This window comes from Oncorhynchus gorbuscha, linkage group LG14 (genome assembly GCF_021184085.1).
Source record: "Oncorhynchus gorbuscha isolate QuinsamMale2020 ecotype Even-year linkage group LG14, OgorEven_v1.0, whole genome shotgun sequence".
Taxonomy (NCBI): domain Eukaryota; kingdom Metazoa; phylum Chordata; class Actinopteri; order Salmoniformes; family Salmonidae; genus Oncorhynchus; species Oncorhynchus gorbuscha.
Genome location: NC_060186.1, coordinates 51,845,285 through 51,989,463, shown reverse-complemented (window position 1 = coordinate 51,989,463; position 144,179 = coordinate 51,845,285). Strand labels below are relative to the sequence as shown.

The 144,179-nt window shown below is 42.6% G+C and overlaps 3 protein-coding genes across 5 annotated transcripts; 2 read left to right on the top strand and 1 right to left on the bottom strand.

Annotated features, from left to right (window-relative positions):
• The first annotated feature begins 23,047 nt into the window (after positions 1-23,047).
• vgll2a (vestigial-like family member 2a) lies at positions 23,048-31,069 on the top strand. 2 transcript variants are annotated; one of them, XM_046299405.1, is made up of 4 exons: positions 23,048-23,372; positions 25,139-25,409; positions 26,145-26,615; positions 27,241-31,069. In XM_046299405.1, exons 1-4 carry the CDS (start codon positions 23,286-23,288, stop codon positions 27,279-27,281), a joined length of 870 nt encoding a protein of 289 aa, XP_046155361.1. In that variant the 5' UTR covers positions 23,048-23,285; the 3' UTR covers positions 27,282-31,069. The 2 variants fall into 2 exon arrangements, with proteins under 2 accessions (XP_046155361.1, XP_046155360.1); XM_046299404.1 differs by having other exon boundaries at positions 27,097-31,069.
• A 50,454-nt stretch (positions 31,070-81,523) lies between these two features.
• Positions 81,524-121,313, top strand: dcbld1 (discoidin, CUB and LCCL domain containing 1). The gene is given in 16 exon segments (XM_046298369.1): positions 81,524-81,863; positions 88,661-88,879; positions 92,710-92,853; positions 93,981-94,032; positions 94,333-94,405; positions 97,910-98,043; positions 99,861-99,901; positions 103,998-104,204; positions 107,491-107,612; positions 107,823-107,970; positions 109,439-109,543; positions 109,631-109,709; positions 114,175-114,224; positions 114,625-114,744; positions 119,445-119,876; positions 119,879-121,313. Coding segments are annotated over 16 exon segments (2,127 nt in total). The 5' UTR covers positions 81,524-81,790; the 3' UTR covers positions 120,007-121,313.
• Positions 121,314-122,184: 871 nt separating this feature from the next.
• gopc (golgi-associated PDZ and coiled-coil motif containing) lies at positions 122,185-132,147 on the bottom strand. 2 transcript variants are annotated; one of them, XM_046298367.1, is made up of 9 exons: positions 131,582-132,147; positions 128,368-128,532; positions 128,006-128,029; positions 127,009-127,184; positions 126,479-126,644; positions 126,277-126,372; positions 125,985-126,149; positions 125,287-125,461; positions 122,185-124,970 (listed from the first exon to the last, which is right to left on the bottom strand). In XM_046298367.1, the coding sequence occupies exons 1-9, from the start codon at positions 131,849-131,851 to the stop codon at positions 124,852-124,854; spliced, it is 1,356 nt and encodes a 451-aa protein (XP_046154323.1). In that variant the 5' UTR covers positions 131,852-132,147; the 3' UTR covers positions 122,185-124,851. The 2 variants fall into 2 exon arrangements, with proteins under 2 accessions (XP_046154323.1, XP_046154324.1); XM_046298368.1 differs by lacking the exon at positions 128,006-128,029 and having other exon boundaries at positions 131,582-132,143.
• Between the last annotated feature and the right edge of the window lie 12,032 nt (positions 132,148-144,179).

The following is a 144,179-nucleotide window of genomic DNA, read 5'->3' as shown; positions in this document are numbered from 1 at the left end:
TTGAGATGTCAGTGTTGGGAAGAACAGTGAGCGGACACCTTTAGCAACATTGTAATGTAGGAGGTTAGATTGGAAAGCGCTATGGGACTCTGACTGGCATCTTGTCTTTGTGTTGTGCCTTAATGAGTGTGTCTGTAGCGAGTGCAAAGCACACAACCGCCGGCTGGAGCCTCTGTTAGAACAATATTCAGAGGTGTCCTGTACTGCCAATGATTAAGCTTTTGTTGAATGGGATCATTCACCAATCTGCGTTTGCAGCTAAACACAAAACATTCATTTCTTACATTTTTACCTGCTACTCCTTTTTTTGCTATTAGTAAAAACAAAATAATCTTTCATTCAACAAGATCTCTGCCACTTTCTTATTCCCCTGTCTGTGAAAAGGATGATGTGGTGTTTGTCTTGAAGGATGAATCTCCTTGAGTAGTTATGTGTAGGTTCAGAAGTGTCCACATGATGGCAGTAAAGTGTCAAAAATAACCCTATCACATCCATTTCTGTTTTCATTGTCCCCACTAAATCTGTTATTACTAAACTGTGCTGTATCTGGATAAACAGAGGTTACATAGGCATGCCAACCAACAGCTTTGTTAACATGTTACTAAATAACGGGCGGGAAAATATCTGCTGTACTTTATGGATTCCATGTAAACAAACGAGTTAGCTGTTGAAAATGATCACATTTCAGATATTGATTTCCAAATATCTTAGCAATATTTTTACTATCACTATAACCAAATAAATCAAATAGATCACACTTACTATAAATCCAAAACAGTTATGTTGTTCTATCTTGATGTGATTGTTTGATTATACTCACCAGCTCTTTCCATGACAGACTGACCAGGTGAAAGCAGTGATCCCTTACTGATGTCACCAGTTAAATCCACTTCAATCAGTGTAGATGTGGAGACAGGTTAAAGCAAGATTTTAAAGCCTTGAGACAATTGAGACAGGGATTGTGGATGTGTGTCATTCAGAGGGTGAATGGGCGAGACAAAATAAGTGCCTTTGAACGGGGTAAGGTAGTAGATACCAGGCGCACCAATTTGAGGGTCTCAAGAACTGCAATGCTGCTGGGTTTTTCATGCTCAACAGTTTCCCACGTGTGTCAAGTATGGTCCTCCACCCAAAGGACATCCAGCCAACTTGACACGACTGTGGGAAGCATTGGAGTCAACATGGACCAGCATTCCCTTTGGTACGCTTTCGACACCTTGTAGAGTCCATGTCCCGATGAACTGAGGCTGTTCTGAAGGAAAAAGGAGTGCACCTCAAGGAAGGTGTTCCTAATGTTTGGTACACTCAGTGTGTCATTACACTGAATGATGAACAAAGACACCATCAGTGATGTTGATCCTCAGGGAGAGAAACTGAACTTCAAAGTCGTCAGTTGAAAACCTGACCGATGTAGAGATAATCCTGGGATTTGATGTCTAAACCTCCTGTCACACTCTTAGGGCCTTCCTCCCAAAGTCCCGGCCTGCTGTTAGTTTAAGTCATTATGGAGAACAACATGACACATTTTGCCATGTGGCATAGAGAAAATGTTGCCGTTTTGAAGCACGTTTTCTCCAGTATTACACATTTTGCCATGGGGTGGAGAGAAAATGTGGCAATTTTATGACAAATGTCATGCAGTTTTACTCATTTTGCCAGTTTTCAAGGGATTTTCCTGCATTCTATCAATTATGCCAAGGCTTATACCATGTTAATACTATCTGAGTGAGAGGGACTAACAAAATCAATGTGGGCCCCCTGGAGGTCAGCGCCCCTTAGGAAGTGCCCTGCGTGCCTGGTCGGTATTCCGCCATGATTACGGCAAGGTTAGATAACTGACTAGACGAACTTACCAATCTAAAAATTGTTAGCTGACATTGAGTGACTTTCAGTGACGGACAAAACAGAACAACTGATGATGCACAAAATAAATTTGAACTTGCACCTTGTGTATTCTACCATTCTAACTCTCAACAGTAAGTAGACTGAGTTCCTAAAAGTACAAATATATTTTTTGGGGGGTTGGAGCCCCCTACCGGCCCTATGCGACCACTTATGTCGCTTATGCCTGGAGCCGGTCCTGCTTACTCTATATATTAACCATACACTGGACTCCTAGGTCCCTGCTGGAATTTAACCTCTGGAAACGATGAGATTACAGAGCAATAACCCTAGAACCTTAGATTGGTAGTGACAGAAATGGGAGAAGCAATTGTTTGTTTGTTTCACCCCAACCCGTTGTGGCATTAGTACCTTTTCTGGAAACTTTGGTTGATGCATGGTTTTGTGCCATGTATTGTCACGAGTGAGCTCCTATTCTACCATGTGTGTATACTGTATTTACCTATTTATTTTCCTATCCAGCCATCAGTATTTTGTCATGTTTTTAAGGACCTAATGATTTGTACGAAAAGGAATCCCTTTGATTTGAAAGTGCATCATAGTGAATGTGAATGGATACCGGTGTCATTTTCTCTGTTCACTGTTGCCCACAGTCCTGTGAGATGTTGTCGATCAGTTTATGGGTTTTGACTAACGCGAGGTCCAAGAATTCCACAACTGTGTGCGTCTTAACCCTGAGCGAGCAGCAGGTCAGTGTGGCTGCATCTGGAGAGCAGCATCAGATATTGTAGGAATTTCTCTCATTGGTGGTAAATATCTGGGGGAATCTCGCTGCATATTCTGGCACATGAACTCTGAATCACTGCGGCTCATCTCCGAAGCAATAGTGAGAGTTTCCAACAACAAGAGGACAAACATTGAAGTCCTTTGAAAGCCGCGGCTGTTGACTCAGTGTGTGCCAATTTGGCTCAATAGTGACATGATTGCAAATTATGATCATTTTTTAATTAAATGGATGATGAAGTTTGGCAACCAAAAAACAGATATGGTTATGTATACAGTACAGTGTTTGAGTTTGGCAGCTATGTGACTGGCAAAATGCCACACCACAACAGTTTAATTGACTGTATATGAGCGAGATGGAGAGCTCCTTTCCTATAACTAACCCAGACGATCTTAAAGGAAGCACAATCCCTCTTTGTCACTGACAGACACACACACACACACACACACACACACACACACACACACACACACACACACACACACACACACACACACACACACACACACACACACACACACACACACACACACACACACACACACACACACACACACACACACACTGTCCGGCTGCCTATATTCAGTCAGTTACATGAAAGGAAAGACCATTAAATACACCAGACTCCTATCCCTCATAGAAAATCCAACATAAAAGACCCTGGAGTGACGTTGCTATTGTTAGCCTGTGACTATAATTTATGCTTTCCTTGCCAAGTGCAATATAATGAACTGAGCTTTAACAGTCCATTATGATTATATGAAATAGGGCCAGATTGTCGTTGTTATGTATGTGAGAATACAAAGCAGTGAAGAAGATAACAAGTGTATAATGACTGTGGGTTTCCATATGCCCCTTGGCATATTGTTATTGTCAGTCTTTTGTTGTCATGGATTCTAGTCTTTTCATGTATTTTTCTGTGCTCATCTGCCATTAACAGCTATCATTCTTCAAGCATGCCTTTACACCTCTCTGTCACCCAGACACAATTAAAATGTTAATCAACGTTGTATGAATTATTATGCTGTGAAATACTAAGAGTAAGCTGGTGTTCGGTTCTACCTCATTTCTATCAACATGTTAAATGTGCAACCAGAGGGAAAAGAAATCGAGATCACCTGTACTCCACACACAGAGACTCGTACAAAGCTCTCCCTCTCCCTCCATTTGGTAAATCCAACCACAACTCTATCCTCCTGATTCCTGCTTACAAGCAAAAATTAAAGCAGGAAGCACCAGTGACTCGGTCTATAAAAAGGTGGTCAGATGCTAAACTACAGGACTGTTTTGCTATCACAGACTGGAACATGTTCCGGGATTCTTCCGATGCCATTGAGGAGTACGCCACATCAGTCACTGGCTTTATCAATAAGTGCATCGAGGACGTCGTCCCCACAGTGACTGTACATACATACCCCAACCAGAAGCCATGGATTACAGGCAACATTCGCACTGAGCAACAGGGTAGAGTTGCCGTGTCATGTTTTGTCATATATTGTCATGTCTTGTCCCTGTGCTTCCTCTTCTATTCGTTTCCCCCTGCTGGTCTTATTAGGTTCTTTCCCTCTTTCTATCCCTCTCTCTCCCCCTCCCTCTCTCTCTCTCTCTCTCTCTCTATCGTTCCGTTCCTGCTCCCAGCTGTTCCTCATTCTCCTAACTACCTCATTTACTCTTTCACACCTGTCCCCTATTTTGCCCTCTGATTAGAGTCCCTATTTCTCCCCCTGTTTCTGCGTCTGTCCTTGTCGGATCCTTGTTTGATGTTTGCTGTGCTGTGTTCTTGTTCCGTCGTGTTTTTGCCTTCTTCAGATGCTGCGTGTGAGCAGGTGTCTATATCAGCTACGGCCTGCGCCTTCCCGAAGCGACCTGCAGTCTGTGGTCGCATCTCCTGTTGTTCCCCTCTACTGACTAGAGGGTTTCAGTTTTCCTGTTTGGACTTTACCTGTGATAGTATCCAGGATTATCGTTTTGTTAAAGACTGGAATAAACTCTGTTTCTGTTAAGTCGCTTTTGGGTCCTCATTCACCTGCATAACATGCCGCTTTCAAGGTGCGGGACTCTAACCCGGAAGTTTATAAGAAATCAGATCCACAGATAATGCCATCTCTATTGCACTCCACACTTCAATCTCTATTGCACTCTGTCCTTTCCCAAATGGACAAAAGGAACACCTATGTGAGAATGCTATTCATTGACTACAGCTCAGCGTTCAACACCATAGTGCCCTCAAACCTCATCACTAAGCTAAGGATCCTGGGACTAAACTTCTCCCTCTGCAACTGGATCCTGGACTTAATGACGGGCCACCCCCAGGTGATGAGGGTAGGTAAGCAACACGTCTGCCACGCTGATCCTCAACACTGGAGCCCACCAGGGGTGCGTGCTCAGTCCCCTCCCGTACTCCCTGTTCATCCACGACTGCATGGCCAGGTACGACTCCAACACCATCATTAATGACACAACAGCCTGATCACCGACAACGACGAGACAGCCTATAGGGAGGAGGTCAGAGACCTGGCTGGGTGGTGCCAGAATAATAACCTATCCCTCAACGTATCCAAGACTAAGGAGAAGATTGTGGACTACAGGAAAAGGATGACCGAGCACGTCCCCATTCTCATCAACGGGGCTGTAGTGGAGCAGGTTGAGAGCTTCAAGTTCCTTGGTGTCCACATCACCAACAAACTAGAATGGTCCAAACACACCAAGACAGTCTTGAAGAGGGCACGACAAAGCCTAATCCCCCTCAGGAAACGAAAATGTTTTGGCATGGTGTCCTCAGATCCTCAAAAGGTTCTACAGCTGCAACATCGAGAGCATCCTGACAGGTTGTATCACTGCCTGGTATGGCAACTGCTTGGCCTCCAACCGCAAGGCACTAAGGAGGGTAGTGCGAACAGCCCAGTACATCACTGGGGCTAAGCTGCCTGCCATCCAGGACCTCTACACTAGGCGGTGTCAGAGGAAGGCCCTAAATATTGTCAAAGACCCCAGCCACCCCAATCATAGACTGTTCTCTCTACTACCGCATGGCAAGCGGTACCAGAGTGCCAAGTCTAGGACCAAAAGGCTTCTCAACAGTATTTACCCCCAAGCCATAAGACTCCTGAACAGGTAATCAAATGGCTACCCGGACTATTTGCATTGTGTGCCCCCCCAACCCCTCTTGTAGCTGCTGCTACTCTCTGTTTATCATATATGCATAGTCACTTTAACCATATATACATGTACATACTACCTCAATCAGCCCGACTAACCGGTGCCTGTATGTAGCCTCGCTACTGTATAAAGCCTCACTACTGTATATAGCCTCGCTACTGTATATAGCCTCACGACTGTATATAGCCTCATTACTGTTATAGCCTCATTACTGTTATAGCCTCACTACTGTATATAGCCTCACTACTGTATATAGCCTCACTACTGTATATAGGCTCACAACTGTTATAGCCTCACTACTGTTATAGCCTCAGTAATGTATATAGCCTCACTACTGTATATAGCCTCACTATTATATATAGCCTCACTACTGTATATAGCCTCACTATTATATATAGTCTCACTACTGTTATAGCCTCACTAATGTATATAGCCTCACTACTGTTATAGCCTCACTAATGTATATAGCCTCACTACTGTATATAGCCTCACTACTGTTATAGCCGCACTACTGTATAAAGCCTCACTACTGTTATAGCCTCACTACTGTATATAGCCTCACTACTGTTATAGCCTCACTACTGTTATAGCCTCACTACTGTATATAACCTCACTACTGTTATAGCCTCACGACTGTATATAGCCTCACTACTGTTATAGCCTCACTACTGTATATAGCCTCACTACTGTTATAGCCTCACTACTGTATATAGTCTCACTACTGTATATAGCCTCACTACTGTTATAACCTCACTACTGTTATAGTATCACCACTGTATATAGCCTCACTACTGTTATAACCTCACTACTGTTATAACCTCACTACTGTTATAGCCTCACTACTGTTATAGCCTCACTACTGTATATAGTCTCACTACTGTATATAGCCTCACTACTGTTATAACCTCACTACTGTTATTTTTCACTTTCAATTTCTTTACTTATCTATGGTTCACTTCATACCTTTTTTTGCACTGTTGGTTAGAGCCTGTAAGTAAGCATTTCACTGTAAGGTCTACTACACCTGTTGTATTCGGCGCACATGACAAATAAACTTTGATTAGATTTGTTTTGATTTGCATCTGAATGTGATCTTGATGTTGTAATCGCAGGTTAAACAGCACAGGCACTAACTTAACATGGCTCATAGACTTACCAAAGTTAACGAATGTCTGCGGCAGTGGCAGCCGCTGGAGTTGTATAGCCTATGATACAAACATTTTATTGACACACTTTGTTCCCTCTTTTTGAATAGTGTCTTTATTCGGTCATGCTCTTGTATGTTTCAAGTAGAGGGTGCTGGAATACCATCAGGGGAAAATAAGTCACAGTCTGAACTGAATAGCGTAGGGCCTTGTCAGTCAGTCGCTCATTCTGTTCTGTTTCAAAGGCAGGGGCCAAAATGTACTGTAAACGTACACTTTAATTATAGCTTTTTGTATGGACGCTTTTGACATTGCATGCTTACATGTAGCAGAATTTCAAGGTAAATTGTCTATTAGAAACTCAAACACAGTTGTTGGTTCTTTAAAACCTTCCTCTTTACTTCTTTGCCTGACTGAGTCATATGCTCTGCTGCGCTATTGTATCGTACAACTGATCCAATTTATTATTTCTAAGTTATTTGTTATAACCAACATTAGTTACATTTTAGGATAGATAAACGTCTGGAGTCGTGCCATGTTATGTCTTGCGCTGGCTTGCAAACACCTGATTTGGCCGTTGCAAATGGTACTGGACCTGTGTGTGTGTGTGTGTGTGTGTGTGTGTGTGTGTGTGTGTGTGTGTGTGTGTGTGTGTGTGTGTGTGTGTGTGTGTGTGTGTGTGTGTGTGTGTGTGTGTGTGTGTGTGTGTGTGTGTGTGTGTGTGTGTGTGTGTGTGTGTGTGTGTGTGTGTGTGTGTGTGTGTGTGTGCGTGCGTGCATGTGTGCATGTGTGCGTGTGTGTGCGTGCGTGTGTGTGAGCTTTCCTGTCTGATCAGTAAATGATCACTAGCTTGTTGGGTATTAGGAAAGTATCAGGCTCTCACTGAAGGGACATGAACACTGCTCTCCTACTCTTCAGTTGCATGGTATACAAGCATACATCAATCTTTGATTTCTACCGGCTGAGCTTGTACCGTTCTGTAGATGTGCAGGGATTTCTGTTGTAACAGCTATTTCTGTTGTAACACAGTATTGCTAAATACCTTTTACCTCTTCAGTGTAAAATGTGTATTATTACTATGGTGGCAAGCGTTTTTAAGGTCTTTCTATTTTCTAAGTGTAGAATAACGTGAAACACACAGCTGACATGTGTGGGCCATGGGTTACAGGTTGGTGTCTACACATTGCATACTGTACATTACACATTCAGAACCATAGAAATAGAAAGAAATCATTATATTTCTACACTCAAAGCCCCATGGGTCAAGTGAAGGGTTTGTGAAGTACAGTGCAAAATATTCCGTCTCAGAGAGAGAGTGTTCTAAAGAAGTTGCTGGTCAAGTAGAAGTCAAAACAGGGTTGGGTGGATTACAATGGTTCTATTCCAGATGACAAAGGTGGCTTTAAAATCTTCCCACTGCGTTCTGTACTGTACATCACGGCCTTGATTATTCCCCAAAGTTATTATTCCCCATTCACGCTTCTCTTCCTCTTCACTTTAAACTTTAACAATAAGGATTATAGGGTGGAGTGAATTAAGACACCACTTTTCTCTTATTGTGAAAAGTTTGACCCATTTCAAACTTTTTATGACAGCGATTTAACAGAGGAGGCTTTCAATTATTGTGAGCTGCTATGCACTTTCTGTACGAAAGTGTTCTCCCGTTGTTGCCCTGAGTTTCCAGAGGACACCTACAAACATTTTCATTTCATTGCATTTCCTCCATTGTTGTTGTTGGAAGCCCACTGTTTGATGGTATTTACGTACATCTTACAGATTGTGGCTATTAAGGAATTACTGGGCCGATTTAAAACGGAAATATGAGTTCAATTGAGTGTATATAAACCCCTTTCTTATGTGCCTGCTTGTCATGGCATGTGTTCATTTCCCTCGTGATCCTGAAAAGCAGAGGCTTCATGTTCATGTTGTACATGAAGTCTATGTGTGTTTGTCTATTATCAGCGAGTTGTGAAAGAGACTTATTGAGACACTACATTTAATTAGACTGCAAGCTGACTTATTTATTAACGACCACTATATAAAAGCTATTTTGATCAGGGGTTTTTGACCGTTTTCTTTCCTGCTAAATTTCAACCATGAAAGACGTTTTAGGGACAAATTATAATTGTTAATATAGCACATTTATTGTAAGCTGTTTTCCTATAAATGTCCAACCGTTACTACACTGGAAATGATTACAAACCTTTTAATAGAGCTGCCTCCCTTTGATATTAGTAAATGATTATGATGTATCCCTTCCGACCTGTGTTTTATGGTCAGTGTCTGCCTGTATCCTATTCATCCGTGTCTGTCCGAGACGTCATTGAAGTCAAATTAATCATTTGCTTCCTTTATGCTCCTCTTCCCTCACACAGGCCTAAAGCATGACTGGTCCATTTCAATGTGATGCTTTTGTGAGGACACCCCCCAGTCTCTATGGCAGCCCAGATGAGGTTCAGTGGCTTTAGGACATGTGTGTCTGGAGAAATGGCCAGGTGTGGACTGGCTTTGTTGAGGGGATGAGGGAGGAGACCTGCTGTACTCACTGGGCTAATTTATTCATACTTGTATCTCCACCAGAGCAGACGCTCAATGTAACACTGACATCAAGGCTCATACGGAACTTAACGATGAAATTGGAGAATTCAATTTGTCATTTTATTATTTTTTTAAACAATTTGGGGGGGGGGTTGTCCTTGAGCAAACAACACACATTTCTATACAACATCCAAAAAGAAGAAGAACCCTGTGCTTCTCTTACAGAAACACAGCCTTGTTGTTCTACCAAGAACCTCCTTTAGGCAGCCCCCTTCAAATGGGTAAATAAGTTATATGCCACTCTCAGGGCCAGCCCGGAGGCTAGAGGTAAGGCATGCAGCACAATAACTATCTCTGCAGTCTTACCCTGAAGAATTATGGTTCTACTACTTCTGTGGGACAAAATAGTGTAAAATCGCATAGCATAATAATGCCATTGTACATTTCATTCCTTCTATGTTGAATGGGTTTGTAATATGCTGAATCTATTCTTTGTCGTTTGGTTTGTACATACACACATTCAACACGGCATGAATTGAATTCAATCTAAATTGAATTATGCTCAATGTTGATGAAATTGGGACTTCTATACCCTCGGCACACTGAGGGAATTATTCTTGTCCTCGCATCTACCTATTTCCTGTGTTTTGTGTTTGATTGTATTTAGAGATGTTACTTTATTGACTTCTCCCTCCACCTTTCTTGGTCTGACCTTCTATTATAAGTTGCTTAGAGACTGCCAGGAGAAAAGAAGGTGCTCCATCCAACCCTTTGTGTCCCCTTGTTGTATTTCTAAGGTCTCTCTTTTGTCCACCTCCCTTTACACATACATTGGGACCTAGTCAGTGTTTCCTTCCTGCATTATATTTAATAATCCCATACACTCTTGTCTGTCAGCGTTACCCTCCCCTGATTTTCTAAGGTTCACATTGTTTGGCACCTCACCTCTCCTCCCTCATTCCCAGAAAATGAGCCAATGGCCTTGGGGACTGAGGAGTACATCGTTTTCTCCATCCATGGCGAACATTCTCCTCCCAGCTACAGGGATTTTCTTTTCTCCACCAATTGACAATTGAACATGACAGAAGTCCATTGAGTGCCTAGTCTGTGTACAAACAGCCGGGGGATTTGATTGTTTTCTATTTGCACCTGTCTGTGTTTCTATGTGAATAAGAGGAATATGTAACATGCTGATCTTTCTCCTCTTTAACGAGCCAATTTATGAAATGTCTCCTAGGACCTGTGTGGATCTTTTCATCACTAAGCATGCCCTCCCTCCCCGGGTCCTTGTGTCACCTCAAGGCGCTAGCATTATATGAGCATTCAATTAAGTCTTTGGTGATGGTGGAAAAATGTAGCGCTGCAAAAGAAAATAGGAAAAGAGTCCCTTTCTTTCCACCTGGACACTGAAAGAGGCTGAATGATTCTTAATTAGCAGATATGAGAGTATGTTTAATTAAGGAGATGCTGGGGCAACGATACTGAGACGCTGGCTAATAGCAAAAAAACTCCAGTATTTAAAAAGGAGCAAAGCTAAAATGTGAAAAATGTGTTTCAATCGCTGTATTTTGGCCTGCATAATGACATGTTTTATAGCGCCAGGATGAATGACCTGTGTGACTTCTAATAGATGAATACTTCAGACTGCCCCCAGAGCAACTGTAATATATTCTTCAACAAGTCCTATCTGCCTTTCCCCAGGCAACTGGAAGGTGTTGGCCCATCTCTCTTTATCTTTTTATCTGAGGTAACCATCCTGCTAATCAAGGACAGTTTGGGCCACTGTAAATGGAATGTTGACGGTCCTTGATAATAAAAAAAAAAGCTGTATGTAATTATGAGTGTATTAAGGGTTGTTCTCATTATTTTATGTAAATATTTGCAATGATATTGCACCAGAATCCCAGTAACCTATATTCCGGGCCACAGCAAATTAACTTGGTATGTTTTAATAGGGTTCTATTGGGGGGAAATGAGTCTTTAATTTTCAATTACATGTCTGGAAAAGCACAATCCTGCAAGCACTACAGAATAAGCAGTCATCAAAAAGTAATTTTTCGCTCATGAGGACAGGCTACTCATTTGTTCCCAAAAGGTCAGCACATCCCTCGTTCTTATTTCACAATCTCCATGTGCCCCTTCAAGCCCTTTTCTGACCTCGACCTCCAAATAACCGTCCACCCACCAACACCCCCCTCCTCAAAACACATACACTGTGTCCCCCTTCAGCCTTCAGTCTGTTTCTTCATGCTCTTTGTCAGCTGTCCTAATAGGGTTACAGGGCTGTTTCTAACTTGGTAACTGTCCAGGACCGCTGAGAGGAGGCCACATGACCGTTGATTCATGGGGCTGCCCCATAGAGCTGTCACTTTTAAGGCAGGTGTCGAGAAATTGGCAGACCGCCTGCACAAAGAAAAAGACTGACCTCATCCTGAAATACTGCAAGATGATGGCCCTGCTGGTCACAGGACCCAAGGTAATGGCATAAAAGGGATTTTCTAAATATTGAAACGAAACCCGATCAAGTCCAAGGAGGAATCACATCAAGAGTTACGACATGTCATTGTGACATATAGGGGGGATAGTTTGTTGCCACATTTCTCTCTGTTTTCCAGTCGCTTTAGCACTTAAAGGTGATGGATGATAAGCCCTGGTGGTTTGGTGATTCCTTTTCCATAAGTATGGATGTGGCTTATTTATTTACTAAGTACTGTACGAAATGAAGTGGAAACATGATGATTCTCCAGTTGGATACATAAACTGACATGCCTGATAATTATAGAAGTAGCAGCATAGATCCAATCACTCTTTAAAGAACAAGGTTATCTAGATCCATTCCTTAACGCAACTGAAATACATCGTCAATTTTCCCTGTCGTCCCTGAATTAAAACACACTACTTAAATTCCTTGTTTACAAGCTGTGTCCACCACAGGAGTCAGGAATGTGTGTAATTTCAGAACATCATCCTGCAAATGCAGCACTGTTTAATACTCAAGGCATAACTACTGCTAACATTTCTTAGAGGGGAGCCATACCGGACCATTATTCTGCAGCATTTCCCACAGTAAAACACAGATTTGACAATCATTACCATTTTGCTAACCCATTCCTCCAACCCATCATTTAAGGGAATCTTAAGCCACCCGTCCACCCTTCAGGACCCATATGGGGAGTGTTAAGTGGAACAGGGAGATGGGGAGATTTGCCACTCTACAGGGGGAGAGAGACCACACACAAGCAGCTACTGTACTGATAGAGTAAAATTCTAATTGTGAGAGTGGACTGCTAGGCTGATCTGATCCCCGTAACCCCGTAGGTCCTGCTGAAGGCTGGGAGGCATGGTGGTTTAAGCTTAAGATTCTCAAAATTCCCCAGAACATAGCAGCGATGCTTTAGAGAGTTTCTGCAGCTTGTTATGAGAGATGCCTGGGATGCTTCCTGTAGTGTATATTTTCATTTCGTCTGAATGCCTGGCACACTCTCATCGTAAACAGAGACCTAGGTAGACATAGATGACATGCTTGGTTTGCACTTAATGTGATGAAAGAAACCATACATTAACATATCTAATTTACATAGCTGGGAGACGAGCTTATGAATGATGGATATTTCTCCTTAGTCTTAGAGTATAGCCTAATGCAAACAGAATGTCAGAATATTCTCAACATTAGGTCAGTGCAATATTTCTCTAACTGTTAGTATATTAAAATATGCATTTAATCTGAAATGTACATACAAAAGTATTATACATAGATCAAATTTTCCATAATATATGAGTTCATGGTGAAAGTGAAACCTTGATTATTTAAATCCTTGGACAGTGTCCTCACTATTCATATGCTATTCATAATTCAAGTAAAGAATTAATTATCAAATGAATTGAGCAAACATTTCAATGGACATGCAGGCCTACTAAAGGTAGGCAATAACATGTACAGTTTGATGAATGAGACCGTTACACTACATAATTACCCTTCACATTCAAATGTATAATAGTTTAATATTTGAACAAAGTTGACTTATTTTTGCTCCGTGTAGATTGTGGGCTTTAGAGGGTGCCATGCTGTACAAGGGGAGTAGCTGTTATGCACATGTTGTTGTGAACCCAAGTTGTGTATTCCATTCTCCCCATGTCTTTCTTGCACCTCGTTTCCAAGTATGGTCACTATGAGGGAGCTGTCACTGGGGGCCTTTGTGGGAAATGAATGACCGACAGAGAAGGGCAAGAAAGACGCGCCAGCTGCTTCTGTCACCACCCAGACCAGGGCGGCTGTGAAAAGGGCCCACTGTGCAACGCTCCGGTGCAACGCTCCGGTGCAACGTCCCGTACACTTGCTTTTTTGTTCATCTGATTTCGCTGTCAGCAGCTGTCTTTCATATTTTCCCCTTTTTTCCCCCTGGCTGTGTTCATTATCATCCCTGTCTGTCCCACGCAGGCCTGGGGTTTGATCTGAACCCAGTTCGGGTCAGGGCTGGAAAACAGAGTGTTATAATATAATACAGTATGTTCCATGTTTTACTTACTGTATATCCTTGTAACTTCACATAACAGTGAACAAATGTATATGGCTCTTCAGTCCTTCAGCTCTCTAGAGGGATCAGTCAGAAGTGGGCTTGCCTCATCAGTCCACCATGGCCCCTATAAATAAGTCACAAGTGTGACCGAACTGATGGAGCCCAGCCCACATTCCAGTACATGGATTACCAGTGGCCTTCTTCAATTCTATGGGCATGAAGACACCCATTTATAAATCTGTTGTCAGACCATACAGTCCCATATCATATGAACATCTACAGAATCATAACAAAGGTCAAACAACTACTCTAATTCTGAAAAATAATTTGGGGGATCAGTTGAATAACCTTTTATTTTTTACCATGCAAGTAAGCTCATACCAATTTGTTATTAAATTAACCACTTTTGTAGGATTTGCAGCATTATTTGAAAACCTGTCTATTTCCCAGACCCATCATCATAATAATATTGTGTCCGAGGACTTGTAAATTGGTAAATAATAGTTTTATAAATGGGTTTCAACTTAAGTTAGATTCCACTTAAAGACCCAGTACAGTCAAAAACATGATATCCTGTGTTTTATATATACATTCCACACTATGAGAGATTGGAATAATACCGTGAAATTGTGAAAAATATGATAATGCCCTTTTAACGTAAAAGCTGTCTGAAAAGACTGCCTGAAATTTGAGCCTGTTTTGGTGGGAGGGGTTTTGGCCTTCCATGTTGACATCACCATGCTATAAATTACTTAATATACCAACAGCAAAAACAGCTAATTTTCAGTTTTCCCCTCCCCACTAAAACCACTCCCAGACAGCACTAGCAAAATGTTTGCTTAAGAAATTTCTCTTTTTTTGTTTATTTTTGACCATTTTAATTCAAAACAATCACAGTAGGATATTTAATTGTTACCCAGAAATGATTTGATATTGAAATAAAAACAGCTGCATTGGACCTTTTAATAATAAGTGCTTTTTAAAAGTTATCCCTGAATGCTAACCTAGGGACACATTGAAGAGAGAGCGATTCTCTTCTCCTTCCATCTCGGTATGCTGTCTTCTGCTCCTAATGGCCCAGGATAAAAGAGGTGTTGAAATGAGGGCCACAATGGAGGGTTCAGAGTGCAAGGACAAGCCTGCCCATTTGGTACGCACAACCAATCAAATCAGTCCTGTTGTATTGTGTTTAATTGTTAGTATTTCCTCTCTGAAGCCACAGAGGAAAGATCTTTCCATCTATCCTTGTATCCATGCAGATATTTTCCTCACAAAAAGATGAACATTTGCTGGTACAGGTGTAGGATGCTAATTTGACCTATATTGTCACAGCAACAGGATTTGAACATTTAGTCCACAATGTTGCTTGATTGGTGGTTAGGCTATTAGCTGGCCGAAGGTACCCTGTAAAAAAAATAATGTTGTTTTTCCTATGGCAGCCAGAGACCCATGAAAAAAGGATCAATTCAAAATAAATGTACTGTTAAACCACACGTAACTGGCTACAGTGTAGGCTAAATTAAAAGTCCAATACTGTTAATATAACCATGTTTAGTGCAACAAAATAGTGATCGAATTAAGATCCTACAACTGTAGCTGTATTGTGCTTATGAAGGCATGAACGACATGAACGGCAGCCAAAATTCCTAATGATTTTGCAATGAAATCTGTCATAGGAAAGGCAAAGCATGTAACGATTGACACACAGATAACTGTATCCACTCTGAGACACTGACACTAGCAGTCATGATGTAATCAGTCAGTGATGTGGGGTCCACTGGTAGTCCAGAGAGGCCAGAGGGCCATAGCCAGACGCCTACAGAGTACCCAATGTTATCCAATTGACTCAGCAAACCACTACAAAGAGCTCCCCGACCACAAGTACTACACACAGAACACCCTGCTGCATCCTGCACGCACCCACATTCACTACACCGTGCTACCCCTCACACCCACACTAACTACACCCCGCTACTCCTCACACCCACACTCACTACACCCCGCTACTCTTCACATCCACACTCACTACACCCCGCTACTCCTCACACCCACACTCACTACACCCCGCTACTCTTCACACCCACACTCACTACACCCCGCTACCCCTCACACCCACACTAACTACACCCCGCTACTCCTCACACCCACACTCACTACACCCCGCTACTCTTCACACCCACACTCACTACACCCCGCTACCCCTCACACCCACACTCACTACACTCCGCTACCCTTCACACCCACACTCACTACACCCCGCTACCCCACACCCACACTCACTACACCCCGCTACCCCACACCCACACTCACTACACCCCGCTACCCCACACCCACACTCACTACACCCCGCTACCCCACACCCACACTCACTACACCCTGCTACCCCTCACCCACACTCACTACACCCCGCTATCCCACACCCACACTCACTACACCCCGCTACCCCACACCCACACTCACTACACCCCGCTACCCCACACCCACACTCACTACACCCCGCTACCCCACACCCACACTCACTACACCCCGCTACTCCTCACACCCACACTCACTACACCCCGCTACCCCTCACACCCACACTCACTACACCCTGCTACCCCTCTACCCCTCACATCCACACTCACTACTCCCCGATACCCCAAACTCAAACACTCACTACCCCCCCCTACCCCACACACCCATATACACACACGCACACCCTCTGCCCCTCACATCCCCAGCCCGGTGCCTCCAGCTGTCTCTTGAATCACAGGACTCAGTACTGATGGATGGCACATGACCATGACACTCGGCCCCAGCACTCCGCCATCCCAGCCACGTCTTTGTTAGAGGTGAGTGTGTGTTGTTACAACCAGGCCGTCCTAATTTTAACTGCTAATGGGCTCGCCCCTCTCTGTATCCAGGTCCCTGCCAGAAATAGGAGGTGCAGTGACTGCCAGGGTTATGACAAGGGGCAGGGCCCGGAGCCAAAACACATTTGAGGCGAGGGGAATTTCTTGCCCTTGTGAAAATGTGGCTCTAATATCTTTCTCCTCGATTTCTTCCAGACTACTCCCCAAATGCCCCCTGGTCACCCGCACACCACCTCTTTCAACCTCATCCTCACCCTGGGTTATAAATGTACCTCACCCATAAAACTGGCAGGAAAATATACAACTTCAACATGCAACAGGAGCCGGGTGATGTGATGTGATATGTGGTTGTTGTTAGGCGAGTTTCTGTGGAAGGGGCAATTTTACACATTTGCCACGCCCCTCCCCTCCCTTCCCCGCCACTAGGCTGAACCCTCGCCAACTTGGCATGGCACCACTTGGATGGCCAGGAAATATTTTTATCCTATTTACCTTTCGAGTGGCAAACAAGTTCAAGTGGCGAACTTGCAGAGGGGGCTTCCGTGAGCCATCAGACACACACACACACACACACTGTACAGAGGGTTAAAGGAATATTATATTTATATTTCACTCAAAATACAAAATTACATATTGGTTTCCTTACCCTGTTTTGTATCCCAGAGACATATATATATTTTTCAAATGCCTTAGCAATTGTGGCACAAATTCAATGCAAGTCATGGTACCTATATTAGCAATTTGGCATGCATCATGTCTTCCTAAATTATCTCAAATTGATTGTGTGGCTCAACAAAGTTGAATTCTTTTGGTTTGTAATTTGGGTGAACTATCCCTTTAATAGTAATACGCCCTTTAGCTTTACCTTATGAAACAGTTATGGAACAAACTGTATTCTCTAAAATTGAGAATCAGTCGTATCATATGAATCTCGGATCAAATTATTTCTCTTTTGCATTTTTCAATCAGTGTCTACGGTGGCGTATTGTCATCATGCCTCACATAAGAGACCCATTTTAACACTAAACCAGTAAGTAAATAGTCCCTGTATTGTCAAGGTTTTCTGCTAGACAGGCATGGACAGGGTCCTTTCAGAACCAAACATCACTGCCCAGAACAGTTATTCAAATATTAATTGAAATGGCTGGCCTTGCTTTCCCTGGTTTGATAATAATTTCTATTGAATTCTAAATGGAGTTTTTGGAAGTTTGAATAACACTGAAAGTACCTTTTGGCTTCAAGAAATGAAGTACAGGGGTTTTCTTGTTTGGACATTTTTACATAATGACCAATGTGAAATTATAGTTTCTCTATGATTAGTTGATTGTAAAAATGTAGTTGAAAATAATAATTAGCAATCTAGGGCTCGATTCAATCAGATAGAGCATTAAACCGTGTTGGCTGACATTCACATAGCAGATGTTTTGGCAGTGTTGGAGGTGTGACTGAGGTATGAGCTGACAAATCGGTGAGCGGCTCCTGTTGTGTGTCACAAACCACTCCCCTCCTCATTATCCCTACTGCATTCAAAATGGTGATAGAAAGTGTAGGTCCTGTCAATGATAGAAATAGACTGATGACTCTCAAATGTAAAACCATTAACCTAAACAAAATATAGACCATCATAGCCAGCTGGTCCTTATTTCTGCTGTCGAAAAGCATAAATGAGGAAACATTTTCAGAATTGCCTACTTCTAACGCGGTTACATGGGATTTGTAGGATTATTAAGGCAAGTGGTCCAATGGAATAAGGTCCGCGATAAGGTAATGCAAGGAGCCACTTGTGGATTTGACAGCTCAACCTCAGTTCCACCTCAGACACCACACCACCAAAACAAATGCAATGCTAAAGCAGATCTGATTTAATAGAGTCCCTGGTGAAAGTCTAATGAAAGGCTGATCATGAAATAACAATTATTATTTGATAAATATTGATTAATTTGGACTTTCTATTTACAGTTCTTTTAACAAAACATAGTTGTTGTTTTTTCCTTACATGCAACCCACTGGGCACACATTGGTTGAATCAACATTGTTTCCATACCATTTCCTCTCATAGCTTGCATTGGCTTGGCTCAGTCACCCCTGGTAGTTTTTCAATAAATTCTATTAGACTCATGTCAGGCGTGTCCAAAGGAATGAATGGGGTGGATGAATGGAGTCAGTGTGAATGTAAGCTCCACAGCTGATGCTCCCTGCTCCCGCCATTAAAGAGTGTTTGGATATCCACATTTCCTCCCAAGGCCGAACCACGACTTCATCGCAGTAATACTAGCAACAGGTGTCTCTGCCACGAGAAGGGGCTGCTGGGGCTCTACTGTGCGTATCACACTTATCTTATGCCATGTCGTGCTACATAGTCACAGCCCTGCCAAATCAATCAGACACACTGCAGGCCCACTGCTTCCTAATTGTCATAATATTGCCGGCCCTGATGTAGCAGGCCTCATGTTAAGAAGATGAAGTACTGTAATTAGAAACGGCAGTGGGGTTTCTTTTCTTCTTGATCACTACATTTTAAATGATCATTAGCTCAAGCAAAAGAGCCATGGTATACCACCTAGGATTTGACCTATGACCCCTGAACCTTGTGTAATTTTTGAAGCACCCCCATAATGAGCGCATGACCTATTTTCCTTCTGGTTTTAGTGACCTCCTGGAGGAATCTGTGCCTGTTCTATGCTCATGCATCGCTGGGCCTTGTGTGGCTGTGTGGCTGGGGACAGGTGTCACAATATCCCTCCTGAAACAGACACTCTCTTTCACATTTCACACTGGAACTCCCACCTCTAAAACAGTTGCTGTAGTCACATGGTGTGCAGCGGTTCACACCGAACAGAAGACCACAAACTCAATGATGATCAATGATTCCTCATAGACAACATGGAAGTCATGTCATGACAGCGGTTTGTTACCAATGACCTTCCTCTTCATTCGGTTTAAGGAGTCAGTTGTAAAATATGAAAACAGCTTTATTAGCAGTTGGAGGAGGCGTTAACATGTTTATTGATTTGTAAGTATGCAAATGTTTTTGTAGAGCTCCTGAAATAGCTAGGTAGTGACAATAATACTTTAAAAATGCATAATGAATGTTTAATTACTGGGACTAAAACATTGGACATACTGGACATTAGGTTAACACTGTAAACACCTGAAAAAGCCTATCCTACCACTATATTCAGTCATCATTTTGCAGAATGCCTCCTACCCCACCCTCATTCAGCCACTACATTAAGCATGTTTGCATTCCTCCATCACTTCAGGCTTGCTCTGGTAATGCCTTTGTGTGCCACCCCTTTCATCCCCTCACCCACACCCCTCCTGGCAGTAGCCTTGGCAGGACCCAGGCAGATTACCTATAGCCTAAATGAAAGGCCAGGGCCAAGGATCCCTCTCCATCAGGGGACCAAATAATGATTTTAGACTTGAGTCTTGGTCTAGGCAGTTCCCGTGTTGAACACAACAAGAAATAAAAGCAGTCTGTGAAGTGCACTCCACCTCCCCTCCTTTCCACCTCTTCTCTACCACCATTAGATGTGTTGAATGTGCTGTTGTCTTGGCGAGTTAGCTCCTATTAGCCTGGTGTTTACACTCACCTTCCGTTTCTTGTCTAAAAAAAAACAATTTGTGTTGAAATACAAACCATGTCGAGTTACACGAAATAAAACCACCTCATTGTTTCTGAGCTGTTACATCCGAAATGGAGAGTTATTGCAAATGGTAATGTTATCTGACTGACAGGTGTGGTTGCGCTGAGCTCTGAGTGAGTATAATGCGCAGGAAAGGAGATACATTTATCATGGTCGAAGACCTTTATGTTCCCCTTTCACCTAAATGTTCCCTTTGCAATATGCCTGTCTGTCTTTACTAACCATTTCACTACCTCCAGTGAATTCTCAAGTCAATTATTTAGCTCACTAAAAATCACATTATTAAGTGGGTGGTTCGAGCCCTGAATTCTGATTGGCTGACAGCCGTGGTATATCAGACCATATACCAAGGGTATGACAAAACATTTATTTTTACTGCTCTAATTACGTTGGTAAGTAGTTTATAATAGCAATAAGGCACCTCAGGGGTCTGTGGTCGGCCTTTGTCATTATACCATGGCTAAGGGATGTATCCAGGCACTCTGTGTTGCGTCGTGCATTATTGCTTAATTATAGGCCCTCTCACAAAATCCAGCGAGGACATTTGAATGTAATAAAATTGGTGAACTGTTAAAGATTTGAAATATTGATGAAGATGAAGATGATGACGACTATGATACGAACAAAGACGATGAGCGTATGAATAAGTTAAATAAGTGCTGGAATAAGCCCTTCTAAAAATGCAGAGTACTTTGTTTGTAGATCTGAGACAATGCTAACAATGTAATACATTCTGCAATCAAACTTGTTCCATGATGTAATCCCAAAAAATGTGTGGATATGTGCGCAACAAAAGTTCAACATTCACCTTTTGCTACTATTTCGGACAAGTCTATGCATAACATTTTATGCATTGGATAAATCGGAACTGATGCACCACACAGAACGCACTGCTGCAAGGCAAACACAGAATTCCATTGGAAATGAATGTATTTCTAGTTTACCAAAATGCAGTGACGCTGCGGGTCTGAACGAAGTGTAAAGTCAGCATGTGTTGCATGCATTCATTCCACTGCTGTGACCAGAGTGTTACTTCCAACCATGCAGTGATGCTGGGAGCCAGATTTCATCTGAAATCAGAGCTGAGCTGTTAATTGTGTGTTAAAGAGGGCTGATGTGTTAGGGGCCTGGTTCTCCCTGTCACAGCACTGGGCTGAGTTTCCCCCATGGTCATATTTCTGCCACAGTCAACAAGGATAATTGGGTGCAAAGACGCTCTCTTATCCAACTAGCCATCAAAGGGCTAGAATCATCTTTACCTTGTGTTTCCTTTATGGGATTTGTCCAACATCAGACAATTTTGTAGGAATTTTTCAATAGGTTTGTGTCCCTTCAATTGTTGAAAAGGTTAAATAAATAATTAGGGAGAGTATTTGCATATGAATTGTCATTACCTGTCTCACAATAGACTAGAGCAGCATTTCTATAATGTTAGCGGCTTCAATCCAGTGCCATTATTGTTTGTTGTGAAATGATCTAAATGTGTGACCTCCTCCATCTCTCTGGCCAGAGCTGGTTGAAGGAACCTGAATCCACCAAGCGTTTACAGAGGACAGGAATACCAAACATTCCAGACAGATTCCTAATAAAATCAAGGATGTGCCTGGCAATAACTGTCATTGGAAATGGATAGAGTTCATTTGTACTTTAAGATAGAAAAAAAATGTCTACCTCCCAATATTTGATGAGAAACAGGTGGTTGTTGATTCTTATCATTCAAACTATGTAATGCACTCTGACCCCGACACAAATTGTGACCAAACTGTTTGACCTCTGGCCTTGGAATCTGGCAGGCCACCTAGGGATTGTGGCACAGTGTGGGGTTGGAGTCCTGCATTCCTCTCCTTAATGTATTTAATCTGTTTACATAATTAATTAACACTACAAAACATCATTATGTTACATTCCTTATATTGACATTTCAGAGTCTTATTGTACTCGGGGGTGGAATTTGGGTGAATCAATTTACTGTCCCAATTGACTACAGTATACTGGTGTTGTATAGGATGCAGGTCCTGATATACACTGAGGGATTATCTTTAAAGTCTCCATTAGCAAAGGACATAAAATAGTGTTATTAATCGACCTATACGGCATACCACAGACCCATGAAGCTTGATGCTTCAAGGTTTCCTATCCAGGGCCCATCAAACTGTAAAAGTATTTGAAAATGTACTTTTTCTAAAGGTTTAGGTTTCGAAATGATTGACATCAAGTGCATGTTATTTACCAAACTTTGGACAATGTAACTTGGACTACAAATTAAACATAACATGTATGAAATGAACATATTGGTCTGTAATAAAGATTATATACAGGTAACATGCAGGTGCATATCAAAGGAATGAATTACAGGTAACAGTTGATATCAGGATGACTTTAGACTACAGTCAACATTTTGGGTGTACTAAGATCTCCAGTAAGTGACCTATCTGGCAGTGCTCCATTGTTCTTAATTTAGCATCACGCAGCTCATGGCGGTAATGAAATGTTTATTGCAGACTTTGGATAAAATACACCTGGTTGTGAAGTGCTTTTGTTCCCTCATTGGTCGGATGCAGGCTCGTCCAGAGACACGTCAAAACGGCTGGCTGTGTAATGACTTTACTTTTGCCGCCACGCGTTCCTGTCGCACTGACGGCGCGTAAAGACCGAAGGCAGGACGCGCAGCGCAATTGGGATAGAAACGCCGCTCTCCAACGTTCCAAGTTACTTTAACCTCTCCCCGTCTACAATCTCCAATGAAGATTTTGCTTATTCCGTCAAAATACTATCCGTGAGAATTCGCTTTTTTAGCCATGAGCTGCTTGGATGTTATGTATCAAGTGTATGGTCCACCACCTCAGCCTTATTTTGCCGCAGCGTATAGCCCATATCATCACCAGGTACGTTATTGATGTGTTGTTTAAACTACTGGCAGATTTGGTTCAGGGAAAGTTTTGTCAGACTTTGATGAAAAACTTGAATTGCGCATTATTATAAATCATTTGATTTATCCAGGCCTGCTGTATTTTGGCATTGTCCACTCTCAAAATGATTCTCCATGACAGCCTTCAGTCGATTGTGGAAACAATAGTCCTCCTTACCTACAGTTACACCTATTTAAGAGGAACTTATTAGCCTTACTTTTGATTGATGTTTCCTTAATGAATAATGATAGCCATTCCTCCTTGCATTGTTATTCAGAAGCGTACCTAATTTGCGTGATAATATTTTTAGTTGATAACATATATATTTTTGTTTTAGTTGCTTAGGCTATCGCTCTCCCTCGGTCTTGTCCTGCAAAATCGAATCACTCAGGCTATTGCATACTTTTCCGTTTAGGCTACTGAATTTGATTGCGTCTTCTATTGCCATTTCAATTAGGATATTTTGCAATCTGTAGGTTATGGGTTAGATAGGCTTATTCAAATATGTAGATTGAAAAGGCCAAGGCCTTTATTAACTTTATTAACCAATCAATACAAAATACTTATGGGTCATTAATAGAGTTTAGGCTTCGGCTATGTTCGCAACTTTTATTAATCGTTCGTCAAGTACAATTATTATTATTTTATTGTTTTAATCTGTAGGCTGTAATTTATTACTTTTTACATTCATAATAATTATTTTGTCTGGACGTGTCCACTTTTCTACATAAAATGTAATTAGTGCTCTGGTAACGATTTCGTTGGCGCACATCCTGCGATACATATCTGTAGATTAAATGAATGCTGCTTGTGCATGCACAAGAACCTGTAAGGCGTTTGGGATATTCGGTTTCCAGACGTGCATTGGTGCTAAGGCCCTCTTAAAGCTGTGCCACTTTCTTAAAACCTCTCACAGTCAATATACAAATTCAGATCTTTGTTTGCACAGAGAGCTGGTTTTCAGATGTCAAATAGTGCGAACGTCTTCTTTAAATGTAGTATGCAGAGAGAAAAGGGAATACTGGGATTCACTTCGACACGCTCCAAAGCTCACATATGGTGGTGCTACTCTGTTTATTATCTCTCCTGATTGCCTAAGTCACTTTTACCCCTACCTACATGTACATATTACCTCAATTACCTCATCTACCGGTGACATACTCATTGTATATAGTCCCGTTATTGTTGTTTTATTGTGTTACTATTTCTAACTGTTCTTACTTTTTAACTTTGCAATGTTGGGAAAGGGCTCGTAAGTAAGCATTTCGCTCTGAAGTCTAAACGTGTTGCATGTGACAAATACAATTTGATTTGATGGTTCATAATTAAGAAATTAACAAATATGCTCACGGGTTTAAATTGAATAGCTTTGAACTTGAATCCAACCACTGCCTCCTCTTTGAGTAGGCCTATGAATGAGGAGAGGATACTAAACTTATTAATAAGTACCTGCCATTTTGAATATAGCCTAAAAAGCGCACAGATGCCACAATATAACGCGATTGCACAACTGTTGGACAATCCCTGAGCCGACAAAATGAAAAATATGTTGATGTGCCCTTGAGCAGGGTACTTAACCCTAATTTCTCCAGGGTAGCCTTTAGTAATGCCTGGCCGTGACCCATCAAATGATCATGTGCAGGTGAAATTCAAATTGATAATTGGTAACTGCCTTGATAGGAATTCGTATCAAATGCGTGTCAAGGCTTTTCAATTCTGACGTTTTTTAACGGATGTTTCAGAAATTGGCATTTTATTCCAAAATGCAAGAAGCGCAAGAGAGCATCAGCGGGGGCAGCTCGTTCTCAAATCTCCCTGGGCCGACGATTAAGGAGGAAGACTGCGCGCGAGAGAAGGATCACCCTCCGGAGGCCGAGTACCTGAACTCGCGATGCGTGCTTTTCACCTACTTCCACGGGGACATCAGCTCGGTGGTGGACGAGCACTTCAGCCGGGCCCTCAGCCAGCCAACCAGCTACGTCCACGGGTCGGCGAGCAACAAGTCTGCACGAGGTAGGTCTACATCCACCTCATGGAGAGGATCACCGAACCACTCCAAACACCTGTCCACGCGGTTTCATTTGATCACAATGACTTGTATGTATGTCTTGCATGCAAGTGAGTTTTTGTGTGTGTGTGTGTTTTGTATATTATTGTGTTCACATCTTACTCAAATACACTTCATTTTAAACTGGATTTTTTTCGGAACAAATCAACGAATTCCTCTGTTTGCTCCCATAGTTTCAGTTTTAGTCTGCAGTCATTCACTCTCATTTGTGTTGGATCAAAATCGCAACGGAATCGCAAAGTAAAACAACATTGATGGAAAGGCAGTTGAAAATAATAACACGCTGTTCTGTGTAATGTAGGGCTCAGACTTACTCACTATATTGTAGGGGAATTTGTAGTGAGGGTTTGGTAAGCTATAATTTGTTCTGTTGCATTTTACTCCTTAATTAATTAATATAAAATGTAATTATATGACCAATATTATGTAGCCAATCATTTTCCAATTTTGATCAACCTTCAGGAATAACCGACAACAACAATATTTATCCATGCATCTTTTTCACAATGTTTTCCTTTATTTCATCCTTTCAAATGAATTGATAATTGAATGATCCTAGTCGCTTTTTTTGTTGCCATATTCTCAGAACTGGCTTATCGATCCTCACCCACAGATACATTCATTGTCTTTACCACTTAATTGATCTGTGATTGAGCATTTCAATGTGTCTGGATTCCCAGATGGATTATTCCCGATGAGCCAGAGGAGTTTCCCCCCATCCTTCTGGAACAGTGCGTACCAGCCCTCGTCCCTGAGCAGTGCCTTAGGATCCTCCTACTCAGACATACCCTTCCCTGGGGACCCCTACTCCTCTGCCTCTCTACACAGCCACCTCCACCAGGCCACCCCAGAGCCCTGGCACCACTCACACCACCACCACCATTCTTACTCACTCGGTGGGGCCATCGGCACCCAGGGCTCCCCCTACCCTCGACCCAGCATGCACGAAGTCTACGGCACGCACTTTGACCCCCGCTACAGTTCTCTGCTGGTGCCCTCTGTCCGGCCGCACCGACTCCCTCCATCCACTGTCCCCGGACCCAGTGCCTCACCGTGTGACATTGGGAAGAGCGAGTCAGTCAGCTCGGCCTGGACTGGGGCGTTCACAGGGGCAGACATCAGCCAGAGCATCGGCCTCAATGTGGATGCAGGTAACAACAACAGCGATAACAACAACCGCACACAACATGCAGTGTTAACTCTTCATAAAGGACTAGCTGTTCCAAGTGCACTTCAGAATAGCCTGCATCATTTCATTTTCCTCAAACATTCATGACTACTATTGAACGCTCTCCAATTAATTGAATGCACAAGTTCAGAAACTGTGTGACGCCTTTCACGACGGGGCTTATGCTTCCATTCATAACATTATGCAGGGTTTTGTTCTCCCCGGGGGGAAAAACAGTTGTCTTGTCAAGGCCACTCTCCAACACTAAGAAAGACCAATGTATTTATGGGTTTAACAGGTCGAGTTCTCTGTCTCTTCTTTCTCCTGGGAGGCAATATGCTTTTCCACTTTTCTGCTTTAAGGGCTTCCTGCTTCTACATATAAGCCATTTGGTCTCCCTCTTCCTAATCCTTCTCTTGCCCTCCCTTTTTCTTTTCTCTCTTTTTTTCTCTCTTTCCTCTCAGGTCTGCAGGTCCAGGATAAGAGCAAGGACTTGTACTGGTTTTAAAGCTCTGCTGCCCTCCCAGGCCCGAGCTGGCCTCTGTGTTTCTCTGCACTGTATGATATTGACAGACATTTTCTGTAACAGATTCTAATCTCACTTGCAGCTCGACGCTACACCTTCAGTGGCGGAAACATCCTCAGCTGAAATGACTCGGATACTCTCTGCTGGAAATGCAGTGGACAAGGGGGAGAATCTAAAACTCTCTCCTACTAAAGAGAAAGGAGGGGAGAAACCATGCAGGACTTGCTGGACAGCTTGCCAGAAATGCTCTGTGGTGTGACTGACAAAATGTTATCTGGCCAAGACTGAACACTTTCCTCCAAAGAGGACACTTGTTGAAAAAGAAAAAAAGAGTGAAACTGGAAAGTAAAAAATTTGATTTGACGAGAGCATACTCAGACTGGAAAACACTATTTGCTATTGTGTTTTTTTATATATATATATATATGAAAGGAGAGGAGCAAGAGAAAGGAGCATTCTCTAACATGACTGAAGTGAGCAGCGGCTATTTGAAGCCATTTGACTCTGTCTTGCTCCCCAGCAGCTGTCAACGACAACTGTTTCAGTACTCAACGGACACACACAATTGTAGTGTCACTGCACAGTTTTTGACCAGGGGCTCTGGTCTTCATAAATTGAGCATTTTGTCAAATCTGGACCTTGACCCACAGGGAACAACTGGTTTGACTGGTGATTTTTGAGGTGCGGGGTGGACAGGAGGTAGCAGAAGTGGATACGCACAACTGTGCTATGTATGTCTGTGTGCCATATCTGGGCAGTGCTACAGTATATGTGATCTTTATGTACTTATTCCCCATTGTTTTTCAGTCATCCCAGGTATAAGTCAACATCAGTCATTATCCATGGTATATTGTGAACATATTAATATATTGACCTTTTAAAGTATTTTTTCTTGATCCAGTTGTAATGTAATGTCAATGTGTTGTATGCCTCAGCCTGTAATTATAAAGCAATGGGACAATGTGATTAAAACTCAACTTTAGAGATAAAATGCGTAGTCTATAGAATACACAATTTCATAGACAGTTAATTTGAAAACTATCCTGTTTGATGATGTGAGTTCTGGTTAGTTTCGTCAATGATATAATGTGTACAAAATAGATATCGTTCAGCCATCTGCAAGCACAACTTAAAGGAAAATGCCACCCCCAAACTTTTGGTATTTGTTTCATTAGTCCATTGTTGACAAATGTTTTACTTGTCAGCAATCAAGTTCTCAAGATATTTAGCCTTCAAAATACAGAAATTATCCCCTATGATGTAACTTGCATCATGTGATGCTGTGTTTTGCATCATATGACAACAATGGACTAATGAAACAAATACCAAAAGATAGTTTTGGGGTGGACTTTTCCTTTAGGTGTTCAATTTTGACCTTCCACTACCTAATGCAATGTCAGTGTACTGGGGTTTGCATTAACCTGAAATCATTCTCTTGTAGATGCTGATGCTTCAACTTGTCAATGTAAAGACATATTTCTAAAGAGCATTCAATACCGAACACCAGCAGAAAGTCTTAAGAAGTATTTGTACAGAATAGTATTTGACCTTGTCTGGAAGAATACTATTCAAGAACATTCAACTAAGCTGTTCTTGAGAAGAGCTACTTTATTAAGGAAAAATGGACTGTGATTGTGATATGTGGTTGTCCCACCTAGCTATCTTAAGATGAATGCTCCAACTGTGCGTCACTAAATAAGAGTGTCCGCTAAATGACTCAAATGTTCAAATGTAAGAGGCCAGGGGATATTTCTTTCACTATATTCAATACCGTCTCTATTTTCTCCAAGGACATACTTTTCTCCTCGAAGACATTCAAAAGGCTACATACAAACAGGCCACAATTAACACAGAACTTAATGATCGGAGGGAGAAAAAGCAATGGAACGGTCATAAGAATCAGGGGGCTGAAAAGGACATCGGGGAAAGAAAAGACCATTTCAACAAATTCAAACAAAAATAATGTGAGGCTGCCGTCATGTGTTCCCTTTCTTGGTTGTGTTTCAGTTTAGCACAGGACAGCTGTAGATTAATATCAGCTTCTGGCAAAAGTGATGAATGACAAGAGAGAGGTGGAGGGTCTCTCACTCCCTGGAGAACCCCCAACAAAGGAATATTCTCAGAGACATTTTTGTTTTTAGCAGTTAATGGGGATGACGTGCAATTGGCAGGTAAAATAGGCTACATGGAGTGTTTGGGTGAATTAATTACTGCATCTAGGCTAAGTGGAAAATTATTCAGCGACATCGTGGGTAAAAACAATTGCTTGTTTAAATGGGATATATAGCCTATGAAAAAAAGGGCATAGCATAATAGATTGTTGTGTAGGCAATAACAGACCAATGTTTTGTTTGAGTGTGCCACCCAGAACTGTTCATATGGAAAACGTGAGTCTTGTTCCCATGCCGTCGGCACCACGTATCTGACTCGGACCTGTTGCAAAGCGTGTGAGCAGGCTGGTCCTCGGAACATGCGACGGGACACTCGATAGCCTTTCGTGTCCCTATTAGGTATATTTGTGAGGTTAACGCATAAACTGAAGGCAAGAACTCAGAAATTGTTGGTTGCTATAGAGATCGAGCGGAGCTGTCATTAACATTCTCCTAAAAACACCATTTATGGAGTGTGTAATCTGGCTCCAGTTGTCACTGTGCGTGACCTTCAGCCTCTGACGGACAATGAGCTACCACGGAGTTACCGCAAGTCAGCACAAAGACAACAGGAGCACTGCCTCCGCTATTCCAGCACCATCTCAACTCAAGCATTTAAACATCAAATCAGCAAAGCTGTATATGCTTAGTTTATTACACTGAAAACAAAGATACCAAAAACAATTTCATCCAATCAATTTTGCTAAATATGATGTCCATGGTACTTATTTCTGTCTGTGTATGTCTGTGTGCGTGCCCAAGTTTAAAAAAAGAAAAGTTGACTCATACTACTTGTAGACTGGTTGAATGCCAATCCCATCATCCTCTCTTTCAAGTGGGAAAAACGGTCTATGGCTCTGTCATACAGTATGCTTGTAGATTTCATAGGCTACCTAGCTAAAATGTTTGCTAGCCTAACTACCCTCGCATAGTCAAAAATGAACCAGCTAAGTTAGCTAGCTAGTTAATGTGAGCCTACTTGACTACATAATGAACTTCAATCGTCTCAGGCCAGTGACAAAATATATTAATTTATGGTTAGATCAGAATTGCCATCATAATCATTGGCCTGTACAGAGAATTTAGTCAAAACCACCAGTCCAAATCCCCATCTCCACCCATGGCTTAGGAAAAGCAACAATTTAGCAAGCTAGCTACTGCAGGACATCAACACAAGCAGACCAGAAACAGACACGTTTTTCTGACAATGAAGATGTTTAGCTTAGGATGTGATTTGATTGGTGTGAAGTCAAATCCGAACTGGCCTCCCTTGGGAGGCATTGGAGGTGCCGGTACTCAACTCCGGTGAGCTCCTGCCCAAGTCAAGCACTGTCTATCACAGAGCCTCAGCTTCACCATCACACGCACTGCCATGCTCGCATTGCCACAGTCAGTTCTCTCTTTGCAGCGCCAGCGTTCCAGATTAATGTTAATCAAGTCACGTTCAGCCTTGGGTAGAGTTTATGGCTCGGTCTCTCCCCAAACTCAAGACAGGATCACTTACATGTACCACCTGAGATACTGGTAATGTGCTACGTTATAGCATGTCATCTCTTCAGCCTCTGTTTCTTTCTTTGTCTTTCTTCATGGTTCAGGAATCCATCAAATAAAGGTGAAATAAATAAAAAATTGATGGACGAGCTGCTGTCAACGGTTCAAATGAATTCATGGAGGGTGTTTATGAAAGAAAGGAAAAATCAATCATGGACCTCTGTAAATGCACTGATGGTCAACCATATGAATTAGTGGGCCGTTGAAAAGGTCACAGGCCAAAAGACAACTATTGACAACATGAGAAACTCGCACAATATATCTCAATAATTAACAAGGTTAATGATTTCTACAGTATGTCTTCATCTGTGTCTGTGAGCTCACTTTTGTATTAAAAAACGTTGATGATACAAATCGCTAGGGAAGATTATTTGCTCATGAAATTAATGAATGTCAAGGGCCAGACAAAACCTCCTGGTGGGCCAGTTATTACCCTGGGGCTTCTGGCATAGCATCACTGTTGTAATGCCTGCTACTTGGCCCTCTCACCACCATTGAACAAAGGAGTCGGATGTTGGAGTTTGTATGATACCGCCTCTCCCTAGTTGTAGAGGAATGCCAACCACACGAATGCTGGAGCTGTAGAGCGGCTCTGTATGACATTCAGACCATCCACATGTGCCACATGGCGGGCGATTCTCACACCATGGCCATTGGCATTTTTCTCATTAGTCAACATAAGCGCTACAAATGCGAACTTGGAACCATGTCAACACAGGAGCATCATGCTGAAAAAGGACAAACTCCCTGATGGTGCTATGGAGCAAACTGTTTTTGAAACATGCTTTTAGGTGAATATTTAATTTAGGCTGCTATTGATTTTGAATGTATTTTAAAGCCAGAAATTCAGCATATCCATCTACGTACCACATAGCTAGAGTGGTTACCAAGACTCTGGATGATCTGTATTGTCTTAAGTTTGACCTCAAACTGACATTCCATGTCTCAGGGTGGCTAGAGGATGTTTCTGAAATAACAGTGGATAAAAGATCATCCAAACCATTTTAGTCAACTGGTCTGTGGGGGACTACTGGACACAATTCAATGGATATCAATGAACAAAGAGGTAAGAATATGCATACTATAAGATGTTGAAGGCTGGATGTATTGGGTGCAGATGACTGAACTGCTCACTTTATTTTGTTTGTGTCTGCAGGGAGAGAGACAAGGAGGTACATAAAGGTATTTCAATTAGTGTCGGTATGTTATGCAAATCACATGTACCATCCTCCTCCCTTACCTCTTCAATGAAAATCACTTGTACCATCCTCCTCCCTTACCTCTTCAATGCAAATCACATGTACCATCCTCCTCCCTTACCTCTTCAATGAAAATCACATGTACCATCCTCCTCCCTTACCTCTTCAATGAAAATCACATGTACCATCCTCCTCCCTTACCTCTTCAATGCAAATCACATGTACCATCCTCCTCCCTTACCTCTTCAATGAAAATCACATGTACCATCCTCCTCCCTTACCTCTTCAATGAAAATCACATAGGCCTCTACATTACGGACGAGGTAGGTGTATAGTTTTGAATATAAATCCGCAAACAGTTTTTTAAATTCACATTCACCACAAAAACAAAAGGTATGAATACTGTTGTGAGCATGTTAAACATCTGTATAATTTGTTAAACATCTGTATAAACATCTGTATAATTACTATTTTGGGGATTCACACACTTCCACCTCCTTACACCTCTGATGAAAATCATTCTGGCTATGGATACGGAGAACATCCGCACATTAACATCAACACGCCAGAGGATATACCCATTGGACTTGGGGCTGTGGATACGGAGAACATCAGCACATTAACATCAACACGCCAGAGGATATACCCATTGGACTTGGGGCTGTGGATACAGAGGACATCCACACATTAATATCAACACAACACGCCAGAGGATATACCCATTGGACTTGGGGCTGTGGATACGGAGAACATCAACACATTAACATCAACACGCCAGAGGATATACCCATTGGACTTGGGGCTGTGGATACGGAGAACATCAACACATTAACATCAACACGCCAGAGGATATACCCATTGGACTTGGGGCTGTGGATACGGAGAACATCAACACATTAACATCAACACGCCAGAGGATATACCCATTGGACTTGGGGCTGTGGATACGGAGAACATCAACACATTAACATCAACACGCCAGAGGATATACCCATTGGACTTGGGGCTGTGGATACGGAGAACATCAACACATTAACATCAACACGCACATTAACATCAGAGAGATATACCCATTGGACTTGGGGCTGTGGATACGGAGAACATCAACACATTAACATCAACACGCCAGAGGATATACCCATTGGACTTGGGGCTGTGGATACGGAGAACATCAACACATTAACATCAACACGCCAGAGGATATTAACATCAACACGCCAGACCTGTGGATACATTGGACTTGGGGCTGTGGATACGGAGAACATCAACACATTAACATCAACACGCCAGAGGATATACCCATTGGACTTGGGGCTGTGGATACGGAGAACATCAACACATTAACATCAACACGCCAGAGGATATACCCATTGGACTTGGGGCTGTGGATACGGAGAACATCAACACATTAACATCAACACGCCAGAGGATATACCCATTGGACTTGGGGCTGTGGATACGGAGAACATCAACACATTAACATCAACACGCCAGAGGATATACCCATTGGACTTGGGGCTGTGGATACGGAGAACATCAACACATTAACATCAACACGCCAGAGGATATACCCATTGGACTTGGGGCTGTGGATACGGAGAACATCAACACATTAACATCAACACGCCAGAGGATATACCCATTGGACTTGGGGCTGTGGACACGGAGAACATCAACACATTAACATCAACACGCCAGAGGATATACCCATTGGACTTGGTACTCAGCTGGGAGTTTACATCATATTTCAAAAAAATAAATGAATTCTGCTTTGCCACTAAAATCATTATAAACACTGACAACTAAAATATTGTGTTGTTGTTGTTATGCATATTATTAATAATAATAATAACGGGAAGGTAGGGGGGTCCTCTTCGAGGATCCATTATAGGGGAGTTACTCCACAGCTTCAATTTTAAGAACCCCTAAAGCAAACTCCAGGAAACATTTATTTTCAGAGTGTAGGAGCTGATGCCATTTTGAACTCACGTAGATCTGAAGGCATGTCGTTCATCATGTAAAACCTACTAACTCTAGAACGCCACAGTGGAATTACATTTCTAAACATTACACATGTTAGACTTTATTATCGAAGACCCAATAAAGATTTGTTTTCGAGTGCGTACAGAAGCTTTTGCCCACTCGTGCCTACACACAACGCATATATTTCATCAATATAGAAGTTACATTTCTAGATGGACTTGACAAAACAGACTGAAGAACTCAAAATCTGTGGGGGAGAAGTGTTTACTTTTACTTTTCAGCCAGTGAACTTCACTTCCGTCTCAGCACTGATTTATGAAGTTTGGAGTAAACCTGTGTTAAGTGAGAATATCCTATTTCACTGCAGCACTCACTGTTTGCATGTTAACTGGGCTGGAACACTCCTAACAATGGGTAGGAATCATCATGTCTTGTTCTGGGAATTCTTCACATATCTAATACGCTTGCTACAGTCCTCTGGGTGGGAGAAACAAAGTCTGTGGTTACAAACGACAAAAAAAATGTCACTGGAAGGTAAGAGAAGATCTTGTACCGTGAATGAGGCCTCAACGAGAAATTGTTGACATTGGAGAGAGTATTTGTTAACGCACGTTTGTGTAAGAGTTTTGATGGACACACAAGCCTAATACAATGGACGGGGGAACAGAGAAAACACACTTTCAAGTCCAACAGCCAATGGCAGAGTAAAAGCTTCAGAGCTGTGAACTTCAGCCACAAAGTTATCCATTTTCCACCTGCCGCCAGAGGAAGAAGTCACTGGTTTTGTTCCATAGCTTTTATTTTGCTTTTCCATCGTCGCCTCTCCATAAAACTGGAGCCCCTTGGTGAAATACATGCATCAACAAAGTCATTGACCGACCTACATGAACAAATCACAAAATGTATGGTCATGTTGTCACACAATATGTTGTGAAATTTGTTATGAATTTATTGTAATGTATTGTAATGTTTTTCAAATGTATAACTGCCTTCATTTTGCTGGACCTCAGGAAGAGCCAAGGCAGCAGCTACTGGGCATCCACAATAATTACAAATCTGCAATTACTGACCAGAAATGCAGGACATTAAAGGGGAGAAGAGAAAGGAGGGAAAGTTGAAAAATATCTGTGGTGATCGCTGGCCAATACTTTACAGCCGAAGCTGTCTGTTGCTGGATAAATCAAATGTTCTTGGAAAACATACAGTCAATTGGTGTTAAAGATGGAGACTCATGATCAACCAGAAAAAAACACAGATAATGCATTTTAGAAATGCAGGTACTAAGAGAAGTGTTTTTCAGTTGTGTTTTGGTGAAGACATTCTTGAATTTACAAGCAATTATAAGTATTTGGGTCTCTTTATTGATGAACATGTTACCTTTCTATACGAAACATCTGCCCTGGCCGAATCAGCAAGTAGAGCTCTTATGGAAAACAAAAACACTCAAGAGATATTGGTTATAAGAGTATTCCAAACCGTATCAGACGTGCGTGTGTCCTGTTCTGGACTATTCAGCAGGAATGTCTGAATTGTTCAACAGTCTGACAGTCAACATCTGTACGAAAACCAAATTAAGGGAGACATAAATATGATCATAAAACAACTGTGGATGCAATATGAAGAAAATGGGTGGAGGAGAGTATTCGTAAACCCAAATTGAGAACCTTTTGTTTGAATAAGGGTGAATTAGTGTGTGAGAGACATATTATGTATAACCTACCTAAAAGCAAGAGATCGCTGTGTGCGCAGGTGAGATGGCGCCGGAGAAGAAGGCAGACGTTTTACGTGTCTTCACCCGATTGTGTTTTTTGTTCGTTTATTCACGTTTTCTGTAACTTATTTTTTTACTTATTTTGTACATAAATGTTGCCGCTACTGTCTCTTATGACCGAAAAGAACTTCTGGACATCAGGACTGTGATCACTCACCACGGACTGGCAGAATACATTTTTTAGCCCGACTCGAACGATATACTGCTTTCTCAGGAACAGGCCACATCACCAACAAACTAACATGGTCCAAGCACACAAAGACAGTCGTGAAGAGGGCACGACAAAATCTATTCCCTCTCGGGAGACTGAAAGGACTTGGCATGGGTCCTCAGATCCTCAAAAGGTTCTACAGCTGCACCATCGAGAGTATCCAGACTGGTTGCATCACTGCCTGGTATAGCAACTGCTCGGCCGCTGACCGCAAGGCACTACAGAGGGTAGTGTGAATGGCCCAGTACATCACTGGAGCCAAGCTTCCTGTCATCCAGGACCTCTATACCAGGTGGTGTCAGAGGAAGGCCCTAAAAATCGTCAAAGACTCCAGCCACCCTAGTCATAGACTGTTCTCTCTGCTACCGCACGGCAAGCGGTACCGGAGCGCCAAGTCTAAGTCCAAGAGGCTTCTAAGCACATTGTGACTAATACATTTTGATTTGATTTGATTTGAGATCAAGGATATTGCCTCTGCATATTGAAACAAGTCGGTATTGTGGTGAAATGCAAGAGGAAAGCCTATGTAACTATTTTGACCTCTGACCTTTGAAATCGAGAATGAAACTCATTTTATCCTCTATTGCCCTTTCTACAATGACATACGCTTGCTCTTATTCCAGAAAGCACACCAGATATAACCTCCCATTACGTGGCTGAGCGATGAGGAGAAACTGATGTGTTTCCATTGTGTATTTCTGTTTGCAGAATATTTCGATAAAGCCTGGAATAAAAAACAAAGGGCTACCAAAAATAAAATTGCACAAATATTTAGCCTCTATGTGGTAAATGGTACATGTGTATATAGATTGTGAATAATCTTCTCTTTGTGCCAGACTTATTCAAATGCCTCCTATTTCTTTGTTTTTGTTCTCTTTTTTTCTATGTATTTATCTGTGTATGTTATGTTTGAATGTATGTACTGTATATATGTATTTATGTACAGTTGAAGTTTACATACACCTTAGCCAAATACATTTTTCACTATTCCTAGAGCTCAGATTGAATTCCCCTGCTTGGTGAGATTACTTCCCTTTTAAAATGTATGTATACAGAGGACAACTGCCCAGTGGGATAACATTTGAGGCAGCTTTCAAAGTGATGTGCCACTCATTGAGCCCCGGGATTAAAGGGCCACTTCATTCCTGCAAATGAAGATGGCAGGATTGAGATGGAAAACTCTGGTTTTCATAGAGAAGCAGCTGGTTACATAAATCATACTCATATGAGCGGAGTTGAGCTTATACTGTGCAGTGCTCCTATTTCATACACCCCCTCGGTGCATTCTGACCATCTCTACTTATACTCACCGCCTCCAAGGACAGAGAAGCACACACTACCATACTTAGCACATCAAGGGATGGAGCCCCGAAATAACACACTTGTACCTCGCTCTGTTAGTTCGGTGACATCAGGCACAAGCAGGGCAGCAGTTCAGATGGCGTGAGAGGGTCCAAGATGGCCGGCACCACAGTACCCTCTTGGTCGGCCTGATTTACGAGACTCTGTGGCTCCGTCCGTCCAGTGTGCCATGCTACAGGGGAACAGCCACCACGTCCTCCGGCCCAGCTGTTCCAGAAACTCTCAGGGGCAGTGAAAGCTTGGCCTCTGGAAGGGCTCCCTCCTCCAAAATGTCTGTGTCAAGTCATATCTGTAGGATAAATTGTTCCCATCAATTGCAATCACTTTATTTTGAAGATGATGGACCCTGCGTCTGCACAGGGCACCATATTCTTTGAACTGTGCGTCTTGAGAGTAGTGGTACATCTCCCTTCTAAAAGAGGTAGACCTTGTCAGACAGACATGGTTCCATTTAGTGATAAACTGAGTGTGCAACAATTGACTTTGAACTGAATACATGATGGGAATGGAAGTTTGCCATGCTACTGGAGCACTCCGACATAGATATGTGAGGAACAAGATGTTGATTTCCGTTTGTTGCGGTAATTAAGTCATGTTCAAGAAACAAACCATGTGTTTGTGTGCATGTGTGCGTGTGTGCATGCATGATGGTGTTGTTGTAGGTGTGAGGATCATAGCGGAACACAGACAGAAAAAAGGGCCTCTGCCACACCTTTAAACTGGCACTGTCTGTCCATGGAGGGTGAGGAATGTTGAGAGCCAGGGAGCTAGAGTGCTGGATCCCACACAATGCCAGGATTAGGTATCAGCTATTCCAAATGTCAACAATTCTTCACTCTCCAAAGTCACCGCACTTTTTCATGTCCCATGACCTCCGGACTTGCTGTGATAATGGTAAACAAACATGGTCTTACCTGGCCAGGTAACATGAAACCCCCCAACTTCCTGCTCTGGCACCCCTAAGAGCCTAGGTCCAAGCCCCACTACCATTAGTGTTGTGCCCCTGGGGTGGGGGGCTTTGGGAAGGGATGGGGGGTTGGGGCAGGGAGCTCAACAGTCCGAGCGAAAAAGAGGGAGGGGGAACAAAAGAGCAGAGACGAGGCAGAAAGAGTAGGGGATGAGTCGCTCTGGATAAGAGCGTCTGCTAAATGACTTAAATGTAAATGTAAATGGATGAGAAGAGATTGGTGAGGTGTGAAGCTGAGGTGTGAAGGTGAGGTGTGAAAGTGAGGTGTGAAGGTGAGGTGTGAAGGTGAGGTGTGAAGGTGAGGGGTGAAAGTGAGGTGTGAAAGTGAGGTGTGAAGGTGAGGTGTGAAGGTGAGGTGTGAAAGTGGGGTGTGAAGGTGAGGTGTGAAAGTGAGAGGTGCTGAGAGCAAGGATAGAGCCTGACAATGACTGATAGAAACAAGAATAGTGTAGTTTAAAGTGGATTTGTCTTTGTTTGTTAGGGTTTCTTTTGAGGAGAACATATCTGAATGCCAAAATTGCAGATGTAGATGATTGCCCTCAATATGAGAGCAGTAATAGTCAGAAGAGCAAATTATTGCATAGGTTAGATATGTAGAGTAAAGAGCATAAAAACAACTGACACGTTTGTTTAGTGCAAGAAAGATTTAAGAGCTTGGGACTATAAGGTTATATCTGCAAAAAGATGATTCTGAGATAAATGTCTTCAACGTTCAGAATCCTCATTGGTTTGAATGGTGTCAGCAATTTTTATATAGTATTTTTTAGAACTTAACAACATGAACTGGTGTATTTCGAGTACTGTGTAGGTAGAGAACATTGAACAGGTCAAGGCTTTGTCAATAACTGTCACGCCCTGACCATAGAGTGCCCTCTGGGTTCTCTATGGTGTAATAGGTCAGAGCGTGACTAGGTTTTATTTCTAGTTATTATAGTTCTATGTTGGTGTGTGAGTATGGTTCCCAATTGGAGGCAGCTGATTATCGTTGCCTCTAATTGGGGATCATACTTAGTGTGTTCCTTTTCCCACCTGCATTGTGGGATATTGTTTTGTTTAGTGCCTGTGTGCACTACGAATGGCACGTTCGTTAAAAATGCAGATAAAAAACCTTCTAGTCCCAAGCTCTTGAACACATGTATGGTACATGATGTAATCCTGCGGCAACATGAAATGTTAATTATTATGTGGATTACAATTAATGGACATTTTTGTAGGGGTTGACACATTTTTTCATTAGGGCAAATAAAGTATGACATTTCAATGTGGAAACTGCAAACTTTAGAAGCCTTTTTCAAACTCCAATACACTACAAGTTTGCATTTCCTGTTTTACAAGAAAATTCTCACCAACAAAAGAGTGATCAAATTAAGATCCTACACGTGTAACTCAATATCAGTGTTGCACACATACAGTACCTCCTGTGGTACATAGGAAACATATACGTGATGTTACGTCTTGTACACAGAGTTTATGGTTTATGGGCAGGGGGATCAGGGACGTTGATTCAATGTGATTTTTAATGTCAACCTAAACCATGCAGCACAGTCACACCCCACACTGTCAGCTGTTACTGGGCAGCTCCCTGGTATTGTATGCTACTGGATTTATAGTCTTCATTCATACTCCATAGGGATTTTAAGTCTTGCTGTTGGGCCCATTCAGGAAAACCATCTTACCATCTTAGCTACAAACATGGGACTCAATTAGCTGTGAATGTCTAGTTCAGGAACTATATCAACAGCCTGCTAAACTTTTCATTCCAAGTTAAGATTTATAAATGAACACATATAAGTGACACATAACATATCAAAAACATGATCTGGTGGGGTCATATCTCATGTAAGACAAAGGATATCCTGTGTGAGCTATGTTGGCTGTTATCTGCAACAACTTCTGCATTATAGCGACGGGGCAAACGTGGTGTTAAGTGAAGGGGGAAGACAACACAGGGAATAGGGTTGACGCTGACATGCTACTGGTTGTGACACACACAGGCTCGATGCTGGCCAGAACACTGCTGGACCGCGGTCAGCTCTGATGAACAGGTGGGCATAGCGCTTGTCAGCTTCCTGGAGATTGATGCTGTGGTTTAGTGTGGCCGGGTATTCTCTTACAGCTTGGACAGCTGTGCTGGGCTCTGCCACGATGTGTTGTCTTTTGCAACAATGGGACACTCTGGAATCTTGGGTAATGGGGCAGTTGAACTCTGAGGGCCTTCTGAGCCAGGGACAGATTGTTGTCCCCTCTCTCTCGTAGTTTATTTGATTGTCTGAAGGTTGATATACAGTGTGAAGGGGATAGTTGTCACTGTACTTACTACAACATTTATATATGGGGTACTGAGCAAGTTTGCTTTCAGTTGTTTGTATTTACTTATCAAATTAATTTATCAGAAGTAAGTACTATTTCACTGGGCACAAACTGGTTGAATCGATGTTGTTTCAACTTAATTTGTCAACGTATTGTGACTTGGAATTTACGAGGAAAATACATTGGCTTCAGAAAAAGTAAATCACTTTCAATCACAGGATTATGTCATAATAGTAACCACATTTCAACAGACAAACCTTGTATAAAACATGTTGAATTTGGAACTTTAAAACAACATCAGATTTTCAAAGTTATAGCCACTATCAGAAAAAAACAATAGTTTGGGCAGCACCTCCTACTGGAGAACTGATCTATCTACAGCTAGCCTTTGGTCTCCCGTCCAGGGTTTTAACCAATCCCAAATCTGCTGATATAGGATATTTGTCACTGACTTCGGCCAATGTGCTATAGTGAGAATGATTGTTGAGAGATCTCCACTTAAAAATGAAATAGATTCACTGTTGATATCAAAGTCATTCCAAAGGGAAGGTTTAACAGAGCAAATTAAATGACCATATTTATCACTCATATATCATCAATGATGCTATTAATGTCTATATATTATTAGTAGGACTAAATTAAGTCAAACTTTATTTAAAGTACATTTAAAGTTTTGACTTAGTCCTATTCTTTAACTTAGATGCGTGGTTGAGATGGAGACGTGAATTTAAAACCTCTTAAATGTAAAGTCCCCATATTTGGAGACCCAATTAGATTTTTATTCAATTCAGTCTGGTATGAGAACGGTAGCCCATATCTGCAAAAGCAGAGTGTCTGCGGAAAGCTGAGTATCTTGGCTATTGATCTGTGCCTTAAAATCTTTGGTGTGATTTACTACCATTTATGGGCATACGAATGTATAACAGCAGGCCGAGCCAATGACTTCATTTCAAGATGGCTTTTACCTCCATTTCTTTTAGCGTTGTGAAGCATAAATGAAATTTACACGGAATACGTTGATTTACACCGAAAGCCGGGACTCCACAGATCATGAGGGTGTCTACCCCATAACACCACCACAATGTTTGAGTGAGGATGATATGGTAGAAATTGTTTTTATACTGAAAAAATAGCATTTAGGGATTGCAAATATTTATTAGCACTAGAATTATCTAATTTATAGACATATGCCACTTTTGACAGGTTTCGGGACACTTGGAAACGTTGGGTGACCATACCTGACACCGCTTACTAAAACATCTGCCCATTTTCTAGTTGTTAGGTCCATCAATCCCATTTTCTTCTGATATTGTTCACATGTTATGGAAGCGATCTAATGTGTTTCCAGCTCTGGGCATCAATCATTCAGTAGGGGGGTACTGTCATGCTCTGGCCATAGAGAGGCTTTTATTCTCTATTTTGGTTAGGCCAGGGGTGTGACTAGGGTGGGCATTCTAGTTTCTTTATTTATACTTTTTGGCCGGGTTTGGTTCTCAATCAGGGACAGCTGTCTATCGTTGTCTCTGATTGGGAATCATACTTAGGCAGCCTTTTTCCCACCTGTGTTTTGTGGGTAGTTATTTTCTGTTTATCTGTTTTGTTGCCTGACAGAACTGTGCGCTTTCATTTTTTCTACTTTGTTATTTTGTTGCGGTGTTCAGTTTATTAAAAATCATGAACGCCTACAACGCTGCACCTTGGTCTCCTTCTTCAACCCACGAGAGTCATTACAAATCTGTTGTATAAATAAACAAAATATCTGACATTGTATGCCCATTTGAACTTTGCTGTACTTTTAAATGGTTGAAAGGGCAGTGATAAACATTTGGCTGACAACTAAACCAAAAACCAGACATTGTTTTTCCATTGAAATGTGGATGCGCTTTTAGATGGTTGAAAGCATAATGACAACACATTGGAAATTCAACTTTTGCCTGTCTTTCTGAGTGGGTGAATAAAGTTTCAATGTCTCATACAAATATTACTGAATTATCAGGGGGAATGTATGAAAACTTTCGGTAGTTCCAGAAGTACAGTGCCTTGCGAAAGTATTCGGCCCCCTTGAACTTTGCGACCTTTTGCCACATTTCAGGCTTCAAACATAAAGATATAAAACTGTATTTTTTTGTGAAGAATCAACAACAAGTGGGACACAATCATGAAGTGGAACGACATTTATTGGATATTTCAAACTTTTTTAACAAATCAAAAACTGAAAAATTGAGCGTGCAAAATTATTCAGCCCCTTTACTTTCAGTGCAGCAAACTCTCTCCAGAAGTTCAGTGAGGATCTCTGAATGATCCAATGTTGACCTAAATGACTAATGATGATAAATACAATCCACCTGTGTGTAATCAAGTCTCCGTATAAATACACCTGCACTGTGATAGTCTCAGAGGTCCGTTAAAAGCGCAGAGAGCATCATGAAGAACAAGGAACACACCAGGCAGGTCAGAGATACTGTTGTGAAGAAGTTTAAAGCCGGATTTGGATACAAAAAGATTTCCAAAGCTTTAAACATCCCAAGGAGCACTGTGCAAGTGATAATATTGAAATGGAAGGAGTATCAGACCACTGTAAATCTACCAAGACCTGGCCGTCCCTCTAAACTTTCAGCTCATACAAGGAGAAGACTGATCAGAGATGCAGCCAAGAGGCCCATGATCACTCTGGATGAACTGCAGAGATCTACAGCTGAGGTGGGAGACTCTGTCCCTAGGACAACAATCAGTCCTATATTGCACAAATCTGGCCTTTATGGAAGAGTGGCAAGAAAGCCATTTCTTAAAGATATCCATAAAAAGTGTTGTTTAAAGTTTGCCACAAGCCACCTGGGAGACACACCAAACATGTGGAAGAAGGTGCTCTGGTCAGATGAAACCAAAATTGAACTTTTTGACAACAATGCAAAACGTTATGTTTGGCGTAAAAGCAACACAGCTCATCACCCTGAACACACCATCCCCACTGTCAAACATGGTGGTGGCAGCATCATGGTTTGGGCCTGCTTTTCTTCAGCAGAGACATGGAAGATGGTTAAAATTGATGGGAAGATGGATGGAGCCAAATACAGGACCATTCTGGAAGAAAACCTGATGGAGTCTGCAAAAGACCTGAGACTGGGACGGAGATTTGTCTTCCAACAAGACAATGATCCAAAACATAAAGCAAAATCTACAATGGAATGGTTCAAAAATAAACATATCCAGGTGTTAGAATGGCCAAGTCAAAGTCCAGACCTGAATCCAATCGAGAATCTGTGGAAAGAACTGAAAACTGCTGTTCACAAATGCTCTCCATCCAACCTCACTGAGCTCGAGCTGTTTTGCAAGGAGGAATGGGAAAAAATTTCAGTCTCTCGATGTGCAAAACTGATAGAGCCATACCCCAAGCGACTTACAGCTGTAATCGCAGCAAAAGGTTTTTGCTACAAAGTATTAACTTAAGGGGGCTGAATAATTTTGCACGCCCAATTTTTCAGTTTTTGATTTGTTAAAAAAGTTTGAAATATCCAATAAATGTCGTTCCACTTCATGATTGTGTCCCACTTGTTGTTGATTCTTTACAAAAAATACAGTTTTATATATTTATGTTTGAAGCCTGAAATGTGGCAAAAGGTCGCAAAGTTCAAGGGGGCCGAATACTTTCGCAAGGCACTGTATATTTTGATTGTATGAAGTATCTTATCCCAAACAGATCCACAACATCAAACAACATGGGCTGTCTGATATGCCCTTCTACCTTTGTCTGCTATTCACATTTATGTTTTTGTCATTTAGCAGATGCTCTTATTTAGTTTAGTTTAGTTTAGTTTAGTTTAGTTTTACAGGGACAGTGCACATTAATCAACGTTTCAGTAAAAGTGCCGGTTTTAGCCAGCCGGCTAATTTTCAACCGCAGTCCCTGGGCAGGTTATTAAAAACAATTACAATATAGACAATAGCACCATAGAACAAGCAAGACATAGCAACATAGGACAAGCAAGACATAGCATACAGACAGAGCAACATAGAACAAAAAGCAGCAAAACAAAATTCATAAAAGCAACAAAGTGTTTCCACACCTCACAAGCTACAGACAACAGACAACATGGAAAGTGGCAACACACAGCTAGGGACCATGTTCACAAATCTGATTGACCTTTAGCCAGGTCTTCAAGCATTTTGTGAAAGTGTGATATGTGGTGCAGTTATGTGTGTCTGATGGCAGTGTATTCCAGACATGGGAAGCTCTCACAGAGAATGTAGATTTACTAAAGGTGCTTTTCCTTAGGGGAACTATACAGTCACCTCTCATGGCAGACCTTGTGGATCTGCTGCCATATGTCTGGGTTTTCTGTTTAACAAAAATATTGAGTGGAGGGGGAGCCAGGCCATTAAGGATCTTGAATACAAGACATGCGTCGGTGTATTGCACAAGATTTTCCCAACTCAAGAGCTCATGCTTTCTAAGGATGTGACAATGATGATGGCTATTGGGCTTCCTATCAAGCACGTTGAGAGCCTGTTTGTAGACAGACTGAATAGGTTTTAATGTTGTACAGCAAGCTTGGGCCCAACTAGTCAAGCAGTATGTTAAGTGGGGGAGTATCATAGAATTGAAGTACAGTTTTGCTACCTCTGTAGTCAAACAATTTCGTATAATTAGCTAGGTTGAATTTGGTTATTTGAATTACCTTTTTCACATGCTTTTTAAAAGAGAGGTTGGAATCAAGTATGATGCCAAGGTACTTAAAATCGGATACCACCTGGAGCTTCTCCCCTGACACATAGACATCTGGCTCAGTAGCATCTGTTGCCCTCTTTGTGAAGAACATGCAAACAGTTTTTTTCACATTGAGATGCAAACACGAGTCACTGAGCCACTTTGTAACCTGGACCATTACAGTAGTGAGTTCTTGTGCAGCTTGTTGTTTGCTCTTTGCATGCACATATAGCACTGTATCATCTGCATACATTTGAACTTCAGACCCAGTACAGACAGAAGGCAGATCATTAATGTACAGGCTGAACAGGAGGGGCCCCAGTATTGACCCTTGGGGCACGCCCACATCATAGCTATGAGTGGGCGACAGCTCATTGCTCACTCTGACACACTGAGTTCTGCCTTCAAGGTATGATTTCATCCATCTCAAGGCATCAGGGGAAAAGTTGAATTTGGACAATTTTGTGATGAGAATCTCATGGTTAACAGTATCAAAAGCCTTCCTTAGGTCCAGAAACACAGCCCCAACAGCACCCCCTTTGTCCATCTTGGACTTCACATTTTCCAGAAGAAAGCAGTTGGCCGTTTCTGTGGAGTGTTTCGCTCTGAAGCCAAACTGCATGGAGTGTAATGTGAAGGGGCTGTTGTTGAGGTGGGCAATCAGTTGTTCTGCTACAGACTTTTCAACAACCTTTGACACCACAGGTAGTATACTAATTATCCAGATGCATTCATCTTAAAGCTGCAATATGTGACTTTCTAGGCGCCCTGACCAAATTCGCATAGCAATGTCAGTTATAGATCTGTCATTCTCATCGAAAGCAAGTCTATGAAGTGGTAGATCTGTTCTATGTGTGCTATTTCTATGCTTCCCGTTCTTAAGTTTACTTTCAGTTTTGTACACCACCTTCAAACAGCTAAAAATACAATATTTTTGGGGATATATATATTTATATATATTTCACAGCAGTTTAGGTACAATAAACTTAATTGATTTGTCACAAACTGATATTACAATTGAACAACCAGGAAATGACGGAGCGATTTCTGCATAGTGTAACTTTAAGATAACTAGGTATGACAACAACATATTTTGTAATATCTTTTTTTAATTGAACCTTTATTTAACTAAGTCAGTTAAGAATCCAAACCCTAATGACGCAGTGCAAATTGTGCGTCGTCCTATGGGACTCCCAATCACGGCCGGTTGTGATACAGCCTGGAATCGAACGAGGGTCTGTAGTGATGCCTATAGCACTGAGATGCAGTGCCTTAGACCGCTGCATCACTCGGGATCCCAATATCACTTCATAGCAAGTACATTTTTCCTCACTAAAGTAGCTATCAGCAAAGTCAGAGCTAGTAGAATGTAATTGACAGTGGTGTAAAGTACCTAAGTAAAAATACTTTCGTTTTTTTGGGTTAATTGTACTTTACTATTTATACTTTGACAACTTTTACTTTTACTTCACTACATTCCTAAAGCAAATGATGTACACTTTACTCCACACATTTTCCCTGACACCCAAAAGTACTCATTACATTTTGAATGCTTAGCAGGACAGAAAATGGTCTAATTCACACACTTATTAAGAGAACATCCATGGTCATCCCTACTGCCTCTGATCTGGCAGACTAACTAAACACAAATGCGTTGTTTTTAAATTATGTTTGAGTGTTGGAGTGTGACCCTGGCTATCCGTAAATTTAAAAAACAAGAGAATTGTGCCATCTGGTTTGCATAAAATATTGGATTTTAAATTATTCATACTTTTTCTAAGTACATTTTAAACCAAATACTTTGACTTTAAACTACTAAGGTATCTTTACTTTTACTCAAGTATGAGAATTTAGTACTTTTTCTAACACTGGTAATTGATTTTGTTTGTTGAGAGGGCAACATTCTTAGAATGAATGGTCTTATTTGACAATAAAGCAATTACAGTATACATGTAATTGAAAACAGTTTTTTGTATCATTGTGAAATATAATGGATTTTAAAGAGGAGATGGAAACGTATTTAAACTATTTTCTGTTATGAACTGGCTTCAGAAACACCATTTTGGTTAGATAATGTCAGGCCTTGGGTCAAAGAAAAACAGCTGCTCAGTCCAACATAAGTTAAAATATGTTCTCTTTTGAGTTTTTCTCTTCAATCATAGCTTTGTAATTAAGAAACCTGAACAAGTGGATCTGTGTGGCTAGACGGTAACGATCAACATGCCTTCATGTCCAGTGTGTGGGTTTGTACTCTTGGGTGAGTAAAAGTTCCATATCCCTCAAACTTCTAGTCGCTTATTGCCTCCTGTCTACTCGGTCAATCCACGAAAAGAGTGCCTTTTGCGCACAAATATTGAATTTTAAAAGCCTGTAATATTAAACGAAGTGCCCTTTTGTATAGACCCCATGAAAAATAGAATAAATAAACGTTTTCTCCATCATTGTAAAGACGTAGGTATTCTGTTGCTTTGACAAAGTCATATCAGAAGATGATTTATTTCATGTGATAAGTGATTCGTATGTGATAGTGATACTGATGATATGTCCCTCATTTTAAGGTCAACCTTGTTACGTGAACTGAACTCTGAACCGATTTTAAAGTGGTTAAACAATTCCTTTTGAAATATTTTTAACATTGAACATCTAATAGTTAAATCATAGTGTAAAAACAGGTGAGCTGGTTCTACTCTTTGGCCATTTCCTGGTGTTTTGTAACCACTCGGAAGTAATGCCTTAACTTAAGTTTAACCCTAACCTTAACCATTATGTTTTAGTTTCACTTTTGTGGAGTTTGACTGACAGTTAAGATATACAGCACCACAAGCCATGGTGTAATTCTGTGACAACAAAGATTTGGCACCGCATGGCGTAATTTAAATGTCAAGCCATGGTGTAATTCTGTGACAACAAAGATATGGCACCGCATGGCGTAATTTAAATGTCAAGCCATGGTGTAATTCTGTGACAACAAAGATATGGCACCGCATGGCGTAATTTAAATGTCAAGCCATGGTGTTATTCTGTGACAACAAAGATATGGCACCGCATGGCGTAATTTAAATGTCAAGTCATGGTGTTATTCTGTGACAACAAAGATATGGCACCGCATGGCGTAATTTAAATGTCAAGCCATGGTGTAATTCTGTGACAACAAAGATATGGCGTAATTTAAATGTCAAGCATGGCGTAATTTAAATGTCAAGCCATGGTGTAATTCTGTGACAACAAAGATATGGCACCGCATGGCGTAATTTAAATGTCAAGCCATGGTGTAATTCTGTGACAACAAAGATATGGCACCGCATGGCGTAATTTAAATGTCAAGCCATGGTGTAATTCTGTGACAACAAAGATATGGCACCGCATGGCGTAATTTAAATGTCAAGCCATGGTGTTATTCTGTGACAACAAAGATATGGCACCGCATGGCGTAATTTAAATGTCAAGCCATGGTGTTATTCTGTGACAACAAAGATATGGCACCGCATGGCGTAATTTAAATGTCAAGCCATGGTGTAATTCTGTGACAACAAAGATATGGCACCACATGGCGTAATTTAAATGTCAAGCCATGGTGTAATTCTGTGACAACAAAGATATGGCAACGCATGGCGTAATTTAAATGTCAAGCCATGGTGTAATTCTGTGACAACAAAGATATGGCACCGCATGGCGTAATTTAAATGTCAAGCCATGGTGTAATTCTGTGACAACAAAGATATGGCACCGCATGGCGTAATTTAAATGTCAAGCCATGGTGTAATTCTGTGACAACAAAGATATGGCACCGCATGGCGTAATTTAAATGTCAAGCCATGGTGTAATTCTGTGACAACAAAGATATGGCACCGCATGGCGTAATTTAAATGTCAAGCCATGGTGTAATTCTGTGACAACAAAGATATGGCACCGCATGGCGTAATTTAAATGTCAAGCCATGGTGTAATTCTGTGACAACAAAGATATGGCACCGCATGGCGTAATTTAAATGTCAAGCCATGGTGTTATTCTGTGACAACAAAGATATGGCACCGCATGGCGTAATTTAAATGTCAAGCCATGGTGTTATTCTGTGACAACAAAGATATGGCACCGCATGGCGTAATTTAAATGTCAAGCCATGGTGTAATTCTGTGACAACAAAGATATGGCACCGCATGGCGTAATTTAAATGTCAAGCCATGGTGTAATTCTGTGACAACAAAGATATGGCACCGCATGGCGTAAATTTAAATGTCAACAAAGATATGGCCATGGTGGTAATTCTGTGACAACAAAGATATGGCACCGCATGGCGTAATTTAAATGTCAAGCCATGGTGTAATTCTGTGACAACAAAGATGGTGTAATTCTGTGACAACAAAGATATGGCACCGCATGGCGTAATTTAAATGTCAAGCCATGGTGTAATTCTGTGACAACAAAGATATGGCACCGCATGGCGTAATTTAAATGTCAAGCCATGGTGTTATTCTGTGACAACAAAGATATGATATTTAAATGTCAAGCCATGGTGTTATTCGCATGGCGTAATTTAAATGTCAAGCCATGGTGTAATTCTGTGACAACAAAGATATGGCACCGCATGGCATAATTTAAATGTCAAGCCATGGTGTAATTCTGTTGCTGCAGTTACGTCACGGTTTGGCTCTATATAATACTGTATGCTTTCTTGAATTTGTTCTGGATTTGGGGACTGTGAAAAGACCCCTGGTGGCATGTCTGGTGGGGTAAGTGTGTGTGTCAGAGCTGTGTGTAAGTTGACTAGGCAAACAGGTAATGTTTCTTACAAAAGAAGTGATGCAGTCAGTCTCTCCTCAACTCTTAGCCAAGAGAGACTGGCATGCATAGTATTTATATTAGCCCTCTGATTACAATGAAGAGAAAGACGTGTCAGTCTGTTCTGGGCCAGCTGTAACTTAACTAGGTCTTTCCTTGCAGCAATTGACTACACGACTGGACAAAAATCTAGATGAGACAAAACTAGAGCCTGCAGGACTTGCTTTTTGGAGTGTTGGGTCATAAACGCAGAGCATTTCTTTTTTATGGACAGATCTCTCCCCATCTTTACAATCATTGAATCTATATGTTTTGAACATGACAATTAACAATCAAAGGTAACAATAATTTAGTCTCCTCAACTTGTTCAATGGTCACACAATTCACTACCAGATTCAGCTGAGGTCTAGAGCTTAGGGAATGATTTGTACCATATACAATTCTCTTAGTTTTAGAGATGTTCAGGACCAGTTTATTACAGGCCACCCATTCCAAAAACAAACTGCAACTCTTTGTTAAGGGTTTCAGTGACTTCATTAGCTGTGGTTGCTGCTGTGTATATGGTTGAAGTATCATGCATACATGGACACACATGCTTTGTTTAATGCCAGTGGTAGGTCATTGGTAAAAATAGAAAAAGAGTAGAGGGCCTAAAGAGCTGTCCTGCGGTACACCACAATTTATATGTTTGACATTAGAGAAGCTTCCATTAAAGAAAACCCTCTGAGTTCTATTAGATAGATAGCTCTGAATCAATGATATGGCAGAGGTTGAAAAGCATAACACATTATGTTTTTTCTCAACAACAGGTTATGGTCAATAATGTCAAAGGCTGCACTGAAATCTAACAATCAGACATTTGTGTCAGTGTAGTACATGTTGAGTACCCTTCTTTATAAGTATGTTGTTAATTTGTTTACAGAGAAATAGCATTGAATTTGGTCAAACACCTTTTTTTCCAAACAGTTTGCAAAGAGCTGGCAGCAAACTGATAGGTCTGCTTTAAGGATGAAATGGCTATCGGTTTCATGATAAACAACGGTAAAATTCCTGACAATTAGTATTACTGTTTCAAATTTGAATCATCATTAAAACCGTGTTTAATTACCACGGTTTGAAAAACTCACGGTAAATACTGTCCAGCATCAACCAAAGTTAGCAACAGTCTGACATAGCAGGTGCAGCGTGCAACGAGGGTTTTATTTTGTGTGAAAACATGGCAGAAGGCAGTGACAGCGCTCGGGAGATTTTTCAACCTTCTAAGAGGACCAAATCTGAAGTGTGGTCATATTTTGGGTTTTACAAGAGAGCTGAGGGAAACTTAATCGAAGATGGTCACCCTGTCTGCAGAACATGCAAAAAAAAATATAGCTGTGAAAGGGGGAAACACTTCAAATATCTTGAGACATCCTCATGACCACCACCCACTGTTTTATAGCGAATGCAAGGTAAGTTAACTTTTAGCTCAATGCATGATGTGGGGACTTTGGAATGGGGGAAAATGTCATGGTTTGTCTGTCTAACTTGCTAATAGAAGGTCAATAATGTAAACTGAAGCCTTCAGTGTTACCTACTCTTGTAAAAACACTGCACGTTATTCTGCTGCTGTGTGCGTCGTGTGTCTGCAGACTCTATTCGCCCATTACACACGATAACACGTTATGTAGTTTAGTCACCCAACCAACATATTTTGTTCATTTAAAATCCATCAGACGTCGACTTGGTTGTACAACTGTTCCAACAGGAGAAACACTATAGACTCCTATACAAGCCTTCTGTATTTATGCAATTCAAATCAAATCAAATCCAATTTTATTTGTCACATACACATGGTTAGCAGATGTTAATGCGAGTGTAGCGAAATGCTTGTGCTTCTAGTTCCGACAATGCAGTGATAACCAACAAGTAATCTAACTAACAATTCCAAAACTACTGTCTTATACACAGTGTAAGGGGATAAGGAATATGTACATAAGGATATATGAATGAGTGATGGTACAGAGCAGCATACAGTAGATGGTATCGAGTACAGTATATACATATGAGATGAGTGTGTAGACAAAGTAAACAAAGTGGCATAGTTAAAGTGGCTAGTGATACATGTATTACATAAGGATGCAGTCGATGATGTAGAGTACAGTATATACATATGCATATGAGATGAATAATGTAGGGTAAGTAACATTATATAAGGTAGCATTGTTTAAAGTGGCTAGTGATATATTTACATCATTTCCCATCAATTCCCATTATTAAAATGGCTGGAGTTGGGTCAGTGTCAATGACAGTGTGTTGGCAGCAGCCACTCAATGTTAGTGGTGGCTGTTTAACAGTCTGATGGCCTGAGATAGAAGCTGTTTTTCAGTCTCTCGGTCCCAGCTTTGATACACCTGTACTGACCTCGCCTTCTGGATGATAGCGGGGTGAACAGGCAGTGGTTCGGGTGGTTGATGTCCTTGATGATCTTTATGGCCTTCCTGTAACAACGGGTGGTGTAGGTGTCCTGGAGGGCAGGTAGTTTGCCCCCGGTGATGCGTTGTGCAGTCCTCACTACCCTCTGGAGAGCCTTACGGTTGAGGGCGGAGCAGTTGCTGTACCAGGCGGTGATACAGCCCGCCAGGATGCTCTCGATTGTGCATCTGTAGAAGTTTGTGAGTGCTTTTGGTGACAAGCCGAATTTCTTCAGCCTCCTGAGGTTGAATAGGCGCTGCTGCGCCTTCTTCACAACGCTGTCAGTGTGAGTGGACCAATTCAGTTTGTCTGTGATGTGTATGCCGAGGAACTTAAAACTAGCTACCCTCTCCACTACTGTTCCATCGATGTGGATAGGGGGGAGTTCCCTCTGCTGTTTCCTGAAGTCCACAATCATCTCCTTAGTTTTGTTGACGTTGAGTGTGAGGTTATTTTCCTGACACCACACTCCGAGGGCCCTCACCTCCTCCCTGTAGGCCGTCTCGTCGTTGTTGGTAATCAAGCCTACCACTGTTGTGTCGTCCGCAAACTTGATGATTGAGTTGGAGGCGTGCGTGGCCACGCAGTCGTGGGTGAACAGGGAGTACAGGAGAGGGCTCAGAACGCACCCTTGTGGGGCCCCCGTGTTGAGGATCAGCGGGGAGGAGATGTTGTTGCCTACCCTCACCACCTGGGGGCGGCCCGTCAGGAAGTCCAGTACCCAGTTGCACAGGGCAGGGTCGAGGCCCAGGGTCTCGAGCTTGTTGGGCTCATTGCAATTACTATCACTGTCTTCTTAAGACTAATTTGTATTTATGTAAATTACATTGCATATACTTAAAAGCAACACAGAAGATAGACTGTGTGTGTAAGTGAATAAGAATAATTATAATGTAACAACACTAATAATAATAATAATACATTTGCTATCCCTTTGTTTACAGAGTGAGCGCGCTTGTCCCTCCTCATCTACCGTTGTGACATAGACACTCGAGCAAGCATTTAAATGGCAGGCTGCTGATGCACCCACATCAAAATCTCACTGCAGCCCTTTCATATTACATTGCAAAGGACATGATGCTATTTCAATTTGTTGAGAGGCCTGGCTGTCTGAGGCTGATGAAGGTTGCCGTGCCTCACTACAAAGTGAGTGCTGCTAATTGTATTGGTTGTTTGTTTATTTGATTTGCTTACTTAAGGTTGTGTTGATTTAACCTGCACTGGGGAAACTTTTACCTCTCATGGCCACATGGTGCCATCTTCAATGTTATTATTATTTTAATGTTTATTCACACAGAAAGTGCATAGTTGTCACGCATAGGTGTAATAGGTGGCAGGGAAGTCAGGCGCAGGAGAGTCAAATGGAGTGTAAAATGGAGTCTTTTAATAAAGTCCACGGAGTATGCTCCATAACACTAAATGTACAAACAAACAAAACATGGGTACGAAGACCCGACGCGCACCTATACAACAATCACACTACACTGACAACAAATCAATCTCTGACAAAGACATGAGGGGAAACAGAGGGTTAAATACACAACAGGTAATGAATGGGATTGAAAACAGGTGGTGTGGGAAGACAAGACAAAACCAATGGAAAATGAAAAAAAGGATCAATGATGGCTAGAAGACCGGTGACGTCGAACGCCGAGCACCGCCCGAACAAGGAGAGGCAACGACTTCGGCAGAAGTCGTGACAATAGTAATGCTAATTTTATTTGTTGTTTGTTTGTTTTCAATATAAAACTTGGTGAAATGATTTCAGTGTGTCTATCAGTACTTTTAGAAAATTTCCACACATTTTAACAATACCGCGATAATACTGATAACAGTGATAATTTCAGTCACTATAATCGTGATATGAAATGTTCATACCGTTTCATCTCTAGTCTGCTGTTAGAACCAGTAAAGGTCCCTTTACCACTCTTGGGTAGCGGAATGACTTCCCTCCAGGCCCGAGGACAAAGACTTTCCTCTAGGCTCAGATGAAATATATGACAGATAGGAGTGGCTATAGAGTCAGCTACCATCCTCAGTAGATTTCCATCTAAATTGTCAATACCAGGAGGTTTGTCATTATTGAGTGATTAAAAAAAAAATCCACCTCTCCCACACTAACTTTACAAAAATCAAACTTGCAATGTTTTTCTTTCATTATTAGTTTTTTTTATGCATGAGTACGATGGCTCACTGTTGGTTGTTGCCATTTCCTGCCTAGGTTTGCCCACTTTGCCAATGAAGTAATCATTAAAATAATATGCGACATCAAATGGTTTTGGGATGAATAAGTAATCTGATTCGTTGAAAGATGGAGTAGAATGTCTTTCTGCCCATAATTTCAATTAATGTCCTCCAAAGTTTATATCATTGATCTTGGCTTCATAATCCAGTTTCTTCTTCTTTTTGTTGAGTTCAGTCACATCGTTTCTCAAAGTCAGCCAGTTAGACTTATTAGCCACTCCTTTTGCCCAATCTCTTTCAGCCATACAGTTTTTGTAATTCCTTATCAATCCACGGAGCCTTAACAGTTCTTATCGCGTTTTAGGGAAGACGCAGATGTAGACAGTGTCGAAGTAACAAAAGTTTATTACTAGAACAGGGGGCAGGCTAAAGGACAGGTCAAGGGCAGGCAGAGGTCAGTAATCCAGATCAGAGTCCAAAAGGTACAGAACGGCAGGCAGGTTCAGGGTCAGGGCAGGCAGGTGTCAATAATCCAGTGTGGAGTAACAAGGTACAGAACGGCAGGCAGGCTCAGGGTCAGGGCAGGCAGAATGGTCAAAGCCAGGAAAGCTAGAAAGCAGGAACTAGAATCAGACAGGAGCAAGGGGAAACGCTGGTAGGCTTGACAAACTAAATTAACTGGCAACAGACAAACAGAGAACACAGGTATAAATACACAGGGGATAATGGGGTAGATGTGCGACACCTGGAGGGGGTGGAGACAATCACAAAGACAGGTGAAACAGATCAGGGTGTGACAGTTCTAACAGTCAGTTTCGTAACAGGTGCATGTTTATCAATAATTTGAAGAAGCAACTTCATAAATGAATCAAGTGCAGCGTGTGGACTCTCCTTATTAATCACATCAGACCACCAAATATTTTTAACCTCGTCCACATCAGAGTCCCAGCAAAATCCTTTGTATGATCTCTTATACATTATTTTGGGCCCAGCCTTCAGAAGTTTGGCTTTCCTGGATCTAACCACTATATTGTGATCACGGATCAATGGGTATGGTGATCAATACATGTGGATGATCTTGTTCCTGTAGTTTTTGTAAACACCCTGGTATGGAGTGGTGGAAAAAGTACCCAACTGTCATACATGAAGAAATATTATATCTTTACATTAAAAAACAAATCATTCCAATAAATGTTATCTCCTCGATCTTCAAGAATACGACTTGGAAACATGGAAGTGTAGATTAACCAAATTGTTTTACCTGAGCCTAAAACTAAAAACTTATTAGCCAGCCCTACTCTGTTGTTTATGATTCTGTCTGTTGTCATGGAGGACTGAAAAACAAATGCTGCTCTCATGGAATGGCATGCTTTGAGCACTACTGAGAAGTGATATTTACAGTACATGTGAAAAATGTATGCCACATGCTGTATTTGCCATAGGCCTATTGTTTACCTTTTAGTTGGTGACACTTTGATATCTTGATCATATGCAGCTGTTTAAAGGGCAAATCCACAGATTAAACAAAAATAAAACGGTCGCCCACTTCTGTGTTGGTAAAAGAGCTGAGGGATGAGACTGGAGAAATGTAACCACTCTCAGATTAATAGACAGAGCTATCGATGCATGGACTGACCATCCATGATATCAACATTTTAACCATGTTATGAGGCCATATAGCCATATAGTGTTTGTTTACATTTGCAATGTTCACAAACATTGGAGAAAAACAAGCTTATATTTTGGGTTCTCATGGAGTGTGACAATGGAACTAAGCTCATGAGGCATTTATAAGTTATATTCTTTAAGAATCAATGGATATAAACAGAAAACTTCGGAAAGTATTCAGACCCCATGACTTATTCCACATTTTGTTACTTTACAGCCTTATTCTAAAATGTATTCAATTTTTTTCTTCCCCTCATCAATTTACACACAATATGTCATGTTTGTCATTTATTGTCATGTCTTGTCCCTGTGCTCCCCATGCTATTCGTTTCCCTCTGCTGGTCTTGTTTGGTTCTATCCCTCTCTCTCCCCCTCCCTCTCTCACTCTCTCGCTCTCTCTTCTCTCTGTCGTTCCGTTCCTGCTCCCAGCTGTTCCTATTCCCCTAATCATCATTTAGTCTTCCCACACCTGTTCCCGATCCTTTCCCCTGATTAGACTCCCTATTTATTCCTTTGTGATCCGTTCCTGTTCCGTCGGTTCCTTGTATTGTATTCACCATGCTGTGATTGCGTTTCGCCCTGTCCTGTCGTGTTTTTTGCCGTGATTGTGTATCACCCTGTCCTGTCGTGTTTTGTGCCTTCATCAGACGCTGCGTGTGAGCAGGTGTCTCAGTCGACTACGGCCTGCGCCTACCCGAAGCGACCTGCAGTCTGTGGCCGCTTCTCCAGTTGTTTTCCCCTCTACTATTCTAGAGGATTTCAGTTATTCTGTTTTGAACATTAATAAACTCAGTTTCTGTTAAGTCGCGTTTGGGTCCTCTTTTACCTGCATGACACAATACCCCATAATGACAAAGCAAAACCATTTTTTAAACCATTTTGGCTAATTTATTACAAATAAAAAAACACATTTACATAAATATTCAGACCCTTTTTTTGTTGAAGCACCTTTGGCAGCGATTACAGCATTGCGTCTTCTTGGGTATGACGCTACAAGCTTGGCACACCTGTATTTTCTCACATTCTTCTCTGCAGATCCTTTCAAGCACTGTCAGGTTAGATGGGGAGCGTTGCTGCACAGCTATTTTCAGGTCTCTCCAGAGTTGTTCAATCAGGTTCAAGTTCGGGCTACTCAAGGACATTCAGAAACTTGTCTCGAAGCCAGTCCTGCATTATCTTGGCTGTGTCATTGTCCTGTTGGAAGGTGAACATTCAACCCAAGTCTGAGGTCCTGAGCGCTCTGGAGCAGGTTTTCATCAAGGATCTTTCTGTGCTTTTCTCTGTTCATCTTTGCCTCGTTCCTTATTAGTCTCCCAGCCCCTGATGCTGCCACCACCATGCTTCACCGTAGGGATGGTGCCAGGTTTCCTCCAGACGTGATGCTTGGCATTCAGGCCAAAGAGTTCAATGGTTTCATCAGACCAGAGAATCTTGTTTCTCATGGTCTAAGAGTCTTTAGGTGCATTTTGGCAAACTCCAAGCATGCTGTCGTGTGCCTTTTACTGAGGAGTGGCTTCCATCTGGCCACTCTACAATAAAGGCCTGATTGGTGGAGTGCTGCAGAAATGATTGTCCTTCTGAAATGGTTGTCCTTCTCCCATCTCCACAGAGGAACTCTACAACTCTGTCAAAGTGACCATCGGGTTCTTAGTCACCTCCCTGACCAAGGCCCTTCTCCCACGATTGCTCAGTTTGCCTGGGTGGTCAGCTCTAGGAAGAGTCTTGGTGGTGATGGAGGCCACTGTGTTGGGGATCTTCAATGCTGCAGACATTTTTTGATACCCTTCCCTAGGTCTGTGCCTCGACAAAATCCTGTCTTTGAGCTCTACGGACAATTCCTTCGACCTCATGGCTTGTTTTTGCTCTGACATGTGCTGTCAACTGTGGGACCTTAAGCAGACAGGTGTGTGCCTTTCCAAATCATGTCCAATCAATTGAATTTACCCCAGGTGGACTCCAATCAAGTTGTAGAAACATCTCAAGGATGGTCAATAGAAACACGATGCACCTGAGCTCAATTTCGAGTCTCATAGAAAATGGTCTGAATGCTTATGTAAATAATGTATTTCTGTTTTTTATTTTATTTTTAAATGAGCAAAAATGTCTATAAATGTGTTTCGCTTTGTCATTATGGAGTATTGTGTGTAGATTGCTGAGCATTTTTTAAAGCCATTATAGAATATAGCTGTAACGTAACAAAATGTGGAAAAAGTCAAGGGGTCTGAATACTTTCCCGAAGGCACTGTATATAATTTGTAAGTCCAAAAATTGATGTAGCAACTACAGATTGCCCCTCTGTTTATCAAAAGTGTGTGAGTTTGATTGTGTCCATTGATTTTTTATTTTATAAAAAATAAAAAAATGTTACCCTTTTTCATGGTATCCAATGGTTTAGTAGCTACTATCTTGTCTCATATCTCATGGGCTCGGGAGAGACGAAGGTTGAAAGTCATGCGTCCTCCGATACACAACCCAACCAAGCCGCACTGCTTCTTAACACAAGCCAACCGCACCAATGTGTCGACGCTAGGCCAATTGTGCGTCGCCCTACGGACCTCCCAGTCGCGGCCGGTTACGACAGAGCCTGGGCGCAAACCCAGAGTCTCTGGTGGCGCAGCTGGCTGTCACGCCTTGGTCATTGTATTTTGTGTTTTTGTTATATGTTTGGGTAGGCCAGGGTGTGACATGGGTTTATATGTTGTGTTTCGTATTGGGGTTTTATTAGCATTGGGATTGTGTATGATTAGGGGTGTGTCTAGTTAGGCTTGGCTGCCTGAGGCGGTTCTCAATTGGAGTCAGGTGATTCTCGTGGTCTCGGATTGGGAACCGTATTTAGGTAGCCTGAGTTCGCTTTGTATTTTGTGGGTGTTTGTTCCTGTCTCTGTGTTGTAGTCACCAGATAGGCTGTAATTAGTTTCACGTTCCGTTCTGTTGTTTTTGTATTTAGTTTCAGTTATTTCATGTACCGCGATTCTTTCATTAAAGTCATGAGTAACCTACACGCTGCATTTCGGTCCGACTCTCTTCTTACAACAGAGGAACGCACTGGCGCTGCAATACAGCGCCCCTAACCACTGCGCCACCCGGGAGGCCTTGATTTTCTTTTTTTAGCTGAATGAATTTGTGTGGGCAATTAAGGCCCACTTTTATTCCATAGGATGGGATCCACATTATGCAGCTGATTGATAGGCAACTTAAAGTTCTTGAATTCAACCATTATTGGGTTCAAATACACATTTAGATTTGTGAACAGCCATCCACAACAACCACAATCCGTAAGGCACAAATAGCTAAATGAGAGAGCAGCAGTGTGATTCTGTCACAAACGCCTGGAGTGGTGGGTGCAGAGTCAAATGCAGAGAGCAGAGGATACTGGGGAAACCAACTTCATTAGGATACCCAAAACGAACGCCCAAAATAACGGGCGAAAAATCAACAGAAAATAGCCCAGCCCAACCCAACCCAACACAGGGCACAAACGGGCAGGAACACAGCACGCGCAACCTGACTGACAAAAAAACAATCCCGCACAAAAATAGGCAGGCCTAACAGGCTTAAATAGACATAAATCAAGAAACAAAATAAGAGACAGGTGCAACCAATAAGACCAAACAAACAGAAAAGGAAAAGGGGATCGGTGGCGGCCAGTAGACCAGCAACGACGACCACCGAGCGCCACCCGAACAGGCAGGGGAGCCACCTTCAGTGGGAGTCATAGCAGACTCACATCAATGCGCTATGTAGGTATCAATAATAAGTTATATCCGTATCGCCGTAGACTACACCACTGCTGTCATCCTTACCTCCAAGCATTTATTCAAGTTGGATAATCTTTAGATGCCGACAGCAGTCACACTATTGGAAGATATATCTTGGACTGTAGCCTACACAGGCCTATTCCTGCTCTTTTCCCGCGATCCATCAAACTCATTTGGTGTGTCATCATAATGGTCTCTAACTTGTGGTCAGGCTCGCTCAGGTGGAACAAACTTAAACTTGCACCTTTTTTCAAAAGTATCTGTAATCTGATTACAATATTTTAGCTGGTAACGTAACAGATTACAGCTACCGTTTTTTCTAATCCCTTACATGTAATCTGTTACTACTCAACCCTGGGCTTAGCTCTCTCATCTTTTCCAGGCTTTTGGGAGGGAGGGAGGGTGGATAATGAACCTGTCATAGCGGATGTAAGTAATGTCCCAATGCGCTCTGGCAGCTTTCATGGCTGGGATAAATTCTTTCCTCTTCTGGTGCACAGCTTCCAGATAGTTCTTGTTGAGGAATATATATGTTCCTCTCAAGTTATTGTCTCTTTCCAGAACAGTTAACTTGTCCTTGAACCTTGGGAACTTGATCACTATTGGCCTGGGCCTGTCACGTGGGCCCGGCTGTGGGTTTTCCAGTTCTGTGGGCGCACTCCAACTCAGTCTTCCTGTGGTCCATCTTCAGTTTCTCCGAGGTCATTTCCCTCACTTTGTCCTCCAACTCCATCCAGGTCTCATGTGGAGATTCAAATCAAATGTATTTATATAGCCCTTCTTACATCAGCTGATATCACAAAGTGCTGTACAGAAACCCAGCCTAAAACCCCCAAACAGCAAGCAATGCAGGTGTAGAAGCACGGTTCTGCAATTCCGTCCACAACTATGTTCTTCCACCTTGACTGTCCCTCGAGATAATCTGATTTCTCTGTCATTGTTATCATGGATTCACATACAGAACTGAAGTCCTCTCTCAATGACTCATCTTGCCGTTCTCCTGTTTAAACTCATCGAGCTGACCCTGGGAGAACTGCAAACTGTTCTTCAGGTCCATTATTGTATTAGGTGACTCCACCAATATTTGGACAAAACACATGAAGCTATTTTTGTTAGTTTAAAAGATCCTTCATCTGTGATGGAGCGACACCACTTGTCTTTGTCACGATAGTAACATAGGTTACTCTGTTACTCCGCGCAGTTCCAGACAGGGCAGGTCGCAGGGAATATCGCAGCCACAATGGCTAACCTGGTCGTGGGCTGTGTTCAAGCACTCAAGAAAACCTTGCTAACTTGATAGGCAACTAGGCTAGCTGCTACGCCAAACAACTCCTCAGTCCCGGCCTTGGTCGGCAGGATCACTGGACAGATCGTAGCAGGCCCAGCAACTGATGCCAATTGCGTCGCTGGATCCAAACTCAAAAGGTAGCTAGCTACTAAGAAACTTGTCAATGGACTTTCAAACTTTCCAAAACAACAAACCAAGCTCTACCTCATTCTGCGTTCAACAGGAATTGATGTGTACAGGTGTGCAGGGGCTAGCAGTATTTAAACTCCATGGTCCCATCAAAAGAACAATGTCTCTGAAGGAGAATACACTTTATTGTCTCACGCAGATGACAGGTGTTTAAAGTTTGATTTGATTTAGTTAATGTTATGCAGGTGAATGAGGACCCAAAAGCGACTTAGCGAAAACAGAGTCTTTATTCCAGTAAAACTCAAGACGAAAACAAAACAGGAAAAAAACTTAAATCCACTCGTAGTAACGAGGACAGACTGGAGACTCGAGCATTGACTGCAGGTTGCTTCGGGAAGGCTACGGTGCCGGCGTCAAGAGAAACAGACAAATAATCCTCGAGAGCCTTACGTTCGGGAGCCGACAGAGAGTATAGTCTACCCCGAGGGGGAGTGGTCCCCGGAAGGAGATCAATACTACAATCATACGACCGGTGAGGAGGAAGGGAGTTGGCTCTGGACCGACTGAAGACCGTGCGCAGATCATGATATTCCTCCGGCACTCCTGTCAAATCACCAGGTTCCTCCTGAGAAGAGGGGACAGAAGAAACAGGAGGGATAGCAGACATTAAACACTTCACATGACAAGAAACGTTCCAGGATAGGATAGAATTACTAGAACAATTAATAGAAGGATTATGACATACTAGCCAGGGATGACCCAAAACAACAGGTGTAAAAGGTGAACGAAAAATCAAAAAAGGAAATAGTCTCACTGTGGGGGTTAAAGGTAGTGTCTCATATCTGATACTGGGGAGATGACTACCATCTAAGGCGAACATGGGCGTGGGCTTCCCTAACTGTCTGAGAGGAATGTCATGTTTCCGAGCCCATGCTTCGTCCATAAAACAACCCTCAGCCCCAGAGTCTATCAAGGCACTGCATGAAGCAGCTGAACCGGTCCAGCGTAGATGGACCGACATAGTAGTACAGGATCTTGATGGAGAGACCTGAGTAGTAGCGCTCACCAGTAGCCCTCCGCTTACTGATGAGCTCTGGCTTTTACTGGACATGAATTGACAAAATGTCCAGCAAATCCGCAATAGAGGCACAGGCGGTTGGTGATCCTCCGTTCCCTGTCCTTAGTCAAGATGCGAATACCTCCCAGCTGCATGGACTCAGTCTCTGAGCCGGAGGAAGGAGATGGTTGTGATGCGGAGAGGGGAAAACCCGTTAACGCGAGCTCTCTTCCACGAGCTCGGTGACGAAGATCTACCCGTCATTCTATGCGGATGACGAGTGCAATCAAAGAGTCCACACTGGAAGGAACCTCCCGGGAGAGAATCTCATCCTTAACCTCTGCGTGGAGTCCCTCCAGAAAACGAGCGAGCAGCGCCGGCTCGTTCCAGTCACTAGAGGCAGCAAGAGTGCGAAACTCTATAGAGTAATCCGTTATGGATCGATCACCTTGACATAGGGAAGCCAGGGCCCTAGAAGCCTCCCTACCAAAAACTGAACGATCAAAAACCCGTATCATCTCCTCTTTAAAGTTCAGGTAATTGTTAGAACAATCAGCCCTTGCCTCCCAGATAGCTGTGCCCCACTCTCGAGCCCGGCCAGTAAGGAGTGATATGACGTAAGCAACCCGAGCTCTCTCTCGAGTATGTGTTGGGTTGGAGAGAGAACACAATATCACACTGGGTGAGAAAGGAGCGGCACTCAGTGGGCTGCCCGGAGTAACAAGGTGGGTTATTAACCCTAGGTTCCGGAGACTCGGCAGACCAGGAAGTAGCTGGTGGCACGAGACGAAGACTCTGGAACTGTCCAGAGAGGTCGGAAACCTGAGCGGCCAGGGTCTCAACGGCATGACGAGCAGCAGACAATTCCTGCTCGTGTCTGCCGAGCATAGCTCCCTGGATCTCGACGGCAGTGTTACGAGAATCCGTAGTCGCTGGGTCCATTCTTGGTCGGATCCTTCTGTTATGCAGGTGAATGAGGACCCAAAAGCGACTTAGCGAAAACAGAGTCTTTATTCCAGTAAAACTCAAGACGAAAACAAAACAGGAAAAAAACTTAAATCCACTCGTAGTAACGAGGACAGACTGGAGACTCGAGCATTGATTGCAGGTTGCTTCGGGAAGGCACCGACCGTAGCAGACTTAGACACCTGCTCACACGCAGCATCTGAAGGAGACAAGACACGACAGGGCGAGACAAGGACACAGCACAGCGAACATCATACAAGGATCCGACAAGGACAGAAGCGGAAAACAAGGGGAGAAATAGGGACTCTAATCAGAGGACAAAATAGGGGACAGGTGTGAAAAGACTAAATGAGTGAGTTAGGAGAATGAGGAACAGCTGGGAGCAGGAACGGAACGATAGAGAGAGGAGAGAGAGGGAGGGGGAGAGAGAGGGATAGAAAAAGGGAACGAACCTAATAAGACCAGCAGGGGGAAACGAACAGAAGGGAAAGCATAATGACAAGACAATATAAGACAAAACATGACAGTTAATTTATTCTTTAACCTAGATTTTTGTTTGTGATGGAAATTTGAATTTAACACATCAATTATTAATTTGTAGACAAACTGTAATTAAGTCCAGACTAAGTCAGTGAAATAGATGATCCAAGCAGAAGATACTGTTGATATTTGGTTGCGTTGACACCCAAACATAATTCATGATCACTTTTGACATACAATAACTAGCCTATTAAATTGTAGACAAGTTAACTAATTAAATTTTGGATTCCAACTCAACCAAAAGTATATGTTATAGAATTGGATTAAGCCAGTAGCTCAGAAGGAACTATGCAAGCAGTAGATACATCTCCTTTAAATGTTAACATTTTATTGCATTGTCAACCAAACACAATTCAATGTTACTTTAACCTTAAAATTAGTAGCATCCTTGGCCACATTTTGAGGTTACGGTAACTATCAATTTCTTATTATGTAATCATATATAGCGTGCATATTCATGATAGCATTGGGGGGCATCTGGGATGGTTGAGGGGCAGCTCTCAGATAATTGTGGAAGGGATCTTTGAGGACTGGTGGCCTGGCGGTTGGGAGCTTGGGCTGGTGGCTGATAGGTCACTGGTTCAGTTCCCCGTTTTTGAGCTTGTGAGAGATCTGTCCATGTGCCCTTGGGCAGGGCTTTGACCCTGGTTGCTCCTGTGGGTCGCTCTGGATGGGAGTATTGTTAGATGACTAAATGTAATGTAAATGTCTAGCGGCTTCACTGCAAGTAGATTGTATGTTTTAATATTACATTTAAAAAATCACAGAGTGCATAGGATAGGTCGTTGCAGGTCTGTGGACATCTTCACAATTGCTGTAATAATCTGTGCAGAATCTCGAACGGCATTGATCATTTACACCGTGTACTTTTAATGTAATCTCAACTGCAATCCAGGTCATTTGGTTCTAAAGCACAGTTATAACACATTCATCTGTTGTATTAATAAACAAAATATCTGATATTGTATGCCCATTTGAACTTTGCTGTGGTTTTAAATGGTTGAAAGCACAATGATAGACATTTTGGTGATGACTAAACCAAAAATGAGACATTATTTTTCCATTGGAATTTGGATGTGCTTTTAGATGGTTGAAAAGCACAGTGATAACACATTGGGAATTATTTTTGAGTGGGTGAATAAAGGTTCAACGTCTCAGCCAAATATTACCCAACTATCCACGTTGAAACGATGTGGTGTGCCCAGTGGGATGTAATCACGTACCTGCCTTAGATTGGTCCTGAAGATATTTTGAGTGATCAGGCTTTATTGGCTCCAATCAAAGGGAATTTATGAAAACGTTCAGTAGTTCCAGAAGTATATTTTGATTGTATGAAGTATTCTATCCCAAACTGATCCACAACTTCAAACAACATGGGCTGCCCTTCTACCTTCGTCTGCTATTTACATTGACATTTTAGTCATTTAGCAGACACTCTTTTCCATAGCTACTTAAAGTTAGTACATTAGTCTTAAAGATGCAATATGTAGCTTTTTGGGCGACCCAACCAAATTCACATAGAAATGTCATCTGTCATTCACTTTGAAATCAAGTCTAAGAAGCTGTAGATCTGTTCTACATTTAAGTCATTTTCTATGTGTGCTATTTCTATGCACCCCGTTCCTAAGCTTTGTTTTTTGCGTCTTTTACTTTTGGTTTTGTACACCAGCTTAAAACAGCAGAAATATCTATTTTTGGTCATGGAAAATATATTACACAGCGGTTTAGATGACACAATAATTCTGTACACTATACCTACTTGTTTTGTTACGTAAACTGAAATTAGGCCAACTATTAGAATTTAACAACCAGGAAATGGTGGAGCGATTTCTGTATAGTGCACCTTTTAAAATAACTAGGTGGGACAAACACATATCAGTCATAGCTATTACATTTTTCATTAAAGTAGCTATCAGCAAAGTCAGAGCTAGTAGAAGGTAATTGATTTTGTCTGTTGGGAGGGCAACATTCTTAGAATGAATGGTCTTATTTGACAGTAAAGCAATTACAGTATACATGGGAACCCTCTGAAAACAGTTTTTTTTATCATTGTGAAATATAATGGCTATTAAAGAGGAGATGGAAAAGTATTTAAACTATTTTCCGTCATGAACTGGCATCAGAAACACCATTTTGGTTAGATAATGTCAGGCCTTGGGTCAAAGAAAAACTGCTGCTCAGTCCAACATAAGTGAAAATATGTTCTCTTTTGATTTTTTCTCTTCAATCATAGCTTTGTAATTAAGGAACCTGAACAAGTGGATCTGTGTGGCTAGACGGTAATGATCAACATGCCTTCATGTCCAGTGTGTGGGTTTGTACTCTTGGGTGAGTAAAAGTTCCATATCCCTCAAACTTCTAGTCTCTTATTGCCTCCTGTCTCGGAGTGCTACTCGGTCGATCCACGAAAAGAGTGCCTTTTGCACACCAGTATTGAATTTGAGTGCCTTTTAGTATAGACCCCATGAAAAATTGAATGAATTAGATGTTTTTATATGAATAAAGACAAGTGCCAATGTGCAGCATTTTAACATGTTTCTCTGTACAGCCTCTGTGACTTCTAGAAAGATTTTAACCCACTTATCTAACATTTCTTCAAGTTTTCTCCATCATTGTAAGTACGTAGTTATTCTGAAGCTTTGACGAAGTCATATCAGAAGATCATTTATTTCATGTGATAAATGATTCATACCTGATAGGGAACTGAACTCTGAACCAATTTTAATATGGTTAAACTATTTATTTTCCAAGTATTTTTTATCTAAAGAAACATTGAACACCTAATAGCTGAATCATAGTGTAAAAGCAGATGAGCTCGTTCTACTCTTTTTGGCCATTTCCTGGTGTTTTGTGGTGGAAAACAGAGCGTGTCGAGCATAACAAGTCAAACCTGTTACCTATAGATAGACAGACTATTAAACACAAGCAGCTTCCATTAAGGGAAAGGGGAGTACCTAGTCAGTTGTACAACTGAATGCATTACCCCGGTCACAAGGGGATTTAAGATGAAATCGTCAACCCTGTTTTGGTCAATTCTATTACTTTATTTGACACTTAATAGGCACTTACTATAGTTGTATTTGTATTTAACCTCTTGCGATGGGAAAACATGTTTTTTATTCAGTTGAACATGAAGCCCATTCTCTTATGGAATACGTCTGGAGTTTCAGATTCTGAAGGTAACAGATTCAATTTGGACCTTGCATGTTTTATCACAATATTGTTTTGAACGTTCATTTTGGACTGATGCCCAACTGAGAATTCTACTTAATATATTGTCAATAAGCGCTGATTAAGATTTATGCAAAAGTGCATTACAATGCTGTTCGAAAGGAAGCAAATCATTCTGATGTCGTTAGCTAGAAAAGCTATTTTTTATGAACTTTGTTAGCCAATTGTCATCTGTAAAGTAAATTTTACAACATGGTCATTCTTTTTTTACCCCTTTTTTCTCCCCAATTTCATGGTATCCAATTGTTTAGTAGCTACTATCTTGTCTCATCGCTACAACTCCCGTACGGTCTCGGGAGAGACGTGCATCCTCCGATACACAACCCAACCAAGCCGCACTGCTTCTTAACACAGCGCGCATCCAACCCAGAAGGCAGCCGCACCAATGTGTCGGAGGAAACACCGTGCACCTGGCCACCTTGGTTAGTGTGCACTGCACCCGGCCCCCCACAGGAGTCACTGGTGCGCGATGAGACAAAGACATCACTACCGGCCAAACCCTCCCTAACCCGGACGACGCGACCTCCCGCGGCCGGTTACGACAGAGCCTGGGCGCGAACCCAGAACCACTGCGCCACCCGGGAGGCCCAACATGGTTATTCTGGCAAAGTTGTTTACTCCTGAACATTTGACTACTTTAGCAATGTCATCATACTTCCAGGCACTGTAGTGTAATTTAGACTAAACAGTTGTTAGTCTCCAACAAGAATGACTGGGTTTATCATGACTTTAGGGCACTATTGCGCTGGCGGAAGTGGGCGGCTTGGAGAACATTCATAACAATGACACGATCAAATGACGGAGGTGCAACCTATAAATACTGTTCACTAGGGGCAAGTTTGCACCTATTACCATCTAGTAGGCTTGCGGCTTCGAAGGATGTTGTATATGGAGGATGGGGGATTTGCATTTAAGCCGCAGACTCTGGCTCTGAGGGTTGTGTGCTCAATCCTAGTGCTAGGTATTCGTTTTTTTAAAGCTTTTCCCAAACCTTAAACCTGAACTTAACCAATTGGAATTAATGCCCAAACTTAAGTTTAACCCTAACTTCAACCATAAGTTTTAGTTTTACTTTTGCGGAGTTTGACTGACAGCTAAGATATGGCACAACATGGCGTAATTAAAACGTCAAGCCATTGCTGTAGTTACGCCATGGGTTGGCATTTTATTTTGAGATTGGGTTTGTGAACATGTGATCTTTATGACTGAATGTAAGAATTTGGTGAGATAAAATGTTTATTTGGACAAAGTTACACTACCCAAAAGGTACTCAATTGGTGGAATGCAGTGCAGGTGTGCTGGGGCTAGCAGTTTATGAACTCTCCGATGGTCCCATCTGAACAACAATGTCTCTAAAGGAGGATGCATTTTATTGTGGCACATAATACAGGCTATACACAGGTCTGGGATAAATAAAAAATCCACTTATTTTTACCAATGGAATCCATGTGAGCGACGTTAGCATCACTGTAATTAAAGAAGCAATAGCTTCTTTATGGAATGTCTTTGTTGCCAGTAGAGGCCTTTGCCCGTTTTCAGTCTGAAATTAAAACATTCAAGAAATCTGAAACCTGGGCAGTATTCAGCTGCAGTAATACCTCTCGTTGGTGGCTACTCCCAAATGGAGCCCTATTTCCTATGTGGAGCACTACTTTTGACCAGTACATTACATAGGGAATAGGATGCCGTTTGGGATGGAGCATCTGGCAATCTCTACACAGATTGATGCTGGAAATGAACAGAGAATGAATTTCTGAAGAGTTTATTGATCTACAACTCTACATGGATTCAACATATTTCTTTCGTATTTTGTCTTGATCATGCAATAATACAAGTCAGAAGTTTACTTACAATATCTCACATCCATATCTCACAAGCCAATATGGCATTGTTGGAACACTGATTTTAGGGGCTACAATATGCCATGAATAGCTGCTGCTAAGAATGGGACAGACTACCCTCAGTCTGTCTCTGTCAGCTCACTCGTCCTCATCTCAATCCTTTTAGTGGTTAACACAAAATCTTTCCTTCCGTCTTTTCCACATTCAACCATAGAAATGGTATAAATTATATTGCTTCAGTAAAAGGCTGAGTTCAAAGATGGAAGCGGGAGTGCATGAAAGCATAGAGTAGCATTGTCCCCTTCATCCCTTTCATCCCTAGAAGACAGTGTCCTCTCCCCCTATAGGCTTTTAAAAAGCCCCATCTGAAAGTCCAAACAGAGAGGAAAGTTGCACGACAGAACAGCACCAATAATACTGACAATCAGTACCTTCCCACTGTGCAAGAACAGGTTGAATTGTCATGGCTGGCTGAAGGACTGGACCAAGGTGCAGCATGGTAAGCATACATGTTTACTTTATTTAAAAATGACGCCGACAAAACAAAAAACAAATAAACCAACCATGAAGCTTTGGGCTATGCGCCCTGAACAACTACAACGTTAACTTCCCACAAAACAGGTGGGGGAAAAAGGGTACCTAAGTATGGTTCTCAATCAGAGACAACAATAGACAGCTGTCCCTGATTGAGAACCATACCAGGCCAAGACATAGAAATACAAAACATAGAAAATAGAACATAGAATGCCCACCCTAGTCACACCCAGGCCTAACCAAAATAGAGAATAAAAAGCCTCTCTATGGCCTGGGCGTGACATGAATCAACATTGTTTCCACGTTATTTCAACCCAAAAAATCTATGTGATGATGTTGAATCAACGTGGAAAACTGATTGGATTTGCAAAAAGTAATCAATGTAAGGGAATTTCGTTTTTTTCCACACCAAACCTTTAACCTAAATCCAATGACATGGTGACCTTTTTTGTTGATTTCACATTGAATTCACATTAGTTTAACCGACGTCTATGTCCAGTGGGTTATTCCTAATCGCCCATGTGATGCTGTATGTATTACATCACTTACATGTGTCTTGTACTTTGTAAAAATGTACCTTTTCTTCATTGTGTGATTTTTACTATCCTGTTTGATTCCAAACCTAACAAAACACAGGACCTCAAACAAGTACAGTCTTGATGATAGAATAGATACTTTAACAGTATTCATTCTGTGAGTCTAAATCTATATGAAAGATTTAGCTTACAGTTCTGACTTGAATTCCACAGTATGGTGGTTTATGTAACAAGCACTTACCAAGTGGAAATATTTTCATTTTCAGTCAAGAGGACTTAGCGGGTAGTGTGAGATTGTTCACAGATTCCTGCTATGCAGTAGCGGTGTTCGGGTAAAATCACTGGGGAAGCCAATCTAGCAAAAAAAAGCCACATTACAACCTATGTGTTGTGATAATTGTGTTGTTTGCCCTATAATCCTGTTAGTTCATATGACTGGGAATACAAATATGCATCTGTTGGTCACAGATACCTTAAAATAAGGTATGGACGTGGATCAGAAAACCAGTCAGTATCTGGTGAGACCACCATTTGCCTCATGCAGCATGACGCATCTCCTTCGAATAGAGTTGATAAAGCTGTTGATTTTGGCCTGTGGATGTTGTCCCATTCCTCTTCAATGGCTTTGAGAAGTTGCTGGATATTGGCTGGAACTGGAACACGCTGTCATATACATTGATCCAGAGCATGCCAAACATGCTCAATGGGTGAGATTTTCAGCTTCCAGGAATTGTGTATAGATCCTTGTGACATGGGGCCCTGCATTACCATGCTGAAACATGAGGTGATGGCGGCGGATGAATGGCACGACAATGAGTCTCAGGATCTCGTCACGGTATCTTTGTGCATTCAAATTGCCATCAATAAAATGTAATTGTGTTTCGTTGTCCATAGCTTATGCCTGCCCATACCATATCCGCACCGCCACCATGGGGCACTCTGTTCACAACGTTCGTCTACACAACCCAATACATGCTATCCGCCATCTGCCTGGTACAGTTGAAACCTGGGATTAATCCATGAAAAGCACACTTTTCCAGTGGTGTACAGTATTTAAGTAAAAATACTTGAAAGTACTACTTAAGTAGTTGTTTTGGGTATCTGTACTTTACTTTGCTATTTATATTTTTGACAATTTTGACTTTTACTTCACTACATTCCTAAAGAAAATAATGTTACTTTTACGCCATACATTTTCCCTGACACCCAAAAGTATTTGTTATGTTTTCATTGCTTAGCAGGACAGGAAAATGGTCCAATTCACACACTTATCAAGAGAACGTCCCTGGTCATCAATACTGGCAGACTCACTAAACACATGCTTCGTTTGTAAATTATGTTTGTGTTGAAGTGTGACCCTGGCTAAATTTTTAAAAGAAAATGGTGCCTCTTGGTTTGCTTAATATAAGGAATTTGAAACGATTTATACTTTTACTTTTGATACTTAAGTGTATTTTAGCAATTACATTTTCTTTTGATACTTAAGTATATTTAAAACCAAATACTTTTAGACTTTTACTCAAGTAGTATTTTACTGGATGACTTTTACTTTAGTCATTTTCTATTAAGGTATCTTTGCTTTTACTCAAGCATGACAATTGAGTTCTTTTTCCACCACTGCATTTCTCCAACGTGGACATCAAAAGTGAGTATTTGCCCACTGAAGTCGGTCAACACCCACTTCAGTGGACTTCAGTGGACACCGACTTCAACAAGGACGACAAGCATGCAGAATAGCTTCCCTGAGACGGTTTCTTAGTTTTTGCAGAAATTTCTCGGTTGTGCAAACCCACAGTTTCATCAGCTGTCCGGGTGGTTGGTCTCAGATGATCCCGCAGGTGAAGAAGCTGGATGTGGAGGTCCTGGGCTGGCGTGGCTACACATGGTCTGTGGTTGTGAGGCCGGTTAGACATACTGCCAAATTCTCTGACAAGATGGAGGTGGCTTATGGTAGAGAAATTAACATTCAATTATCTGGCAACAACTCTGGTGGACATTCCTGCAATTAGTATGCCAATTGCACTCTCCCTCAAACCATAAGACATCTGTGGCATTGTGTTGTGTGAGAAAACTACACATTTGAGAGTGGCCTTTTGTTGTCCCCAGCACAAGGTGCACCTGTGTAATTATCATGATGTTTTATCAGCTTCTTGATATGCTAGACCTGTCAGGTGGATGGATTATCTTGGCAAAGGAAAAAGCTCACTAACAAGGATATACAGACATTTGTTACGAAAATTTGAGAGAAATGCGATTTTTGTGCGTATGGAAAATGTCTGGTAAGTTTTATTTCAGCTTATGAAACATAGGAACATCTTTTTGTTCAGTATACATTCAGACTCATGCGAATTGAAGGAAAATTATGAAACACAGAGACGAAAGATAAATTGTTTTACTTTTTTTTCTTTGTACAATTTTTGGTGAAGCTTGGCTTCCCTTGGCATCCATGAATACACTGCTGCTATGATCTGGTAAAATAGCTGCATGGCAGTGGAGGCTGGTGGGAAGAGCTATAGGAGGACGAGCTCATTGTAATGTCTGGGATGGAATCGATAGAACGGAGACAAGCGGGGTTTCCATATTTTTTATATGTTTGATACAGTTCAATTTATTCCATTCTTGCCATTTACAATGAGCCCCTCTTCCTATAGCTCCTCCCACCAGCCTCCTATGCTGCATGGGTACATTTTTCTGCAGATTTTAAAATCAAGGTGAGAGTGTGATGGCTTCAATAGTATGATATGAACATAAAAAAAAAAATTAATGACAAATTGGGGACCCCACCATGTAAAATATTTCTTCTGCCACCCAACTTTTGCATGCCCACTCAACTCATCTGTGTCTAAAACAGAGATAATGTGGGAGTTAGGTTCATGAGAGAACTCTGTGACTACAGGAATAATGGCAAGGCTAAACCGATTACCCTATCAGAGACATGAGCCCCGCTCAGCCAGGTCCAGCAAAGACTGGGGGAAATGACTCTGTAGCTCAAAACCAGCGAGTCACAACATAAATCCTCCTGTCAAGAAGCTATGTTATGTTATAGCCAGCCTTTGTGTTTCAACCACTGCCAGTCACATCTGTGGTAGAAAGAGACATAACAACCAAGGTCTCAACAGCATTCCATCTTTGTTTTCAGAGAACTGATATAGTGCAGCTATGTCTGCAATCTTCTTGTTAATTAAGGTGAAAATGTGCTCGATATAACAATGTACCAAGTACATGAAAAAATATGAATTCAGAGGCACTGGACAGTTCTCTTCTTGACGGGCAAGTGGTTTGTGATATGACGTAGTATTCTGGTCTTTATTCATGGTTTGTTTGCCAATGCATGTTTCTGCCTTGCATGTTTTGTGCATGTTTTTTTCCATGGCATACCATTTATATAGCAAATAGCCTTTCGCTATTCCCAAGTGGAATGTGAGATAAACCGTTTGCTATCAAATACTTTGGATTTGGGATTTATAGGTAGCTAATGAAGTTATGCCCAGTTAGTTTAACAGTATGAATGAAATTATACTGTAATTAGATTTGACGATATTTCTTCTAAGAGTTCAAAAGATGGGGATTTCTTTATGTAACAAAAATATATTTCACCTACCAAGCACTAGGTGTGGACTGTACCCAAGGGTAAGAAAAAGCTCCGCCTAGTGTAAAATGTTAGACACAAAGGTACCCACAAGTCAAGAACATTCAGTATGCTGTATCTATGGTTCTCATCATTCCTATAGGAATGACCAACACAATCTCACACAATTTGTGCAAATATGTACAAAAAGTATTTCAGCAGATTTTGTGAGTTTTTGTGTGGCTTAATTTGTGTAAAAATACACACATTTCTGTGCGACTTAATTCGTAGGAAAATACACATTTTTGTGCGACTTCATTCATATGAAAATATATTTTTGGGGGCAAACTTCGGAACAATCTTATGAAAGTTATTGGAACAATGCATTTTGGGCAAAGGTGTTCTATACGGTCTTTTTTTGTGTCCCACAACGTTTGGGGTCACTTAGAAATGTTCTTGTTTTCCATGAAAACTTACATGAAATTAGTTGCAAAATGAATAGGAAATATAGTCAAGGCGTTGACAAGATTATAAATAATGATTTATAATTTAAATAATCATTTTGTCCTTCAAACTTTGCTTTCGTCAAAGAATCATCCACTTGCAGCAATTACAGCCTTGCAGACCTTTCGCATTCTAGTTGTCAATTTGTTGAGGTAATCTGAAGAGATTTCCCCCCATGCTTCCTAAAGCACCTCCCACCAGTTGGATTGGTACGTACCACACGGTCAAACTGCTCCCACAACAGCTCAATAGGGTTGAGATCCGGTGACTGTGCTGGCCATTCCATTATAGACAGAATACCAGCTGATTGCTTCTTCCTTAAACAGTTCTTGAATAGTTTGGAGCTGTGCTTCTGGTCATTGTCGCATTGTAGGGGGAAACTGGCTCCAATTAAGCGCTGTCCACAGGGTATGGCATGGTGTTGCAAATTGGAGTGTTAGTGTCACGCCTTGGTCTTAGTATTTTGTGTTTTCTTTATTTATTTGGTCAGGCCAGGGTGTGACATGGGTTATTGTGGTGTGTTTTTTGTCTTGGGGTTTTGTGGGGTGTCTACGTAGTCTATGGCTGCCTGAGGCGGTTCTCAATCAGAGTCAGGTGATTATCGTTGTCTCTGATTGGGAGCCATATTTAGGCAGCCATATTCTGTGAGTGTTTCGTGGGTGATTGTTCCTGTCTCTGTGTTAGTGTTCACCAGATAGGCTGTATAGGTTTTCGCGTTTCGTTTGTTGTTTTTGTATATTTAGTTATTTCATGTATCGTTCATTTTGCATTAAAGAACATGAGTAACCACTACGCCACATTTTGGTCCGACTCTCGTTCAACAGACGAACGCCGTTACAGTTAGCCTTCTTTCTTCAAGACCCATTTTACCCTGTACAAATCTCACACTTTACCACCACCAAAGCACCCCCAGACCATCACATCGTCTCCACCATGCTTGACAGATGGCATGAAACACTCCTCCAGCATCTTCATTTTTTCTGCATCTCACGACTGTTCTTCTTTGTGATCCGAACACCTCAAACTTGGATTTGTCTGTCCATAACACTTTTTTCCAATCTTCCTCTGTCCAGTGTCTGTGTTCTTTTGCCCATCTTAATCTTTTATTTGTATTGGCCAGTCTGAGATATGGCTTTTTCTTTGCAACTCTGCCTAGAAGGCCAGCATCCCGAAGTCACCTCTTCACTGTTGACGTTGAGACTGGTGTTTTGCGGGTACTATTTAATGAAGCTGCCAGTTAAGGACTTGTGAGGAGTCTGTTTCTCAAACTAGACACTCTAATGTACTTGTTCTCTTGCTCAGTTGTGCATTGTGGCCTCCCACTCCTCTTTCTATTCTGGTTAGCGCCAGTTTCTGCTGTTCTGTGAAAGGAGTAATACACAGCGCTGTACGAGATCTTCAGTTTTTGGCAATTTCTTGCATGGAATAGCCTTCATTTCTTGGAACAAGAATAGACTGACTAGTTTCAAAAGAAAGTTATTTGTTTCTGGCCATTTTGAGCCTGTAATCAAATCCACAAATGCTGATGCTCCAGATACTCAACTAGTCTAAAGAAGGCCCGTTTTATTGCTTCTTTAATCAGGACAACAGTTTTTAGCTGTGCTAACATAATTGCAAAAGGGTTTTCTAATGATCAATTAGCCTTTTAAAATTACAAACTTGGATTAGGTAACACAACGTGTGTCACGTTCTGACCTTAGTTCTGTTGTTATGTCTTTGTTTTAGTATGGTCAGGGCGTGAGTTGGGTGGGTTGTCTATGTTCCTTTTTCTATGTTTTGGGATTTCTGTGTTTGGCCTGGTATGGTTCTCAATCAGAGGCAGCTGTCAATCATTCTCCCTGATTGAGAACCATACTTAGGTAGCCTGGTTTCACTTTCGAGTTGTGGGTGAGATTGTTTTCCGTGTCAGTGTTTGTGCCACACGGGACTGTTTCGTTTGTTTCGGTATTTCACGTTGTTATTTTGTAGTTTAGTGTTCTTGTAAATAAAGTAACGTTATGGACACTTACCACGCTGCGTATTGGTCCGATATCTCTTACTCCTCGTCAGAAGAAGAGGACGAGCGTTACAGGAGTGGAACACAGGAGTGATGGTTGCTGATAATGGGCTAATGCTGTTTTTTATGCATTTTTTCACTTAATACTTAGGGATACTGGTCCTATGTCAAATTTAATGAGGGTTGCCAGATTGGAATAAAATACTGTATTTGTCTGTTTTTTTTCTGGTATCGATGAAGGTATTTGATTGGGGAATGGGGATACATTTTCATGATGGGAAAGTAATTAATCAATAAATGTGGGGAAACAGAAGATCTGTTTGGTTTCATTTCCCCCGGTGCAACTGAATGGTATTTGCAACTATAACGAGTCTGGAATATGATCAGTTAAGCCATATCAATCCAGTTAAACAGGCTCATGTAAAATAATTTATGTTGGCTTCCACCTACAGTATGGCACTTCCATGGCTGTTTCATGATGATTATAATGTTGTGTCAATAATGTTATATACTTAGGCTATTGTAACAACTAACAAGGCATATGCCAACATTGTTGGCCCACTGCCTCTGCCCAGAGGCCTACTAGGTTTTCATGGCAACGGCCATTAGAGTTTACTTTGCCACGTATGAGTCCCTGTTGCAGCATTCACTTTCTTCTGCTACACTGGTGGCAGCATTGGGATCACGTCCAGCCCAAGTCTAGTTCTGTGATCTAGCGGTGGGAAGCATTCTGTTTTTTAACATTGTGTTGGGTGTAATTACATGTGGAAATACAGAATATGTATAAAATGCCAAATATATCCAAAAGCTAAATCTATTTAATCATTACTGAGACATGCAAACTACAAACATTTAGTGAGTTAATGAATATATGACAACTAGATGCAAAAGGCAAGAGTTGGCTATAACATGAGTACAAACAAAGTGAGTGTGTGTAAGTGTTTGTGTCTGTGTGAGTGTATCCCCATTCGCCAATCAAATACCTTCATCGATACCACAAAAAAAACAGACAAATAAAGCTTTTTTTCTCCAATCTGGCAACCCTCATAAAATCTGACATAGCCTTGTTTTAAATGCATTATGAAAGAAATAGTGAAATGCACACGAAAAAGTGGAGCCTTGTATTAAATGCATTATGAAGAAAATTGTGTAGGCCTACTGTTGCCTACACTAAAAAAGACCTGTATCCCAAAGTGTTAAGTGAAAACAAGCATAGAAAACATTATAAGCATTAATAACACGCAACCCATTAATTTAGGGCGGCAGGTAGCCTAGTAGTTAGAGAGTTGGGCAAGTAACCGAAAGGTTGCTGGATGGAATCCTCAAGCTGACAAGGTAAAAATCTGTCGTTCTGCCCCTGAACAAGGCAGTTAACCCACTGTTCCCTAGTAGGCCGTCAATGTAAATAAGAATTTGTTCTTAACTGACTTGCCTAGTTAAATAAAGGTTAAATCTTAAAAAACACACACAAAAAAACATATTAAATAAGAAAAATATATAACTATGTGTAATTATTTCGGTGACAACCTGGTTGATGAACAATATTGGGTTGTTAACACATTTTTTTACATGAATATATAAATCAATGTGGGACACATTGTGGGACACACAAAAAAGTGTGTCTGAAATGAATGAAATACCCTAATCCTAGAACAGCTCTAATAACTTTAAAGAGATAGTTCCGAAGTTTGCCCTCCAAAAATGTATTTTCACATGACCGAAGTTGCACAAAAATGTTTGTCCTTTCACACAAATTAAGCCACACAAAAACAGGTCAAAATGTCGGGGAAGAGATTTGTAAACAACTTTACAAGTGAACAAGTCAATCAGTTTCTCCTGGGTCAACATCTTAATATATAAACAAGTTTGAACAATCAGTCCAAACAAATAAAACAACAGACCATTACATACAATTAATTTTGTGTTGTGGAATTGTATTTTAAAAATGAAATGGAACCTTTAGCGAGACCGTTGCAAAGAAAGCATCAACCTTTATTTTTATTAAAAGAGATATTTTAAATTGTGGTCTGAAAATTGGATATTGATTTAGCACAAGTCTTGAATGGTGAAGTGCACTCTCCTCTCTACTGAAACCTTGGAAAAAAGTACTATTGTACATTTGTCCTTATGAGATAGACATTGGTGACCTTGAACTTTACAAACTACAACAATACAGACTTGTGTATTCTCTAAAATGGTATTGAGTTTAAACAAGGCCTATGAAGATCTAGTGTTAGAATAGCGAAATAAAATAATAATTGTACGTTCTTCATTTCACCCACCATTTGTGCTCTGAGTCATAACATTAAGAATAGATTAGAGTGCACATGACATGTAAAACAAAATCTCACACACAAAAAGATAACCAACCTTGATTTAATCTAATGAAAAGGAAAAGTCACAGTATTTATATTTATTTGTGAATTTGCATGCAGCTGGCAATAGTTTTAGGTCAATGGTGAATATGCAGTAAGCTATTGCTTGTGGCTTGGTGTAAATTGGAGTGGAGTGAGGACCATTAATCTGTAATTGCAGGGATATAATCTAAAGAAGATTTGGAAATACACTGTTTAGATCATCAGTGATAGAAAATCACCATTGTTAAATTGAACGAAAGCCTTATTGGCAATGGCTCTACAACACACTGCCTGATAGGCATTAAGTGTAACTTGAGCTGGTATAAGTTAAATTGGGGGAAGGGTGTGACATTTTAATGCAAACCCACTGGGCAAACACTGGTGGAATTAATGTTGTTTACACATCAATTTAACAAAGACAATCAATGTGATGACATTGAATGAACGTGAAAAACTGAATGGATTTGAAAAAAGTAATCAACCAACAACGTAAGGGAATTTCGTCATTTTTTCCCACCCAACTTTTCACCTAAATCCAATGACGTGGTGAAATTATTTTTGTATTTCTCATTAAATTCACGGCAGTTGACAACTCAACCAAATGTAAATCAAAATGAAACCTTGATCCGACCTCTGTGCCCGGTGGGAAGCATCTCCAAGCTGTTCTCTGTGTCCCTGCCCTTTGATATGTTTGCTATGTACCAAGCGCAGGGAGCTTGTCCACAACGATCAAGTCATGGAAATACCTGCTGCTTGTTCGTGGACAATGTTTGTGGAAAAATGTCAACATTGAAGCTTCACTTAGTTGCATGTGGAATGGTCCAGATCTCACCTGTGCCCTGTGAACACATTCACTGTATATTGTAGGTCCGTGTCAATTGGAAATAAAATGAAAACTTTGAGGCCAAAGGAGAGGAACCATAAGCCTGATGGCCTTTCTTTCATAAGATGTGCTGTACATTATAACCAGATCTATTATCTCTGTCCTTGAGTCTGTTCTAGTGCACCAACGACTACTTGCTATTTGTCCAGGTTTCTCCCTTTTATAAAAACTTGTTTCTAACCTTGGATTAATATATCATTGAGGTTCAATATAAACTATTGTCAATGTCAGCAGCAATTGTTGGTGGTCCTAATGTTTTGTACACTCAGTGTAGTCGCCAATGGGTCTTAGTCCCTGTATAAAAAAGAGCATGAGATCCCTTCCTAATCAACAGTGCCATCTGCAGGCTGCTATATTCTATCCATATTTTTGTTCAGCTTAGAAGGCCATTTGATTATTTTATCCAAAGAGATTCAATCAATTGCAGATAGTGGATTTCTAGATTCCGCTTTCAGAAGTGTGTTTGATTTACACAGCAATTGTAATGGGTGACACTTGAAATGGTTCTGTAAAGAAAAAGGGGAAAGTCTATGCCTTTCAATACAGAAAGTCACATAGGCCTACTCCAGAGTGACCTCAAAATAAACACAAACTATTTTCAGGCCCAGTGCTGTAATAGGGACATTAAAAAAAGGACCGATTTGTTGTTGATCACTCTGCATCTCCACCAAATATTATAACACGACCCCTTTTCATCTGTGTCTCTACTGTGCCTACTGTGCAATGTGACTAACCTGCAGTGCACAGAAATTCCACTCGGATGAGCTATAGTTCCACTATTCAATTTATGGACCAAAGATCAACATTAAAGACACAATATGTAAGATCGCCTGCTGTTTCAGCAACAAAAAAAACAAACAAAAAAGTGAAAAAAATAAAAGGAAGATACAGCAAGGTGATAAAATACATGACTGATAAACAATAGACCACAGCATTAAGGCAGTCTGACTTATGAGTCTGCCTATCTTGATGCTTCTTCCCTTTTTAACTCATTATTGCATAATCTGGTAACTGTACCACATTATGTGCCTGTGGTCTCAGCACTTAGTTCCAGCCTAGCTAGTGATTAACTCTGCTCGATTTGATCTATGCTGGTAGTAAGCCTAAGCTCCAGCTGCATTTGCCATTATCAAACCCATAAAAGTTTATAGTTCAGGACATGTGTGATATGAGCCCATGTGATTGTGGAAGTGTTTAATGGAGCTCAGATGAGGACGTGTTAACATGTGTTTGTTGCAGCTAGCAGCAGGCCCAGGCCTCGGGGAGTCCCACAGTCTCTCCTCACCATCTCCCCTGAGAGGCCAGTACTGTGACTGTGTAGTAGTGTGACAGCGTATAACTTCTCTGTCTTTGGCAAGAGAGCAGCAGGGGTACAATTTGGAGATGGCCCTTACAGTAAAGACATCGATCAAGTAGATCTTGTTGATCAACCAATAGCATTGGTTCTATTCACATTTTTCAAAAAAACAAGGAATACATTTTTTTTTTCTCCCTAAAGCGAAATAACACCAGTCAATCAAAAGTAGATTTGAATGTTTAGGATAAAGATGCATAGAGACAGAGCAAAAGAGAAGCACGTATACTATTTGATTAGATTTAACTTGATCTAATTAACACATTAACAGGGGTCATTCATACCTCACTGTCCTATGGTCATCACTTTATGTTAAACAAAAAAACACCTTACCTAAGTGATAGTGTTGCTGTCATCAAATAGGCTCGAATATGTAGGTTGGAAAACTGGCAATTGATTGCAGAATAGTGTATGTAAAGAAGTAAGCCTAGTATTAACGATCATAGGCCTATACCTTTCAGCCGGGGTGGGCAGTTGAACTCAACAATTATTTTTTATTAATTGTGTTCCGCGTCTACTTTTCTCGGCTGCTCAGCAATTATCCCCCTCTCCCCAACGACACGGAGGCGGCCAGACTGGTTGGTCGACCCGACCACTGGGTGACGCCTGTGGATGAAACACGGAAGAGTTCATTCAAGGAATGAATATACCGTGGAGAAGCAGGCAGGATAGAAACAGACGGAGCGCGTCGGGATCCTTTATATTACGACAAAACTTCCTAAAGGAAATTATCCCATGAAAACGAAACAAATGTGTCTCCATCTGCGCCTTCGTTGCGTTACTGTGGATAACATCTGAGATGTCTGTAAAGAAGAAAGTTAATGGATTCTTTGTCGTTTGGTCTATACTTTCCGCGGTCGGTGAAAAACTCGGTAAGCAAACTAACCGTTGTTAAAGCAACAATGATTTACACGATTACCAAATACTTTTTGTACTACATCCGATGAGATGTAACAGCTCTAGTTACCTTACATTCGAAGAAAGACATTTATTTAATTCACCATGGTTCTGATCGTTTTACTTTGTACTAGACTTCATTCACTTTTGGTGTGCCTAATCCACATGGCAGATCAAGGGTTAATAACACTGTGTGGCATGTTCAACAAGCCTCGAATGTTAAGTAGCCTACGTGTGTGATAACTGGGTTGCCAACAGTCAAATGTAACAATAGTGTGTGGCATATAACTACAATCAATGTATCTTATGCATCATACATTTGTTACATATCATTGTTAGGCCACATTAAGTTGCGATCAATCATGCAAAACGTTGAGAACTCTGACTCAAATGTAACCAGTCATGTTTTAACAGTTGTCTTTCAAACATTACACTTTGAGCTGTACTTACTATATTAGATGATGAATGTGCAATGATGAACCATTAAGGCCTGTTGACTTTAGTTTAAAAATGCACTCTTATAGATTCATTGATCTCCACACTCTGCTTAAATATTTCAACCTTTCTACTGAGCAGAGACGGTTTGTTTCAACGTTTCCACAGCAAATCCCCTACTCGTATGGGATTGTCAGCAGGCTTCCATGATATTAAATATTCAAGTGTGTTGTCAGTTAGGATGTCTTTGAACTATCATGTTGTTGACATGTAGGGCAACACACTATACCCCTCAATTGTAATTAATCTAAAAATCCTTGAGAAGATACAGTAGGTGACTTTCACCAGTGACAAACCTGCCATACGGAAGGAACTAGCTGGGTTTATACTCGCTATGATCGTCCTCTCACACCACAGTGACAGCATGGCTCGATTTTGTACTCATGTAACCTTCTAGGCTCATAGTAGGCTACGTGCCATTGGACACATCTCAATTGTGTACTCCTCGCATCCTCTCAACTCCTCAAAACCCATTGGAGGAAAAGGACCTCTGGCTCTCTCATCCAATGGGTTTTGAGGAGGCGAGGGTATGCAATTGAGATTCTCCCTTAGAAGCTGGGTCATCTTTTTGTGCCTGTGCTCCTGTGGTATTGTCTCTCATTACCAAGGAGGTGCTGCTGGCTCTTGAACAATGAACTGTGGTGCCACGCATGCCTTAGCACTCACAAGCAGTCAGTTTAGGAGACGGCTATAAATCTCTCTGGCTGCCTTTGGGATTCTAATGTTGATCCATGCAGTGAGCAGTTTTAGTCCGATGCATATTATAGTCCAACATAGAGTTGGGGAAGAATTGATTCCAGTCATTGCTTGATGGTGTTTCCCCCCACCACCTCTACCTGGCATTAGGTTGAGCCTCCCTGTTTGTCACATTGACTACTTCCACGGCTCCCCCTCTGAGTGTTTGAGGTGAATACTTCATATTTGTCCCGAGGGCAATAGTCTGCCAGGTGATCAGGAGAGACAATGAGAGATGCGCTGGCATTTTAAATTGAAGTTGCATCATTATATTGTCTGCTACTACTCTATTTTTCAGGAGTTTGTTGGTGTTTATCAGTATACCTGGAGTGAAATAAGGATACACACCGTTTAGGAGGAATTAGCATAGGCGGCGCATCTATAAGGCTAAGCTTCCCCTAAAGTAAATTGAAATGTACAAGTTAGTTAGCCTAATTGGCATATTCCTGTCTATGCAGAAATTAATAAAATTAAGGGCCTCCCGAGTGGCGCGGGTGGTCTAAGGTACTGCATTGCAGTGCTAGCTGTGCCACAGAGAACCTGGTTCGAGTCCAGGCTCTGTCGCAGCTGGCTGTGACCGGGAGACCCATGGGGGGTGCACAATTGGCTCAGGGTCGTCCAGGTTATGGGAGGGTTTGGCCGGCAGGGATGTTCCTGTCCCATCGCGCACTAGCGACTGCTGTGGCAGGCCAGGAGCAATGCACGCTGACACGGTAGTCAGGTGTACGGTGCTTCCTCAGACACATTGGTGCTGCTGGCTTCCGGGTTAAGCGGGCATTGTGTCAAGAAGCAGGGCGGCTTGGCTGGGTTTTTTTTCGGAGGACGCACGGATCTCGACCTTCGCCCCTCCCGCGTCCGTACGGGAGTTGCAACGATGGAACAGGACTGTAACTACCAATTGGATATCACGAAATTGGGGAGAAAAAGGGGTAAAATAATCAATCTAATAATTTAATCCAAAAAATTAAAAAAAGATTCTAAATGCTACACCAGAAAGCATGATTTGGATGATCATTAGCTTCTCAATTTTTTTTAAATAAAAGCTTAAAATTGCATAGCCTGTCGGAAGGGCCAGCAATTTGGGCAGCGCTGCGTAGCAAATAGTAAAGAGATGATTGTTGAGTTGCGAATGTCAGTGAAACAGAGGCCCAGCCAGGAATATCGCAATATTTCTAAATACAATTGCTGGAAAACATAGTTTGGAGTTCAAATGTCAGAGGAAGGCCCCAAAAATGGTCAGACTCCAGTCACCCAAGTCATAGACTGTTTTCTCTAACGCACGGCAAGCGATACCGGAGCGCCAAGTCTAGGTCCAAAAGGCTCCTTAACAGCTTCTACCCCCAAGCCATAAGACTGCTGAACAATGAATCAAATGGCTCCCTGGACTATTATTTAGTTTATTTGCACATTTGATTTGAAATGGCTATTGCTGTAAAGAGAAGACAAAGAAAATACTCTAATCTGCACAATTTAATTGTAAAAACACCAGAAAATCAGCTCTGTGATTTTTTTTTTTTTAATTTGGGAAATCTTTTCCAAGTATTCCCACGCATAATAGAGAAACATGTGATCATATACAAATGTAAGCGAGGTTTGAAATTATTATGTTTTAGTCAAATATCTTTTTGGGTTTCCAAACGAGAGCGTCTTTTAACAGTGTTACGTCATACTGGCTGGATATCTGCCTGTTTGAACGCCAATAACTCAGATAAACATGAAATGACCCAGGGAATCGATAGAACATCACTCAGAGATGCACAAAAACAATGTACATATTCAAAATGGGTGAACCTTTCTTTTTTTTTATGTTTCCGACATTTTCGGATTACTAAGCACCTATTGATTTAGAACCATGGAGAGTTACCTGGAAGTTGCAAGGAAAACAGGACCTATCTGCACTATTCCAGCACCATTTCAATGTTTCAACATCATCAAACCACCTATGTTTAGTCTAATACCGCGACAACTACACTGAACAAAAATGTAAATGCAACAATTTCAAATATTTTACTGACATAGTTCATATGAGGAAATCAGTCAATAGAAATAAATTCATTAGGCCTTAATCTATGGATTTCACACGACTGGGAATACAGATGTGTATCTACTGGTCACAGATACCGTTTTAAAAAGGATAGGGGCGTGGAATGTTGTCCCACTCCTCCTCGATGGCTGTGTGAAGTTGCTGGATATTCTCGGGAACTGGAACACGCTATCATACACGTTGATCCAGAGCATCCCAAACATGCTCAATGGGTGAGTATACAGGCCATGGAATATCTGGGACATTTTCAGCTTCCAGGAATTATGTACAGATCCTTGCGACATGATGCCGTGTATTATCATGCTGAACCATGAGGTGATGGCGGCGGATGAATGGCACAATAATGGGTCTCAGGATTTCGTCATGGTATCTCTGTGCATTGCCATCGATAAAATGCAATTGTTTGTCTGTAGCTTATGCCTGCCCATACCATAACCCCACTGCCACCATGGGGCACTCTGTTCAAAACGCTAACATCAGCAAACTGCTCGCCCCCACACGACGCCACACACACTGTCTGCCGTCTGCCCGGTACAGTTGAACCGGGATTCATCCGTAAAGAGCACACTCTCCAGCGTGCCGGTGGCCATCGAAGGTGAGCATTTGCCCAAGTCGGTTACGACGCCAAACTGCATTCAGGTCAAGACCCTGGTGAGGACGATGAGCACGCAGAGCTTCCTTGAGACTGTTTTTGACAGTTTGTGCAGAAACTCTTTGGTTGGGCAAACTCAGTTTCATCAGCTATCCAGGTGGCTGGTCTCAGACGATCCCGCAGATGAAGAAGCCGGATATTGACGTCTTAAGCTGATGTGGTTATACGTGGTCTGCAGTTGAGGCTGGTTGGACGTACTACCAAATTCTCTAAAAGGTCGTTGGAAATTAAAATTAAATTATCTGGCAACAGCTCTGGTGGGCATTCCTGCAGTCAGCATGCCAACTGCACACTCCCCCAAACCTTAACATCAGTGGCATTGTGTTGTGTGACAAAACTGCAGTGTGTTTCCCAGAGTCTGTTCTGGACTTTTTGTACAACGCCACTCATCACTACAAAACAACTTCAATCAGTTTTGGGCTAAAGTATGTAGCGAACGACAGAATAGCTGAAGAATTTTGTCAGTGCGAGTCGTCAAGCTAGCTATAGGCACTGCATAGACAAATGTTGCCTTGCTATGAATGAGAAATCTCAGGAGCATAAAAAAAGACAGACTGAAACCACCAACACAGGCACCCCATATGAGTGGATCGGAACATTTCTAGGTCATGTTTGCTGGGGATGCTGTCAAGTGTTTAAAAAAAGTACATCTGGACTAACTGTAATTTTTTTAAACGACAAAAAAGTTTGACCTTAAACATACAGTAGACCGGTTGATTGTTATTGTCCCAAACAAACCACTACATGAAAATACTCTTGAGCTGATGTTACAGGGCTCACTCTGCCCTTCTCTGTTTACACACCTATGGTCAGTAATGCTCTGTGGCATAGGTGTAGTCTATTTCCTCCTCTACCATTGTGGTAATGATGTCACCGCTCCTGCACCTTCTCCTAGGTGGGTAGCTGCATCCTGTTTTAAAATGTTCCGTCCCGCTGTGCTGTTCGCCCAGCCTCACATCTGGACCTAGTTCAGCCTCGGACCACAAAGGCCACTGTGTGTGCCTGCCGCTCCATGGCTTGGGACTGGCCAGACAAGCCAGAGCTCCCATCTTGTTTTTTTAATAGCCTCATTTGTCCACGGGCCTGCTAATTTTGCTTAAATATTTTTCTGTTAAATTTGATTTACCTTCCTTAGAAATAATCTAATTTTAGGGATTCTTATCCACAAGTCAAGTGTTTTTTAATACATGTTTATTCCTATACAAAATGCTCCACCATCACACAGAACCTACCATTGATGTCTGGACAGTGTTTATGTGCCACATATATCTGAGTTTAAGGGCCCAGTCCAAAAACAAACCCCTAGCCCCTACCTCCTGGCCACTGCTGTGGTTGTGAGGCTGGTTGGACGTACTGCCAAATTCTCTAAAATGACGTTGGAGACGTCTTTTGGTAGAGAAATTAACATTAAATTATTTGGCAACAGCTCTGGTGGACATTCCTGTATTCAGCATGCCAATTGCACGCAACCTCAAAACTTGAGACATCTGTGGCATTGTGTTGTGTGCCAAAGCTGTGCATTTTAGTGGCCTTTTATTGTCCCCAGCACAAGGTGCACTTGTGTAATGGTCATACTGTTTAATCAGCTTCTTAATATGTCACACATGTCAGGTGGCTGGATTATCTTGGCAAAGGAGAAATGCTCACTAACAGGGATGTACAAAACATTTGAGACAAATAAGCTTTTTTTTGCGCATGGACAATTTCTGGAATCAGCTCATGAAACATGGGACCAACACTTAACATGTTGCGTTTTTTTATTTCAGTATAAATCTGAATGACATAGATAGGTATGATTGAAGAATTTAGTAGCTCAACCTTGCCTTTGATAAGAGGTTTAATTTTCACCATATTGGCTAAGCAATAATGTCCTATCCACAATAAGTCGCAAGTGATTAGACTAGGACTGGGTCAAGGTCGGTGGGAAGCAGTCTGGTGACTGGTCTCTGTGGGACACAGCTGCCATGAGGCCCGTGCAGGCCTGTTAGTGCTGTCACAGGTGTTAATGCCACACCCTGGGGGACCGTGGATTAACCACCCTGTAAACAGGGGCCACTGTGTCACCAGGGCTCCAAGGCGTGGGATCCACTGACACACACACACGGCCAAAGGGCAGCCCCACACCTGCAGGAGCCTGGATCTGGTCTGGCCCCAGCAGCTGAGCGTCTCAGACAGTCAAACACCCCACCTCTTCTTTCACCCAATGGGGATCTCCAGGGAGAAAGCATTGCCTTTCTTGGAGGTTGTGTGTCAGTGTTATGCTGTGCGTTCCTAAGCAGAAATGCAGCAGGTATTTCTGTGAAGTAACTCCTGTTTGTTTTGACTTGTCGGTCTAAGGAGAAGATATTGGCTCATGAGACATTGGTTCATTATGACTCCCTGTGATTGATGTAATTAGGACTGACTTCAAATAGCTCTCATTAGGCGTTGTATTTGACTGACACAATGCAACATTTTACAGTATGTTTGGCATGTCTTGACTTGTCTCCCTCACACAATGTTTACTTACCATGAGTGATTGTTTTTATATGTACTGGCATGTTCTCTTTGTAGACCTGCTGCCGACATTAGTAATGTTGTCAAGCAGACTGATAAATGTCTTCTTCACTGGTTGTGAAGTGAAAGTTGAGCCCTGAATGTACAATGTTGATTGTCTTACAAAGAAATGTCTTATTTGCCTTCCAGATGACAGAGCACTTTGCATCTTATTGGTTTCTCTCCACCATCACACATTCCTCATATCATGGTCTAACAGGTCTTCAGCGATGTAGCTGAAATACAACAACAAAGTAGAGACGGAGCTTCGTCCTAATCTAACTCGACTTCTCTCCTATGGTTTTGTCCAGATGACGGTTGTGGCCACTCCGTGCTGGGTCCAGAGAGCGGTGTCCTCTCCTCTAAGAGCTACCCGGGCACCTACCCCAACAATACCTGGTGTGAGTGGAAGATCCAGGTGCCAGAGGGCAACAGCCTAGTCATCAGGTTCGGTGACCTCGACGTGGAGGCACGGGACTGCCAGTCGGACTACGTCAAGGTCCTCAAGGGGGGCTACGGGGGAGAACATGGTGAGTCTGAGTCAACCATCTTGGCCTTGGCTATTGTCTCTCTGGGTCTATGAGTTGATGTATGACCTAGCTAGCTAGCTGTGGTAGTGGTGGTTTTACACAGAACAGTCTTCACAACGTTCCTCCCCCACAGATGAAAAGCACATGTCAGACTGCAGATCCCTAATAATTTAGCCAAGGACAGAGTTCTTGTGGGAGATTTGACTATTTATATAGAGAGCTGGAGGAGGGCGCAGATGTCTCTGTGAGGCTGTTCGCAACTACAACAAAGAGGAAGGTGTGGATGATCCTGCTGGTCTGAGAATTCAAGCCCACGACTATTCTATTAGTCTCTGTTAACTTGATATCTGTGCTTTGATAGGGTTTGAATATACACTACCAGTCAAAAGTTTGGACACACCTACTCGTTCAAGGGTTTTTCTTTATTTGGACTATTTTCTACATTATAGAATAATAGTGAAGACATAAAAACTATGAAATAACACACATGGAATCATGTACTAACCAAAAACGTGATCAACAAAATCAAAATATATTTGAGATTCTTCAAAGTAGTCACCCATTGCCTCGATGACAGCTTTGCACACTCTAGACATTCTTTCAACCAGCTTCATGAGGTAGTCACCTGGAATGCTTTTCCAGCAGTCTTGAAGGAGTTCTCACATGCTGAGCACTGGTCTGCTATTCCTTCACTCTGTGGTCCAACTTGTCCCAAACCATTTAAATTGGGTTGAGGTCTGGTGATTGTGGAGGCCAGGTCATCTGATGCAGCACTCATCACTCTCCTTCTTCGTTAAATAGCCCCTACACAGCCTGGAGTTGTGTTTTGGGTCATTGTCCTGTTGAAAATCAAATGATAGTCCCACTAAGCGCAACCAGATGGGATGGCGTATCGCTGCAGAATGCTGTGGTAGCCACGCTGGTTAAGTGCGCCTTGAATTCTAAATAAATCACAGACAATGTCACCAGCAAAACACCCCCACCTCCATGCTTCATGGTGGGAACCACGCATGCGGAGATCATCCATTCACCTACTCTGCGTCTCACAAAGACACAGCGGTTGGAACCAAGAATGATTCACGGAGTCGCTGTCTGTTAATGTGGAGATGTCTGTTACTTGAACTTTGAAGCATTTATTTGGGCTGCAATCTGAGGTGCAGTTAAATCCCAATTGTCTGAGGCTGTTAACACTAATAAACGTATCCTCTGCTGCAGAGGTAACTCTGGGTCTTCCATTCCTGTGGCGGTCCTCATGAGAGACAGTTTCATCATAGTGCTTGAGGGTTTTTGCAACTGCACTTGAAGAAACCTTCGAAGTTCTTGACATTTTCCGGATTGACTGACCTTCAAGTAATGGACTGTCGTTTCTCGTTTCGCCTCAGTTTTATTGCTGTTCTTTCCATTATATGGACTAACCGAGAATAGATGCTCAGGGCTTTGCAGCAGATATGTAGAATGTTTGAGTTGAATAGAGTAAGTAAGACATTGTGACCCTTGACCCTATGCAATCTTCATTCCAATTTCTTTACTTTGATTGTCCTACATTTTGTTAGAAGTCGATCAATTTTGTATTGAACACATCTAAGGAAACAGTGACGCAAGTGTGGACAACATGTGAGACGCAACCGCCACCTCACCTGACAATTAGTCACGGTATATCTGACGAGCAATGAAACGTCTGCCGGCTGTTAGCGGAGCCCCACACAGAAGCATTTGTCATGCAGCACTGTGCCAGGAAGTCTCTCCTTCAGCCTGCCACTGCGAGTAAGAATGAGCAGGCTGGGGAGAAGAGCAGGGTATGAGCTGAGGGTAATGTTGAGCTGCCAGATCCATCTTAATGCAGTGAATGATTATCATGCCCATGTTGCAACTCCCCCACGGCTGAGTTTACCAGTACAGAGGCCAGGGTGTCAAGGGCCCTTGGAAATCTCCGTGGTGAAACACTGCATGCCTTGACTTCTTCCCCTCAACAGCTTCCTGGTGGAAGTATTCCATTACCGACCAGGTTTCACAACGTGTGTTGCGCATAAATATCCATAGGAATTAGCGTTGTTTACAGTATCCCATTCCCGGGTCATACTTTTCTAACAGGAAATTGTGTCCTGACCTTGAAAGTGGTATTTTCAGTTCTTTTGACACTTCTTCTTATATGACCCTTCTAATGTTCCGTAGGACAATAGGGTTGAGGAATGTATTTGTTCATCGTGAAATCCCTCGGTGTTGTTGACGTGTAGTACCGTGAGTCGGTGGAAATAGTGATTTATAGTGATTTCCACCCCAGAGGCTGTGGCTTCCATGGCGCTGACTGGCGCTGACTGGTGGAGGCATCGTGTCTCATGGCCGTCAGGTGAAAGAAAAGCCACAAAGGCCATGGAGACTAAGAACAACCAGCACTGGCTGAGTTCCCTCTCATTGGAAAGGGCCCTGGGCACTAGGTTGGCCTGGGCATCTCTCTCTCCCATCTCTTTGTCTGCCCTGCAAATTATTTACAGTGAGATTCCTGTCGTTGACAAAAGGCTAAGCTTTTTTTCCCTCCTGTGTGAAAGGGAGAGGAAGAGCGGTTTAGATGACATGATGTGACTTGGCTTGTTGGGGCTGAAAATAGAGCGCCCGTTGGTGAGGTCTGGAGGGACAAACAGTTCCGGTGGGAGGGGGGACCCTGTATAGATAGCAGGTCAGACCTTGTCTGTGACCTCAGATATGGTGTCGGGGTTTTCCGATAATATGTCATTTTTTGCTCTATTTTGGTGGCCTCTGTTAGACTCTAATGCTTTGATTCCTTCTGAAATACACAACTAAACTATTTTACCTCCAACATTGGTAGAAGAGTTGAGTAGAAAGACAATTAAAATGACTGAAAATGTACTGTATTAATTCAGTGTTTTGTTTAATAGTTTTGATGTTGTCTAGTCCTATATGATCAGGACTATTTTCTAAGAATGGGAACAGTAAGATTCACGGTATAACGAAATGTGTACTTTTTTTTAATAATAAAAAAAAACCACAGTTCGGTACGAGAATTTTTGTTACTTCTATCAAATGTGTCTCACATGAGTGAGAGGATCAAGTCTGTCAGTGCAGCCCCCTTTTTAGTGCTAAGATCAAAGTGCCTGCTCCGCTTATTCATTCTTTGCTAGAGCTGTCTGGGCTGTTGTTAGCTCCCCAGTCCACAACAGGAGACTGGTGGCACCTTCAATGGGGAGGACAGGCTCGTGATGATGGCTGGAGCGGAATAAGTGGAATGGTCTCAAATGCATCAAACACATGGTTTGTAAGTAGCCTGTGCACCGCGTCTCTGTGGCTGGCTATATGAAACATGTGAAAGAAAACACATGAATGTGCCACAAAACAATAATTAGGCTAAGTTAGCACTTAGGACGTGTAAATTCACGCACAGGAGACAATAAAGAAGCATCCTGAAAATACATTTTACTGCAACCAACCGCGGCGCACAAACTGTACACAGGTACGGAAGAGGAAAGTCAGCCAGGAGACTGACAAACCAGCAGTTTCTCTGTCATCGCTCACTTATCTAAAGATGACAGGGCATATCGTTCATTCTAGCGGGAGAGGGCTATACAGACATTTTTGACAAGCGTACTCGCGTACTTTTAAATGAAAAGTAGCCTAGTTAATTTATGAAGTGGGAAAAGTAGCAGGCCGAAAATGAGTCTGTTACCGGCTGTTTGGCCGGCACTTAGGGAAAACACTGGTGGCACCGTCTTGTGTTGGTAATTTGGAATATGAAATAAGGTCACATTTCTGTCAAAATTCAGATTAATGCAGGTCATTGGTTGTTTTGAAAAACCTGCCATTCTCTCCGGTTGCAGTGTATGGGACATTCTGTGGCAGCCTGAAGTCCTACCCCAGAGAGATGCACACAGACACCAATGAGGTCATCGTACAGTTCCGCAGCGGGCGTCACATTTCCGGCCGAGGGTTTCTTCTCTCCTACTCCACCGGGGACAACAGAGGTTTGAAGCTCTTCCTCCTAAACTAACGGTTATGCTGTTTTAGTATTGAACACCAGAGTCTGACTGTTGCACCGGTGTCCTGTTCCGTCCCTCTTGGTTTGCCGGACAGACAGTGCTCCCGGGAAAACCAATCAGCTTTGCCATATGCCACGGCTTGCCTTTCCTCTTCGTTTCTCTGCGCAGGGTGAACTTGGGGCTGTTGCTACAGGCATCGTTTCCAAACACAGCGTGGACCGCTGTCAGTCAGGCCAAGTTGAATAAGACACACAGTTCACACAGTGTGCTGATCCAGGAGATTATAGGTGTCAGTTTGCAAACTGGTTTTGATGGATATCCCTGTTTCCACCGTTGTTATCCGAAGCATAATGTAGATGACCGTTGGTGGATAACATGCTGACCAAACCGTCTCCGTGCGTGTGTCCATTTGGGTTGTTTGTTTTACCTGAAATCTATATGGTCCATTTTTTTTTTTTTGCTGTATCTTTGTAGACTTTTGACCCATTTTGAGTTATACAAAATTGTGTGTTCTACTCAGACAATTAATCCACATATAAAACAGGGAAACCTTGTCTCTCCTCGTTGATCCTTCGTCTGTGGATTTTATATGGCAGTTGGCCTACCAATTTTAAGGTGTGTTACCGCCACCAACTGGACACGAGTGTTTTGAGAGTCTTTTTTTCATCTTTCAATCACCTACGTGGAAGTGGGACTTCTCGCATCAAGTGTCTAAAATAGAAGTTATATTTTTGGGCCTGGCTAGGCAGACGCGTGTGAGCAATTTGGATGAAATTATTGAATAATATGTAGGTGTACATTTATTTTGCAACGCTTGCAACATGGCCGGTTTGGTCAGCATGTAAGTGCGGTGTGTGTGTGTGTGTGTGTGTGTGTGTGTGTGTGTGTGTGTGTGTGCGCGTGTGTGTGTACACTAATCTTTATCCCAGAGGGAGGGAAGGAACCAGGGTCTTCACCCTGTTGTTCTAATAGTGTCCTGTTATGGTCCCTTCTGCTCCACAGGGCTGGTTTCCTCTGTCTGCTCTACTCTGAAGCCTCTGGTCAGATTTATATTTTTAGCTCTCATTGTATCTCTTCCCTCTCCTGTCCCCCCCCCCCCCCTTCCCCCTCAGATCTGCTGACCTGTTTAGACAAAGGCAGTCACTTCTCCGACTTAAAGTACAGGTAAGGGTGTTTCGTATGTAGGGGTGTGTGTCGACGACCAGTCAGATGTCTTCCTTTGTGTCCTTGATAAACTGTAATGGCAATAGATTACTAGATTGATCATGGACCTTAATGGAAAATATTACCCCTTGTTACCCATCAGCTAGTCAAAGATGGGCTTCTCTTTTCCTCAATATTCTGAAATATTTATACAATTTAGATTCCAGTATCTTATACGTCTCCATTTAAGTCAATTTTGTCCACTTACGGTGTTGTAATGTCGGTGTCCTCTGGTGTGTCTATTGTTGTCTACCCCCACAGGAAGTACTGTCCGGCAGGATGCAAAGCAGTGGCGGGCGACATATCCGGGGATATTTCCCAGGGTTACAGACATGTAAGTATAATTCTACTACTGTCCTCAAGGGTAGCCTACTGTATGTTCCCAGGTTTCTAAAAGCAGACAAATGCTGTTTGCTCTCTGCCTCCTCCCTGGGGAAAGTGTAACCGCAGACATTAGATTCGTTATTTACAAGGTTCTAGTCCCCTGAAGCAGCCAGTCAGCCATGCACTTGTTTGTTTACTCTTGATTACATTAGCCTGTCCTGTCTTATGTCAGAGGAACTAAACTGTTCAGAGGCGCCACTTAGACCACCACCGTCCTCTGCCCACAGGTGCTTCGAGTAGTAGGTTTACTGAATGGGCCCTTGTTAGCCAGAGAAACAGACACACCAAAAGCTGGATATGAGGAGTTGGCCCCAGGCTAACCAGTTGTTGCTGGTGCTTTTGTCTGGCTCCTGCTGTGCAAGTGGTTGTGATTTGTTGGGACACTGCTGTGTTGCCCGAGGGTGCTTATTGTGTCATTTCTACCTCAGGGGTCATACGGGGGGGGGGGGGCTTTGTTCCCGTGATAAACCACCACCACCACCCTCCCCCAACACACACACACACACAGGTTGTGGAGGTATACATTTACATTTACATTTAAGTCATTTAGTATATTGGATACTTAGTATATTGGATACTTAGTATACTGGATGAGTATTCTGTTTATGTAACTGCCGTGCATTTTTCCTCAGCAGCAGAGCTGGGTTTTGCTGTTTAGTAGGTTGCATCACAGGTCAGTCAAACCACAGAAGCAAGGCAACTGTAAAACCAAACAAAAAGTATTTGTGTCTAACTGGCTTAGAGGTCTTGTACTGTAGAACGCTTTGGGCTCCTTACACATATTTAGAGCTAGAGATTTGCGACCTTTCAGTGTAATACCTGGAAATAGTAGCTATATAGTAATACCATAAGATGTATAATACTGAGGTAAACAGCCAAACACACACAGACTAAGCACTTAAGAACTAAGCACTGTGAAAAAGTTCTGGTCACTGATGTCCAGAGTAATTTCAGAACCATCGTTTTACCAGCCCTCCCACCTATGGGCTCAGGACATATAAAATCAATTATATGCTCTCTATGGGGCTCTGGGAAACCTTTCATGTGGGCCCCCTGGAGGGGATCAACCCCAGTTGTGATCCTCCTGCCCTGTCCACCCCTGCCTTGGCTGGTGTATCTAAAAAGAGAGGGTCTTTTCAGACCAGGGGCTTTCTCGGGCTCCTGAGGGTCAGCTCTCTCTTGGGTGTGATCAGGGCTACTGAGTGACCAGAGGTCAGTGTGACAATGTGACAGACAGCTTCAGGCTTAGGAAGCCCAGCAGGGAGCTCAAGCCCCACAACAATAGGCTACTGGAGCACAACAACACCGTCCACCGTCTGCTGCTGGGAAGAAGCATGAGGGGTCGAGGGCCTGAACCATAGAGCTCGTCTCCAGAGCGATCGATTATTCCACGTTGGCTATTGTATAGGGAGGATTTGGTGGAGGGCCTAGATTACGAGATAAAGCCTGTGGAACACAAGTTGTTTTATCTGTCCACTGCACCCATTCAATAGACACGCTCATTAGCATTTAGACTAACACAACCGTTTGTACGTGTTCTGGGCGGTCTGTTGCATTAATGGCTCCTCAGAGTATATTTGGTGTAACCATTCACATTGTTTTGATACACTGCATATAGGTAATTAACGTGGTTATCACACCATATGTCGCCATTCCGTGTGAAGAAGCACTGTAGTAAATGAATCATTTAGCAATATGTTCTGTTTGTTGAAAGGTCATTTGTCTCTTTAGTTAGTGAATATGACCCTTGGGCATTGACAGCACGGAAGTAAGTAACTGTTGATGCTTCCTCTTCTACTGTGTGTTATTAATCTCTCTTCCCCCCCCCCCCGTGCTGCTAAAATGGTAAATTCTTCTCTGAAATACAGTAGTCAGCAGAGCTATAGACGAGTAGGTTAACTGAGGCAGGACACATGGCCAGTCTCAGTTAGAACCAGACAGTCCTTGGCTGAAGTGTTAAAGCCATTATGTATTCTATGCCTCTCCTAGTAACAGCAGCAGCCTTGAAGCCAGCCTTGCTCCAGCACCAGTCCATGATTAGTCTCTAGACACAACTGACTGGGGCCATTATCTAATATACAAACTACCAGAGCCTATCCATCTGCTCTATCGGCAGACAGACGGACGGGCAGCAGGACAGGGTTATCTGTATTTACGCTGTCTTGCCCTGCAGTATATAAAAGATCAGGGTAATACTCACGAGGCAGTTAAATCTGTCCCCAGAGCAGCTGTTATTCCAGATAAGAGACTGTAAAGCAGGTCCTCAGGGTCCCAGCCACTGGCCCTGTTATGGGAGCAGCAGCCTTCCCTCCCATCCCTCCCACCCAGCATGGAATATGTGCTCAGTGAACACCTAGTTGCCAGACCAGCCTGTCTGGAATCTAGCCTGTCTGTATTGGCTTTTTACACGGAAAGGGAGGAAATTGCTGCAGGCTGAAATGAGCCGAAACGGATTTTAGCACAGAGCTTTCACCTTGTCTCCATGTTAAAGTTAGTTAGTATATATATTTATTTTTTACATTTGAATAACAATATGTTTTCAGTAACTCATTTTTGGGGGGTCTGTATTAATGTGTTTGAGTGCTTGTTTCAATTGATCCTTGATGGACCCTAATGGAGAATGTTATCAGCAGAGCTCAGATACATTTTTAAAGCGCTCCAGTGATTTCCATGTTAATTGTAAGTCGTCAATTGTAAATCATCAATCCTGTCCTTTGAGAAAATGCATGTTTTATACTCTTATCTCTGAGGTCATTCCTACCTGTCCCAGTCTTTCATTTCAGCAGCCGGGTGGGTCATTCACTGAGCGGTAGGCAGCTAGCTATTCCAGAGCTATGTTCTGTGACAAGGTACTGCTTTTCTAAGTAACTCATCACCGAGAAATATGTTTGACATTCCTCCTATAGCTACAATTACCGTCATTGTCGCCCCTAGAACGCAATCACAATGTGCCTTTTTTCCCCATGCTTACGTTAAGTGTGGCGTGATTGAGAATGCATGGACCTTAAATAAGATTAGAGTCGACTGTGGCTCCATGTCATGAGATTGCCTCTTTCAGTTGTGTTGAGATGCCTGTGCTCCCATTGCTGACACCGATGAATGATGGGGAGTGGCATTGCGTACACGCCGTCTATCATGGGGCGGGGCCAGTCCCCGTAAAGGGGAACCTCGGATGGAGGGATGGTGCATCGTAACGAACAGAGATGCGCTGATGTAAGCCGTGGTGCAAGCCATTTCACTGAGGGTGTCCACGTTTTAATGTGTGTGTTTCGTGGCCTACACTGTCTTGATGAAATGGTTTTTGCCATGCGTAGTATTTCTGTGTGGTGGTGGTTTTTAGGCTAGCTCACGGTCAGACTTTCGTTACCAGTGTGCGAAGTTTCACTCTTCTCACTGCGTTTCATTGTGGTTATCTGTGCTGACTGTCTGTCATCTCATATCTCTCCGCTTTCAGACGTCTGTGCTGTGTAAGGCTGCGGTCCATGCCGGGGTTATCCTGGATGAGTTAGGAGGCTGGGTATCCGTGGAGACCCAAAAAGGCCTGAGTCACTACCCCGCCACCAGAGCCAATGGGATCCAGTCCAAAGAGTGAGTACTGCGGAATGACATGCCATGATTAAGAGGGCGGGCAGTACAACAACAGCAGTAGATGTGAATGTCAGGCGTCATATGTTGCCCTTAACAGCACTAAAGGCTACTACTAAGGCTGCTCTTTAGATAGGCAGCCCAATTCTGATCTGTGAAAAAGATCTGATGTGAAAAGATCTGATGTGATTGGTCAAAAATGATAAGAATTGGGCTGCCTGTGTATATGCAGCCTAAGCAGAGGTACCAATTTGTGTAAAAACATTATCTACTGGCTTAGGATAGCTCGTTGTAAGATTCTGAAAGAAGTGGTTGCATGATGGGACACCTCATATTCTCTGTCATCTCTGCTATGAGAGTTAAATAAATGGCACTTGCTCACTGCCCCTGACCTTGGATAGTTTACCTCAGTCAAAACAGGATTCATCAGGCAGGGCTAGCGGGCTTACATTCCTGCACTGTTTCAACGATAAGATTAGCCAGCTCCTCGCTAACGCCAGAGACGCTCAGTATGGCCTATGGCAATCACCGAGATGTATGATGGAGGTCTGAGGTGGCCGAGGAGAGAATAATATTGGCCATCACTCAAGCTGTCGGTAATATATTCAGTTGGGCACAGGTTTCTGTCATTTAGAAGTAATACATGCAAAGATGACCTAAAAAGTAATGGATATCACAAATTGACTTCAGAGCCCTAAGGCCTATAGCTATGTGAATGCATTAAAGCTATGTTGGCAATTCAAATGGTGACATTTTGAAATGTGTGTGTTAGGTTTCCACCTATCGTTGAACGCTGCTCATCAAGCAATCACTTTCTTAATGCTTCGTTGGATTCACTGGCTATACATGCACTGCTGAATTGAATACACACCTCCTTATAGACCTTGAGTATTTGTGGATTTCCCTTGAAAAGTGCTATGTCATCAGATCTACATAAAGCATAGTGCTTCTCCTTTGTAAATGTACAAGGCTAATTCTCCAAATGCTTGGCCTTTGGTAAAAGGGGTGAGTACTTGGGTTGTCAGAACACACTGTTAACTGCAGCACTCCAACTTAAGGTGGTGTGAATGAAATGCAGAAAGTATTGGACGCTGTTAAGGCAAGTTTGACATTTTCCCGTTGGATTCTGCTGGATTCGGACATGAAATTCTGGAAGGAAAAACATCGCTTTCACTCAAGCCCCATCCCACCTCCAGAAGATGTAAGTCTCTGTCTCTGGAAGAAAAGATCAATATCTTGTTTGTAATATGAAATTGGATGATGTCAAATCACGACGGATACCTGTGTGTTGTTCGTACTGTATCCACGTTGTAGCAGGATCAGTTACGTTTCGACTGAGATACTTTGATTATTTCGACACTCGGGTGAAATGTATTACCTACATTAAAGTGTTTTATCTTTTTGTAGTTTGACACACCTCTGTAATCGTCCCAAAATATAATTGAACCACCATATCTGCTTTTTTGAACTGTTCAGAGACATCAGATTCAGGAAGCTGGTGAAAATGACAGGATATTGAGTGATGGCTGAGAAAGATCATTCTTCCGACAAGCTCCCTTTAATTCACCCTGGTGTCTTAATGTGTTCCAGTTAATCCCATAGTTACAGGCAGCGAGGAGAGAAGAGACTCCACAGAGAGTGTAGAAGGGGAGTGGAAACGAGGCACTGGGTCCTGGGGGAAGGCTGATTTGGAAAGACAATGGGGTGGGGATGCTCCTTTGTGGCCACAATGGATGTTCCTCCACAATGGCAGGCCCTCAGTGTATCATTGTAATTTTTGAAGTCCGCCATTGATGGAAATCTTATTTTTCTTCTTCCAGCGGTTCTTTGTCCGATGCTCTCTTCACGTTCGTCACTAATGGTAAGATTTGTTTTGTTCTCATTCGCTACTGCTTTTATGCTTTTAAATATTTGTATTTCAAACAAAATGTGCTGAATTTGTCAAAGCCAACATACAACTTACTAAATGAAAAATAGTATGCTGACATTTCTGACAATTTGCTGATGGGTGTTTGAAAAAGGAAATAGTTCCAAATGGGCAAAATACCTACTTGATTTGGAAAAAATTAAAGCTAACGTAGTCGCATCTTATCTTGGGAAGCATGGGAACCCCTTATCTCCTGTCTGTTTATTTTAATACGGCTGTTTGCAATCTGGCACAGTTTCATCCAGTCAGTCAACTCTACCTGTGGAGAGAGATGGATAGATAGGCTCTGGCTATCTCACAGCAGGCAGGCAGGCCTCCAGGGAACACCCACAAATAATCACATTCACATCCTCCCAGAGACCCTGGACCCACTCCAATTTTCATACCGCCCCAACAGATCCACAGAGGGTGCAATCTATATTGCACTCCACATTTCCCTCTCCCACCTGGACAAGAGGAACACCTATGTGAAAATGCTGTGCTAAGGACCCTGGGACTGAACACCTCCCTCTTCAACTGGATCCTGGACTTCCTGACGGGCCTCCCCCGAGTGGTGAGGATAGGCAACAACTCATCCGCCACGCTAACCCTCAACACTGGGGCCCCTCAGGGGTGCGTGCTTAGTCCCCTCCTGTACTCTCTGTTCACGCACGACTAAGTGGCTATGCATAACTCCAACACCATCATTAAATTTGCTGATTAAACGACAGTGGTAGGCCGAATCACCGACGACGATGAGACCAGCCTATAGGGAGGGGACCTGGCTGTGTGGTGCCAGGACAACAACCTCTCCCCTCAACATCAGCATGACAAAGGAGCTGATCGTGGACTACAGGAAACCGAGGGCTGAGCACGTCCCCATAGGCTGCGTCATCTTCAAGTTCCTCTGTGTCCACATCAATAAGTATCTATCATGGTCCACACACACCAACACAGTCGTAAAGAGGGCATGACAACGCTTCTTCCCCCTTAGGTGGCTGAAAAGATTTGGCACGGGCCCTCAGATCTTCAAAGTTCTACAGCTGCAACATTGAGAGCATCTTGACTGGCTACATCGCTGCCAGTATGGCAACTGCTTGGCATCTGGCTACAAGGCGCTACAGAGGGTAGTGTGTACGACCCGGTACTTCACTGGGGCCGAGCACACTGTCATCCAGGATCTCTATACCAGGCGGAGTCAGAGGACCCTGAACAGCTTCTACCCCCAAGCCATTAGGCTGCTAAATAGTTAGTCCGGGTAGCTATTTGGTTAACTATTTAACTAACTGCATCGACCCTTTTTGCACAAACCCTTTTGACTCCTCACGTATGCTGCTTCTACTATTATCTATTTTCTCCTAGTTATATGTACATATCTACCGCAATTACTCGTACCTCTGCACATTGACTCGGTACTGGTACACAGTGTATATAGCCAAGTTATTACACCATATCTCTGCACATTGACTCGGTACTGGTACCCAGTGTATATAGCCAAGTTATTACCCCATATCTCTGCACATTGACTCGGTACTGGTACCCAGTGTATATAGCCAAGTTATTACCTCTGCACATCGACTCGGAACTGGTACACAGTGTATATAGCCAAGTTATTACCTCTGCACATCGACTCGGAACTGGTACCCAGTGTATATAGCCAAGTTATTACCCCATATCTCTGCACATTGACTCGGTACTGGTACCCAGTGTATATAGCCAAGTTATTACCCCATATCTCTGCACATTGACTCGGTACTGGTACCCAGTGTATATAGCCAAGTTATTACCTCTGCACATCGACTCGGAACTGGTACCCAGTGTATATAGCCAAGTTATTACCTCTGCACATCGACTCGGAACTGGTACCCAGTGTATATAGCCAAGTTATTACCTCTGCACATCGACTCGGAACTGGTACCCAGTGTATATAGCCAAGTTATTACCTCTGCACATCGACTCGGAACTGGTACCCAGTGTATATAGCCAAGTTATTACCTCTGCACATCGACTCGGTACTGGTACCCAGTGTATATAGCCAAGTTATTACCCCATATCTCTGCACATTGACTCGGTACTGGTACCCAGTGTATATAGCCAAGTTATTACCTCTGCACATCGACTCGGAACTGGTACCCAGTGTATATAGCCAAGTTATTACCTCTGCACATCGACTCGGAACTGGTACCCAGTGTATATAGCCAAGTTATTACCTCTGCACATCGACTCGGAACTGGTACCCAGTGTATATAGCCAAGTTATTACCTCTGCACATCGACTCGGAACTGGTACCCAGTGTATATAGCCAAGTTATTACCTCTGCACATCGACTCTGAACTGGTACCCAGTGTATATAGCCAAGTTATTACCTCTGCACATCGACTCGGAACTGGTACCCAGTGTATATAGCCAAGTTATTACCTCTGCACATCGACTCTGAACTGGTACCCAGTGTATATAGCCAAGTTATTACCTCTGCACATCGACTCTGAACTGGTACCCAGTGTATATAGCCAAGTTGTTACCCCATATCTCTGCGCATTGACTCGGTACTGGTACCCAGTGTATATAGCCAAGTTATTACCTCTGCACATCGACTCTGAACTGGTACCCAGTGTATATAGCCAAGTTATTACCTCTGCACATCGACTCTGAACTGGTACCCAGTGTATATAGCCAAGTTGTTACCCCATATCTCTGCGCATTGACTCGGTACTGGTACCCAGTGTATATAGCCAAGTTGTTACCTCGTACCTCTGCACATCGACTCTTTACTCATTGTCTATTTATTTATTTATTTAAGTTATATTTGTCTATTTATTCGTTACTCATTGTCTATTTTTCTATTTCTCTCTTCTTTCTCTCTGCATTGTTGGAAAGGGCCCGTCAGCATTTGACTGTTAGTCTACGCCTGTTGTTTACGAAGCCCGTGACGAATAAGATTTGAAATGAAACCGTTGGTGTTAAGTATAGAGAGCAGAAGTATTAATTCAGACACGTGATGATACAACCGCAGATTGACTGCATGTATTAGTCATATTTGCGCTCAGTAACTGGACAACGATACCGGTTTCTAAGAACTTGTGATGTGAAACATTTCCAATTCAGTTATGTTTTCTCGTGGACTATTGGCCTTTAATATGTGACCGTTAGTTTATTGCCTCGACGACTACTCCCTTTAACAAATCTATCTTTTGAGTGGAGAGATCTCTCCGATTTTGACTTAGAAGGCGTCAATGTTCACGTGACACATTGACAAATGTCCTGACACTGACAAATGCTGCCATGACATACTTTCCCTAGTCTGGAAGCTTCATGAGCTCATCAAGAACGTCGATGTCCTGCACTTTAATCAAGACTAGCTCCTTATTGACTGTCCTCTGTCCACACACTCATTATGTTGGAATGGTGATGAGTACAGGAGTCATAGCTGCCTCAGGGTCCTAGTGCATAAGGGTTTAGCTTGTTGACGAGTTGACAGGGCTTTAGTCATAGTTGTTTCATAGGGTTTTAGTTAGTTGTGGAGTCGACAGGGCTTTAGTCATAGTTGTTACATAGGGTTTTAGTTAGTTGTGGAGTCGACAGGGCTTTAGTCAGACTAGGTGCTCCTGTGACTGTTCTGACAGAATGTCTCCCCTCAGAAAGAAGTGGGCTTTAGAAAAGCTGGGCTCAGATTCCCCTAATGCTTCTCTACTGCCTTTGTGCTCTTTTTTTAAATGTATTTTTACAACATGTGACTCCAGTTAGGAGTACAGAGGTGGATTTTTAAGACGTGTACATTTTCCTGTTGAGTCAATGCTCGCCACGAGTGGCTGTGTTATTGGTTCCACATGCGTTTTATGTTAATTGAACGCTGGTGCAAAGTTGAGGAACAATATACAGTCCCCCTCCTATGAATTTGGTTTTAAACCTCATCACTTATCATCCATAATAAACCAGAAAAACAAAAACAAGCAGTCATGTTGGAGGGAGACAGTGGAAATATTTCCGTTAACTTAAAATTCTCCTGAATTAAACTTATTTACTTTTTCCTCTTCTTTTTGTTATTTTCTAGAATGTAAGAACCAGTCAGTGCTGCGGACAGTATCTGTGAGTGCCAGTTCATGGTGGAAGAGGGCAGGGGAGATGGGTCATCAGTCTGACTGGGCGCCCAACAGCTCCCAGGCTGACCCAGGATCAGGGAGCCGCTCCTGGGCTGCAGACCAGAACGACAGCCTGCAGTGGCTCCTGCTGGACCTGGGGGAGAAGAAGAGGATCACAGGTGAGATAAGAGTCCTACTTAGAAGATAAGTAGTGCACTGTTTTTTTTCTCAGGATTTATTTGGATTCCCATATTGGCTCCACACCCTATAGAGCATGTCTTGCTTGCCCAGCATGCCTTTGGGTTACCAGGCGACGCTTAAGTTTTTTTGTTGGAATTTTGAGATTTGGTTGTAGCCTACTGGTACATATTTCCACCGTTGCCACGCTCTCTGTCCTGATGAACGGCAATCCCTTCTTACTGGGCCTGCTCCGTGCTCAGCATACTGTAACCGTTAACCGTAATTAAGTAGGAGCCCTGGTGTTCTTGGCCAAGTCATAAAGGATCAATGGCAGAGCTTTGCTGTAGAGTTCCTCCCTCCGTGGCATCAATATAAAAACAGGCCTTCAGTTTTAACTCTCTCCTGCCTGACTGCGCCCCCCCCCCCCCGCTAGGGCGCAACATGAACACATCTGTCGGAAAAAGCAGAGGAAGGATAGAAATGGAATCCAGGGATTAAGGTTGTTTTAGAGGGGACAGTTATCCTTATAAAGGGGTCTGTCTCGTGATTTAACTCTGGAGGGCGGCTCACCACTGCCAAACCGTGGCACATGTGCACCACACACACACACACACACACAGCGTTAGAGAATGCCCCTCTGTATTGCTCCTCTACAAATAAGAGAGAGACTTACAAAGTCTGGTTTAAATATAGGACCATGCCGGACACAATTTATTTTGAGCGTGGTGTGTGTGTAGTCAGCAAGTCACAAGTTAATGTCATGCTGCTTTACAACACATTGGGTTCCAGTCAATGAAGAATGTCTGCTGTTTCTGAAATTCAGAGTTAAGGGGAACATTGTATTGATTGGAATGCGAGCTATTGAAAATGGAAGCACTTTTATAGTAGAATTGTTGTTGTGCAACAATCATAAGATTCTATAGTCTGAGGAATACAACCCTTTCCTAGACGGTCATGCTTTTCTGATAATCACATTATGGTAGATTGGATTTCTGTTGTCAGAATTTGTTCCAGGATTCTTCTGATGGCATTGAGGAGTACACCACATCAGTAACTGGCTTCATCAATAATCGATGACGTGCATCGATGACGTCGTCCCCACAGTGACTGTACATACATACCCCAACCAGAAGCCATGGATTACAGGCAACGTCCGCACTGAGCTGCCGCTTTCAAGGAGCGGGATTCTAATCCGCAAGCCTGTAAGAATCCCGCTATGCCCTCCGACGAACCATCAAACAGGCAAAGCTTCAATACAGGACTAAGATCGAATCGTACCTCACCGGCTCTGACGCTCGTCAGATGTGGCAGGGCTTGCAAACTATTACAGACAACAAAGGGAAGCACAGCCACGAGCTGCCCAGTTATACGAACATACCAGACGAGCTAAATTACTTCTATGCTCGTTTTGAGGCAAGTAACATTGAAACATGCATGAGAGCACCAGCTGTACTGAACGACTGTGTGATCACGCTCTCCGTAGCCAATGTCAGTAAGACCTTTCAACAGGTCACAAGGCCGCAGGGCCAGACGGATTACCAGGGCGTGTATTCCAATTATGCACTGACCAACAGGCAAGTGTCTTCATTGACATTTTCATCCTGTTCCTGTTTCAAGCAGACCACCATAGTCCAGGTGCCCAAGAACACGAAGGTAACCTGCCTAAATGATTACCGATCCGTAGCACTCATTTTTATGTAGCCATGAAGTGCTTTGAAAGGCTGGTCATGGCTCACATCAACACCATTATCCCAGAAATCCTAGACCCACTCCAATTTGCATACCACCCCAACAGATCCACAGATGATGCAATCTCTATTACACTCCACACTGCTCTTCCCCACCTATGTGAGAATGCTATTATTTGACTACAGCTCAGCGTTCAACCCCATAGTGCCCTCAAAGCTCATCACTAAGCTGTGCCTACGACACAGTACATCATTGGGGCCAAGCTTCCTGCCATCCAAGACCTATATTAGGCGGTGTCAGAGGAAGGACCTAAAAATTGTCAGACTTCAGCCACCCTAGTCATAGACTGTTCTCTCTGCTACCGCACAGTAAGCGATACCGGAGCGCCAGGTCGAGGTCCAAAAGGCTTCTTAACAGCTTCTACCCCCCCAAACCGTAAGACTCCTGAACAGCTAATCAAAGGGCTTCTTAACAGCTTCTACCCCCCCCAAACCGTAAGACTCCTGAACAGCTAATCAAAGGGCTTCTTAACAGCTTCTACCCCCCCAAACCGTAAGTCTCCTGAACAGCTAATCAAAGGGCTTCTTAACAGCTTCTACCCCCAAACCGTAATCAAAGGGCTTCTTAACAGCTTCTACCCCCCAAACTGTAGTCTCCTGAACAGCTAATCAAAGGGCTTCTTAACAGCTTCTACCCCCCCAAACCGTAAGACTCCTGAACAGCTAATCAAAGGGCTCCCCAGACCCCTCTTTTACACTTCTGCTACTCTCTGTTTATAATCTATGCATAGTCACTTTAATGAACTCTACCTACATGTACATATTACCTCAATTAACCGGTGCCCCCTGCACATTGACTCTGTACTGGTATCTCCTGTATATTGCCTCACTTGTTATTTAACTGCTGCTGTTTAATTATTTGTAACTTTTGTATTTTCTATCTCTTTTTTAAAACTTAACACTTCATTTGATTTACTTTCTTAACTTCTTAAAACATTGTTGGTTAAGGGCTTGTAAGTAAGCATTTCACTATAAGGAATACCTAATATATAATAATATAATATATATAATAATATATGCCATTTAGCAGACGCTTTTATCCAAAGCGACTTACAGTCATGTGTGCATACATTCTACCTGTTGTATTCTGATTTGATTCAACAATTATGAATTGGAAACTCTTACACTCAAAGTTCACCAAAAGTACAATTTCAACCATGAGCCAACAATCCAATAGTTACTTTCAATACCTTGAGGGTCTGAGATCCTGTATTGGAATTATGACAGTCATTTCCTATAATGATAGGTGTGCTGCGTCTCCATATAACCCACAATGCCGTGTGTAATGTGGAGTAATGACATGTTGCGGGTCGCCCGTCTGCCGCCATATTGTTCTGGCCCAGTGCCAGGTGCTCATCTGCCACAAAAATGCTCAATCATACTGTCTGGGAGCTGCAAATGTCTGTGACTGTTTCCACGTGGTGGTTCAGTGATTGTTCTGCTCTCTGAGATGATGTCTCCTGTCCCAGTTCCAGTACATTCCGGGGGGGACATGCTGAACAATAGAAAGAAAATGCGCTCTGTTTTTGTTTTACAGGAATTATCACGACTGGCTCCACAATGTTGGACTATGACTACTATGTGATGAGCTTCGTGATCGATCACAAGGAGAGTCGTCGGTGGAGGACCTACACACAGAACAATAGTACACAGTACATGGTGAGTATTCCAAATCCAGTTGTCTGATATCTGACTTCCATATTCAATTGCCTGTTATGTCTATTGTCCCATAATTAACTGTCTTTATACATTATTGTACAACAACAGACCTTCCTATATGCATAATCAATGTCTTCTGTTACTCATGAGTCACAAGAATGCTTGCCAGTCCCTCTGACCCTCTCCTCTCTCTCCCTTTCTCCCGGTCAGGTATTTGAGGGGAACCAGGACAGTCTGCATCAGACCAGGAACACCTTCCACCCTCCAATCATAGCCCGCTATTTACGCATTATACCTCACACCTGGCACCAGAGGATTGCCATGACGGCAGAGCTGCTGGGCTGCATCTATGTCAGAGGTACAAATCCTAACCACATCTAACCTGACTACAGCAGAAATATACAGTGGGAGAACAAGTATTTGATACACTGATGATTTTGCAGGTTTTCCTACTTACAAAGCATGTAGAGGTCTGTCATTTTTGTCATAGGTACACTTCAACTGTGAGAGACTGAATCTAAAACAAAAATCCAGAAAATCACAATGTATGATTTTTTTTTAAAGTAATTAATTTGCATTTTATTGCATGACATAAATATTTATTCACCTACCAACCAGTAAGAATTCCGGCTCTCACAGACCTGTTAGTTTTTCTTTAAGAAGCCCTCCTGCTCTCCACTCATTACCTGTATTAACTACACATGTTTGAACTTGTTACCTGTATAAAAGACACCTGTCCACACACTCAATCAAACAGATTCCAACCTCTCCACAATGGCCAAGACCAGAGAGCTGTGTAAGGATATCAGGGATAAAATTGTAGACCTGCAGAAGGCTGGGATGGGCTACAGGACATTAGACAAGTGGCTTGGTGAGAAGGCAACAACTGTTGGCGCAATTATTAGAAAATGGAAGAAGTTCAAGATGACGGCCAATCTTCCTCGGTCTGGGGCTCCATGCAAGATCTCACCTCGTGGGGCATCAATGATCATGAGGAAGGTGAGGGATCATCCCAGAACTACACGGCAGGATCTGGTCAATGACCTGAAGAGAGCTGGGACCACAGTCTCAAAGAAAACCATTAGTAACACACTACGCCGTCATGGATTAAAATCCTGCAGCACACGCAAGGTCCCCCTGCTCAAGCCAGCGCATGTCCAGGCCCGTCTGAAGTTTGCCAATGACCATCTGGATGATCCAGAGGAGGAATGGGAGAAGGTCATGTGGTCTGATGAGACAGAAAGAGAGCTTTTTGGTCTAAACTCCACTCGCTGTGTTTGGAGGAAGAAGAAGGACGAGTACAACCCCAAGAACACCATCCCAACCGTGAAGCATGGTGGTGGAAACATCATTCTTTGGGGATGCTTTTCTGCAAAGAGGACAGGACGACTGCACCGTATTGAGGGGAGGATGGATGGGGCCATGTATCGCGAGATCTTGGCCAATAACCTCCTTCCCTCAGTAAGAGCATTGAAGATGGGTGCTACATGGATGGGTGCTACATGCTTTGTAAGTTGGAAAACCTGCAAAATCAATTGTTCTCCCCACTGTAACAGTCTGGTTGAGTGGGTTTGGCTGCAGGACAAGATGGTGTTATCAGTGAGTCAGTAATTGCGATTGATGACTGCCTTTTAGAGAAGCTTTGGTGAGGAAGATCAGCTCCTGTAGGGAACTGACCTATTGTTTTTACAGTACATTTACTATAAAGTGGGGAAGTAGGATAGATCTGTAATGTTGCTGAATGTTATTGGCACACCTGTTGATCATTCAACGCTCACTCTCTCTCACTCGCTACCACTCTTCTCCCTTTCCCTCTTTACCCTCAGTGAACATGTCATCCCAGGTCACCCTGGAGACGGTACCCACCAAACCCAAGCCTCCGGTGGGGGACGAGGAGACCACTGAGCCGTTGCCCTCCCAGGCAGACCTAGGTACCCATCTCATTAAAACATTGCTTCCACCAGATGTTTGTTTGTTTGTCATAGCTGGCTAACATGCTCTCTCCTCTCTATTCTCAGTAAAGCTGGCCATCATCATCGTACCCACAGTCTTCTCTGTGGTGCTCATTGGGATTTGTCTATTCAAGATGCTGCAGAAGTAAGTGGGTCGTTCATGTCATTTGAATAGATAATGTAATGCTTTTAGAGACGGTAGTGTAAGGTCCTGTAAGAAGAGCTTGCACCTTAATGACTCATGGGGCTCCTGTCCCCATGACAACGTGACTGACGAGCTCAGATTGGCCTGACCTTATATGGCCCCGTAGCCGCGGGTTCTCTCTACCGTGTGCCTACTCTCTAGGCGATGTCGGTTAATTATGTGTGGGAGATGTCGTCTGTCTGCCTGTGTGTCTGTCAGTATGGATGTGCCTGAGGAGGAGATCTTTTCAGGAAAAGCGAGAGGTGAGGACAAGGAATAGATTGGCGCAAGGGAGAGATGTATGGGACAATGAGGGTCAGGAAGAGTCCTAGAACAGTCCTTTGAAATAGCTGCCTGTCTGTTGCGCAGCTAACATAACAAGCCTGACCACCAACGCAACCACAGTCATTCGTGTCAGTGAGAGAACACTGGAGGAGGATGCACAACACATATGTGGTTGTATGCCATTCATCTTTTTATTATCAGCCTTTGTTGTTTTTGGTTATATGGAGGTGGAAGGTAGAGGGGCTTAAAAGCTTCCTCAAGCTTCCCAGCCAAAAAGGTTCGGAAGAGTTAGCGGTTATATTATGACGATATTTTGTGAAATGTTTGTTTGGTCGGCTCTTCCGGCACATTTGTTTTCTGGAGGCAAGCCGAAGTCGGTAGCTGAAGTTTGCGCTTCTTTGTCTGTGATTGGTCAACAGTGGGGATTATAGGGCCTCCTGAGTGGCGCAGCGGTCTAAAGTACTGCATCGCAGTGCTAGAGGCATCACTACTGATCCGGGTTTGATCCCGGGCTGTGTCGCAGCCGGCCTTAACCGGGAGACCCATGAGGCGGCGCACAATTGGCCAAGCATTGTCCGGGTTAGTGGAGGGTTTGGCCAGCGGGGATGTCCTTGTCCAATACCGCTCTAGCGACTCCTTGTGGAGGCCGGGCGCATGCACGTCGACTTCAGTCCCCAGCTATATGGTGTTTCTTCTGACACATTGGTGCGGTTGGCTTCCGGGTAAAGCGAGCAGTGTGTCAAGAAGCGGTGCGGCTTGGCAGGGACGTGTTTCGGAGGACGCATGGCTCTCAACCTTCGCCTCTCCCAAGTCCGTCCTGGAGTTGCAGTGTTGGGACAAGACTAAGTACCAATTTGGATTTCACAAAATTGGGGAGAAAAAAGGGGTAAAAAGTGCAATAAAACCCAGTAGGGATTATTCAATAAAGTCTTTGTTGCCATTCAATGAGAGACGACTCGTTTTCATGTAGTTTTTTTTCATTAAGAAATAATGAACCAAACAACTTGGTTAGATAAAAATTTGCGCTTCTAAGATCTCGGCAAAAACTTCAAAATGAATTACAGATTTCTTGAGTCTTCGTTAGGGGAATATTCAGAGGTGGAAACTTTCCTTGGGAATAAATGTAGATATATACAAATGTAATATTAACACCAATTAAATGTAGCTGTTTTTTGCATTGGATATATTTACCATATCTTATTGAGACAGAAACATAAACCTTTTACCTTATCATAAGTAGATCCTTCCAATAGAAAAAAATAAATATTTAGTTACAAGTTGAACATTAATTAAATGAGTTGACTCTTCACATGGGATGATTTCACAGAACAACAAAAGGGAATATTGAATGATCACCAATGAACCATCGCATCTCCCAAAAACCTTTTCAACATACATCTGTAAAATGATAGTCTAGAAACGAAAGCTTTGGTTGTCTTCCTCTCAGGCTTCCATGTCTTCTCCCTGGACGTCCTCAATGTCCACCTCTTGAACATCAGACTCTGAGGCCTCATCTTCACTGTCACTTTCCAACCTTGTTGAAGATGGTTCGTTGTCTGGATCAAAAAGCCTCAAATTTGCCCAGATGGCCACCAATTTTTCAACCCTTGTATTGGTCAGCCTGTTGTGTGTTTTGGTGTGTGTGTCCCCAAACAAGGACCAGTTGCGCTCTGATGCGGCTGATGTTGGTGGGATTTGGAGGATGATCGAGGCAACAGGTGAAAGAGCCTCAGATCCACAAAGTCTCTTCCACCAGGTGGCTGATGAGATATGTTGGCACGACTGCTATATTGCATCTTCATCCCAAAGCCCTTGCTTGGAAGTGTACTTTGCCAGGCTGCCAATAACCTTTCTCTCATCAAGGACAAGGTGGCGAAACACGGTAGTGATGACACCATTGGCCTTGTTGATCTCTGCACCAGACAGGACGCTCTTGCCAGCATACTTGGGGTCCAACATGAATGCTGCAGCGTGTATGGGCTTCAGGCAGAAGTCTTCATGCTTTCTGATGTATTTCAGAACTGCAGTTTCCTCTGCTTGGAGCAACAGACAGGATGGCATTGTCTCCCTCAATCCGTGCTACTGCTATAGGTTTCAGGCTGCTTACCACTCTCTCCCAAAATACATAATCCAGGAGGATCCTCTTGATGGGGATGTCCATATCAGCAGACTGTGATATGGCCATTTCTTGGAGAGACTCCTTCCCCTCCAGGAGACTGTCAAACATGATGACAACACCACCCCAACTGGTGTTGCTGGGCAGCTTCAATGTGGTGCTCTTATTCTTCTCACTTTGCTCGATGAAGTAGATTGCTGCTATAACTTGATGACCCTTCACATACCTAACCATTTTCCTTGGCTCTCTTCTAGAGTGTATCCATTGTTTTCAGTGCCTGATGTCCTTGAGGAGCAGATTCAATGCATGAGCAGCACAGCCAATGGGTGTGATGTGAGCGTAGGACTCCTCCACTTTAGACCAAGCAGCCTTCATGTTCGCAGCATTGTCTGTCACCTGTGCAAACACCTACTGTGGTCCAAGGTCATTGATGACTGCCTTCAGCTCATCTGCAATGTAGAGACCGGTGTGTCTGTTGTCCCTTGTGTCTGTGCTCTTTTAGAATACTGGTTGAGAGGTGGAGATGAATCCTTGCCCACAAACATTTGACCACCCATCAGAGATAATTGCAATACAGTCTGCTTTCTCTATGATTTGCTTGACCTTCACTTGAATTCTGAAATCGACAACCAGCAAATGAGTAGATAAAGCATGTCTGGTTGTAGGGGTGTATGCTGGGCGAAGAACATTCAGAAATGTCTTCCAATACACATTGCTTGTGAGCATAAGAGGTGAATCAGTTGCATACACCCGCTCAAGCATGACATTCATCAGCATTTCTCTGACTAAAACTTCTTATTCCAGGAGGACCGTGAGCTGTTGCTATTAATAAGGTGTTTAATTCGTCATTTTCACCTCGAAGAGAGGTAGAGGGACTTTTGTCAGAGATGGTTGTTGTGAGCGCTGAGGCAACTTTATGCACTTCAGATTATTCTGCATCTTTGTTGCATTCTTCTCATATGCTTTGACACATTATTTGCAAATGTACACAGCTTTTACTTCTACATTAGTAGCAGTAAAATGTCTCCACACATCAGATAGTGCCCATGGCATTTTCCTGTAAAGATGAGAAAAAAATAGTAAAAAAACAAACTCATACAATAAATAGTTAAGCAGTTAGATTAAACAACTCCTGAGTAAGATATTTTTATTTAAATTAAACATGTATGGAAACAGGTGAATTAACACTCCTCAGTTAGCAGGCAAGCTAAAAACCCACACGGTAGGAAAAACTAACTAGTTAGAAATTATTTATACACACTTTGCTGTAGGCTACTATTTACTAGTTAACTAAAAAACATGTATGTCATATAAAATATTCACTCCACCCAGTATTGTAATCAAAACTTACCAGAAAGCATGTAGTCCTTGTCTCAGACAGTGTAGTAGTGTGGGCTCAATAGCATCTCATTAGTGTGCAAGATCTTGAAAATCAGGTGTACATGTGATGGAAGACTGCACTGCACATGTGATGGAAGACTGCACTGTGCATACAGACGGTTGCAATTCCATTGAATTGGGGATAGTTTAACCAAATGTGCCACAAGACCTAGAATTGCCTTGTATATCCCAGAAAAAAAGGTTCACTGTCATAAGCTAACTTCTTTGATGAATTTCAAGCAAAATTCCTGGGCTTAACTTCACATGGAAAATGTGCAACCCTAATTCAGACTAGGAAGTGGCTATTGCTTCTCAAAATGGACAAACAGTACTATTGACGCTTTTTTCCTCGTTTTACAAGCGAAGGATCTTTCTAACGGAGTATGCGAGCACTCTCATTTGGTTCGGCTGAAGCATGCTAATGCCTTACGGGGTCATCTGTCAGTGTCAGAAGATGTGGCCAGCTGTATGACTCCCCAGAGAGGAGAGGGGGAAAAGGAAGAGAAATGAGAGAAGGGGTGCTCAGCAGAGCCAGGCAGTGGTGCCTCATCTCCCCCCAGGAGGTTATCAGAGGAATGGGGTGAGGGAGCACCACTGTCCTCCCTGTAACTGGAGTTCACAAAGGCATTTGTCTTTCTGTCACAGGAAGAAGACAAAAGAGAACTCGTACGGATCTTCAGATGCCCAGAAACCAGGTCAGTGAACAATTTACATTGTAAAAGATGTCATTCATATTACTGCACATCAAAATGGAATATTTTTTTTTGTGAGAAACAACATGTATGGTGAAGATGAGCCCTAGAATCATTTGTTTACAAACTGTAGGCAGGATAATCCATGTTATAGTGATACCCAGTCAGTGGACAGGTTACATGTCATTCCTTATCATAATGGCTGCTTTAATGAAACTACCAGAGCCCATTTGTTGATCTGTGACAACATGTCTATGCTGTGTAGTGGGGGGTTGTGGTTAGTGAAGATTCAGTCAGGCCTGGGCTTGCATCTGGGGCTTATATATGTGCTCTCTCTCCATGCTAGAGTCCTGTCATTATGTCTGTCTGTGGAGTTGTCTTTTTACTGCCTGCCGGCCCTCAGGTTGCTGGAAGCAGATCAAGCAGCCGTTTGCCAGACACCAGTCCACAGAGTTCACCATCAGCTACAGTTCAGAGAAAGACCCAATACAGAAACTAGACCTGGTCACCAGCACCATGGCAGGTGAGGACACATACACTCACTGAGACGTCCGTCACAACTCAAGAGGCTGAGGCACCCATGGAAGTGAATATAGAACCATTCTGTGGAGGCACCACTAGGGCTGTGGTGGTCACGAAATTTCGTCAGCCGGTGATTGTCAAACAAATAACTGCCGGTCCCACGGTAATTGACCGTTAATTAACATGAACACTTTTAGCATCTCCTGGCTTCCACACATAACCTACAAGCCACTTATGCAGACCTTTGGAACATCTACATTTTAATAAATCCAGTTGAATAAATCCATGTAATATAGCCTACACCTTCACAATAAGTTCTAAAGAAACATGAAATTAAGAAAATGTAGTCTATTTCAGAAGAACAGAATAGCATACTCTGAGTTGTCCTTATGTTAGGTCCTGATCTAACTATGCCATATGGCTGTGGGCTACACTATTTCATTAAGTGGACAAGATTAGCTTAGAATTCCGTGGCATTATTTTATATTATTTTACAAAGCTGAATAAAATAGAAGGGATATTTTCTCCAAACAATTTGATGGAGTGTGAACATGCGGAAATTCTGTGTTGAGCGTTTAACAAAGAAATAGGTACTCCTATATGCTTAATTTATATGAATTAATGTAACTTTAATTGTTCTACAAACGTTGGGTTATATGTTTAAATTTTTAATACATGCATGATGAAACTCCAATGATTTGAAAAAAGTCACATTAAAGGCATGAGCTCTGCTTTGTTTTTTTGCGCAGGCTGTACACACTTCATCATTCTCTCATTCACAATTTAACATGCACTTGATAATGCCAAGAATTTCCCACCGGCATCCCGGTTGTGTGGCTGTAACGCCCATTAAAAATCCATACCTTTTGTGACTGAGGCTAAATATAATAATTAGAATTTCCTTCTCCCTGGGTGCTGTATGCTCCAAAGCAATCATGTGATCTGTTCTTTCTCACAGGCTACAAGTGAAGACCGGCACATTGGAGACATAACTGCTCACACTCTTATCCAATTCCGAGGTGCATATTGTCAGCCAACTAGATGAGTAGGCCTAATGAACAGCAAAAGCACTAGCCAATGTCAACCTATAAATATTCCAAACATAGTCTGGGACAGTTGTGGGATCCGATAGATGCCAAATTAAGAGAACCACTAGGATCAAAAATGTGCACACGGCAGTAGGCTATAAGCGCAAGTGTTCCATTAGCAGAAAACACCATTATCAAAAGTGACCTCAAATGCTATTATGCTTCTAATGCTTTTATTAAAGGTGTATTTTTATGGTGAACATTTTCTCCCCCAAACTTGAAACTCATGCATTGCTCATGTATGCCAGTTAGTTGTGATACAAACTATATTAAAACATGGGTGGGTTGCAAAAAAATACTTTGATCCATTACCACCAGCATAAGAAACATTCACAAGTGATAGGCTAGTATTGTCACCCATCAGCCTATTCTTGATTTTAATATTGTCTTTACATAAAATAAATAATAAATGTGTGAAATTTGTTTTGATTTAGAATGGACCATTATCATTACCATTATCATGCACTTGTCTCAAAACAGGGACAGGGAAAATATATGTAATCTATGCACTTAAATAGAGAATGGAGGACGCTTTTCCCGTGGTTCTTTTTCATGCCAGCTGGGTAGGCTATACTCCTGTTGTAAAGAGAAACAATGTGCTAAATATTAGGGCTGGGCGATATGGCCAAAATCTCATATCCCGATATAAACTCAGCAAAAAAAGAAACGTCCTGTCACTGTCAACTGAATTTATTTTCAGGGAACTTAACGTGTGTAAATATTTGTATGAACATGACAAGATTCAACAACTGAGACATAAACTAAACAAGGTCCACAGACGTGTGACTAACAGAAATTGAATAATGTGTCCCTGAACAAAGGGGGGATCAAAATCAAAAGTAACAGTCAGTATCTGGTGTGGCCACCAGCTGCATTATGTACTGCAGTGCATCTCCTCATGGACTGCACCAGATTTGCCAGTTCTTGCTGTGGGATGTTACCCCACTCTTCCACCAAGTTCCCAGACATTTCTGGGGGGAATGGCCCTAGCCCTCACCCTCTGATCCAACAGGTCCCAGACGTGCTCAAAGGGATTGAGATCCGGGCAGAACACTGACATTCCGGTCTTGCAGAAAATCGCATACAGAATGAGCAGTATGGCTGGTGGCATTGTCATGCTGGAGGGTCATGTCAGGTTGAGCCTGCAGGAAGGGTACCACATGAGTGAGGAGGATGTCTTCCCTGTAATGCACAGCGTTGAGATTGCCTGCAATGACAACAAGCTCAGTCCGATGATGCTGTGACACACTGCCCCAGACTATGACGGACCCTCCACCTCCAAATCGATCCCACTCCAGAGTACAGGCCTCGGTGTAACGATCTTTCCTTCGACGATAAACGCAAATCCAACCATCACCCCTGGTGGGACAAAACCGTGACTCGTCAGTGAAGAGCACTTTTTGCCAGTCCTGTCTTGTCCAGCGACGGTGGGTTTGTGCCCATAGGCACCGTTGTTGCCGGTGATGTCTAGTGAGGACCTGACTTACAACAGGCCTACAAGCCCTCAATCCAGCCTATTGCGGACAGTCTGAGCACTGATGCATTGTGCGTTCCTGGGATTGTGCGTTCCTGGTGTAACTCGGGCAGCTTTGCCCGCTATTTTCGCATTTAATACATGTCACAAATCAATTTGCAATTTGCAATTTGGTACCTTGGGTCGAGTGTTGGCACCAACTCCCGAAACCCCCGTTTCTCGACCGTGTAAATTGGGGCGATGTCTTTGCAGATGTAAATTGTAACGGCAGCTGTTCTCTCCTTCCATCTTTGATTATTTTTCATATGGTTTGCCGCGGGCAAAAGCCTCAGCAAGTTGGGTTTGTTTTGAGCACTTGACACATTTTTGGGGGTCTCATCCGTAGACTCTCACCGTACTGTTTGACATGATTCTTGCGTAGGTGGTAAAATAGGTTAGTGGTATTTGAGCCTATTGTCGGGACCGGCCTGCGGCATATTTTGCAGAGGACTGGTTTCTGGTCCGTGTCAGACTTTTCATACCCAAACCACATCCATGCGACCGAAGTAGCCCCTCTTTTAGGTACGAGCTCCGTGTCTCCGTGCTCTATGTCACGTTCACTCTCCTCCATGTTTGTTGCAAATTTCTTTTCACACGGTACGTGTGGAAGAACGCAAAGCGCTGTCCAACTGACTAAAAATATTGCCGTATAGTGTGATTCGCGACACAATGAAATAAACGAGAGCTTAATATGAAACAATATACTTTATTTATCGTCACACAATATACATCGTCATATCGCCCAGCCCTACTTAATATTAGGAAAAGCCTATAGAAAGCTCCTCTTTTTAGTGGAGGCCATCACTCTGTTTTCTCACCCATTTGCATAGCCTATAGAAATGTTTTAGAACATGAGCTCATGGGCTCTCATGGAGTGTTTGATTTTAGATTTTAGATTACATTTGCATTGATGTCAGAGTGATGAGAGGGACAATCGAGTGCTGAGTACCAGTTAGCAAGTTTGGTAGGTTACCATCAGCAGTATCAGAGCCTGGAGAAGCCTAATCAAATCAAATCAAATGTATTTATATAGCCCTTCGTACATCAGCTGATATCTCAAAGTGCTGTACAGAAACCCAGCCTAAAACCCAAACAGCAAGCAATGCAGGTGTAGAAGCACGGTGGCTAGGAAAAACTCCCTAGAAAGGCCAAAACCTAGGAAGAACTGCAGCATAAATACTGGAGGCTGAGACAGTGTGAATAAATGATCACATTTAATTTGACTCCCTTCATGACTTGTGACTGCCGGTGTGGCGGTAATACAGTCACCGTAACGGCCCTAGGCCCGAGAGCAACACCACCTGCTATTGAACTTCCATCTTCCTTCACGAGAGGCTGGGTTACTTGTATTGATCCATAATTACTCGAAAGTCAAGCTCTCCACTCTTTACAGACAACTCCATTCACAGTAACTGTGACCCTTCTCGCACACACAATTCTCTGCTTTACAGTTCTCTGCTCACTCCATGGCCAAGGTCATCTAGAACTCATTGTAAGCTCCTGGCTCAGTGTGTGAACCGACCATACAAAGTAAGAAGACATCACACAATGGACTATGAAAAGCCAGTTGACGATCTTCTCTTCTCTGGCTCTTATCAGTAATTACATGTAATTCTGGGTAAACTGGAGAGGTTTTGATCATTAAAGCTGGAGCCAGCAGGAGGCTAGCCGGTGTAATCCTTGACTTTGGAAAGTCCTCTACCAGTCTGCTGAATAGTTCCTGACAGGCTGAGAGGCAGCCAGATGAATAATGGTCTACTGCTACTGTTAATAATCCACAGCTTCCCTTCAGGGCACCAATTATTGATGATTCACTTACTCTGCCAGGGTTGAATATTCTATATTTAGATAGATCACAGGCTCCATGTGCACTGTTAACCTGCTACCTGTATATACAGAGAAATCAGAGATAATGTCCATGTTGAAAAAGTGGTGTCCTTTTGATCTATAACATAGTCATGTTATTCATTATAACTGAGTGAATTTTTTTTTGAGTTGGTGTTTTAATATTCTCATTCCAAAACAGATTGTCACGTTTGATCACCGGTAATAAAGTTGGTAGTATTCTGTTCTTAAGTGGCCTGTGTCCTTGTCCTCCAGAGTACCAGCAGCCTCTGATGATTGGGGTTGGCACAGTGGCCAGGAAGGGCTCTACGTTCCGGCCTATGGACACGGAGACCAAAGAGGATCCTAGCAACCCCTCCACCCACTACGACTACCTGCACACAGCCAACCAGTATGCCCTGCCTCTCACCAACCAGGAGCCAGAGTACGCCACGCCCATCATCGAGCATCATACCTTCCACAAGGACGGGTTCCTACCCGACCCGGCTAGTTACAGCGTCCCAGGTGTGGTCCTCAGCAAGACCCCATCCTTTAAAACCCTGGACAGGAAGGCAGGGGTGGGCTCCTCCGGGGGCTACCAGATGCCCCAGCTCAAAATAGACCGGGGACACAGTAACTCTGAGGGGGTCTATGACAGCCCCAAGGTGAACAAGCCTGTGGGCCAGAGCAGTGGCCTCTCAGACTACCAGAGCCCCAGGCCAAGCCGGCCGTGCTGGAAACCTACTCCACCCCCAGGGACTGTGTGAGGGTGGCTCCCACCATGGGCCACAGGCCGGACCATAGACCAGACCCTGAGGGCAGTTCTGGAGGAACCTGAAGATGGAACATGTCTGGGACTACAGGACTAAACTGTCAAACTGTGATTTTGATCAGTTCATGGCCATTTTGGACTGAGCTTACTGTAGCAAACACAAGCGCTAAATTATTTCTCAACTGACTTTCAGGAATGTGGGAGATGACAGTGCTTGTATCTGGGGCTGTGCTGGCAGACATTTTGTGAATAAGAAAATACAGATGGTTACTTCAACTGTCCTATTTCTTTTAAGGGGTGGGGTGATTTTATTAAAAAGCAAATGGTGATGGAGACAGGAAATATCCTGAAAATGGGAAAATACCTCTCCTCATTCTCAACTGTGACTGATGCTTGTGACTGTAACATACATTAAGAAATAATGTGACTTCGTTCCTTAACTGTACAGTATATTTTGAGGTCACGATAAAGCTTTCAGAATCTCTCGGTCTGAGGTTAAGCTGCTTTCAGCAGGGAAGCATAGAGGAAGCAGAGTGCTTTATTAAATAAAGCAGCACCCCAGTTGAAAGTGGTAGATTTGTCCCCAGCGGGTCCTACTATAGGATGTTTAACAAAGTCAGTCCGTGCTCTTAACAAAGAATTGTAAGTACACACTGTGAATGAAGTGACTGAAAGGACTGGTGTCACCGCATGGGGTCCCCCACAATGGGGGCTTTGTCACAATGTTGCAGGGGGCTCTGAAGCCGACTGCTGCATCGCTGCTCTGTGTCAGTCTGGAGGCAGATCTGGTCAGTGGGATCAGCGAGCCAATGAAAAGGCAACAGGAGAGTGTTTACAGTTAGTCTGGCGTATTGAGAAACGCCCGGCAGGGGATTTAGAGGAGTAAACTGGACTGAAACACATCACAGAGCTGTGTTTTTTCAGATGCTCTGTTTAGCTGGACATGGTGAACTACTATACAGGCCAGTTCCATTTAAATGGATGTTGAATACAAAGCCATGTTGAATGGTACCAATACTACAGTCTAGTCGATTGTGTATAGGTGTGTACATACAAGGGCATAGTTTGAAAATGTATATTGCCAAGAGGAAAGAAAAAAGAAATGGAATAAATGCTGTCGACTGTATTTAAAGCACCTGTGCGTGTGGTGTTGCTGCTGTGTACTGAAGACAGAACTTGGGATCGAGCTAAGAACTCTTTCATTTCTGTGAAATATTTTTGGGAGATCTTTTCAGCTGGGTTGTAGTATGTACATGTACTGCGAGAAGTAATTCTCTACAGACTCGCTGTGGTGTCACTCTTTTCAAAACGTTCTGTATGTCTACTGCATGTTGGTTGTAAGCTGAGCCCTGAATAAAAACACCAGCAGTTGACTTCTTCATGTCAAGGTCTCTTTACTATGTGAAAATGTGTTTCTCAGCAGCCGTAGCCTCGGCCCTAGGATGCCCGGCATTCCAGTCCCAGCGCCCAAAGAAGCAGGAAGTTTGCAGGACCCCCCCCACCTCCACTCAGCCTGTGTCTGTCTGTGGAGGAATGAGGCAGTTTGGTGTCAGTCGTGGGGAAGCAGCTGATGATCAGCCACACTACTGCTGCCCAGTCCTCCCAGCTATGGGCCCACACAAGGGGAGAGAGCTGGGTTGTGGGGGGGGGTATGACGGCCTATCTGAGGACCCTGATAACACGTCACTGGTCTCTTCAGAAGCGGGGGGGGGGGGGGGTGATGGTCTGATGGAGATAGACTAGGCTTGAGCAGAGCCTGTTTTGTGGCTGTGATGAGTGTGTGGGTGGTGGTGTCTGCTAGCGGCCTCGGCTTGGTCGTTCACACAGGGGTGTGGAACACTGTTTACACCTCCAGCCTCCAACCCAAAGCTCCATGAAAGCTCAGACTCAGAGCAGCTCTCGACGAACACACTGCTCCTAGCTATTCACCTTATCCCCTCAAATTCCAGTCATGTCTCTTCTTGCAGACTGCTGACTTTCTTCATATGAGCTTGAAGAGTATGGCCTTTTCTCAATTGCATACTACTCGAGACCTCTGTATCCTTAAAACCAATTGGATGAGAGCCTGATGTCCCTCCCCTCTGACCTTCTCCAATGGGTTTTGAGGAGATGAAAGGACGTGGAGTATGCAATTGATTGAAGGCCTATCTGTTTTGTACTGTGCCTCCCATCTAAACGGTTCAATCTAAAATTGCAGCCTATTAAAGTATTTGGCAAGTATTTTTTTTTACCATAACTAAGATCAGCAGTTTGAATCATAACTTTTAATTAGCAACATTTCATGTATGTATAAACTCAAGACTGTACCGACTGGTTCTAGTTTACATCGCCCCCTGGTGTTCATTGTGGTTCACTGAACAAAAAGCAATATTATAGTAACAAACAGATCAGAAAAAATAAACTTCCACTTAATCATTCTGTTCCTCATTCAAACATTTGGATCTTCACATTTCAAGCTAGTGAAGATTGAATCCTTCTAGAGATCTGAGCCCTGACGGCAGGGCGGGCTATCCACAGACCACATTGGGCAAATACATTTATTTAATGTTATACATTACGTACAGATATTTCAGAGACTCCTTTTAAAATAATAAAATAACATTAAGAAAACCAGATCGGGTAAAAAAAAAAAAAGTGTACAAAAAGGGAGCCTTTGTTCCTTCTGGCGAAATCCCTGGCAACAAGCGGAAAGATGAACATTCTTTATGGCATGACATGCAGCGCCAGTGTTGGGATGACGCCTCGGTCTCTAGTGCCGCTCTCATTTCACTTAACGTTAAGCAGGGTGTGGACACATCCTTCATGCAGAGCATTTGAGTTATATCAAAGCGCAATTTACATCCAAAACTGGACCTGCAGTTTAGCCTCACTGATAAGAAATGGCCATGAATGAGATCAACATTAGAACACAAGGCTGCAGATTGTCATGACACCCCCCTACTACAGTAACTAAATTCCCGATATGATCTACAAAAATTATTTTAAAATAGCTAATACATTAATATAGCATATACAGATTTACTTCTATAGTCTTAGATGATAGTTTGTGAATTTGAATAAATGGATCGTGCATAAAAACATTCTATTGCTATTATCCTTTGCATATACAGAAACCTTTTGGTTGTGTAAAATGAATTGAATATAGCTAGAAAACAAACCCATCACTCAGATAAGGTTACCAACCTATGACGGACTGTACATATGTTTTCTATTGTGTTATTGACTGTACGTTTTTATGTGTAAGTGTTGTTTTTGTCGCACTGCTTTGCTTTATCTTGGCCAGGTCGCAGTTGTAAATGAGAACTTGTTCTCATCTGGCCTCCCTGGTTAAATAAAGGTGAAATAAATACATTTAAAGAAGATGTCAGAACACAGTGTAGCAGACACTGTTGTCAGTCATCTTTGGGTCCTAACGAGTCTGAAGACAGTTTGACTGCCACTGACACCAGCAGTAGAGAAGGGTGGGGAAAACCAACCAACGATGGACTTTTGGGAGATGCATCCAAAAGGCAAGATATGTACTTCGTTAAAAGGGACTAGAACAAAGGAGAAATCCTAGTTGAGTTTAAGAGGGGGAAAAAAGACATTGCACTTCTGATTTTGGTCAACGTGACAACTGAAAAGACAAGATTTGGCCCTCCAATCCGGTGTCTCCCTATTCTGTCCTTTTGAGTTGTCCCCCTGACCGCTCACTTCCTCTTACAGACGACTCAATTTGCAGTGCTTTATACACACACGAATCATATCATTGTCCGTGTAATGTTGAAGATATAGCCCAACTTTGCAAAAACACTGGTCAGTTAAACACCATTAACTATGATAATGCCCTTTTAGTAGAAGAGCTGTTTGAAAAGATCACCTGACATTTCAGCCAGTTTTGGTGGGATGGAGTTTTTGCCTGCCTGTTGACATCACCAGGTGGTAAATTTGTTCGACCAATAAGAGAGAGTTCCAAACCTCTCTGCCAATAATAACAGCTAGTTTTTACCTCCTCACTCACAGTTCTACCAAAATTCTTGCTTGAGAAACTGCTCTTGCTAAGGAGCAATTTGCTTTTTTTTAACCATTTTAATTGATTGCTACCCAGAAATGATTTTATATTGAGTTTTTTTATATATATTTTTTTTAACTGAGCCATCAAAGAAAAACATTGTGTAATGAGTGCTCAGAGGACTGAAAAACAGATGTATCCAGCATTTAAACACTGAACTATGGTGACATTATGTGATACCATTGATCAAACACAGATGGAACACCCTCATAGCTGATATAGTTAGAATTCTTGCCCTGTACATTCTGTTTTGACATACAGTAGGTGAATGTAGCTCTCTCATTTTCTGAACACTAAGGACTAGGCCTACTGCTAGGTGGATCTAAGAGCGCTGCAGGTTTGACGTGGGATTCAACATCGATACCATAATCAGTGGTAGAAGATGAACATTCAAGTTGAGAGAAAAACCCTCATCTACAGTAGCTACATGTGGAAGAGAGAAATAAAAGCCAAAATTTATGAAGGGAGAAGATCTTTCTCGGCCTTGTAAAATAGTATTCATTACCAGCAGGGCAGTCCCAGTAAGGTAGTGTCGCCAGTGTGGGGGCAAAAAGGATCAGTAACTATACGCAAACAGAGAAAAATACCACTCAGTTGAGAGATCACAGTCTCCAAACTAGACCCACATCCTCTCCTCAATATCAGGTCTCATCTAATTGGCTCCTCACCACTGCACGAAGATAGTGACGTGAATTCAACAGAGCTCCGAGTGTGTTTCCATAACAACTTAATGATGAGTCAACTCTATCCCCACATATATCCTCCGGGGGAATCTGGTGCAGGCCAGTCTCTCAAATCTCATACAGTATAGTACACAAACACACATGCACTTCAGTCTTTCAGCCCCCCCCCTCCTCCCTCTATGACGAGCTCTCTCCGGACTCAGCAGCTTTAGACAGTGTCTCCTCCGATGGCGTCTCACTGGAGATCCCGGTGTCTCCGTTCTCCGGGCTGTCACTCACGGACATCTTCTCCAGAGCTGCAGCAGTAGGCACAGAGACGGACATGAATACTCTTTCTTTACTGGAGGATCTACCATCACATTCTGTGGGCCTTTCAGGTGGATGAAACGCTACATTTTCAGTTCATTCCCATATGCTCGCTCATATGGCATTTTGGCACTCTTTAAAGTCCATTTTCACATTAACACAAAGACTCCCATTTGTATAAAGCAAGCGAAATGTGAAGTAAGACAACACTGTTTAAAATGCACGCACATTAAAATAAAGCCATACTACTATGAAAACAAAGTGTTTGTTTTCTATGAATAATGAGGTACAGTAGACATAATATACCTTGTAGCGATGCGGAGTCTGCGGTGCCGCTGTTCCTGCTGGCGGCTGACCCCTCCTCCAGCTCATCTAGGTAGAGCCGGTAGCGATGGCCGCCGTCATCCTCATACTCCACGTTCTCATCGTCAGAGTCCACCTCCGGGGCTACGTACACAACCTCAAACTCTATCTCTCCCCTCTGGAGGACACACACACACACACCACAGAGGGTGAGACAAAACTTAACAAGAGCTTACTTAGTTTATTTGTTGGTTTGCTGAGGCATGATTAACTGTTTTCGCCCCCAATGCAGAGCAGCAGTCCCGCAGGCTGAATTGACTAACCCCAGCATGAACCTCCGGTTATAGACCGACTGAGGTCACCACTGATATTTTAGAGAAGAGAGATGACTGACTCTCAGTAAAAACTTTAACCCCCAGGCTAACCACTAAATGGTCACACAGACTCACACAAAAAGGTGTCACCAACTCAATAAATGCTTTTGAAATCACAAAAATAATGTCTTAGCTTTTTACTATTGTTTTACTTAGAATGGTCCCTTAGTGTACATGTACCAATGCTTCAATGCAGTCATTATGTCATACATGTATAGCATGACAACAAACATAACAAAGCAAACATATCTGGACCAGCAGGCTAAGTTTGCCTGAATTCAAGATGCGAGCACTCAGCCCTTCTCTCTCCCAGGAGCCGAGTCTGACCTGTTGTGAGAGGATGGTGACGGCTTCCTTGTGTTTGGCGTCCCTCAGGTTGATGCTGTTGACAGCCAGGATGGCATCACCCACATGGAGCCCCCCACAGCGCTCCGCAGGCTGGGTAGGATGGATCTCTGAGATCAGGATGGGCACCCCGTGTTCCTTACCACCCTTTCCATCCGGAAATAAGACATGCACACACATATTAAGGTATGGACCATGGCAGATGAGCAACACACTACGGGTTAAGACATAGCATTTAACACTTTCTGGTTTGGGCTAAATTGGTGGAGGTTACCGTGATTGAAATTCCAAGTCCCTCGTGATCTTCTTTGGCCAGCACTACTTTACGAATAGGACCAACTCCTTGGGTCTTCTTCAGTACATCTGTTTCCTGAGGGAGAGATCAAACAGGCAAATGAATAGCGAAAAGCAAACAGTAAAAATACCTTAACTACAATTAAGATCAATCCCTGGCGATGGCTCTTATGTCCACTCACATGCCCTACTGGAGAAGGTAGGGGTTTCTTGGGATCGTTGCGCCCCCTGCAGGCTCGGATGACTGTCTTGTGGCGGTGGAGGTGGATCTCAGCCTCCAGCTGGTTCCATAGTTTGTCATGAGCGGGCCCCTTCATGTCCCGACCCAGTAACTGGATCTGCTGAACTCTGGAGACAATGGACACAAAAACAACCAGTTACCAATGCCAGCATTATTGGTTTCAGGTAGTCCCTCCCTATTTCAAATCTGCTTGCTTCTGTTTGTGGAAAAATGGATATGGCCCTGATCAGGGGTTAAATTGGGAATTTGGAGGGGAAGATCCTATTTGCGTTATGTCAAGATTAGGGTTGGGGCTGGAGCTAGGGTTGGAGCTGGAGCTAGGGTTGGAGCTGGAGCTAGGGTTGGAGCTGGAGCTAGGGTTGGAGCTGGAGCTAGGGTTGGAGCTGGAGCTAGGGTTGGAGCTGGAGCTAGGGTTGGAGCTGGAGCTAGGGTTGGAGCTGGAGCTAGGGTTGGAGCTGAAGCTAGGGTTACCTTCCAGCCAGCTCTTTGTCCAGGTACTTGGCTGCCAGTCTGGCCCCATAGACCTCAGCCTGCAGTACGGCGATGTGCCTGCGGAGGGCCTCATTCTCCTTCTTATGCAGCTTGACCTCTGCCTCCAACTTCACTTCCTTCACCTTCTCCTTCTTGTTGTCCTGCAGCTCCCTCTCCTGTCACACACACACACAAAGAGAAATGGTTGAGTTAAACTCTACAGAGAAAGATAGAGTGCAAGTGCTTAACTCCGGTTAGCTTTGGCACTTTGCTGTACAGAGACCCCTCCCTGCTCCACTGAGGAGTCAGAGAGAATGGGCCATGACTGGAGGTTGGAGCGATCTCCTCTGATCAACATTAGAGGAAGCGCAGTCGACAGGCACTGCAGCCGGCCCACAGGACAGGGAGCAGGAAAAGAGCAGTCCACTGCTGCATCCTCACAGGCTGGGCTGCAGCCACAAAGACCATGTCACAGACAAACATGGATACAATACACAGTATCGGTGAAGCAGAAATTAAATATCTACTTGGCGACAAAATACACGCAAACAAGATAGGTGACTGTGGGTTTGGCTGTCATAAGTTCAAAGCATTGACACTTCTGCTGATTAAGAACGAACAACACACAAACTGGGTTACTCACACACACACACACACATCCTGGAAATCATTGACTTCCCTTTGCGCTTTTTTGACAATTGAAACAAAACCTGTTCCAAGTATCAAAACATGCACGTTCCAATCAAATGGGGAAACACGGACATACATGAATAGGCAATAACAGACAATGTAACAAAGCTACAATAATTCCAGATCAGTTGTCACTGTCAGTCATTACTAGCATGAGCCCCATAGGCAGCCTGTTGGACTTGTTGATGAACTGTTGTTAGCAAGAGCAGGAAAAGACAGACCCTTAGGGTGGGATGAGTACAGACACAGACGCACAGCTATCCCCAACCAAAAAAAACAGACACACAGAGGACATGCACACACTTACCATCTCCTCCACTGAGGGAACAGGCTTAAGGTGAGAAGAACAGAGAAGGGGTCAGAGGTTAGAAAATCACAGCCAAGCAGTGGGGAAGAATGCGACCATTTACCACTTTACAGGCCCACTGGAACCTTAGCAGGTATACCATAAAATTATTTAGCAGTCCGAAGATTCAGGTACAGTAACGCATCAACAACGGTAAAATAAAATTAAAAGGTATTTGTATTTCTTCCCAAGAATGTCCAAGACGCATACAGGTAGTTTTATTCTTGGACTGAACAGCGACATAAGAAACCACAGTAGGACGTACGTAGTAGAAACTAGAGCGAGAGTCGTGTGGGTGCAAGGGTGTGTGGTCGGTGCCCTACCATCCTGTCTTTGATGGAGTCCGAGTCCACGGTCTGCCCAGCCTTGGCGTGAAGCTGCAGCTGCATGGCATGGAGCTGGAGGAGCTGGTCGTGAACCTCCCTCTCCACCACCACCCTCTCTGCCTGCACGTCAGTCAGCTCTGATCGCAGGCCAACCAGCTGAGCCTGGAGGAGAGAGGGAGAGAGTCAGACAGAGTTACATAATTGTACACTTCTTCAGACTTCCTAGATTCTTAGGAACCCTCATCATCATGTATGTTTAGTCAAGTCAAGTGTACCAGGCCCAAATCATTATCCCAGCACGGATCAAATTCCATTTTTCCCGTTTTACATTTCCACTCTGTTCTCCATCAGATTTTACAATGCTATTTTTCTTATAAAGCAGGCTCCTTGTTATTCAAGCCTGAAGGAATTGTGCCAAAATGAATTGGCCTACAGATCTTGCGCTGAAGGTTGTCTATTGTACACAACAAAACTCTGGGAAAAAAATATATATATTTGTGCTCGTCTCTGAAGCTTATTCACCTTGGCAACACCGGAAGCAGAGTGGAGTGCAGAGAACAATTCATCTATTTATTTATGGTATTGAAATGGGGCCACCTGCATGTCACAGCTGTAGGAATGAATTGATCCACAGTATGCGTTGAATAATGTTAGGATTCACTCCACCTATGATGATGAAAGAGGAGTGTGATTATATCATGTGAATCTACCTGAATACTAAACTACCCATCTCCTAAATGATTTATCAATCCTCATCCTCAGACAGAGACTCATCTATCATTGCAGTAATCAGGCAGGCCTTCATTATAATAGAGACCCAGTCTAAATCAAACAGGCCTAGAATATTCTACAGTACAACCCACCATTTAAGACAGTTTAGCCTGTATTTACTCCTCAAATGTAGGGTAGGAGGGGGAAAAAAGTTTAAATAATTCAGGACATTAGGAGTGTGTGTGTCTGTTTGCTGACCACTTTTGCCTCTATTCAGACTGAGACAGCCCACATGTCTGGACACACAGGTGGCAGTATGCTACATCAGGAGAAATATTAGCCTACACAGTGCAGCTGCTGACATCGCACGCCAAACCAACCAACAAAAACAAAGACACATACAGACACGGACATACGCACGCATGCAAGCAGACAAATGCACACACACACGTCAAAAAGGGGCAGGACTTCCTGATGTGACACAGAGTGTTGGGCAAGTGTGGAATGTGTGTCTCGTGGTTGGAGTCTCTATATCCTTGCTCCTAAACACTGTGCTCTCTAAGCATGAAGGAAGGAAAAAACAGGCATCCGGCTGACCTCTTCCTGATAAACAATACCTGAGTAACAGACCGGAGACGAGGATGAGGAAGTCTTAATAGCTGAGCAATCACTTTTTTATGTTTGGTAGTCTAGTAGGGCAGGCCTAAATAGGGCAGTTGCGGTGACCGTATTACCGCCGCATCGGCAGTCACGAGTCATGAGGGCAGTCAAATTCCAAGTGACCGTATAGTCACGGTGATTAGGCTTCTCCAAGCTCTGATGCTGCTGGTCATTAGTAGCCTACCAAACTTGCTAACTGCCTGGTACTTTGCACTCTATTGTCCCTCTAATCACTGACGACAATGCAAATGTATTTGAAAATCTAATCAAACACTTCATGAGAACCCTTGAGCTCATGCTGAGCAACATTTCAATAGGCTATGCAATTGCGTGAGAAAACAGAGTAATGGCCTCTACTAAAAAGAGGAGAATCGCACCAGCTTTCTATAGGCTAGGCCTACTATATGTATTTCTCAACTTCCCTAATATTAAGCACTTTGCTTATATTTACAACAGGAGTATAGCCTACATGCCTGGCATGAAAATAAACCATGGAGAAAAGTGTCTTCCATTCGCCATTTAAGTGCATAGATGACATGTATTTTTTTCCCGATGCCCCTGTTTCGATACAGGGGCATGATAATGGTCCATTCTAAAACAAAACAAAATGCATACATACAGTACCAGTCAAAAGTTTGGACACAACTACTCATTCCAGGGTTTTTCTTTATTATTTTCTACATTGTAGAATAATAGTGACGACATCAAAATTATGAAATAACACATATGGAATCATGTAGTAAACAAATATTTATTTCTCGCACAGAATAGGTCGACTTTTGTACTATGGGGGATAGTAGATTGACATAGGCTAGTGCTTTTGCTGTCCATTATGCCTACTCGTCTTGTTGGCTGAAGAAAAGTAAATGTGGACGTTCTTCCAATGTCTTCAATATGCACCTCGAAATTTGATCCGATGTGTCTGTCTTCACTTGTAGCCTGTGAGAAAGACCCGATCACGTGATGGAGCACGCAGCACTCAGGGAGAAGGGCACAATGGCCACTGGCCGCAAAAGGCATGGATTTTTTTGGGCCTTTGATGTATATTTAGCATGGGCTTCTGACCTACCCTTCCTGCTATAAACCCGAAACCTGACATGGGGACAACCACCATCTAATATGACCATTGTATCAACCTACCATTAGCTCATAAAACTACTGTAGGCCGGTAGAGAGTATGTAACAATGCAGATCTAACCTATTTTCTCTAAATATATCTTAGAATCATTTTAAATGGTCACACACTCTGCCATTGGACAGAAAACTGAGGCACTTCGCAAATTGCATGATAGCGGATTTTCCACAAATGTTGTTTACTTTAGCCACGTCAAATAGCCTAATAGGCAATGACGTTCTGGTGTTGTTGGGGGCCAACTGCTTGTGTAAAGCCAGATTTGCTGGCCTCAGAAATATATTGAGCTGAAGCTGAAGGCTGAAATGCAGTATTGATTTACATGCAGTAGTAAATTCCTGGTAGTCAGGAATTGCTGGGAAAGTCTTGTTGACATTGTCAACTACACTCCTGATCAAACATTCATTAATGTGAGCATGGTGAGGTCATACGTGGAGTAAGGGATAGCATGATCCTTCATTTTGTTTCTCTCATCAATAGTTTTGGCAACGTGGAGGGGCACTCAAATCGTGTGTGTGTGTGATGCCTGATTAGCTATGTCAATTAGCTATTTCAATTGACAGTCAGCTGGATGGGCAGAGACGCACTATCATGGAAAGTGACATTCTGACAGCTATTTAATAATTCATACATAACCAGCATACCCTTACATACCAGATGATCATACACATACTTTTTAACATTGATACAAGAAAAGCTTGTGCTCACCTCGACTTTGTGATTAAGTTGAAAAATCGTCTGGGCTTTGTGGCAAAGCTGAGCAAAACAGGAGCTGAGACTTGTCATCTTTTGACGACCCTCGTAGGTGATGTCAGCTTGATCTGGATCGATTTCTCCCAGTAGTAAATCGACGTCAACAAACGCCTTGTCAAACTCCTTCTCCAGAACCTCAAGCCACCGAAACATGGACATCCCCGTGCCTGGACTGACCAGGGCAGTGCCCTGGGCTGACGGAGAGACACCGGCCGAGGCAGACATTTCAACAGTGCAGGCTAAAGGCTTTAGCTAAATCTAGCTGGCTAACCTAGCCGCTTCTTTTCACAAATAAAAACAGCGCTTTGCCTTTGTACGTTTACTGAATCGTAATACTTGAGTTACACCGTACTCTAAATGCCCAAATCATACGAAACAGTTACGTTCCAGAAAAGACTAGCTAAATTGAATGAACTTCGTTCTTTCCCAACCCCTAATCATATCAGGAAATCCGAAATCGGATATGGATCATAGCTATCAGAGATAAAACAGGAAGCGAGACATCTCACTCGCTCCTTTTTTCTGGTTCATATACAAATCAATGAACTAAGCGGACCAGACCCAGCTGCTAATGCATTGGTGCCTATGGGAGAAACACCCCTTAAGCAGACCGGAACTGTGACCATTTGTTTTCAATTGTAAACGGCCTGAGTGGGACATCTTTATTTATCCGCCACATTATAAAGCTATGAATCGACTACAACAGTCTGCCACACAGCAGAGAAAAATATATCGATAGCAGAGATAGTCGATCTCTGTTGAACTTTGGGACAGTTGACAGCGAAGAGGCGGAGTAAAAGCAGAGTTGGAATTCCAGTGTTGGTGTTTCAGTGTTGGTAGAAGAAAACATCACAGCTGTATCAAGTACAGAAAAGACAAATGCAGCGGTTCATAGATGTGAGCACCTGTGTTATGAGAGCAAGAAAAGACGTATTGAAAAGTTAAAGAAGCATGGATATGTCTTAAAGAGAAAGGGGGAGTCAGGAGAAGCTATGGATGAGTTCTCTACCCTTACAAAAACTATTACAGCTTTGAAAGTGCAGTAATTGCAGTTGACTGTGGTATTTTGGACACAGTAATTGCAGAATAACTGCAGTGTACTGCACTCTTATTGCCGTTACACTGCAAAATTACTGCATAAAAGTATTTTGGATGTAGTATTTGCAGCATACTGTAGTGCACTGGAGTTATACTGCACTCTGACTGCAATCTTTTTTCGTAAGGGCATGTTTGAGATGACAAGGGTGTTTGAGATGACAAGGGTGTTGGAAGGCTGCAGGCGGACTGCTCCTCGAGGGTATGTTATGTGATATTTAAGCTCGCACCGGAAAGTGTGTTGGAAGCTGTGTTAGGGTTGTTATAATGTGGATGACTGGGGAGGTACCTGCTGGGTGGAAATGTGCTGTGGTGTTGCCGTTTGTAAAACTAGGTAAAGATGCTGCTAGGACGTGCAGTTTTCGGCCGATCGCGCAGACATCCAACATGTGTGACTTGACAGAAAAGATGATAGTGAGTAGGATGATGTACTGGATCTCTGGGAAGTTAAGGGTTTGATGACCGTAGCACAGAGTTGGTTCAGGAGAGGGAGGTCTGCCATGGATGCCCTGATGACAGTTAGCACAGAGATAGCCAAGGCCCTGACAATAAAAGAGGTGATGAGTGTTGTGTATTTTGTCATTGAGAAAGCTTTCAATACCATGTGGAGGGAAGGGTTGTTGATCAAGTTCGATTGAGTCATAAGGGTGAAGGTGGGGTCAGAATTGTCAGTGTGGTTTTAAGTGGGCAATGTTTCTTCTCACACACTCAATCAAACAGACTCCAACCTCTCCACAATGGAGCTGTGTAAGGATATCAGGGATAAAATTGTAGACCTGCACAAAGCTGGGATTGGCTACAGGACAATAGGCAAGCAGCTTGGTGAGAAGGCAACAACTGTTGGTGCAATTATTAGAAAATGGAAGAAATTCAAGATGACCGTCAATCATCCTCGGTCTGGCGCTCCATGCATGTTCTCACCTCGCGGGGCATCAATGATCATGAGGAAGGTGAGGGATCAGCCCGGAACTACACGGCAGGACCTGGTCAATGACCTGAAGAGAGCTGGGACCACAGTCTCAAAGAAAACCATTAGTAACACACTACGCCGTCATGGATTAAAATCCTGCAGCGCACGCAAGGTCTCCTTGCTCAAGCCAGCGCATGTCCAGGCCCGTCTGAAGTTTGCCAATGACCATCTGGATGATCCAGAGGAGGAATGGGAGAAGGTCATGTGGTCTGATGAGACAAAAATAGAGCTTTTTGGTCTAAACTCCCACTCGCTGTGTTTGGAGGAAAAAGAAGGATAAGTACAACCCCAAGAACACCATCCAAACCGTGAAGCATGGTGGTGGAAACATCATTCTTTGGGGATGCTTTTCTGCAAAGGGGACAGGACGACTGCACCTTATTGAGGGGAGGATGGATGCGGCCATGTATCACGAGATCTTGCTCAACAACCTCCTTCCCTCAGCTTTGAAGATGGGTCGTGGCTGGGTCTTCCAGCATGACAACCACCCGAAACACACAGCCAGGGCAACTAAGATGCTCCGTAAGAAGCATCTCAATGTTCTGGAGTGGCCTAACCAGTCTCCAGACCTGAACCCAATAGAACATCTTTGGAGGGAGCTGAAAGTCCGTATTGCCCAGCGACAGCACCGAAACCTGAAGGATCTGGAGACGGTCTGTATGGAGGAGTGGGCCAAAATCCCTGCTGCAGTGTGTGCAAAACTGGTCAAGAACTACAGGAAATGTATGATCTCTGTAATTGCAAACAAAGTTTTCTGAACCAAATATTAAGTTCTGCTTTTATGAAATATCAAATATTTATGTCATGCAATAAAATGCAAATGAATTACTTAAAAATCATACAATGTGATTTTCTGTATTTTTGTTTTAGACTCCATCTCTCACAGTTGAAGTGTACCTATGATTTAAGAAATACAGACTTCTACATGCTTTGTAAGTAGGAAAACCTGCAAAATCGGCAGTGTATCAAATACTTGTTCTCCCCACTCTATTATGGTGTCTGAGTTTAAGTATTTAGGTATGGGGGTTAATGAGAGGCTTACATGGAAGGGACATGTTGAGTATATTGAAATTAAGTGTAGGAAGGTGCTGAACCTCACAAAAGCAGCAGCAGGGTATGATTTGGGGTTGGATACACCAACACTGTTGTATATGTATCAGGCAATGATCAGGTCATCTTTGGATTATGGGTGCTTTGTATATGGATTGGCAGCCAAAACAGTACTACGGCGCCTGGATAGGATACTGTCAAGTGTCCTTAGACTGTGCGTGGGTGCCTTCAGGACGACACCTGTTGAGGCATTGTGGGTGGATAGTGGGGAACTGCCACTGAGGATAAGGCAGGACAAACTTGCATTAGCCTACTGAGTGAGTTTGAAAGGGAGATCAGAAGGACATCTTATTGGTAGAATATGGACTGGGGGAGAGAGAGATAGGGCAGGCAATTGCATTGGGGAATGTTCCTCCATGGATGTTTCTGAAACCAAGTGTAGATGTGGACCTGATTGTTGGCAGGAGAGAATGGGGTGAGAACGTGGTGTCTAGGGCTTTTTCACTTTCTTTGAGGAACAGAAATAATGAAGAGAATTTAATGTAGGTAGGCCGGGACTGTCCTCACACTCCAGTACAGTAGATGGCGGTGTATGCACATTAACATGTGGATGTGATCCGCCAACCCAATCTCAAAAGAAGAAGAGGCAGTGAAGCGAAAGGGTTTGCTCCACGATAAGCAGACCGCCTGTCTTCCCGCCTTTGGGACACCGATTTCCATTGTTAGGGCGGAGACAATCTCGTTATATATAGTTATGTATAGTATCTCTTCAGCCACTCTTTGCACTAGGAGCAGGGTCTAAAACTAACTTTTTTGTATACCACCACTGTGGCAGGTAGATTAGAACATATAATTTTTACAAGGCAAAATATTTTTTCTGCCAAATTTTCACAAAAAAAACTGATTAGCATGCTTAGTGATGTTTCTAAAACAATAAATGTATTACTAGTAAGATGTATTGTGGTATAATGCTCGATTTAACATTATTTCTGCATTATGCAGAAATCGCTCTGGCATTTCCTGGTTGCTAATATACTAATAGTTTGCTTAATTTCAGTTCGTGACAAAACAAGCAAGTATAGTATAGAGAATAATTGTACCCTCAAAACCATCTAAAATTTCCATAACCCAAAATATTTTTAAGCTTTTTAAGTTGGCGTACAAAACCGAAAGTAAAAACAAAACTTAAGAACGGGAAGCATAGAAATAATCCACATAGAAGAGATCTACTGCGTTTTACACTTGATTTCAACGAGAATGACAGATCTATAACTCCCATTTCTATGTGAATTTGGTCAGGACACCCAAAAATCTACATATTGCATAGGGCTTGGAACCTGTTCAGGGAACAGAACCGAAAACCGGAAAATAACTTACTTAAATAATTAAAAGAAACGGAAACAAATGTAATCCATACTGTTCCGGAACAGAACCGTTATTTTAAAAGCATGTCAACCGGTTAACAACATTATTTTATATCCCAGGCATTTTCTTCTAGTCCAACAAAAAAAACTGAACAACGCGCCTATGCAAAGCACTCTCTCAGTCACTCAGAAACTTATTCCAGTGTCTGCCTGCAAGCTGAAAATCTTTGCCAAGGTGTGCATCATGTTTAGGCTACCTACCCCTCCACCTCCGAAGCAAAGGCTACTGTACTGATGTGAGAGAGGGGGATTTATTTTTTATTAGACAGAAGAATGCTAATTAAGGCCTATAGGCCTAGTTATCACATTTTACGTTGTATTTTTTGTAAATTAAAAAAGTAAGACGTGTTTTTAATTCTGGTGCCGCTCTGCACACACAAGCTTGTTAGCTTGCTTGCTCCAGCTTGTTAGCTAACAAGATGTCTATAGCACTTCAAGCCTGCTTCTCAACCCTCTCGCTCTCTCCGCACCCATAAAATGTCAGTCACATCTTGTGCCATAAGCAACACTTGTCTGTCCATCACGCATGTAAACAACTACCTTAGCTTGCCTGCCCTATCGGCACTGATTGGTGAAGTAAATGAATGAGCTAAATGTAAAACTTTTTAAAAATGTACTTTTCTTTCACTTCAAACCGGTTCAGAAATGTATTTTGTTGGTTGGAACAATGTCACGAAAAAAAAGTGGAAACAATTGGAAAATAATTTTGGTTCCAACCCCTGATATTGCAGCTGTAATATTCTGTGACCTTGAGTCTTTAACACTTTTTAAATATTTTTTTAAAACTCAGTTTATTTAGTTTTTACACACATAATAAGACCACACAATAAATTATAAATTATATATATATATATATATATATATATATATATATATATATATATATATATATATATATATATATATATATAAACAATTTCCAAATGTCTGAAGGTACCACGTTCATCTGTACAAACAACAGTACGCAAGTATTATAACCTGAAAGGCCGCTCTGCAAGGAAGAAGCCACTGCTCCAAAACCACTATAAAAAAGTCAGACTACGGTTTGCAACTGCACATGGTTCCGTTTTTCTGTTCTCTGTTTTATTTACTTAACAAATAAGGAACACTCAATGTGCACTTATAAATCATAACAATTTGAATCAAAATACAGCTGTAGACAGAAGTCAAAGATCAAAATTCACATGTACAGCTGATGTCTCTCCTGAGTTCTGCCCCATAGGAAAAGTCCAAGTTGCTTTTATCATGCTTGTAGTCAACCCCATGTGATGTCACTGCATACATCATTACCTGCTACTCCTCAGACCAAGCCCATGCATACACAGCTATACTAACTTGCAAGAGATACAATAGTTCCAGTGTTTTCTAAGGCCTCAGCAGTAAATGTCCACTCCCCCAAGTTGATTTATAGAGGTATGTCTGACTAGCCTATTATCTCTTCTACTCCCCTGCAGGGCTCTATGTTTATCTTTGAAGTGCTTTCTCACAGACCCCATGCAATAATTCACACAGTTCTCAGACCATTTCTTTATAAGAGGCAGAGACTTAGAAAAGACTGTGGAACCATTCTAAAACCTTATAATGAATATATATTGTTAATCTATAGTCTAGGACATGTAGAAATGTAGAGGAAGAGGGGTCCCATAGCCCCTCCCCTTCTATTAATACAACATAAGCATAATCAATTATTATAATACATCAAACATTAGGTGCAGCCATGTTCAATAATTTTGTGAATCATCACTGCACAGTTGAAAAATATATGGCAAATAGAAATCCAACATGTATGATGTTGTGACATAGATGGGAGGGGTTGAATGGAGCTGAAAGGGTGGGACTAATAACAAGATAACCAATGTAAAACATACGGGGTCTGTAAAATGTATGTAGGTTCAGAACGTTTTTTGAAATAGCACAGTTACAAATAGAAATAAAGCTAGATGGACATCAGAAATAGAGGAAGGACTAAAAACAAACAAAATATAACTATTGTAAAACAGATTGTGTCTGTAAAATGTGTATAAGATATATAAACTGAAGGTAGAAGCCTAAGTGTTTATTGGTTTGCTCCAATTGGGGGAAGGGTGGTAGGGTTTGCGGGGAATAATAAAGTTATATTCTAAAAATAAGTATATAGGTATTTGTATGTGTATATGTATGCATGCGTGTATGTATATGGATATATATATATTTACCCAAAAAATATTTGGGGGTTTGGAAATGATGCAGACAATTACATTGATGGAAGCAACATTCTTTCCGTAATATTAAACTGATCCACCCCTTAAAAAAAACATTTGTTGCAGCCCCTATCACGACCCCAATTTGACCCCACCAGGACAAAGATCGTACTTTTTGGAGAAATGTCCTCTGGTCTGATGAAACAAAAATAGAACTGTTTGGCCATAATGACCATCATTATGTTTTGCAGAAAAAGGCGGATGATTGCAAGCTGAAGAACACCATCCCAACCGTGAAGCTCGGGGGTGGCAGCATCATGTTGTGGGGGTGCTTTGCTGCAGGAGGGACTGGTTCACTTCACAACATAGATGGAGGAAGAAACATTATGTGTATATATTGAAGCAACATCTCAAGACATCAGTCAGGAAGATAAAGCTTGGTGGCAAATAGGTCTTCCAAATGGACAATACCCCCAAGCATATTTCCAAAGTTGTGGCAAAATGGCTTAATTAAGGACAATAAAGTCAAGGTATTGGAGTGGCCTTCACAAAGCCCTGACCTCGCACCTACGGAATATTTGTGGGCAGAACTGAAAAAGCTTGTGTGAGCAAGTAGGCCTACAAACCTGACTTAGTTACACCAGCTCTGTCAGGAGGAATGGGACAAAATTCACCCAATTTATTGTGGGAAGCTTGTGGAAGGCTACCCGAAACGTTTGACCCAAGTTAAACATTTATAGGAAATGCTACCAAAGACTAATTGAGTGTATGTAAACCTCTGACCCACCGGGAATGTGATGAAAGAAATAAAAGCTGAAATAAATAATTATCTCTACTATTATTCTGACATTTCACATTCTTAAAATTAAGTGGTGATCCTAACTGACCTAAGACAGGGAATTCATAATAGGATTAAATGCCAGGAATTGTGAAAAACTGACTTTAAATGTATTTGGCCAAGGTGTATGTAAACTTCTGACTTCAACTGTGTATATATATATACAGTATATATATATATATATATATATATATATATATATATATATATTGGGGAGAACAAGTATTTGATACACTGCCGATTTTGCAGGTTTTCCACTATACAAAGCATGTAGAGGTCTGTAATTTTTATCATAGGTACACTTCAACTGTGAGAGACTGAATCTAAAAATCCAGAAAATCACATTGTATGATTTTTAAGTAATTAATTTGGTGGAGAGTGGACAACCCTGTCTGGATCCGGTCCAAGGGAAAATAATCAGAGGACAAGTTATTAGTCCATACCGAAGCCATGGGAGAGAAATAAATCATCTTTACCCACGCAATGAATTTAGGACCAAAGCCAAATCTATAAAGGGCGGTTGTTAGATAGTCCCACTCAAAGCGGTCAACAGCTTTTTCCGCATTCCCAGACGCTGGGGCATACAGGATATTCATAAGGCATCTAATATTGAAAAACAAATGCCTATTTCTCATAAAGCCAGTCTGGTCACAGTGTATTACTTGGTGCAGCGAGCCCTCCATACGGATAGGTTAGAGTTTGGCTCGGATTTTGTAATCACAATTTAAAAGCGAGATTGGGAGATACGATCCACATTCCAGGAGGTCCTTGCTTTCCTTTAATAGTAATGAAATTGAAGCCTGATAAAGACTAGGCGGTAGCTGTGATGTATCAAGGCACTCTGCAAATAATCGAGACAGGAATGGGTAAAGCAGACCGGAAAACGTTCGGTCCTGTCAAATTAGTTTGGAAAACTGTCCAAACCCGGTAATTTACCACTTTTCATTGCGTACACTACAGTTGCAATATCCTCAAGTGTAAATTGTTCTTCTAAACCGTCATGAAAGTCTGTATCAATTGAAAGCCTATTCAGACCATCGAAGAACGAATCAATCAACAAAGGGTCTTGCGGAGATTCAAAGTTGTACAGCGCAGAGTAATTTTTAAAAAACGGATCATTGATCTCTTTATATATAACTGTGGTAGCACCAGACAGACAGGGTCCTGTTTTGTGGGATTAAATGTGAGGCCTCTGATTCACGGATCTGATGTGAAAGGAGTTTACTGGCCTTGTTGCCTTGCTCACACACTCTGGACCAAGCTTGTAAGAGTAATTGTTCAGCTTGTCTGGTAGAGAGCACGTCAATATCAGATTGGAGTAGCTAGCGTTCTTTATATAGATTAGAGGAAAGATCTGTAGCATACAGTGCATTCGGAAAATATTCAGACCCCTTTACTTTTTCCACATTTTGTTACGTTACAGGCCTAATTCTAAAATGGGTTCAATAAAACAAGTTCCTCATCAATCTACACACAAAAGCACATAATGACAAAGTGAAAGCAGGTTTAGAAATGTTTGCAAATGTATTAAAAATAAATAAACATAATTACCTTATTTACATACACTACCATTCAAAGGTTTGGTGTCACTTAGAAATATCCTTGTTTTCCATGAAAATATACATTAAATGAGTTGCAAAATGAATATAAAATATAGTTAAGATGTTGACAAGGTTATAAATAATCATTTTTAATTGAAATAATTGTGTCCTTCAAACTTTGCTTTTGTCAAATGATCCTCCATTTGCAGCATTTACAGCCGTGCAGACCTTTGGCATTCTAGTTGTCAATTTGTTTGTGGTAATCTGAAGAGATTTCACCCCATGCTTCCTAAAGCACCTCCCACAAATTGGATTGGCTTGATGGGCACTTCTTACGGTCAAGCTGCTCCCACAACAGCTCAATAGGGTTGATATCCAGGGACGGTGCTGGCCACTCCATTATAGACAGAATACCAGCTGACCGCTTCTTTCCTAAATAGTTATGTCATGTTTGTCATTTATTATCATGTCTCGTCCCTGTGCTCCCCATTCTATTCGTTTCCCTCTGCTGGTCTTATTAGGTTCTTTCCCTCTTTCTATCCCTCTCTCTCCCCCTCCCTCTCTCACTCTCTCGCTCTCTCTTCTCTCTATCGTTCCGTTCCTGCTCCCAGCTGTTCCTATTCCCCTAATCATCATTTAGTCTTCCCACACCTGTTCCCGATCCTTTCCCCTGATTGGAGTCCCTATTTATTCCTTTGTGTTCCGTTCCTGTCCTGTCGGTTCCTTGTTTAGTATTCACCGTGCTGTGATTGTGTTTCGCCCTGTCCTGTCGTGTTTTTTGCCTTCATCAGATGCTGCGTGTGAGCAGGTGTCTCTGTCAACTACGGCCTGCGCCTACCCGAAGCGACCTGCAGTCTGTGGCCGCTTCTCCTGTTATTCCCCTCTACAGACTAGAGGATGTCTGTTATTCCCTGTTTGGACTTGAATAAACTCTGTTTCTGTTAAGTCGCTTTTGGGTCCTCTTTCACCTGCATGAGAGAAGGAACCGACCAAGGAATGGACCCAGCGACTTCAGACGCTCGTTACACTGCCGTCGAGATCCAAGGAGCCATGCTCGGCAGACACGAGCAGGAATTGTCTGCTGCTCGCCATGCCGTGGAGAACCTGGCCGCTCAGGTTTCCGACCTCTCTGGACAGTTCCAGAGTCTACGTCTCGTGCCACCTGTTACTTCCTGGCCTGCCGAGCCTCCAGAACCTAGGGTTAATAACCCACCTTGCTACTCCGGGCAGCCCACTGAGTGCCGCTCCTTTCTCACGCAGTGTGAGATTGTGTTCTCTCTCCAACCCAACACATACTCTAGAGAGAGAGCTCGGGTTGCTTACGTCATTTCACTCCTTACTGGCCGGGCTCGAGAATGGGGCACAGCTATCTGGGAGGCAAGGGCTGATTGCTCTAACAAGTTCCAGAACTTTAAAGAGGAGATGATTCGGGTTTTTGACCGTTCAGTTTTTGGTAGGGAGGCTTCTAGGGCCCTGGCTTCCTTATGCCAAGGTGAACGGTCCATAACGGATTATTCTATTGAGTTTCGCACTCTTGCTGCCTCTAGTGAGTGGAACGAGCCGGCGCTGCTCGCTCGTTTTCTGGAGGGACTCCACGCAGTGGTTAAGGATGAGATTCTCTCCCGGGAGGTTCCTTCAGATGTGGACTCTTTGATTGCTCTCGCCATCCGCATAGAACGACGGGTAGATCTTCGTCACCGGGCTCGTGGAAGAGAGCTCGCATCAACGGTGTTTCCCTGCTCCGCATCGCAACCATCTCCCTCCTCTGGCTTTGAGACTGAGCCCATGCAGCTGGGAGGGATTCGCATCTCGACTAAGGAGAGGGAACGGAGGATCACCAACCGCCTGTGCCTCTATTGCGGAGTTGCTGGACATTTTGTTAATTCATGTCCAGTAAGAGGCCAGAGCCCATCAGTAAGCGGAGGGCTACTGGTGAGCGCTACTACTCAGTTCTCTTCATCTAGATCTTGTACTACTATGTCGGTCCATCTACGCTGGACCGGTTCGGGTGCTACATGCAGTGCCTTGATTGACTCTGGGGCTGAGGGTTGTTTCATGGACGAAGCATGGGTTCGGAAACATAACATTCCTTTCAGACCGTTAGACAAGCCTACGCCCATGTTTGCCTTAGATGGTAGTCATCTTCCCAGTATCAAATTTGAGACACTACCTTTAACTCTCACAGTATCTGGTAACCACAGTGAGACTATTTCTTTTTTGATTTTCCGTTCACACCTGTTGTTTTGGGTCATCCCTGGCTAGTATGTCATAATCCTTCTATTAATTGGTCTAGTAATTCTATCCTATCCTGGAACGTTTCTTGTCATGTGAAGTGTTTAATGTCTGCCATCCCTCCCGTTTCTTCTCTCCCTACTTCTCAGGAGGAACCTGGCGATTTGACAGGAGTGCCGGAGGAATATCATGATCTGCGCACGGTCTTCAGTCGGTCCCGAGCCAACTCCCTTCCTCCTCACCGGTCGTATGATTGTAGTATTGATCTCCTTCCAGGGACCACTCCTCCTCGAGGTAGACTATACTCTCTGTCGGCTCCCGAACGTAAGGCTCTCGAGGATTATTTGTCTGTGTCTCTTGACGCCGGTACCATAGTGCCTTCTTCTTCTCCGGCCGGGGCGGGGTTCTTTTTTGTTAAGAAGAAGGACGGTACTCTGCGCCCCTGCGTGGATTATCGAGGGCTGAATGACATAACGGTTAAGAATCGTTATCCGCTTCCCCTTATGTCATCAGCCTTCGAGATTCTGCAGGGAGCCAGGTGCTTTACTAAGTTGGACCTTCGTAACGCTTACCATCTCGTGCGCATCAGAGAGGGGGACGAGTGGAAAACGGCGTTTAACACTCCGTTAGGGCATTTTGAGTACCGGGTTCTGCCGTTCGGTCTCGCCAATGCGCCAGCTGTTTTTCAGGCATTAGTTAATGATGTTCTGAGAGACATGCTGAACATCTTTGTTTTTGTCTATCTTGACGATATCCTGATTTTTTCTCCGTCACTCGAGATTCATGTTCAGCACGTTCGACGTGTCCTACAGCGCCTTTTAGAGAATTGTCTCTACGTAAAGGCTGAGAAGTGCTCTTTTCATGTCTCCTCCGTTACTTTTCTCGGTTCCGTTATTTCCGCTGAAGGCATTCAGATGGATTCCGCTAAGGTCCAAGCTGTCAGTGATTGGCCCGTTCCAAGGTCACGTGTCGAGTTGCAGCGCTTTTTAGGTTTCGCTAATTTCTATCGGCGTTTCATTCGTAATTTCGGTCAAGTTGCTGCCCCTCTCACAGCTCTTACTTCTGTCAAGACGTGTTTTAAGTGGTCCGGTTCCGCCCAGGGAGCTTTTGATCTTCTAAAAGAACGTTTTACGTCCGCTCCTATCCTCGTTACTCCTGACGTCACTAGACAATTCATTGTCGAGGTTGACGCTTCAGAGGTAGGCGTGGGAGCCATTCTATCC

Bases quoted from the DNA above. Each gene is read 5' to 3' on its own strand.
- vgll2a (XM_046299404.1), top strand. From the start codon at position 23,286: ATGAGCTGCTTGGATGTTATGTATCAAGTGTATGGTCCACCACCTCAG. The intron at 25,410-26,144 runs GTAGGTCTACAT...CTGGATTCCCAG, and splicing joins GAGCAACAAGTCTGCACGAG to ATGGATTATTCCCGATGAGC. The intron at 26,616-27,096 runs GTAACAACAACA...CTTTCCTCTCAG, and splicing joins CGGCCTCAATGTGGATGCAG to GTCTGCAGGTCCAGGATAAG.
- gopc (XM_046298367.1), bottom strand. From the start codon at position 131,851: ATGTCTGCCTCGGCCGGTGTCTCTCCGTCAGCCCAGGGCACTGCCCTG. The intron at 126,645-127,008 runs GTAACCCTAGCT...CATTGTCTCCAG, and splicing joins GACAAAGAGCTGGCTGGAAG to AGTTCAGCAGATCCAGTTAC. The intron at 124,971-125,286 runs GTATATTATGTC...CTACTGCTGCAG, and splicing joins AGACTCCGCATCGCTACAAG to CTCTGGAGAAGATGTCCGTG.